At 28.1% G+C, this 114,275-nt stretch overlaps 2 protein-coding genes across 3 annotated transcripts; both read left to right on the top strand.

Annotated features, from left to right (window-relative positions):
- The first annotated feature begins 4,161 nt into the window (after window positions 1–4,161).
- On the top strand, window positions 4,162–72,829 carry LOC129963400 (mucin-2-like). Of its 2 annotated transcripts, none has more exons than XM_056077762.1 (9): window positions 4,162–4,400; window positions 38,582–38,893; window positions 52,490–54,037; window positions 56,095–58,398; window positions 60,095–60,174; window positions 60,901–61,001; window positions 65,275–65,543; window positions 69,180–69,334; window positions 72,232–72,829. In XM_056077762.1, exons 2-9 carry the CDS (start codon window positions 38,791–38,793, stop codon window positions 72,391–72,393), a joined length of 4,722 nt encoding a protein of 1,573 aa, XP_055933737.1. In that variant the 5' UTR covers window positions 4,162–4,400; window positions 38,582–38,790; the 3' UTR covers window positions 72,394–72,829. The 2 variants fall into 2 exon arrangements, with proteins under 2 accessions (XP_055933737.1, XP_055933730.1); XM_056077755.1 differs by lacking the exon at window positions 4,162–4,400 and adding an exon at window positions 32,797–32,957.
- Window positions 72,830–82,667: 9,838 nt separating this feature from the next.
- LOC129963416 (serine protease filzig-like) lies at window positions 82,668–112,653 on the top strand. Its single transcript, XM_056077774.1, has 8 exons — window positions 82,668–82,842; window positions 86,964–87,063; window positions 88,204–89,205; window positions 92,181–92,260; window positions 93,541–93,647; window positions 94,981–95,249; window positions 104,874–105,028; window positions 112,469–112,653. Exons 1-8 carry the CDS (start codon window positions 82,792–82,794, stop codon window positions 112,628–112,630), a joined length of 1,926 nt encoding a protein of 641 aa, XP_055933749.1. The 5' UTR covers window positions 82,668–82,791; the 3' UTR covers window positions 112,631–112,653.
- The last annotated feature ends 1,622 nt before the right edge of the window (window positions 112,654–114,275 follow it).

Below are 114,275 nucleotides of genomic sequence, written 5' to 3'. Positions count from 1 at the left end.
TATCAAAGTAATCTGAAACCTTTAGCATAAGCATATACCTCTATTTGCCAGAAAGCTGTTCTTATCTGGTTTCGAATATTTTAAAGTGTTTGTTTTTACGTTTTGGCTCCTTATCTTTATATCATCGATTCCCATATTAATTTTTGAAAGGAATGAAATATTTTCTGAGATACAATTCTATATATATCAAAGAATATTATTAATAAATTTTTAGTCACTGAAAATTTACATTTATAATAGAATAAGTCTTTATAAATGTAAAGACTTAGTCATTTCCCATGTAAAAAAATTGTGAGAACACTTAACGCCGTTTGAAAGATTGCTATTATTTCAATTACTTTGTTGCCATTCAGTTTATATAAGTTCAAACAAACGAAGTGGGAACAACAGATCGATTTCTAGTGAACAAAATCATTTTTCAATATTTTTGAGCAAAGGTATCGGTCAAAAATTAAATAAAAATGAAAAAAAAACTGTTTTATTTATTTATTTAGGCCTTCCCGAATAACTTAACTTTTACACAATTATGTCAGCAGGAATCTGTTATTAAACGCAATTTATTTAATAAAGGTGTTGAACCAAGTATGTGATTTATATCAATGTGAACTTATTTAAAATTGGTTCGTTGCTAAGTATCGCAGCTTTATTTTTCAAATTTGCAATTTTCTTGAACTTCCAAAAAATTCTTTTGCTTAAAAAAGATCTTAAAATATCTGAATGATCAAATTTAATGAATTTTAAAAAGATTAATTTGATGGCATCAGTTCATTGTGTTTTATACATTATTTTTAAAAAATTATTTTTGATTCATACTGAGAATAGATGAATACTGAAGCCAGATACATGAAGAAATTTAATTTCTGCATTGGCAACTCATATGAATGAAAGCAGAGTACAAAGAATGGTCTAAATTTTCTCGAACATATGTAGCAAGAATTATATAGATACTATGATTAAAATAGAAGGAAATTGTAAAATAATCGGGTTAAATGCTATATTTCAACAAGTTTTCTAGTTGCATTTTATAATATACCATTCATTTCCAAAGGGAAAAATATCATTTTGTTGTGTAAATGGAAATATTTTATGGTTTCCTTTAGTTACATGACTCTTATTTATACAATAATCAAGTTATCCATTTATTATAGTAATAATAATAGTGAAATTAAGAGACGTTTAACCTTTCACTATTTTGTTTGCTAATTCATTGAATAATATGTTTTTGGAACTGATTCAAAGTAGCTTGTAATTATTACATTAGATTTTGTGAAATTTCAAAGAAATAGATTTTTCCAACGCAAGAAGTGGAAATCTTGGTCGTTATCTTATTGACTAATTCAACATCTAGGTAATACTTCAAGAATAAGTTTGCACTTCATCTGATAATTAACGAAGAAATGCGAAAATATGAAAATGTGACATCTATTTCTCCCTCCCCAATTAGCATTAGATCATATAATTTATATTGTTAAAGATATGTCGTTTCGAGTTTAATTTCTTTAACATTACTCAGCATATAAAATGCATTTGTTTGATTTAAATAACTAATTTTATCCTAAATTCTAAGTAAACATGACACTAATTTATTTTCAGAAGTGAAAAATATTTATAGCGAAAGTACCGAGTTATTTTTTTTTCTTGTTATACGCAAAAATTGTTACAGATTTGCAATTTAGTGACAAATCACATGCGATATTTCTTTATGCTCTTTGATTTATCATATATTGATATTAATGCCCGAAATGATAATTTTGGACTTTTAATAATTTTTTCTTAATTAAAACTCAATAGTTATTTAGATCAAACTTTTTTCTATATGAAGTTAAAAAAAATCCTTTAAACCCGCTATAATTTTATGCCTATTTGAAACGAAAAGAGATATGCAAATCTTGTTTTTAAAAAGAATAACACATTAAACTGTAGTTTTTAAAAATTGGTCAAAATATTCATTAAATTTAATTTTCATTCCTTGAAAAGTGTAATCTAAAATGAATTTTTATAGTGTTTTTGGGATGACCCTCGTAATTTTGAACCGCGGTCAGATGACGAGGACGACACCTGAGCTGGCATCCCCCCCTCTCCACACCACACCAGCGGGAGGACGTTTGGCATGACGGATTTAACGTGCAACAGACCCCCTTACACGACGGTTCTTCGGTGAAATCGGGTCTCGAACCTGAAATCCTCTGGCTCACAAGCCGAGACCTTATCACCAGGCCACCGAGGCCTGAGTTAAAATGGAAGTGTTATGTTGACAATTTGTTTGGACAATTTTCAGGATGACGTTTTTTTAGATATTTTAAATGTTGTACTTTAAAAAAATCCTCATTTAAGCAATTTTTGAATATTAAAAATCCAAAATGTTTCTTGGGCCATTAAACATTACAAACAACCATCACATCTACATTACTAACATATTTCATGTGCATAAACATGAATGATTGGGAATTATGCGCAATTAATTGAAAATATTGCACATTACAGCATAACATGTATATTCATAAATGCTTATCCTTCTCAGAAGCCACAAAATACAAATTGCAACCAAATAAACAATTATTAACCAATCGCTGAACTGAACTATTTTCATTCTTTGCAGTAAGAGATGAGTTTTTCGCCAAATCACACTCAGTTTCGCCAATTAGTATTCGTTTAATGAAATCAGACTTTCATGATTAATAATTATAAAATATTACTATCAACATTCCATTAAACTATCAGTATTATGAATGTTGTTTGGGTAATTAAAGTTATTAAAAATGACAAATAATTTCATTTGTTTAACGATGCGGTGAATTATACCTCTGATTCGAACACCTATCTAATAAAATGCTTGCTTCTTTGTTATCTCATAATTGTATTAGAGATCAGAATATCTAATTTGATAGTAAGCGTGAATCACAGATGATTCACATGGTTTACAACGAGATAAAATAAGGAGATATAGAGAAGTGTTCAATACACATCAAATCAGGAGGATTTTTTTCTGTTACTCAAAAATGGGTGGCACACGTGTTAAATGTATGCATGAGTGTTTTTAACGGGGGGGGGCGGTTTAAAATAACGTTTCCTGTGTAAAGGGATCTGCAACTAAAATAAATTAATTGAATTAATCTGAATTTCATATCCAAACGATAGAAGATATGGAGGAGGTTCTTAAAAAAAGAATACATTATTTTGTATATATAGAAAGTCAGCAATGTTGCGTGGAGTGGAGAGGACATTTATGTTGATGAGTAAAGGATAATTCCCTGTGAGCTTCCTAATGTATTAGTTCATTTTTCTATGTGCATTTTTTATCACTTGAGAAATAATGAAATTTCGCATAACTCATTTTCTTTGTTAATTTCTATTATTACTCCTTTTTCGCTTTATTAAGATTATGGAAAATCTGTCCTTCCGACAACCTCAGATTCAACTTTTTTTTTTTTTTTTTTTTTTTTTGAGAATACATTTTCTTATACCTTTTACTACTTATATATGAAATTTGGTTTAATTCCATTTCATAGATTTGGCTTCAGATCCCTCCAAACGTATAAAGTTTTTTCATGATCACCCTATACAATAGATTCGAAGAATCTTAAGAATGATTGCAAAAACCCTCGTAGGTCAAAGGTATCTCGGTGAAAAAAAAAAGTTGGAAAGATGATTCTTATGCCCATAAAATCTGATCAATCAACCAAATCGCAAGTCTTATTGCCTGAGCACAAGCAATGCAATCTTCAAAATTTATCAATTGTTTTGAAATTAAAAAAAAAGTTAAATTTTAAAAGATCTGCAAAAAGAGAAGCTTTTAGTTATGTTATGTTTTTTCTTAAATATCTGAATTAAAGCTTTTATTTAATAATCATAGAAAGTTCACAAAGTTCTTAATTCACTGAAGTATATATTTATTCTTCTATCAAAGTGATAGTGGCAAAGTACATAATCTTTCAGATAGCAGTAACTTTTTCCAAGCCCATGTAAACGACCCACGGGAATAAAAGGATTTATACGACGCATAATCCGATATCAAAGCAGGTCGTATATAAAAATACATATTTAAACTGCCTGATCAGTATCCAAACATATCTGTCAGGAGTCTTTTCACTAAACTCCACTCTTTCCTGAACTTCACACGACATGTGGCCAGTCATCCGTGGGGAGATAACCTGCCCGTTTAAGTGCAACTTTCTTCTAATATTTTCGCGGAATTCGTGCTTTTCAAAATCAATTACTCAGTGGTCGGGTTTTGTCATGCGGAGATCTATGTCACCTCTTCCGATGGAAAAAGGTCGGGTGACGTTTGTTCGGAAAAAGTTGGACCGCAGGAGGCAGGCCGGAGGGTTTATTTCGGAGGGAATCGTCAAACCATGCTTGTTCAACTTGAAAATAGGGTGCAACGGGATTAATCGTTGGAGGTAAGGATTGTTTTTAAAGTAATCATTTTTTCAGCTCTCTTAGATGCATTGTTTTAGATGTGTATAGTTGTGCAAAGTTTTTATTATTTTAAGTAATGATTGATTGAAAGATGCATCATCAAAATTCCATCGATTTTTGTCTTTAAAAATAAGGATATGTCGACAAATCGGTGATGATGATACTATATTTGATGGATGAATAAATAAACAAGGCACAGTTTTTGTTAAAAAGAAATTTAAAAAAAATGTCAATGATTTTTTAATAAATGAATGTTTGAAAAATGAGCATTCTTGAAATTTCATTCATTTGATTAATGCGATAGTTGAAACGGGCGGGAGGTTCAAATATTAATTTTTTTTCATTTTTGATTGACTACAATTTTTTTCCCATTTTTGATTGAAAAAGATCGGTAATAATATTAAATAATAAACAGACAATAGAATTATCATATTTTAAGGAAATCATTAAATTAATGCTGAAAATCTCGATTTTCCTTATGATTTAGAAAAAGAATTGCATTTTAAATCATAATATCTATTATAAGAAATGCAAACATAAGTTAAATTCTTACAATATTAACATTTTACATTCGCATCTGCAAACCAAAAGTTGCTTTTATTGGAGAAAAACGATGGCAATCATGACCTCGAAATACCGACGTGAGAAACATTTAATATAAAGAGCAACATTTTAGCAAAAAGAGGAATAAAAAAAAAGATTAAAATGATTTACAGGTTAATCAATTTACAGGTTACAACGAGTAAAAGCTGAGAATTTCGCGTATAATTTTTTTAATTTTTTAAATTTATTTTTGATCAGAAGAATAATATTAATTTTAGTTAATTTATTATTTAATATAAAATTATCATGATGAACACCTATATTTACACACTATCTTTTGTCTGCTTCGAACCATCGAACACCATCGGAATTGAATTAATTTATTCTTTGAATTAAATAAAAATAAGATTTAACCACCATTTTATAAAAATATATAGGAACTAAAATGCATCACAATTCAATTTCAAATGCTGTTGGTACAATTTATTAAAAAGTGATTAATAAACATTTTCAATATTTTATTTCTAGATTGGAATTAAATTGTTTTTATTATAAATTTATAAATGTTTGATGAACTATGGAAATGACATATGCGATATTAAATCATACATCATATGAATTAGAGTATATTAGCAGACAAACACAAATATTGAAATAGATAATACCATATTGGTATGAGAGAATTTTTTTATGTGTCTGTGTGTTGGCTATCAATGGACATGATTTCCTTTATTCCAACGCTAATAACTAAATATCAGGTACTTAAGATAAACAAATCGAAGAATTAGAAACTTTTAAGAGCGAACCTTTAATATGTTAAGGATCTCTTTATAGAATTTCAATGAGTTTCAAATTTCCAAATTGCGCAAAGCAATCACAAAAATCATCATGCAACTCTAGAAAATCAAGCCGTAAGGATGGAAAGTTATGCAATCCGGGAAAAGAAAGAAATATAAGAAGAAACATTGAAAACTAACCCGCATGGGTTATTTATGAATTCGCCATTTATAAGACAAAAAAATCATAAGACATCATAATAAGAAAACAAAAATGTCAAATTAGTGTAGATTTATAAGTATTAGCATATAATTTCTCTCATAGTTAACATTTGTTTTAAAATTCATATTTGATAATGAAATATACTTTAACAGTGATTGGCAATACTGGTTAGATACTAAAATCGCAGTTCATAAAATTTTTACTAAATGGAACTATTATATCCTAACTGAAGCACACAAAACATGAAAATCAGTAGTCACCAGAATGCCAAATTTTGTCAGCATGCATTCCAGATTATAATGAAAGAAAAAGCAAAAAAAAAAAAAAAAAAAAAAAAAAATTGATTAAGAAGAAAGTGAACACCAAGGAAAAATTATAACTTTCAAATACTTTTATCTAATTTTCCCCATTCCGGCCTAAGTAAGGAATTCGGCAATCAATTTTTCACTCCTTTTGTGATGAACTAAACGATGGAAATGCTGTAAATTTGTGCAGTCTCCACCAGTGCACCAGATTAATACTTAATACTCAATTAAGCCTTAAATGAATTAAATTTTAATTCTTTGTTATTAATGCCTCCTGATAGTAAATTTGTAGATCTTGTAGAAAAAAAAATTCTAAAAATATTTTAATACAGTAATGAAATTGTTTCTAAAGAACATCTTAAATAATTTATTCACATTTCTTATCTCTTCTTAATATGTATTGATAACATTGAGTGACGTTTAGATGCTTATGATAAAAATTATAATTACATTATAACGCACCGCGATATGATTTAAAATTAATTAGGCATCTAACCGAATCATCTCACAACGGCGAATGAATTATGCATGTGTTACGGACTGCTTAGTCATGTGAATTTTTTTTCTTTGCACAATATGTTATTGCAATACATACTCCAAAAGTTGTCTAGAAGTTCTGCCATTCCTTTCTTTTGTACTTTTTCTTAGGCAGACTCTTATAGGAAGATTACCTACTGCAGTCATTCTCATGACAAGATGACAACGGAAAATTTGACCGTTTATCTGTAAAACCCCAAACCACCCTTCGTTTAAAAGCTTATACATATATGCGTATACGCTTTGCTCATGTTATCTTGTAATCAGGATTACTAAAGTAATATTATTTAAATTTTAACTGGATTGGAATATGTTACTAGAAATATAAAAATCTCTGACTAGTTCCTAAACGGGCCATCTAGTTCAAAGGTGGGGGAAATGATGGGGGGTGTAAATTTTCATTTCGCTATAACTTTCTTAATATTAAAGTAAGAAAAAAATCTAATTAGCCAAATTAGCGCCTCATTAAGACAACTAACTTTTGTATTTAAAATTTCTCGATAACTGGCAGTATCCTCGAAGTTAGGGACTGTAAAGTGATTTTACAGCATGAAAGTATGGGAATTTTAAGCTCTAAATTTGACTAACATTAATAGTAACTTAGATGTAAAGGAATCTTTGCTTTCCAGCTTGCAGAGAATTTTTTTTTATAATTTTTTTCACAATAATATGAGAAGAGATACATCAATTACAACCATTTTAAATATTGTGGGATAATTTTTTTTGAATAATATTGTTATTAGTATTATTATTAACTATTTATTAATTAATTAGATTTCTAGGTAAAGAAACAATTTAGCAAAAAAATATACAAATACCTGTTTCTAGATACATTAGGGAAAATAATTCTGGTCTCGTAGAAATGGATGTATATTAACAGGTCAAAACTGTTATTATCTTTCCTAGAGATAAATTTGTACAGTTAGTGCTTCTTCGGTAAAGTTTCATTCTTTATTCAGGTCTGCACAAGTGTTTTTATAATAAGACTTCTGTGTAACATGATAATTGTGGTATTTGAAAGTTTTCCACAGTGAACTTTCGGAGGAAATTCCCTATCAAGAGTGGGACGAAAGTTCAAGGTGAGATTCTTGATGTTCAAGGTCACTGTAAATGTCGATCGATGGCTAATCAAAAAGAAAATACTTTGTTTCATCTTTACACGCTTGTTTGATACCACAGTTTCCTTACAAGCTTCTTGACCCATAATAATAATGTTAAGAGATTTTTCAACAATTCTCAATAAGTGGCTAGTGACAATTCCAGATTATGTAACGTCGTTTTTGCTATTGAAACAATATTGCAATTCAAAATTTCGATATTTAAGCAAAAGATGTGGTATATATCAAAATAGAAACAATAGATTAATAGAAATATTTTACAAATAATTATCAGCCAATTTTTTAAATAATAAAATGGAAATGAATTCTTATTTATTAAACCATATATGTTACAAAATACTCATTTTTATTTTTTTTAAAAATGCAAAAATTCTCTATAAAATAACATTTTATGTTAAATTTGGAGTAATTTGCTTCGAGTTATCTACGAAAAATCAAGACTTGTGTAAGTACAATACTTATATCGGAATGCTTAAAAAATTTTAATAGCGCAATTATTAAACATTCATCTTTAAAAGTGTATGAAAAGATAATTTGTTTTAATTTTTTCCCATCAGTTCTTAATATATAATTCATTATCATAAGTTTTAAAAAAATAATCTTAAAAGTGATATTTTCCAACAACCATAACCAGTTAGCACCGAACATATAGAATTGAATTGAAATTAAATGATTATCATTTGGAAATATTAAGTTGGTATAAGAATATATACTGGATATAACATTTCAATTCTTGTGTATTAGTAAGAACGCACAAAAATCAGTTAAGTATTCCATTTTTACAAGCAAGAAACAAGTTTAATAAAAGCATGTAAAACATGGATGATAAAATCTATGTATAACTACAAATAGAACGCTTAAATCTTACTCTGTACTCTGTATATTACAGTAATAACAAAAAAATTAATTATATTACATTTTTAAAGAAAATTAACCTGATAAAATATATAATTTTTTTATGTTGCATGAAATAAGTATCAGTCATGAAATCAGAGCAAATATCAGAGAAATCAATCAAATATCATGAAATCAGAGCAATATAAAACGAACTGTATACTTGTTTAATGAAATCTTTTCTACATAATCTGATCTCGAATAAAAATAAAGAAAAATATTGTTTTTTTTTAAGTATACTGATAAATGTTTCCTTGAATATACTCCCTAAATAAAAAAAATAAAAAAATTGAAAAATATTAAAATTGACTTGATATTTACCTTTGCTGTAGTACACGAGATTTTAAGATTCATTTATCCTTTTTGAAATTTTTTACATATCACCTTTACTACAGAAACTGATTCGCCTGAAACTGTGTGCAAATGCATTGTGAGAAAAGTATTTATTGAATATTAAAATGTTTTTTGATGAATTGGCTAACAATGAATATGTCCACAACATACTGGATTGTTCTGAATACATATTCATTAGCATTAAAATTACAATATAAACAACTGCAATCATTTAGATAGGTTTAGATAGATTTTTTTTGTTTTATAGATGAAATCCATTTTTTTTTCAAATTTCGACGCATGCACAATCATTATAAGGTATTATATCTTTCGGAACTATAACGATTCCTAAATGTTTATTAAGCTTGCAAAGATGACAGTTTTTTCTTAGAATCGTGCCTCGAATTGATGACCTACCGGTTCAGAAACTGATATTCTACATAGTGCTGATAAATGTATGGCTATAAAACAAGCATACCTTTTTATTTTAAAATTAAAAAAATATAGTATCTTATATAAATTAAATACATTCATTTTCACATAATAAATTATTAAGTGCACATATACCAATTTTATTTGCACTTCTTTTATACATGATAAGTGAATATGAAATACATGCGAATAAGAATTTTGGTTCACTTGAAGCTTTTTCAATGGTTATGTAAAAGAATAAATTTTGTATAAATCATATGAACCATACCATTTTCTGGATGGATCAAAATTCTAAATATTCATTGAATTATAATATCCTGCCCACACATGTTTTAGCTTGGATCATTTAAATTAATTTGAAATTATTTAAAAACAAATTATTTTTTTTACAAATTAAACACTTACAATTGTTATACAATATTAAAGAAATTAATATTGTTGTAGGAAAATTATAAAAGTTTGTTTTATGTACATCCATAATAACAATCATACTTTTAACTTGTAAAAATGATTTAAAAAATTGTATTTGAATATGGTACGAAATAAACGAATATATCAGAAAAATACAGAGCCTTTTTTTTTTGAGGGGGGGGGGTAGTGTTCTTTCACATGTTAATTTATTTAAACCAAATTGTTCTTGTTTCGATTATTTAGTGATTTCTAAATAAATTATTTAATTTGCATCAAAGTAAAGATTCCGATATATTTAAATAAGTCAATTAGAAAAACATTTTGCACGCAGCTGAAAATTATAATATTCCCTTAAGGTAACAGTTATCTGTTAAAGTGAAAACCGTTGGTACTTCAGATAGCCTGAAATATCATGATAAATATACATGATCTGTAATTACAGGAAGCCTGACGCATTAATTTCTCTGATGCATTTTGGAAAGAGAGTGAAAAATAATCGCTTTAACCTTGACTTTGAAATATTGTTTTTAATGCTTTGCGATTTTCTAACGTTACGAACAAGTAAAAAGAATATAAACGTGTTATAAAAGGAAATAACAAGGAAATATGCGCTTGGCTGACGCAAATTCAACTCAAAACTAGTTATATTTAGAGTTGCCAACTAGTGTTGAAAGAGATTGCTTTATTTTAAACCATCATGTTTTGATTTGCAAGCTAAATGAAGTAGTATAAGGCTTTTGCGAGTTATTTTTAGAAGTTTAATGAAAGAACTTACTGAATTATAACTAGGAAGTGGGTCAATTTGGGAAATTAATGGCTAATTAAGCACAAAGATAAAAAAAGCTTATACTTATAGTAAAAAAAAAAAAAGGATGAAGTTTATAAACTTTAAATGTAATCTACAATACCCATTATTCTAAGTTAGCTTATTTTGTGATTGGATTAGTTACCACCGTGATGATAGTAAACCGTTATATTTTAATAGTTTGATATCTTTAAAAAAACATACAAGTTAATTAAAAGAGATGACTTCCTTTTTCGGCTCATGAAACATTTCAAGAAAACAATCTCCGTTCGAGTGGAAATCAGTATAACCAATCTCTTAAATTGTTTAGAATTTTATCCAATGTTTTTATTTAAAGGCCTGCTCATTCAAAGGTCTGTGAGCTTGATCATTAGCAATCTGTTTCACATTTTGAATAGTTATTATTTATACAGATGTAGGCTACCTAAAGAATTTTTAATAATTTTTTTTCAAATCTTTGAACGTGATATAAGCATAAAAAAATGATTACTGAAAATTGCAATTTAAGCAGTGTTACTCATTCTGTAAGGCACGATTCCACCGGATGGGGCCCAAATAATAAAAATGACTTCAAAATTTAAAAATAATACCAAATATTCCTGAGGGATAATTATCGAAATGTAAGAAAAAAAATAGTGTTGAAACAAAAAAAATGGTATTCATGAAAGCATCCTAAGAGATAATTTGATTATTTCACAAATTCGAAATTTCTCGAAGGGAAAATAAAATTTTAAAGAGAAAATATTTAAAAAATACTCTTTTACTAATAGGAAAGATTGCTTCACTTCGTATCCCTAACCTTATCTCAGTATCGACTGTCCTGTTGTAGCGAATAGCTGAATTAAATCGAGTTTATACTCATATCCTTAGGTAGAGAATTATTGTTGTTTATTTTACAGCTCTTGTTTATGCCTGCAATGATGGAATTGCTTTTCTTTCTATGTAAAGAAAAATCAAATTTTGAAGAATTAGATTTCTTTATTCTTAACTTTAAAAACTGTTTGAGGATTTCCACTATATTTTATTTTCTGCCGTAAAAAAAATAATTTTAAGTTTGAACATAACTTGTAAAAATTTACCAAGCGTTAGAACTGCAAATTATTGACTCTTGAAGAGCATTAAATAGAAAAAACTTTCTGTGCATCCTGGATCATTGATCTAAAATTTCTGATATTTATTATCGCGTTCTTTTTCAGGTTATAAAACCACAGAAAAAATTTACCAAGCGTTAGAACTGCAAATTATTGACTCTTGAAGAGCATTAAATAGTAAAAACTTTCTGTATATCCTGGATCATTCATCTAAAATTTCTGATATTTATTATCGCGTTCTTTTTCAGGTTATAAAACCACAGAAAAGAACAAGACCATAATGACTCTGAAATTTTAAAATAAACAGCTAAATCTGTATATCGTGAAGGAGAAAAGAAAATTTCAAATCTGGAAGAGAGAAATTTGAATATAATATTCGCTAAGATTGTATCTAAAAATAAATACTGTCTTTAGATAAGTTATATAAATAAAATAGCAAAGATGAGCTATATGAATGGAATCTGGATTATAAATTTGTAGAGACCAGTATTATAAATTTCTCAAGTTGAACGAGGAGAAAAGGGTTGAGAGTTGACTAAGAATAATTGAAACAATTCTTAATAGGTTTAATATGAAAATAATCATTACAAAGCTGGAAAAGACATTGTCATGGGCAACAGTTTTCATCCCTACCAATGTTTAACTGTCTTTAAAAGAAAATGCCCAGTTATATATAGTATGTGTGTGTGTATAAAATATGTAATATAAATTTTCCCTTTTCATGGCATCTAGAATCAAAATGACGAAGAACTAACCATTGCACAATTTACATTCAATTAAAAATTATCTTTTGTAAGAACTATATTTCCTTATTTTATTATTTATAGTTGATATATTAGTGTTTTATAGATGATTTAGATATATTGGATAAAATTGCATCTTTTAGTTTACAACTAAATAAAAATGTAAATGGTTAATTTTTAGTCCTATATTATAATAGGTGACCCAAGCTTTAATGCTTACCTTACTTCGCGTTAGATTTGTTAGTTTAATTTATACAAAATATATTTCTCTACACTGCAATTCTGCCCTAATTTCATAAATTTAATGCATTTTTCATTTCTGTCATTTGAAATAGGTATGTAAATTGTTTATTATTGGTCCTGTATTATGAAAAATGATGAGAAGTACAAAGTTTGCTTTCTATTATAGATTTAACTATCAATTTTATTTACATAAAATGTATTTCTCTACACTATAATTTTGCCATAATTTCATTAATTAATTTAAACATGATGGTAGAGGCGTTCAAAGGGAATATACCTGTATTCTATAAAGCAAAGTATTTTATTTAGAAATGTGGTAGTCAAAGAAAATGATTTACTAACTATAACTGAATACTAAGCGAATTGAAATTCAATAAAATTTACAATACATTTTTATTTCTAATGAATGATTAGGTATTTTTTTTTCTTAAAATATTCATTTAGCCGTCTTTCTTTATAATATTGTTTCCAACGTATCCATTTATATGGTTTTATTTTGGCATCCATATTTTTGATGGAAAAAAAATTCTCTTTCAATACTTTATGAACTCGTGTCCTCAAAAACCTTTCACTCTCTCTAATATTTTTTACTTTTTAATCTTTATCATATTTAACAATTCCTTATTATAAATACTGTAGAATCTTAAAATTTTTCTTAATCCTCATCTAATATTTAAAACTATCGATTCAAAATGAAATGGAATTGAATCAATTAACTAATAATTAAGAAAATGAGAAAAAAATGAAAATATTGAAATAGTGAGTTGTAATTATGAATACACATTAAGTATAAAATTTCAAGCATGCGAGAGTGTGAGGGAAAAATTAATTTACAAATTTCATCTTTACAATCATGAGTCAGATTAAATAAAAATGCATAAAAATCAATATAAAGAAACAACTTAAAATCGACATGGAAATATCATTGCACCAGAAAAATAAATATAAAGTAAAAATAAAGCGCTATAATGTATTTTACTTAAATAACAAGTCGATATAGTAATACTACTTAGTAAAGTAACGTTATAATATAGTAACGTTATTACTATATCTAAATGGAAACATTTGTTGCTTAAAATTCCATTAAGTATTAGAGTACTAAACAAATTCACAAGGAATGCATTTCATTAAAATAATTAAGACTTCCACATTTTAATAAATAAATTGATATATACATGGCAATTATTTCCTACTGATTGAAGTATGAAAAAGACATTCAGCAATCATTTATAATTTATTTTCAAACTATTAATTGATACGATCTTCGATACTATAATAGTGGAAGCCACAATGGGAAATTAAACTGATTCTAAATAATTTCTTTTTGATGATAAAGAGATATATTTTATTGTACCAGATGATCGAAGAATGGTGTGAGCGGCTACACCTCTGTGAGAAAATAAACAACTCCTCACACTTCTCTTATCAGCAGAATCTCCTATTGTTAAATTGAAATTAAATATTCGTCTCCTAAGATACCATTGTTATATTTTTCTTCCTTAATGTTTTCTCATTCTTAGTCAGGTAAATCCCATCAGACACACTTGGGAAACTGCAATAAAAATTCAGCGCTTGTGATGCAAAATTTTATTTTTTGTAAATTTCGTCATCTTAGTAAAATGCATTTTTTTCCCTTTAAAATTTAGTTTAAAAATTGCAGAGAAAAAAATGTTGTTAACGTTTTCTAACGTTAACAATATAACCGGCATCTACAAAATAACCATAAAAATCTAAATAAGCGTAAACAAATTATTTCAGGTTACGCGTTAACAAGGCTTTTATTGGAAAAGTACTTTTGTTACGAAGTTATTTACTATAAACCTATAATTTAGAAGATTCATAGTAGTGCGAAATCTCTGATCAAATGATCATCATAGAAACTAAACTGAATATTATCCGCGAAATCAGTCTGTTGATGTCTACATATCATCCTGGAAAATCTTTTTCAGGTCTTGTATTTCCGTGTAGCAAATGTGTTTGAAAAGAATTACATATATTTATCTTCTCCAAAAGTTTATGAAAAAGCCAAGTAGATGCAGTTTTTATTGTAGTGTATATGCATAAAATGATTAGAGCGTGTGATAGTATTAACCTCTTCACATACAATGACGAGTCCGATGCGAGCATCGATATATTGAATTTTTAATTTTAAAATCTGCAATTACGTAAAAGTATCGATTAATTTAAAATACAAAAATTACTTAAAAATGCATCATTATCTCAAATTTCCTTATATTATAGAAAAATAATAATTAGTCCTAAATAAGATGTAGCATCTAATTAGGAAGTTAAGTAAATTCATATGTCAAGGGTTAAGTAGTACAATTTTAACTTTAGTGTGTATAGCTATAGTTTTACATTAATGAGTATTCTTATATTATAGTCAGTATGCGAGTAAATATTATATAGCTAGTAATTCAGGTTAAAAAATTGTATAAGAAAGAAAATTGAACATCTGGATTTAATTTTCATCCAAAAGATCTTGAAATTGTATGCTCAGCCAACACTATTAGATAAAAATAATTAAATCTAATAATAGAATGTATTATATTGAATTCAAACATAGATGTTGTATGGCTGCACCACCCATTGGCAAGTTCGGTTTTTGTTTTTTGGTTGTTGAATGGGAATCAAATATGTACACACACACACACACACACACACACACACACACACACACACACACACACACACACACACACACACACACACACACACACACACACACACACACACACAATAAGCGTAATATTTTTTAATAACTAAAGTGTTCGAGAAATTGATTTTCTATAATATCCAACAACAATGCGTTTCTTCTCTCCGCCGTTCCTGGGTTCTCTTATCCATGATTCAGATTTTTTGATGAAAAAACTCTTTTTATTCACTACTGACTAGGTAACATAGACTTTTGGATAAAAAGTCTTTGTCATATTAAAATCCATATTTTTGTATGATCATTTGTATTTTTGTGTGGAAACACAAGTTTGCGGCTTTACGATTTTCTAAAAAAAATGAAATTACATTTTTCAATTCTTTCCAATTTTTTTTTACTGTCTCATATACGAAGTATTACTAATAAGGTATTCTAATCGACAAAAGATTCGAGCTTGAGTGCCAAATCTCTACGTTTCAGACTTTACTGTTTCCTAAAGACACATTTCTGGAAGTATGTTTCTATCTGTGAATAAAATTTGTGACACAAGTTCAGCATCTAGAATATAGATTCCGTATCAGATTCAGAACAAAATCCATCCAGAGATGGATCATCTGTAGGTTGGTACTTTCACATGCTTGTAAATCAACCAACTAATTCTCCGACCCGCCACGAAGGCACACGGATTTAAACCATAAGGCTGAATGACCGGACCGCCGCAACAGCAACACTGGCGGGAACTGTGGTTGAGTCCTAAGGGTCATCACCGGCCACGATACAACCCACCCCGAAGGAAATACGTCCCGTCATCGATGGGAGGAGTCAGATCTCCCATTTATTTGTGTACTCTCCAGGATGGCGAAATCCAACCACCATGCCGGAAGCATCTCATCCTCATTTCGAGGTGCCCTCCCCCTCCCGAGGGACTTCACATGCATGTAAATGCAGCTCAAAAATATGATTTAAATCAAGACAGCGTTGAAAATAAGTAAAATATGATTCCTTGTTCTTGAGCATTAACACATACCAGCAATCAAGTGCAACCTCCCAAAAAATCGCCAAAGATTGGATACTAAATTCAGCAAAACCACAAAATTTACGCCAAATCTGAGCCGAGCAACAAAAATAGACAGTAAAAATTTTGAAAAAGAAATTGCGAAATCTTAACCTGTGTTCAAACACGTTACAAATACAAATTCCATACATTGAAATCAAAATAAAAGCAGATCTCTTTTCTGTCATATTTCTGCTTAGTAGAGATATCGATATGACACTAGTTTCGAAAACGTTAATTGTTCTCTACGCATATAAGCAGATGTCTCTGTTACTGTATTCTCAACGATATTATGTTGATAGGCTATAAAATCACCTGTTTGCATTTGCATATTACAAATCAATATGGATAATTATTTATAAAAATCATTTTACATATTTGAAAGAAAATTCATTTATATGTTGTGTAAAAATCGTATTGCACTGCGTAAAATCTCATGGATTTTGCCTCTAAGTTATTTTTTATTACGTAACTTAGTTTCAAGTTTAGAGTGATTACATTAAGTCTTTCAGACTAAATACATAATAGTTTTATTTCACTCCACAAATGTTATGTTAACTTTAAATTAGTATACAATTATATATTTGTGTAAAAATTGGGCTGAATCTGCATAGTTAATAAAGCTGAAATTTTGAAGATGCTAAAGTATTAAATAATTAATTAATGCCATAAAAATACTTAAAATTTAATCAATCTATGAGTAAATATTATATAGCTAGTAATTCGGGTTAAAAGGCTACATAAGAAAGAAAACTGAACATCTGTATTTAATTTTCAGCCAAAAGACCATGAAATAGGGAAATTGTATACACTGTGACACTGTGGTAAAGTAATAAAAATGGAAAAGTGTGTTGATAAGTTTAAAAAGAAATTTAATATGAAAGTTGGAATAAAGTGAAATACAGTGGCTGATATTAAAGACGCTTCCACTTAAAGGAAGCAGATTTCAGGACGCATGACTCGAGATTTTGCAAGAACCAGTCAAGTGTATCCAAGCAATCAAAACCATAACAGCTGACAACCTCGAACATTATTTTTCTGATGTCCCAAACTAACGCATGATTTGAGGACTATATGTATTTCCAGATTCTGTTGTTAGCTAACTAACGGTTATTGAAGTGAATTTGTTTGCAACTTGAACTGGAACGTCTGTTTATTATAACTGTAGAACATGGATGTCTCGAATCATAAGGCAGAAAAAAGAGACTGATGGCTTTAATATCGATAGACTTTCAGAAAATAGATGTTAATGGGTGGGAAAAAAAAGTATAGCATTAGAATTTGTTCTGTTACGTTTTACGAAAGTTGATGTTGATGTACATTGAATTTATGAATCCTCTAAACCTTCAATGAATTACTACAAAGAAATGAGTTAACTACTTAGTTTTAGAGTGAATTACCAGCGATTCAAAGCTATTTTCTAGTTAGATGGCTGCTTTTCTTCTACTGTGATAATTCTTTCTTTCTGATATTAAGAGTTATTACTGAGGGAAGCATTTGACTGTGGAGATTGTCCGAATCACAGGTGGGAGTAGCGTCAGCAAACATTCTTATTTTGAATAACTTAGAAATGCACAAAAGTTGCTTCGACAAAAAAAAAAAAAAAAAAAAAAAAAAAACCTTTTTGCTAAACAGAGAAGAATCAATGAATCTAATTAACTGCATTTCGTCACCTTATCTCTATAGTATTTTTTTTAAAGAAATTCAAGAAATATTATCGTAAGTAAGTCCGTATTTTAGGTTAATTTTGTTAAAAATATTTAAATTTTCTCTAGATTTGGTTTAATTTCTACGTAAATCAACGGGAATGGTTACCCTAAAACTCTCTCGCATACTAATATTGTACTTGGTGTATATGCCTTTGGCGAACGATAGTTATTAAAAAAAATCTTATTAGAATGCGATTTTTAACTCAGCCTTTTTGGATATTAAGCATTGGGATGTGAATACCAGATGCCAAATGTGCATTTTGCAACTTTTCTCATAGCGACTAAAACTAAAATTTGACACAGAACAACAGTTGTAGTTATAAAACCACATTCCAATTTAATATGTTTAAATCAATCTGCTCTTGAGCATTTACTTTCTTGTGAAAATATAGACCCACAAACCATCAACTCCTTGATGGCTTTGATTCCAAATTTTATACATATTTTTATCCATTTAGTTCTCTCCATTATGTAGTTAACACGATAAAATGTTCAGACAGCTGGACATATTTCCACTGAATAGATTTCATTCAAAATATGTTCTTTCTAAAGCTTGGGATAAATACTTCATACCAAATTTCAGAACCGGGATAGCCTGGTTGGTAGGGCGTTGCATTCGAATCCTTTGGTTTGCGAGATCGAACCCCGCAGGCCGAAGACCCACCGTGTGTGTGGTGGCTGGCGCACGTATAAATCTGTCATGGACGCAAAGTCCTCCATGTCGAGAGAAATACCACTGGGGGTACTGGATCAGCGGTGATCGTTCTCTGATTCAGGTCTAAATTATGATCTGTGAATGAAATGCGTGAATGAAGCTCGCCCCGTAAAAAGGGTTGTGATGTGTGTGTTGCTAAGTCGTACTCTTGGCCCTAGATGGCGCTACTGAAAAACAAGAAACGCACCCTTGGCTTAAAATCACTGACTTCTAAAGTCAGTGGACTTGTCAATGACAAGTGCCATTAGAAACCACAGCAACATACCAAATTTCATCCATCTAGAACGCAACAGTTTTTAGTTATCTTATTATCAGACCAACAGAAAAGTGTTTTTCGAACTCAGGGATGCCTGAAATGTTTAGATTCGTCAAAATCTCGAGTTGTTTGACGATAATAGTACTGTCTCTTTTATATACTTTTTATACGAATAAGTAAAAAGTATGGAATTTGAATGTTACTTGAGAATGACTGCACGTTTCAAGAAAATCGGCATCTTTTGATTTGAAAGGAATGAGGTGTTAGTTTGAATTATGAAGGTAATGAACCGAGACTTGTACTGCTGTCGTCTTTCTTTTATTTGTTTGAAGGATTAAAGCTATTGCAAATTTTTGTCGCCTGTTATATTTTCGATTGTTTTTTTAAAGAAAAGATAAATCTCTTTCTATTTGTTTAAATTCTAAGTAATAAAACCTGTATCATAACTGAAGTTCAACTCAGTCTTTCAGGAAGCCTATAGAATAATCACTCATTGTTGCCTTCTTTCATCTTGAGAAGAATCAATAAATCGAAGAAATTGAGAAATCACCTATATACCCTGAAGCAAAGGACATCCTAGAATTCTGTACAAATTAAAACCTGCTGACCGTTCTACAAAAATTATGATAAATTCTGTGAGAAAAATTGTATATGTATTCTACTTAAAAAAAAAAAAGAATTCATACTGGACAATTGGTGAAATTATGGAATGATTCTGAAACAAGGGACTTGAGATAAACGTTTCGTTGGGTCTTTTTACCCTAACTAAATTATTAACAGCAAATATAATTCATAATTTTTAACAAACCATGGTTCATTCGTTTCATATTAGCCAACCCACTGAATCGTAAATGCTTTTCACAAAGTGTTGTTAGGTCACTATGTTTCTAATTGCATTTGCACTTGTTTACATTTTGTTTTAAATAGACCTATTGAGACAAACAAAATGGCCCGATTTAAAATATTAGTAAATAACAAATGCAACGTGGGCTAACTGAAAGAAAATTTTAGGAATTTCAACAACATTGGCAGTCAGGTCTCTTTGTCTAAAAAAGTGTGGTTTTGTTTCATTTTAAACATTTGTGGGAATTTTCATCTATTTTAAGGCTTAAGACTCTTTATAATCTAACTTTTAAATTATAACTTCTGTAAAGACTTTATATCTTAAGTTTTGTATTTCATATTTTTGCAGAAATTTATAAGTTACTTTAGACATTTGCTTTGTCTTTTAAGTTTGGCAAAACTATAAAAATACTAAAGACTTATTTTTACATTTTCACATTCAATACTGTTATAGCGCTTTCATTGTATTATTTTTTATATTTGTTTTGGTACTGAGATTTCAAATAGTCCGAATCAGTGGACTTTGGGTAAGTTATGTCAGTTTGTACAAATAAATAAATCTGGTGATGATTTTTTTCTTTTGCTTTTGAGAATTCTCAAATATTTGCCATGCGAGTGTTTTTTAAATGCTTAAACTTGACTTTTGATTGACCTATTCTCCAAACAATAAAGTCTATATCTATAATGACGCTTTCGTATGGCTGAATATTTCGTGAATGCATTTTGAATTTTTTTGCACCACATTTTTGAATCCGTGCGCAGAAGAGATTTAGGATTTGCATCTTTGATCTATTCTTAATAAAAGCCTCCAAAATTGGAGCTCAGACCCATCCCATAATTCCTGGCTCATGGACATTTTAATGCCACGTCCTGCTTTAAAAAGTATAATTTTCGGAAATTACATTGTTCAAAAAAGCATACGGAAAAGAATGGAAGAAAAGAGCCCCACTTCCCTCTTTGGTGCAACCAGCATGGGGTAACCCGGTTTCGAGGAGAGACGCAGACTGTCACTCTAACCCAGAGTCGGTTCGGAAAAAACAAGTCAATCGGATATTTCAAGATGAGAAAAAATAATAAAAAAATATATCCAAGAGAGGAAAAAAAGAAAGATAGTTGTAGGTCAAAATCGGGATGGTTTGAGAAAAGCTGAATGAAAAACAGAATTAGAAAATGAGCATGCTACCAGTAGGTGGGCGTATCGAATAATACAAACGCTTCAGGAAGAAGTGAGCTAAGTCAGGCCTTGATTCAATATTAAGAAATAGTTATTTCAATGATAAAAAGTTAGAGCTAACTGATAAAGGATAATTAACATAAGTAATTATGCAAAATGCCGCTTGGAAAGCTTTCCCAGTTTTTTTGAAAATTATATTCATACTGTTAAATTTCATTAAATATAGGCAGTTTCAATTTTATGTATTCGAAGAAATCCATTGACTTTAAGATGTTGTCTCTTTGAAAAGGATTTTATGTAAATCATATGACTATTATCTTTACAGTAATAGTTCTTCTTTTAGCATAAATTATTTTATAATTGTTATTGCATAGATTATTTTATAATTGCTCTTCATCCATTTAAGTCTTTAGTATTGAATAAAATTAGAAAACAGCAGTTTGCTTACTCGAATAAAATCGAATTCAGATTTTAAATTGATTAAAAATTTCCTTGCATTTTAAAACTATATTAAATAAAAGACGTATAAGAAATTTGAAATTAATCAATTCCGAATTCATTATTTAAAGTATATGTTTTGATATCGTTTAATGTGTATTGCGATTTTGTAAGTTCTTATGTGTCCTTTTGTTCTTTTCGATGAAGTGCATATTCAATCGAAAGCTGGAGATAGTATTATTGAAAAGATTTATTATTAGTAGGGGAAAAAGCGGCTAGTTGTAATAATTTTTGGGAAAATATTTATATTTATTAATGATTCGTGATTTATTTTCATAGCTTAACTATTCATTTATTATATATATTAGAAAACATTGTAGCTACAGTTTGCTCTAGACAATAAAGTTGTAACAATAAAAACAAATATTTAAAATCATTTTTCCTTTACCATGCTTTTATTAATTGAAATTTATATGTTATTTAATCATTATTACCACTTAGTATAATGATAAAAATGTCAAGTGTTATAAAGAAAAATAAAGAGAATGATTTAACTAATCAACATAGAAGTCAGCCATGCATCAGAATTGCAATTAAATCAAGCAAATAGTAAACTTCTTCCTACAGTATGCATTTTGTACCTATATTTTTCAAATTAAATATTGAACCCATTTTTCTTCATCAGAATTGGGTGCCTCGGTGGCCTGTTTGTAATGTCTCTGATTTCAGACCAGAGTGCTTCTGGTACTGGTTCTTGGTTCCATCGAAGAATCATCATGTAAGTTGATTTGTTGTGTGTTAAATCTGTTAGACCTGAATGTCCCCTTGATGTGGCGCGAAGGGGGGAGAAGGAGGACCACATCAGACACCATCCTAGTCGTCTGACTGCTGTCCAAAACTACATGATGTATCCGAAATTAGCATCTTCAAAAAGCAAAAAGGAGGCTAATGAATATACTGTAATATCATCAATGTTTTTGTACGCGTCTCTACAATCCAGAGGAAGACCTTTATTTTTTTAAATGTATTTATTAGTTAATAATCTTCTTTTTTTCCCTTTTATTTTCTTGATTTTCTTATCTGCATTTTTTCCTTAAATCTTTACCTTTCTCTTATCCTTTCTTTTTGCTTTCATTCTTATTAATTAAGTAATCACTACTTCTCTATCAGGTGGGTAAATTAAAAAGAACGTTTATATATATAATATATAAAATATAATATTTAGAAACTGTTAGACTTTTTCAGAGGTGAATCCTTAGAGAAAACTTAATGTTTCAGAATGTATGCAGAAGTGCATTATTGAAATACGAATGGAGATAACTCTCGCAAGATTTTATTTTTTAGAACTTGCCCCCGTGATTTTGTTACAGTTTGACCCATTGCATAATTCCGTTCTGCGTAGTTTGTCTATTTCTAAAAAATTACTGCGATTATAAAAAAAAATTAAAGCATATTTTTAAAACTTAATAAACAGACAAAATAAATATGTGTAAAAGTAATAAAATATCTTAAATCAAAATTTTAAAAATATTTTGCTTCTCTGTTTATTGGTTAAAATGGTGATGGTGTATACAATTTCTCACAATCCATTTCGAACGAGCACTGATTATACAGTCATGATAGTGCACATTATAAAAATCATATTTAGTGAAATTCTATTTGAAAATTTTAAAAACCGCAAGGAAACTTACTTATTACTACTTGCCCATGGCTCCGCTACTATAAATAATCTGATCGATTAGAAAATAATGAGAAAGCCAACAAAGGAAAGACTTCGGTATTCAGAAAATTAATAACAAATATCCTTATTAAAAACAAAGGTTTAAAACAAATTTCATGAATGAAAATAAGCACAAAAAAAACATTCAAAACAATTGGCATTGGCAAATAAGCATTATATTGTGAATTATGGAACATATCGTTTTCTTTTAAAGTAATAATAATAATTATAATAATCAGTACATACACTTTGCATTGCTTTAATTGGAATATTTTTTTTTACAATGTTACGAATACCAAGTTTTTTTAAAGAAAAGCACAACATTAAAGAGTTCAAACATTCTTCAACCATGCTTGTTCAAATATTAGAAATAAATAATTCCCAATAAATAACATTCCATAAGATGTTGGAGAAAAGGGGAAGGGAGAAAGGTATAAATAATTTTGAAAGCAGAAGGAAAAATATTTCGTCATTTTAAATGTTACCTTTGAAATATCACAATTTAAACAGATTTAATTTGAAAAAAAATATTTAAAAGCATTGCAATTCAGTATGAGAAAAAATCTAATAATTTAATAGGATGCTACAATAGATTATATTTTTAAATTTTAGCATAGAAAGTTAGACAAGCATTTGATTTGGCATCCCAATTACACGACTTGATTATTTTCTCCTTCACAAAACTAGAAAAAAAAATTATTTCATTTTAAATTATTTTATTGAATCTAAAATATTTAATCATTTCATTGAATAACACAGTTTTTGAAGAAAAACGGCGAATTAACAGCAAATTTTAAAAATATGTAAATATGTGTGATATGTATGTATATGTATTAAAAAGACTAAACATTGATTATGTTCTCAAAACTTAAGTATTAGTACTATTTTACTTCCTCCGAATTTAGGTTAATAACTAGAAAAATCGATCAGAGTATTCGAGTTCCATGAGATAATTTACACACTCACGAGAAAATCATTTGTACTTTTCCCTTGGAAGTCGATTGTAATTGTTGAAAGTGAGAATTATCAGGACGTTCTACTCTAAAAGCTGCAAACAAGTTCTGGTTCTCATCAGCCAGCTTAATTATATTGCAAACCTATTGGGTACAAATGCAATTCACAGGAGATACACATGCAGATCGAGTGGTTTTCAGAAATACTATCTAAACTATTATGATTCTCTCACGATAGAGATAAAATCTTGTTTAGACCATTCTACCATGAAGTAATTCAGATATAACTTTAAGAGACATTAGCAAATTTATTCTATAAAATGTGAGTGTGTAAACAAATGTTACGCGAATTCATCACGATTAATCTTAAGATTGATTTTTTTTGTCAAATTTTTTATGCTAATTATCTCTAATGCATGCTTCTAATGTATAGTTTTTAGTGTCTATGTTAAAATTATTTATTCTCTCTCTATATTTTTATTTAATGTATATATTTTTATATTTTAGTTCATTATATTCATTTAATGAAATAAGATTATGTTCAATTTTACTTCAGTGTGCTGGTTTCAAAATATGTTTTAATTTTGATACTGAAATCCAATTTTTAACACAAATTACGAAAAATTGTATGGATAGACAAATAAATTCCTCTGTATTAGAATTCTTAAAATGATTCAATATCCTTTTCTAGAAAAACGTTTCTCTCTAATGTTGTATTTCAGAAACTTTAAAAACTATCTTTAAAACCATGCAAACCGAGTGATTCAAGATGGATATAGAAACTTATTTTAGGATATATACTTGAGAGTATGCAGCCTCCAGTTAACTAGAGTCAGCCTTAAGCTGGAGACTACATATTCTCAAGAAGCATTTAAGTTCCCCATCCATTGCCTCGAGAATAGATTCTAAGTAAAGATGCTTTTTAGAGATCTCCAGAAAATGCGTGGTTCTCTAGAATCCGCATTTCTAAAATCCTTCTAGAGTTCGCCTGTTCACTTTCCGAGATAATATCAAATATAAAGCTATCATCTGACAGTAAAATTACAATAATAAGCTTAATATTAAGTAATATTGATTTAAATCCTATAAATATTGATTTAAATTTCCTGTTAATTTGACTTTGTACCTGCGAAATGTATCATGGTAAGATTGTTTCAAAATATATTATTTTAAAAACTATGGCATGTAAAAAAAATGCAATAAGATATTGTTTCTTAAATTTTTCATAATATATACATTTTGTAAATAAATGGAAATACTAAAATCTGTGAGTAGGAAAATATTAGAAGTTAAAGCTAAAAGAGGTGCTGCTTAAAAGTTAATTTGCCATGTAAATTTTCAGAGATTTATAGGTTTTATTTGATTAACTGATTTTACATATCGATATAGGTGGAATTGAATCGATTGGAGTTGATACCAACATTGTGAGTGAGTAAAAATTTCTTTAGGAATTCATGGATGATTGTATTAAAAAAATGTTAATTAGGATTTAAATTAGGATTAGGATTAAATTAGGATTAGGATTAACATTTAAAACATAATTCTTGTCTATTTCATTTGTATGTTAATAAGTTTAATGAATTCTAACGAATGAATTTATGCGTGATTGAAAGTGGTATAAGCATTAAAAAATGTCTCAGTAGACAGCCTTATAATAAAACAGGATCATATTAGTAAACTTTCGTGTGTTTATTTCATTTAGTATTTTTTGCGTTTGTAATTTCCAAATGAACTTTCCAAAAAATGTATCTAAAAAAATCGCTAATTTTGTTAAAGTTTACATTTTAATTTAGCATAACGGAAAAAAATAACCGATAAAATCTAGTAAATTATAAAATAATTAGAAGTAATGACTGAAAAAACTATCCCAAACCATTATGTTTTTGTAAATCAACATAATTTTTTTCATCTTTTAAACTATATATTCACCAAACCAATAGATTATAAATAAGTTAATATAGAAGAAAATATTTTTAAATATAATTTGCTGCAGTAAAAAAATAAATCTATTTCTATGTCCCTGTAATATTTTAATGAATGTTAAACAATACTTTTGTAAAATTTAATAGTCCAGTTTAATCATACTAATTAACACTTAAATAATTATTAAAAAGCGGTAAAATAATTTTTATAGTTTCCGGTTTTTTCCATTTTTTTTCGGGTGACTTTAAAAACTCCAAAGAAAATAAATTAGAAAATAATAGGTTTAAGTTAAACAATGTTCAGTTTCTGTTTCTTTTGTTAAGGCCTCTTTCATAATAACATTGCTTCCTATTCAATTCAAATAACCGAAAGTCAAATGAAAACATTAGCTGAAGTTGTTCTTTCGGCTTAGTAAATCAGCAGCAAGATTATAGATCTATTTTAAAATGAAACAAAAAGACATATCGAATGATCTTGTGATTAACTCTGATTTCAATCAACGATTTCTCTAAGTTAGATAACGAAAACAAGAAAAATTGAACTATCAGTATTTTAGGAATACTTTTAATGGGCTTAAATATTAAACTTGTATGTTTATGTAATACAAACTATTTAAAAAAATCTAGATGGTTTTTAAGAAATTATTCCAATTTAAGAAATTTTTTTACTTTTGGAATCACCAAACTAATATAATACCATGTAACAAGGTAACAATATTAATATTTTCTAGACTGCATGCGAGGAAATATTTAACATTAAACTATTAAATTTATTATTGCTATTCTTTTTTATGGCACTAAGTGTATTTTTTTTTTCATCATTTGATTTTTCATTTTGACATATTATCATGCTTTTGTTGATGATATTTTAATTCTTTTTTCGTATTTATCATTAACGTGCATTTTAAAACAAATTCCACAAAACAGATCAAAAACAGAAAATGTTTTGTCTTTTAAAGGCAATATTCTGCAGAGCATGACTGATGAGGGCAGATGAATATTAATCTTTTATAGACTGTGTGCGATGAAATAACATCTAATATAAAACTTTTAGATTTATTATTTTGTCATTTGTTTTGATGGCATTAAGTTGTAATTTTTGTTATTCAACATTTGATTTTTTCATTTTGAGAGATTACCATTATTTATTGTAGATATTTCAATGCTTTTCTTCTTTATCGTGGATGACGTGTTTTTTAAAACTAAGTTGAACAGAAATAAATCTTAGGAAAAAATGCTTTGTCTTTTCAAGGCAATGTTCTGTAGAGCCATGACTGATGAGGGCAGATGGATGTTATATTAATTTTATGGATATATAATATTTTATAGACGATGTACGATGAACTAACTTTAATATTAAAACTTTTAAATTTATTATTATTTCATTGCTAATTATTTTATAAACACTAAGTTGTATTTATCTTTAATCAATATTTGATTTTTCATTTTGAGAGATAATCATGTTTTTAATTTTTTTTCTTATTTATCTTAGACGGTGAATTTTAAAACAAAATAAATTTCACAGAAAGAAATCTTAGGAAAAAATCCTTTGTTTTTTTTCAAGGCAATATTTTGCCATGACTGATGAGGACAGATGGGAAAGATTCCTTGATTCATAAAAAAAAAAAATTGTGGAGAAGGTACGAAACCGGGGTGGCTATCTAATCCATTTGTCATCAGAGATTCTTTCAAAAGCGATTATATACTTTAACAAATCGATTATCTTAATATTTTATCAATTTGGAGTGAAAAGTGACGAGTGAATTTTTCACGCATATTTAATTACCCTTCATATTAATTATGCGAATGAATAATTGTTATTAGATAAAACAGAATGTGCCGCGGTGGTCTCGTGGTAAAATAACGGCTACGGAACTTAGTGCTTCAGGCTCGAGACCCGATTCCACCGAAGAACCGTCGTGTAAGAGGGTCTGAAGAACGCTAAAACGACCTGTTGAAAGCTTGGAGAGGAGTGTGCCAGCTCAGGTGTTGTTTTCGTCATCTGATAGCGGTTAAAAATTACGAGGTCAGTCCCAAAATAGCCCTAGTGCTGCTTTAAAACTGGACGTTAACATAACTAAACTAAGATAAGGAGAAATAAGTTATTCATCGTATTAGTGAAATCATTTTATAAAGGTATGCTGCCACAGGTAAATGTATATACATTTATTAACAATCCTGAATAGGAAATATGAAATTATACAGGTTACATCTAATACCAGTCTTTTAAAATTAAACAATGCAACGAAATGCTAAATAGTCTATTTAGAAGTACCTATAAAAAACGAAAAAGGCTGGAAATAGAAAACTTCAAACAGGAGTGAAAAAGATGGACAAGTTCATTAAGAGTAAGAATTGGGAAAAAAGAAAAATATATAAATAAAATGTCTCTAGGCGGGGAGATGAACTTATGACCTCCACCTGAAGGCGGGATCGTGAAAGATGCAGCTCCGATTACAGCCTAAAAGACAATTTTTTTTATCGATAATATCACCATCAACAGACATTTTCTATGATTTTTTTTTCTTGGCAAATTAACAGTCTTATTTGTAGCTTAATAATGATCGGCCATTATTTAATTGACCTCGCTGTTTTTCGTCAAGTGGAACCAATGTCATGCCATTTTTCTTGGAGGTAATTTTCTCTACTTTTGATTATTAATTATAACTCAAAAAAAGGAAAGCAACTTTCGTGTTTTTCTTCCCTAGTGATATTTTGCTAAACTGAATTCTTTCTTTTTTTTGTTATTTTTCCGCATTAAATTCGTTTTAATAAATTATATGATAAATGTATTTCCTTTTATAAGATGTAATTAGTATCAATGAGAATTTCGAATTAATAACTAAATCGGCCAACGAACTTCGCCCACTGAATGTTTGTTACGGATTTCAACCTTTTTCTTAATGGGTGTTGGCCAGTTTTTCCTGTTAAAAACAGAAAGCAATCTTCCGTTTATAAGCTGTATAACATCTGTAAACCACACGATGAATATTGCGATGTAGACAGTTGAACCTAGAACTACCAAATTTAGTTAATGCTTGTGAGTAAAGGATTATTAAGAAAGGATTTTTCAAAATTTATCTAAAATTTAATTAAAAATTAATCCAGCTTTTAACAAATTTTTCAAAAATTTCGAAGTTTATTGTTGAGCCTAAATAACTTTCACCATATATTTTTAATTAAAAAAAATTAGCTTTCGGCATACAAATTTTTTCTAAAATTTTAATAAATTAAAAAAATATTGATGTAGATTTTAGGAAATGCTTTTACTCCTTTTTTTATAAACAGATGTACCACAATGTTAAATATCGTTCATGTACGTTATAGTTGACGTAATAAAGATCAAATTAAAAAATGCAATTTAAAGAAGCGTAAATAATAATAAAAAAAAAACAATATGATGTCACGATGTTTGAAAAGTTAGAAGAGGTTTGAATTTACTTAAATTTTTATTGTAATGAAATACTTTTCATTTAAAAAAACTAGACTGTTGTTAAACATTTAAACATAAATTTGTCATTTTCAACTTGAAATTCGAAGAGTAAATTCTCATATTTAAATCTCTGGCATTCATCTTAACTTAAGGGGAATATTTCATAGATTACTTTTCTTTCTTTTTTTTCAAATGCGCAATACTAGTTTAATATTGTTCATGCATCTGCTAGGAAAAAATTTGATTTGGTTTCACAGAATAATTGATGGCATACAATTACTTCTCAGATGGCATGTTTAATTTCTGTTGCTATGTTAGTCTGGCAAACGATAAATTGATTTCATAAATAATCTCAGTCTAATACGATTTCAATGAAAATGAGAATTTTACATAGTTATAAACTTCAAATGTTAAAGTAAATGTGAAGAGCTTAGGGATAACGAAATAATTACTTGCTTACTGAATTATCTTGGAAATACTTTCTCGCAAAATTTACCGAAATTTTGATTGATTTGATACTGAGTTATATTTTCTTTCGTCATACGACAATAATCTCTGCTGATAATAAAGATTAATGTATATGTTGATGTTCTACACACCATACCATTTAACCTAAAGTTACCAAACTCAGCATATATGTATTTTTGTAGTTGGAAATATGTAGCTAGGAGAATTTTTTTGAATTTTAATTAATAAAGAAATTACATCATTATAAAATTAAGAAGAAAAATATCTTCTCAATTTAATTGTTGTATTGTTTTTTGTTTTATTTCAATAAGTTTAAAAATCTTTTTATAAAATTATTTTACAATGATGAATTTTCCTGTTGTCAAAAAGCTAAAATAATTTTCATTAATGATACAAATATTTAATACCGGAATTTTTCATTGTTACTGATGTAGGTAAAAAGATAGGGTTTGTTTTTCCTTGTTGAGTAAATTCCTGTCTAAAGTATTTTTCTAAAGAAATATTTTGAAATTTTGGTATACTTCCCAAGATTTTGTAAAGATACTTAAAGTTTAATTTCATCAATTAACAAATATGAAAATTTTTTAAGAAGTTCCCCTTTTTAAAAAGTATCATATAAAACATTTTTGAATTAATTTAAATTTAAATACTTCTATTTCAAATTGAATTTCAAATTTTAGTTTGAGATTATAGAAAATTAGGGAGATTTATAACGCTATGAACAGTATAGGTTTCTTCTATTTCCATGTTTATCAAAATGTTTGCTGAAGAAGTAATTAACAGAAGAATTTAAATTTGAGCAGAAGATATTGAAGATATTTGCTACAGAAGATATTGAAGATATTTGCTACAGAAGACATTGAAGATATTTGCTACAGAAGACATTGAAGATATTTGCTACAGAAGACATTGAAGATATTTGCTACAGAAGACATTGAAGATATTTGCTACAGAAGACATTGAAGATATTTGCTACAGAAGACATTGAAGATATTTGCTACAGAAGACATTGAAGATATTTGCTACAGAAGACATTGAAGATATTTGCTACAGAAGACATTGAAGATATTTGCTACAGAAGATATTGAATTTAAAGTTGTAGTAATAATTCTGGTGAATTAGGTGGTCACTAAAAGCTGCTAAAAAATTTCTGTAAATATTTAGCTTTTGTAAAACATTGTTATAATTTTAAAATTATTTTAAACAAATTAATCGAATTAAAACTGATAATTTAAAATTCATCATGCTGAAGAATACATTAGATACTGTTAAACATTAAGTAAATAGGAAAATTCAAATTTTATTTAAGTATGTACATTCAATGAATAATCGAATTAATTATTAATTTTTAACGTAAGATTTTTGACAAATTCAGCTTCTTTAATGCAATTAAAAATCTTATTTTATAAAAAGAAATTTCAAAAAGGTTTCACGTTTTATTACTTTTAAAAGTTTGAGCAGATTAATATTTCTTTTTTTTTCTGGTGGGGAAACCAAACATGTAGAAAAAGAACATGTAATCATTTGATTTTGCATTAATTAATAATTCTAAATAATTTATTTTCTGAATGTTCAAATAATTTCGTCGGAACTTAGCATTTTTAAAAAGTTTTAAACAGAATATGAATTTTTCACTAAACATATAGTTATATCAAATTGAATATTTTACTGTAGAAAATATTAGCCCATCTGTAAGTGTGGGTAAAATTTTTGCACTTGTCTATGTTTACTTTCGCTGAAAGAGACCATAATGGTTTGAAGGAAAAAATTTTTACTGTAGTTAAAGGTAATTTTAAAATGCTTTCAGTCTGCTGAGGGTTATGCAGTATTATTATCTCCGATTCTCTTCATTGCCGTTGAAATCTTAGAACATTTTATCATATTTTTTTTTTTTTCATTTTATCGAATATTGCAGAAAGTTTTCAAATCTTTTTACAAAGAATAATATAAAATATCATGAAAATTTGTTTAGACTTGACAGAATGCAAAGAACTTGAAAACATTTCTACCTCCCCAGAGGTAGAAATATTTTCATCTATGCGTTAAAAATGCATTAATATGCAACATTTTCATGCATGTATTAAAAATATCTACTGCATTATATTATACTCTGTATTTTTAAGCATTTAATTTTAATTTATTTTCGTTCATTCTTTATTTCAAAATAATATTACTGATATTAATTCAGTTTAATAGAATATGAAGCTTGGAATTAAGATAAATATATAATTGATTTATATATTTAGATGAAAATAATAGACACTGAGACGAAACGTAGCAACTAAAAGGTATTCACAATTCTCGAAATATTAAAAAAGGCATTAATTTGCCGGATATGAATTCTAAACACGAATCTGTATGTATCGGAATTCGCATCTCGGGCTCACGTGTTTTGATGCATTCGAATGTAGGCATTTCGGTTAAACTAGGTTTCTCTCCGATCGCCCGACATCCAGCGACTTGAGCCACTGTTCCTCCGAGTCGCCTGGTGACCTTCACAGCCTACAGGTAGGGAAGAAAGAAAGAAAAAATCAAGAAAAAACAAAAGAACAGAGAGAAAGAAATAAAAATCAAAGTTGCGAACAGGCTTTGGGGTCAGGAAAGATGAGAGACAGGCAGTCGCTAACCATGCGGAAAGTTTTCCCCGATAGCTGAGGAGAGGTATCTTTTCTGTCTCGACCAAAATACCACTTCAGTCAGTCTTCCAACACCAAACCGTTCCGCATTCCCCCTGGAGATGCAACAGGTAGGTACTTGCTGCTCATCTTTCTCTTGTTCTCTCTTCATCCGGTGAGATTCTCCAAGGAGATTCTGATACCAGTTCTTGTTGATATTTGTTTTTAGGAAGAACCTTTTCAATGGAAATTATTTATTGCATATTTACTGTTTGCATTAGCACTGTTTGAGTTAAATATTATTAATTTTAGGGCTGTTTGTTGTTTCCGCAGTGCTCTATATAATAGAGAACAAGATTCTCTGTTTCAAGGTGTTAGGTTATCCAAATGTAATGTTTACTGTATCAAATATAAATTAATCCTGTTATAGTGGATTTTCTTTCTCTCTAAGATGTTAATTTTCATCTATTGTTTTAAATTATCTTTTGTTAAAAAGATATACAAATGTAAGGATTGCTATGTTTTTATTTCATATTTTTCTAATTTCTAAGGTTAATTCGCTCTTTTTTATTTAATTTTCTTTTCCTACGTTAGTTTTTAAAAAGTGGAATATGATTTTTTTTAAAGTAATGAATTGTTCTGAGTTACTTATGAAAACGTTGATAACATTTTGTATTCTTTAAGTCCTCTAATTTTTTTTAAAAAGCGCTTGTTTTGAAAAACAGTTTTATTAAAATTTTTAACTAAATAAATTAGTATTTAGTGTTCTGTAATTTCAAGTTTATTTTTTACAAATTTATTTGTAAAACAAATTAATTTTTTTACAAATAACTGGGAAACTTCAGATAAGGAATTAAGATTTTGATATAGATCTTAACAGATACTTTTTTGATATAGATAATTTGTTTGATATAGATCATACCACCCCTACAAAAAAATTGCATTTCAGGTTTTATTTCGTCCTTTCCCCCTCCCCCTCCAAAATTGATATTTGCATTCACTTCACTTCTTTTTAATCTCCTTTTATTTGATTTTTTTAATGTAAAATAACTATATTACTATAGGTTGTGCTACTTGTACGTAGATAATGAAGTTTTTAAATATAATTTCGGATTCTAATAAATGCGATTTTTGTAACATATTATTTTGCAGATACAATATTTTTTATTTTTAAATAGTACCTTTTTCCAATAAAAAAAAAAAAAACCTGAATGATATGAAAATTTCTGCTGTAAATCTGTCCTATTACCTTTTGAAAAAATAAGATAGTAATTACAAGAAAAAGTTTAACTATAACTTAAAACTTTTTAAAGTTACAGGAAAAAAGAATAAGATTGGTTTGTACTAAGACAATACAATATAGGATAGCATCAAGACTAAGGCTTTCGTTTTATGTCATTTTGACCTTCTTTGTCAATCAAAAAAATAATTTTATAGTGCTTTGCTTGTTGCATTCGCCTTGAAAATCAATATAACTGATATGATTAGTAACCGAAATTATTAGATGTGTGACCCTAATAAATGGAATAGAAAAATGTATTTTTTATGTCCTTGTAACAGCACCAGTGGAATACTAATTATTAAGTAATAGGAATTACAATAAATGTGACAGATGGTATAAATCTATAGATATTTAATCATATAAGCCAATTAACTGATGGTTAAGCTTTAAAAATATTAATATATCAGGGAGAAAGCACACAAATATGCGCAATTTGTTCTTTTTACTGTTCAGCGAGTAAAAAAGCGATTATTTTTTCAAAATTTCTTATATTATTATAATTTCAAAAATATAGTTTACAAAAAAATAAAAATTGAAGTTAGATAAAAATGAATCAAAAAGGTAAGAGTCGGTTATCAAATTTAGTCATTCCATAACATGTTTCAATGATTCAAAAAGCTATACAAATAAGTTAAATGGAGTTTTAGTAAAAACTTGCAAATCGAAAATATTTAACCTCGAGAATGTAGAATTTTTCGATTTCTTTAGAGAGAACGTTAAAGAATATTTTGTAATATAATAAAATAATATAGCGGTTCAAACGAAAGTGAATTTTTGTGGCGGTCTTTTTAAAAATAATATCGCATCGGTAAAGTATCAAAGTGCTTAATTTAAACACATTTTATTTAATTTGATTGGTTTAAAATAATGACAGAATTGTGCAATGGATTTTTCTGGCACTTTCTGATGTACTAGAGCTCTGCAATTTTGTATACTTGGGTGCTCTTTTAATATTTTAATTTCTAGAAATGAAATATAAACTGAAAAGTACGTAAAAATAAAATTCTAATTGTTATCATTAATAAAAATGGCTTTAAATACTTTTTTTTTAAAATTGATTGAAATATAAACATTAGAAGAGCACAGAAAAGTTTTCTTCTAATAATGCACAAAGTATAAGAATTAGGTGCTATAAATACATTGGATGGAAAAGATCAGATTGAAAAAAAAATATTTAACTAATAAATGTGGTAAAAATTTTCAATGCTCTTTATATTAAATTCATAATATCATTCATTATTAATATTAAACTTAATTTCTGAAATATAACATAAAAAAATTTGGTAAGACCCAACAAATAAAGTAGCATAAAAGAATTGATCCAAACACTTAATTATAATTACGAATTATTCCAGCTTAAGAAATTTTTTAATAAGATTAGTGGAATATAAGAAATTTATCGTAAATTCTGCTTCATTCATCGTTCGATTTAATTTTTTTATATGGCATTTTATTTTCCTTCCTTTTATAAAAACACTTTATTAAATTTTCCCCTGTAGGCATAATAGAATTTCAATGACGAGAGTACTGAAAAATCTCTCCCTTCCAATTATTGATAAGTAATATCGTGAATCACTTTTCCCTTCCGTCTATTGTTTATTTAGTTGGTGAGTAAACAATGATTAAAAATGAGATTTAATATTATCTTGAGTGCAAGCTACTGGCTTAAAGGTTTAAGGTGCAGTTATATAATAAGATTTAATTATTATTTTTCCGATGTGATTATTTCTTATTATTGATATTCAGAAATTTAGTATTATAATAATTAAATTTAGAAAATAAATTATAGTGGTGGCTTTCCTAAAAAAATTATCTATTTAATTTGGAAATTTAAAAATGTATGGACGCAATGAATTTAATTGTTTTTACTAATGATGGTCAAGGTCATTACGAGTGTTTCCTACTTTATGTATCAGGAAACTAAGCAAGCCAAAATTAATTAGATTTTTAGATGGCCCTACAGATCCATTAATAAGTTTGATTTTGGATCATGTTATTATATTTATATAATAATTTTATTTTATTGAAAACTATAATATTAGAATCCAATGTCTTTTGTTTGTGTCCCAAAATGAAGGAAATGACAGTTAATTTACTATACAAATTAACTGTAACTGCATTAAGTTTTATGAAATTTAATGCTTTGTAATATTCTTTTACAATCGAAGCTAATTTTCTGTAATTTTTATTAAAATATTTCTTGTTCCGCATAAGCTCACAGATTTTGTAGTTGTTCTTCCATTTCTGATAATGATATTTATAATCATATCATAATCAAACCATTTATAATCAAACGCAATGGGAAAAATTATAACTATTAAATAGAAGGATTTAAATCAACAATTTTGATCACCAGTTTTTGCATTATTTTCCAATGATATTTTTCGCTATGGTCAGATATTATTATTGATGGCTCTCTGTTACATCCATCACTAAAGTATATATATATATATATATATATATAATATTACAATTTGAAATTAAGGTGATTGAAGAAAGTTAGTAAAGAGAAAAATCAGGCGTTTGGTGTGAACTGAAATTGAAATTAACTGAAAATGTCAAATATCGTTGAGGAAAGTCAATACAAAAATCGTTAAATGATAACATTTTGAGGTAGTTGTTTCATATCTGCACATGAAAATGCATTTAAATGTTAACGAAATTCTTAAACCTTGGATCTGAAACGAGTTATTTCAAGCATCAAAAGTTCTAGTTCTTGTCCTATAGCCTAATATTCAAATGAAACTGAGCCAATAACGGTTAAATCTTCGGGGTGAAAATTGCAGGTTAAATTTTAAATAAAGCTATTTTATATATATTTTAAATAATAAAATATTTAAAATATAAATAAATGTGATCATTATATTTTGCAGGAGGCTTTATTGACCCTATTACTTTTTTTTTAACATTTACTTTAAATGTATTATTTTTATATTTTCTACATTCTTCCACAAAAGAAGTATCTACCTATTAAATTTTGTCTCGTGCAATACAATCAATATAATGGATACTGCGCTATAAATCTTCAAATCAAATTGCGTCAATCACGCAAAACAGTAATAATAAATGAACAATAAAGGATCTTTTGTTTGTATTTTGGGCGAATTTAAATTTAAAATCATAATTGTTTAAATTTAACAATTACGATTTTACAGTAGGTTTCTAAAACTATTTTTCAACTTAATTTAAAAATTAATCAAATTTAAATTAATGTCACCTTTTTATTAATTTTTTCTGATATTTTAAATTGTTTTTAAATGATTAAAGTATTATTTCTTGGAAGGTTTTTAAAAATATTTCTTCTATTTAAGTAATTTTTAAATCATTTTTCCTGAAACTTGCGCAATAATTGTTTCCTACGAGAAAGCATTACACCTGTGACCTGAGGCTTATACGTTGATGAATCACTACTCACTTAGTGTTCAAAGCCTAATTAGCATGGGAGTTGCATATGCATGAGAAATATTTGTGCCCCGATTCCGTACGACCCTGACCTTGTTATTTAAAACGGATGGTTCAAGTCATGTTTGCAAAGACTTAATTTGCATTGTATGTTTAAAATGAGCGTGTGATTGTTCTTTCAACGAGATGTACAGATCATAATGAGGCTTCTATTATGAAAACAAATACTATAAATAGATGTTTAAAGGCAATTATTATCTATTAATAATTTTATGTTGTATATTATTTGAAAAAAAATATAATAGATCTGGATTAATTGAATTTTAAATAAACTTTCTTATGCTTAAATTTTTAAAGATAATAAAATGCAAATAATTATTTTATTATTACATTAACTTTATATACATTAAATTTAACAAATGTGTTTATTATTAGTAGTAAAAAATAAAATAATTTCGTCGTTTAAGTATATAATAATAATTATAAATTAATATGCAAATAAACTGAAGTAAAGATCAAACCGTTATTATTTCCCACTTATATTTTTAAATTTACTATTACGTATGTTTCTAATAAAGATGTGGATCATTTTTATGCTTGATATTTATTTTTGCGCTAATTATTTCACTGTATGAAATACGAAGTTATTTTTACTTATTTATGAAGTAATTTTTTTTGTCACTTGGTTTGGCATAAAAGCAAAACTTTTCAAGCTTTTCATAAAAAAAATCGATTTTTATGTAAAAATAAATTGTATGTGACCTTAAAGGAAAATTTGTATTTTTAATGTATTTGTGAACTAATTAAGATTTTTATTAAGTCATTTTTATATAATATTTTTGGTATTAGAGTATTATCAGATTAAAAATACATTAATTTTACAATATCTTAATAAATCAATTATGATATAATAATTGTTTATATAAATGTTTTGCTGATATGCATGTCTTATATAATACATTGTTACACAAAATACAAAATTATGATACAAAATTGAATTTATTTTCAATCAATTTATTATTGCTATTTCCACATTAATTTGGTTTTCATTAAATAAATTATTCATTTTAGGTATTCAGTATTTCAAGTTAGATGTAATGAAGTCTTAGCAAAAGAAGAAACCAATATAAAGGCCACTGACATTTAAGCATCTGTGTGAAACTTTCAAATATGATTCCTTCCATTCTTTCCCGCAACAACGATTGAAACCTGATTGGGTTCATTTTTTCATTTAAATCAAAACATTGAAAAAAAAGCAATAACAAAGACAATCTTCAACTATGGTGAAGTGGATAGCTCGGTGTGCTCGCCTTGTTTTAGTCATCTTTTGCATTGTTCTCTGTGGTGTTTACAGCCATCCAGATATATACCGGGTTCGACCCAGTGAGTACATTAATCTTTTATTGAATCTTGTATTTGTGTTTGAATGATTGCTCATCTTGGTTCATTATATGCATTTGATAACAATAGCGAGCGGAGAATAATTTATCGCTTTGGTAAACTTTTTGGTCATGCTTTAATGGTGCTGTGAAAGTAGGATACTTCTAATCTGAGTGTAACAATAGGCTCCGATAAAATTATGTAAGCACTTCTTCATATGAATGCTGTTTTTTAATTCATAAATAAGTGAGATAATGTTTAACTTTTCTGGTATGAATAAAGGATTAGAATATGAAATTGGCAAAATGTTTAACTTTTTATGATAAACATGCAATCAACTGAAAATAAACTTCCTCAATCCATAACGTTACGAAAGCATGAAGAAAAAAGATATTATTTTTTTAAAGAAATTAAATAGCAATGATTTTAGCTTCTGAAACATAAATTGATTAAATTTTTTCAGAAGTTAACAAATTCAATAATTGGAACAAATGTGAAATAAAAAAAATCTACATCTAAATGATATTTATGATCTAATACCATTCACAGGGCCAGAAGTTCTACACAAACTATATAGTTTAGAAGTGCCCATTAACCCAAGTATAGCGAAATTTTCCAAAAATATCAAACACGCTTAAATGGACTTTTAAAATACCCCCCCCCTCTATATATTAAATAACTTAGGGTCTCTTAGATTCTAAATCCAGCACTGAACATTCCAAGTCAGAATTTTAGAAACTAACTATTTAATAACTCATATAACTGAAAGTTTTATCAGATCACAATAAAGACTGGACAATGCCACGAAATTATATAAATGCAATTCAGTAATACATAAAAAGTTTAAGAAGGCGTAATTTAGCATTATTTATTAAACTAATATTAAATATGGATTAATAAGTATCAGTTATTGCATACAAAATCTTGATAGATATATATTTCTTATTTATAAATGTTATTCTTCGATTTCCTCTTCTAGAACACATTATTAATCTTATTTTTTTATAATAATACACATTTCTTAAGGTCTAAACTTTTCTACATAAGAATTACTTTAAAAAAAAGATATTTTTAAGCCACACAGCTAATTATCTAGTCGCATAAAAGAAATTCCCTTCAAATTTAGATTAATAAAAATTAAACAATACGTTCCACTTCAGGCAGTGTGATTTAATCAGCAAATTTCTGAATTTGTCCTTACTATTCAAAATGGGATGTTCTAGTTTTCTAACGGATTCCACTAAGAAATGTTACTATTTTATCTGAAATATTGAGAAAACAACCTTTCAAACAGTTTTTCATCACAATAAACTCTATATTATCGAAATCGATAGTTCACATAAATTGTGTTTGACTAAGGAAATATATTACCACACTTTGAAATCACACAAATAGATATTTGTAAAAGTTGGCATTTATACGTAACAAAAATATTAACATAATTTTTATTCGATATTTTGAATTTTCAATAAGCAGCTCTTAATGTCATTGTTCTATAATTACGCCCGTACCCATTAGTGGTTTTTGACTAATGAAAGTTCCTATGCCACCGAATAGCGGCTTATAAGAATAGTTTCGAAATACTTAAATATAGATATGTTAAGGGGACATTGGACTTTGAAACAAACAAAAATGTATGAAAACGTGAAATTCTATTTTTTATCGTTTCCTCATCAAATTATATGTTATATACAACTAAAATAGGGTTATTTATTTTATTGAACAATATATTTTATATGTGAAAGGTCTAGAGAAAAAAAAAAGCACATTTTAATGACTTTCCTCAAAATTATATTGTAAATAGATTTAAATACTTTTGAAATGTTCCAGGCATTTTAATTCTTGAAAAATTAAATAGAATTGATAATACAGATTTAACATTAAACATTAAACAGAACATTAAAAGAAAATAGGGTATGTATTTTATATTTCAAGTTTTTTTTTAAGTTAAAATTCAATTTTATTTCTAGAAAACTTTGAATTTTTATGAAAAAATTTCTAAAAAAAATAGCATTTAATTGGAATTACAAAATCATTCAGTTTTGTTCCAAATTTATATTGGGTAATAAGGAAAAATAATAGAAAGAATTAAAAATTAAGTCACATGGAATACTTTGAAATGTGTATATATATATATATATATATTAATATAATATAATATAATATAATATAATATAATATTAATTTTTAGAAAATGATAATTCGTTTTAAAAAGTTTTTTAAAAGAAATTTGATGTATTTATTTTTTATTACATATTCATAAAAATTCTCAAAATTCTAAGAGAAAAATTTGCGAAAATGCCTAATAGAGTTCACCATTCACTTAATAACAAAAACACTGAAAACAGTTATTAAAGAGCCTTTTTTTAGTTAAAATATGTTTAAATCTAAGTGAATTCGGGAAATTCTTTAACATCAATAAATTTGTTGCTGCTTTTCCATTCTGTCCCATTTTCTTTTCAGAGACAGATTAATCCGGCTGAAGAATAAAATGGAGACATTTGTACACGGATTCATTGCAATTAATATTTACGAGTCGTAAAAATTACATTTGGAATGCTTTTGACAGCTAAGATTACGATAAAAGTTCTTGACATATAAAAATATTTATCAATTCAGAAATGGCATTTAAAAAATAAAACTACGATTTCCAACATAAAGAGGATGCATTTTATTAAAGTTACAATTGTATCACATTCATAGTAATTGCTTTTCTGAACACATTTGAAAAGACTTACAAAAAAGACTTGTTACAAAAATTGATTTGAACTTGATTGTATATAAAAAACATCTAGTTATTTCAACAATGTCTTTGTACCTTGCTCCGCGAACACATAACAAGGTAGTTTACAATACAGTTAGGGCAATTCAAATTTAATTAGCATGCACTACCGCATGTATTCGAATTCCTGTAATTCATAAAAGAAAATAAGTTCAATGTAAAAAAAAAATCCAATGAAGACATTGGAAATTCCAACTATCGGATTCTCCACTTGAAAACAAAATAATAATCCCATTGCACGAAAAAGGAACGGGCAAGGTTTAAACGACTGACCCCAGACGAGGTTGTAACGCCGGTCATTAGTTTGAACACGAGGGTTTCGTGTCAGATAGTTTATGGATATGCGCGTGCATTTATCGGGTAAGTAAGTTAAGGTCGAAGTACTAGAAGGAAAAAAAATGGCACATCATTCTTCAAAACTTAAAAACAATAATAATCCAACAACAAAAAAAAACTAATGATGATGAGATGAAAAAAATTATGTTCGAACATCTTCTAAATCATTCACATTTTTTCTTTATTTTAATTTTTTTTATTCGACTTCTTTATAAACTGTTTTTTTTTTTCCCTTTTTTCCTCTCATCATCATATCGCTATTATAATATGGCACGCTGAATGATCATGAAAAATAATCATAATATAATGAGTGCTCTTTTTAATTTAATGTTACATTACTTGTTCATTTCTCATCATTGAATATTTTTTGTATCTTTCAATATACAGTACGTAAATGTTCATACAAACTTCCAGTCACTAATCAATTCATTGATTTAATGATTGCTGTTTGTGTTTGGAAATCCAATTTATGTTTGATTATAAAATTTCAGAAAATGGAATGGAAAAATATGTTTCATTATAATTAAAAAAAGAAATACATCTATTTTTTAAGAACTAAAATGAGAATTTTTTTAAAAAAATTAATCAATTATTTCAGCTTTATCAAAAATCTTGAGGACAAGACCAAGTTGTAAAAGCGTGAAAAGTTGATAAACTGGAATTAACTTCACATTTATTCAAAATAAATTGCAATTTAATTCACATTTATTCAAAATAAATTGCAATTTAATTCACATTTATTCAAAATAAATTGCAATTTAATTCACATTTATTCAAAATAAACTGCAATTTAATTCACATTTATTCAAAATAAACTGGAATTTAAATAACATTTATGATGTATTTTTAACGAATGCTTTGACATTTTCTCTATTCATTACGTATCAACCTCTGTTGTTTTCAGATCTTCATGCTATTAAAATTTAGTTTTGGTCTTCCAGTTTTGATAAAGTAATTATTTTTATTTTAAGTTAAATAGATTTTTAACATCTTGAAAGCAAGTTCATTTAAACTCCTAATTAGATGAAACATTTCATTTTGGAGATTTATTAATATTTCCATCCATAAAAAAAAAAAAAAAAAAAAAAAAAAACAGGGACGGAAAGGAAATCTGAGATACTTAAGCTTCACCAAGGGATTCTTAATTTTAAATTATCATTTTAACTTAAATGCGTAGGGATTTTAAGTATCAAAAATTCTATTACGAGGATGAGTAGACAAGTCTGAAACTTCATTTCCATACAAATGGTTTAAATAATTTTTAGTATTTTTCGCTTTTTATTTTAGATTTTGGTAGTTTGTATTAAAACTATTATGGAATCTATTTATTAATCATCCCAAAATTTATAATAGATGGTAGCTCTTATATGGTTTCAAGTTCTTGTCATTTGATTAGGGTTCATAATTACGAGGTCCGTGCTAAAACAGCCCTCTTGTACATTCCAAACGGGGCGTTAATATAATCGAACTAAATATTTTCTCTCGAAGATTTCGGTAAAAATTAATGCACATAATCTATCACATTAAAACCCAAAACATTATAATTTCAGTGATATTAATTTCATTTCTGAGAAATTGTTTTCTTTAATGCAATTAAAGTTAAACAAATTTTTGTTTCATAGAATTTTACTCGCATTTATTCACTCGCAAGTTTTTATCGATGTTGACAATACCATAAAATAATTACTTTCTCTGGATATTAACTTTAAAGCAAATGATAACAATTTTATTTCTATAAATATATTTGCAGGGGATCTATTATCTATAAACTGCGTGATATAAAACTCGATACGCACAGAATGCAGCGGTTAATACAGTGCTACTACATGAACGCAAGACATACGAATCATACTTAATCACTTTTATGTTACGATCTGTTGGATTAGAGGATCGAATCTTCTTTAATTTTACTTTCCATGCCGGTTTGTACAAAAGTTGTGCAATCGTGGCATTTAGCTTATAATTTCTGTGAAGTATAATCACTATGTGGGGAGATAGCGTTCTTCTTCTGCCTTTAAGCATTTACGAAATAAGTTTAATTTTCACGAGGGATTAGAAAAATAGACGAAAAAGCTTATTGTTTAATTTTTTTTTTTTAATTTTCCTTCTGTCTAAAATTTGATTACGAATTTTTAAAGGATTTGGTTAATCTCTTTATGTTCGAGTTTATTTAATTTACTTATTTAAAAATGGGATGTGCCCTTCTAATATTTACTATTGTTTTTAATCGATATGAGATACCCGAGATACTAAAGGGTGTCCAAGTAAATTTTGCTATTTTAATTCTTACTTTGATGTGATTACACACTTAAATATTAAAATTTCTTTAATTTTGATATACGAATTAGGTACGTTAATAATTTGAGGAATTAATATTAGTGAAATATTCTGTAAGAGCTGAAAGGGGTGGTAAGAGCTAAAAGCGAATAGAGAACTGGATTTTCCCATTTCTTTTGTGTCTGTAATCAAAATCTGTGTCTTCTTTACAAATAATTAAAAATAAAAGAAAGCCGCACCTTTAAACTAATGCCGGATACCTTTCCGTTTCCGTGAATAATCTCTACATCCTAAAACATGTTACAACCACATGTGCCACAAATGGCATGTCAACAAGAGTGACCTACATGTTAAACGAAAATACATTTTGCGGTGAGATGGAAGGTAGAAGACCTGTCAAAAGACACGCCCAGTGTTCTATTCTGGATGACACTTCGGAAAACTGATGACTTATTAAAATTTACTATCCTGGAGCATGGCCTGCTTAGTAGAGATCGAAAATTTCATCTAATTGCGATCTCAATTTCGTTGCTTTCCTACGGTAAAAGTCTCTATTCAGCTTTCTAAAATACTTTTTTCCATATTGCCTTGGGATATAAAAATAAATTTGTTTGGGAAGTGTTTTGAAAACCCTTAGGATAAAAAAATGAATATATTTTTTTAAAAATTTAGTTTTGGCTGAAGTATTTTTCGGTTTGAAAAGAAAAGGTACGTTTTCTCCGGAACAAGCATGAATCAAAGCAAGCCATTCTTCTAAATGAAGGGCAAATATGGATTCAGAAGTGAAGACAGATAGAATTGCCAACTTTTAATGAGAATGTTTATGGCTTTTGGATTATATTAGATGCAGTGTCAAAGAGAAATAATAACATGTTTAAATTCATATTGTAGCCGCTCTTGTAATACTAACCATAACTGATTGATGACGTTAGAGACAGCGCCTTCTGATGCCTTGTAGCCCTATGACTTGGTTCAGATTTAGCGATGGCATATACTGCATGATTTGATCCATGATCTTAAATATATATCTTAAAATTATTCCAAACTTTTGGTTTGTAAATTGTCTCTGTGTAACGTAACCTCTAAACAAATAACTGTTACACTAATTCAGATTTTTTTAAACCTTCTTATTAAATCTCCTTAAAGACCCTCAATATATATTTTAAGAATCCGTTTGGTTGAATGTTTTGCAAAATAAGCGGAAATCATTTGATGAAACGAAGAAAGTAGAAAGTTTTGTCTTTTCTATCTAATTTTTCTATCAAATCTGGACAATAATTTTTGTTACGCTTATATTAGTGCTATATTAAAACACATCTTCTATTTTTGTATTCTTTTATATAGAATTCGTGTTTTTTAAATAAAATCTTAACAGTGAACTTTTTTAAAAAAAAAAATATTCTAATAGTTTTTTGAAATATTTGACTGGATATTTATAAATCTATAACAACAAAAAGCGGTACATGGGTTAGACATTTACTATGACGCCAGTTCCTGAAACATTTTATAAAAAGCATTAAAACAATTCCTTCATTCAGTGCACCAAATTGTTTAAGTTTGGATTCGGAACTAAAGAGTTTCTCGAGATTTGGTTCCATCGAAGTTTTTCAGTAGATACCAGCTCTATTACGTGTTTATCATGTATCTAATATAGAGGTTAAATATAATCCTTATAGTTTGCCGAGAGACTATTGCCTCAAATGTTGTTTCTGAACACAGCACAAATTGTACAAGAAATAGACGAAACTCTTAGTTACGGTATGTCTCTCAATACCTCCTCCCCCATCACCACCACTTTTTATTTTTGCTACAAAGTGGATCAAAACTACTGTATTAGAGGTAAAATTAGAGGAAATCTATGACACTTATACAATTAAGAATCTGTCATTAATGGCCTCTAATTTAGGTGTAAAAATTAACCATTCCTAAATAATCGCATTCCTTAAAATGTTAATGTGAGTAAATCTAAATTTATCTCTCATTACAAAACACGTGAGAAGAACATAGACAGAAAATAGACAGTAGGTCAATGTCTGACCTATTATATGCTTTAGTATCAAGGCAAAGTTTATCTTTTGATTGATCGGCTCCACTAGTTCAGAAATGAGGAAAGATGTTAACTATGAAATGAGAGAAGTCAAAGTGACTGGAACTAATGTTAACATCTATTTTACAGTTCGTCACGGGTGGTCAATTTTAAAAAGAGTCTTATCATTAGTGGAAATCGCTTTAGCTAATTAGGTATGTATGAAGAAAGTGAAATCTTTTAGGTACTAAAAGAACATACAAGCTGTTGGCTCTTGAAATGAAGAACGATATATCAATGCGTTTGATGGCAAATTTATTTGGGATTGAATTCTGATTTCAACCAAAATGGGTGAAATATAGGTATCTTTAAATCTAAGAACAAAATAATTCTTAGTTCATTAGAAGTAATCTACGGTGTTAAATTGTCCTTCGTGAGTTTTTCATTTGAAAGAAAACGAAAAAATTATATGATGTTTAGCATGGTCAAAATTATTTTGCTAAAAGCTTAACGGGTAAATATCCTTTGTAAAATAAAAATCCTTTATTTTACAAAGGATATTTACCCGTTAATTTTTAATTTTAATTATTTAATTTATTAATAATTATTTTATTTTACAAAGGATAATTACCCGTTACATTTATTTTATTTGCATTTTATTTGCTGAAGATTCTTATATACAGCTCTATATACTATTTATTTTTTGAATAAATTCTTAAAAATATTCCTTGAAATATATTGTAACAATTAAAAAAAATTTTGTAACAATTGATAAAATTTTAGAATTGAATTTTGGAATTAAAATTTTACTAATTTTGATAAAAATGTTTTAATACGTTTAACATCTTATTCTATATACTAAAAAATAATTTAAGAAATTAATTTCAAACGATAATTTTGTTGTAAAGAAAGTAATAAGTATTATTAATGTCTTGTAAATCTACTACCGAATTCATTGCGATTGAAATTAACCTTCTCGACATATTTATAGCTTTGACTTATTTATCAATTCATTTCCATTACTATTTGTCACTAAAACCTAACGCTTATTGAAACACTAAAAAACTGCATATTGTTATTTTTAGATAGTTTTATTCGTGCACTTCTGTATTAGGCTACAAAAAGGCAAAACTCAGTGATGGATGGATCATTAATAAAATTTAATGCATACTTTTTTTTAAAAAATCATAACACATTGGACATCATAATGATTGTCCAATTTTATTCTGTTTTAAATCTTCTTTTATACTTAGATGGTTAATACGGTATATTCTTTGTGTTGCTGAAAATTTTGGAAGTATTGTAAATACTTACACTACATAAATCGCTTCAAATAATAATTAAAAAAATGTAAAAATGTGTCAGAATTGCTATTATTGAAAAGAGACTTATTTATAAGGGAATACTTTACCTATAAATATGTTTAATATCATCAGCAAGAAATAAATTATTCTTCTACCGAATTTATCTTATAACTAAATTGAAAAGCAAATTTAATGTTGAATCGAGTATATTCTTAAAAACAAAAAATAGCAACAAATAATAAATTTGTTTAGTATGTCTGTCTTTCTTTATACTAAACTTACAAAGCCTAAAGTGGTTTTTGTGCATTCTAGCTCTTTAAGTTTTATTATACTTCGGTCAATTAACAATAAAACTATTAAAGTGATTCCACAAATAACACTTGCACACAAAAAATTTATAAACTTTATTAAGAAACAGTTAAAAAAGCTCAGAGCAACTAAGAAGAGAAATAAAAACAAAAGCAATTAGAAGGAATAAATGAACTGCAATCAAGATACATCAATTACAGATTTAGAAAACTGTGCTAAGAATCACAAACTGGCAACTCAAAAACGTGCTTTTCAGGGTTACAGTCATTCTCGCCAAGTGAGGTTGAAATATTCGCCAAGGGCGATGCAATTAAGCTACCCCGTTAAGTAATGATGCTTTAACGCACGATGAAGTGCTTTCTTCTGTGACGAAAGAACACTATTATGTTCGGATTGCAATTCTTCTGGAGATTGTGATAATCAACTAGAATTACCTTAGGTAATATTGAAGTTAATATACACGGAATTGGTGCGTTTATAGCGTTGACTTTGAAATGATAGCATAAATAAGGAACTTTGTTCAATTATGTTAAAGGAAAAGATTTAAATGTGTAGATATTTACCAAGAAAGATAAACATTAAAAGAATGCAATCAATTAAATTGTAAAGTCTATTCTATTTTTTTGAATTTTAATCCCAGTAATTTGCTGCAAGTTTAATGTTTATTCAAGTGTAATGGGAAAAAAATTCTTCTCGAATAGTTTCTTTTATTAAGAGGATCGTGATACAATCACAAATGAAGTTTGTGCATTTAGTAAATACAGAAATCTCATTATCAGTACAATAAAAGTTAGATTTCAATTCACTTCATTGTTACTTATATAATATTTTAATTTAATAATCACATTTCTTAAAATTTTTTACAGATCTACATCGTAGATACCAAAACTGTGTGCCAAATTTTATTTATTAAACTTATTATAGTTTTCGTTATGGTATTCAAACTTATTTCAACGTATTTAGGTACTCAGACACCCGGGTAGACAGGCTTACTTTGAATAAATTTCGTTCGAAACTTGATAAAAATCTATAAGATTGGTGTTATGATCACCTACCAAATTTCACAAATGTAGTTCTATTTTTTAATTATCATGTTTACAAAGACAGACATTTATTTATTCCAAAAATATTTTGGGGGATTTGGGGAGGTTTGAAAGTGAAGATTCGTCAAAATCTTGAATCTGAATTTTTTGACGATTACTATATTTTTTCTTTATATATTTCGAGAAAATAAAAAAGCAATCGAAACAGGAAATGTGACAATTATGCCACATTGTGTTACAATACTCAAAAGTTCACAGAGTCTAAGAAATATGAAATAAATTTTTGTTTGTTTGTTGAAACTTTGCACAAATCATGAACTAGATATATGCAGAAATATAGTTTCGATTTTCGCAACGTTTCCAGAAACGTATCCTCACCAATTTCAGAGGGTATGTACATCAAATAAACTCAAAAGCGGCAAAATCCCCCCCCCTTTTTTTTAAGGAAATTTTACTAAAACTTTACTAAAGTGAATTGAATGGTACTTACCTGTGCTGTTATATATCTTTAAAATGCTTTATACAATGGTTGGCTTAGATTTTAAGGGAACTGAAATGATTTATATGAGAACAATTATTATGTATGCTATAAGGAGTTGAATTATACGAAATTATGATCATTAAATATCATACCTTAAAAATTAAAAAAAAAAAAAAACTTGCAAACTATATACTATATATATTATGCAAAATCGATATATTTATAATTCGTTTGTAAAAATAAACGCTATGTAAGAATTTAAATGTGAAAATGCAATGCGATAAATCTTTATTGCAATTAATTATAACAAAGGGTTTTAAAATTTAGGTTTTTCTTTTAGCGCAGTTTAATTATAATACTGTAAAACAGATTTCTGTATTTTAGAGTTACTAGTATTTGGATTTGACTAATAGAGTTCAGAGGCAAAGTTTAGGATTCAAATTATCCTAACAGATTTAAATTATTACTTCCTAACAACGGTTTTAATTTGTGTGGGAATTTTTGAATTCTGGTTTTTATTTATTATTATTTTTTTTTACTGAAAACATAAATTCTTTTTCATTTAAAAAGCATAAATTTTAAATTTCGTTATCGAAAAGAGTGTATTGCCTTAAAAAATGCTATGTAGTAAATCAATCAATGTCCTGATTGTCCGAACTCTCCGAACTTTATTATTAACGCAATCATCCTTTTTTTCAAAAAAGTAAATAAACATGACTAAGAAGCAGTAAAATAATTTTGCGTGGATACATTTATTTTTGCAACTTCAGAGAAACTATTTTGCAAAAATTAAGTGAACGATTAATTTTAGAAGCCAAATATTCTATCTTGTATACATTGCTAATACTTAAAAGTTCCAAATAAAACGGAATATGAAAGAAAAGAATAAGTTTTTGTTTAAGGATTGTTGTTTGTTAAAAGTTGCTTGACGGATAAATTTTGGTAATCCAACACCAAACCAACCAAACAACCCTCTGCCCACCAGTCAGCATTTTTCCCTATCTTATCTTTTTTCTCAGAGGTAAGAAAACCGAATATTTTGTCCCGAAGGCCTACGCCTAACTGGGTAAAGGCCCTCAGGCTAAAAGAGTCTCTTTTTAAAAGCTTTTATCACCGTCAGAGGGCGATAAAGAAGCCATTCTGATATAGGTGAGAGGGACGGCAGGTGAACGACCTTTCCCAAACAACCAGGGACACCGTTTTAGAGGTCAGCTGACTCGTTTCCGCATACTTTTTCTTTTGCCGTTTTTACTGTCTACGCTGACAGAGCGAGTTTGTTCACGTCCCCTCCCCTTCTAACTACCACGCGCTCCTGAACAATGCGAATCGCGTGGTCGCGCTTATGCAAATTGGACTTTTCCGTGAAAACGATTTCGGTTGCATTGTTACGAATTTCTAAAGGGATGTGCAGCATTCTTATGCATCTGGATTTTAAGGATTGGGAGCTGTATTCTATTAACCTACCTATCATATAGTAATATAATATCATTTACACTTCATTTTATTAGACAGAGCAACGATTCTTTTCCATTACTTGCATTTTTTTTTGTCAAGTTTGTCATAAATTTAAAACTATGATTATGTGTAGCATTTTTATGCATTTGGTGTATTTAATTGGAACTGTATTCGTATGTTCTATCTCTTATAAGTAACGGACTTTAATACGCAGAGTAATATGTGGTTCTATATTTATTTTTTCATATCAGATTGATTGATTTTAACATCTTGGATTTGTTATTAATTTGAAAATGTGGTTATTTGAAGATTGCATCCAGCTCAAGGAAGTCTGGATCAGGCAGACAATTTTAATGATTTGGATTAGGAAAATGCGAAAAGAAAAATTGATTCATTTTATTTCCTATAAATTACTAATTTTTTTTTTAGATTAGAAAGATTCCACATATTATCTTAATTCAAAATGCATTGGCATAAATGCAAAATAGCATGACTTTTCAGTTGTATTCGCTTCTATTTTTACAATTTCTAAGGCATTTAACTGAAAACTAGTCTAAAAAACGAAATAAATTCTAATAGGGTAATTTTATAATACAAATAAGGCCTTAAATAATTAAATAAGGCCTTAACAGAAAATCAAATTGAAAACATTTCAATTCCGGAACTGAATCCAATTCAATATTATGGCCAAGGGATTAAATATTTCAATATTTTGGTGATTAAAATGAAGAAATGTAATGTAAGAATTTAGTAAGCATTAATAATGTAAGAAATTTAGATTAGTTAATATATCCCTATGTTTTATCAGAATTATTTCAATTTCTTTTTCATCTACATTCAACTGAAAAGTTTTATTCACTTTTATATTGATGTTTCTACTATTTTGGAAAAGTAATTATTGTAGCAAACGAAACACATTTAACTCAGATTACACGCGTTTGAAATAGTACTTAAATTATTTAATGTTTCAACTTTGATGTGGGTATAATTAAATTTCTGGGTCCAAAGTTTTAAGAAAAAAATTATTCCTCTCACAAAAATTAAAATAAATTTCTCATATGTAAAGTTTTACTGATCTTTACTTTTCACAACTATTTAGAAATAGTATTCATTATTTATTTCGATTGCTGAATAAAACGATTTCAACAAACTTAATTGAACTATGTGTTGTTATTAAAATTATTTACATTCCTACCAGTTCAGAATTTATCTTCACATGAAGCTTGTATTTACATCAGGATAAAGATAAAATTATTATAGAAAGCACGTATTGATAGCATATGTTGCAACCATTATTATGATATATGTATATATAAATATTCTTTCAAAAACTAGATTATGCAGCGTTTTCTGAACAAACACTGTAGCATAATTATTAATTTTATTCAAACATGACCAAAAATGTCGTGTTAATTTTAAGTTCATAGAGAATAAGATTTTTTTTTTCATAGCGAATTTTTAGCCTAACTTGCACAGCTTAAATATCGATATTTGACTTTGATTGTAAAATAGAATGCTTTATTTTTGCTATTTTTATATATCAGTTATTGATTTAATAAAACTCAATTTCTCTTATATTTTAACAGAAGACGGCGGCAGAGTCATACAGCCCTATTCCTGTCGAGATCCTGTATCTAAAGGAGAGGGTGTCTGTATGTTTTCTTGGAATTGTCAACGCTCCAATGGCACACATCTCACCTATTGCATGGACAGATTTTATTTTGGCAGTTGCTGCAGACTGCCTCCAGGTGTTTACATAGCTACTCCACCTCCAGAATCTTCAAATGAAGTTACAGAAACAGAAGATACCCTTAAAACAAAAATATATCCAAGTACTCATAGAACTACAGAAGTACCTACATCACAAAAGTGGTCAACAGAATCAACAACACAGGAGAAAAAGGAGTCTAGTTCAATTCGATTCACTTCAAAACCTACCAGATCTTCCACAACAGAATTTCCACCCGGCCTTGTAACCTGGAGACCTAATGCAGGCATCCGAAGTACAAGAGTTCCTGTTAAAGTAAAACCTACTAAACTATTTTCAACAAAGCCACTTTTTGCAAGTTCAACCACTGAAGACAAAACAACAGAACAACCTCCTTCCACTTCGACTTCGAACATTATAATTGAAGTTTATACTTCAACTAGTTCGAAAATTGCTACACCTCAGTCTTCTTCTTCTTATGGGGCTGATACTTCTACATCAAAATCAACAACACAACGACCTCAAACTTCGGTAACATCAGTTTCCAGACGGAGAACGAGGCCTACTCGACCACATGGAAGCAGTTACCCAAAGCGCAAAACAAGACCGACAAGACCTTACCATAATAGAAATACGACTCAAATTAAAACGAAGCCCACTCGTCCAGTCAATAGACCAACAACACCCATTCCAACAGTAGACAGAGAAGCAACAACTTCACGTCCTACAATAGGAACTTGGTCGAATATTCTTGACAGAACAACAAAACCATTTTCGTTGAGAAGAACAACCTCTTCTTCTTTAACCAGAAAAACTACGCCTTCTTCAACGACGAAATTAACGACTCCTTCAACGACGAAAAGAACTACTCCTTCAACAACGAAAAGAACTATCCCTTCTTCAACGACGAAAAGAACTATTCCTTCTTCAACGACAAAAGCAACAACTTCAGTTGTTGTTACAGGACCATCGACTACTCCAACTTCCATTACTTCATCCAGCACTACATCAAGAACGACTGTGAGAACAACAGTTAAAAAACGAAGACCTACTCGACCTCACACTGTCTCAACTACATATACTCATCTTGCTCCAAAAACAACACAGACCACAACTCGGAGGACAACTCCTACTCTTCCTACTACTACTACAAGGAGGACTACGCCGAGACCTGTGGAAATCATTGAAATTATAACTTTTCCACCCTTTCCAGGAGCAACTCGCAAACCAACAGAACGTCCATCTTCTTCTTTGAGTACTGCCTCTGAAACTCGTAAAACTACTACATTAAGACCCACGCAAACAACTTCTACAACAGAGGCACCCTATACTTCAAGCATTTCAAGCACTACTGCAACAAAAACAACCACTACTGAGTTGTCATCTACTACTCAGAAAATAATTCCCAGTCAAGATTATACAAAAGGTAAGTAGAAATAGAAATATTACACTTATGGATGAACAATATTTTTAAAATGCTTTCTGTTTTATATCAAAATTTTCCTACATCTCGAAGCAGCATTTCAAAAGTGTCATTAATTCGTATTTCATATATTTTCACTTCCTTTAAATACATCACTGTAAGTAAGTATTCGTTTAATTACTGTCAAAGAAAAAACTGAATGATGGACCATATATTTATTGAAATTGAATTTTTATATAAATAATTATATAAAAGTTCTACATAAGTGTTTTTCCTAAAACTTCATATAAAACTAATATATTTCCTTTTGTTAAACAAAACCTATGGAGGATAAATACTCAAAAGCCTAGCAATTGGAAAACATGAATAACTTGCAATTTTTAAATGTTATTATCTTTATTGGTTATATGCTCTTTAGCTTATTGGGATTTTAAAAGTTTTGCTGAATTTCTGAATAAAATTGAAATTACTTTCCAATAATGATTATACAATGAAATCTTATTCTAAAATGCTTCATTTGAGATTTATGAACAGAAAATAAAACAAAATATATGCTAATGTAACGGATGAAAAGTTGTTTCAAAGCATATAGCAAATAGAAAAAATAATCTTCATGTGGAATAAAAATAATCTTGCAAGTTAATCCTAGAGGAAATTCTGACTTCATCCTTACCGCTCTAATATTTGATAATTGGCTTCTTAATTTCCTTAAAGAAATTACTATTTTCAGCAGGTTTATGAAACTATCTTGTCCTTTTTTAGATGAATTTCGATTATCACATTTTTGAATTTCAGAATTCTGTTTTATAATTCTTCCTATTGATGAAAACATTTCACTACATTTTCCAAAATATTGTTTCTAATACAACTGGTATTTCAATGTTAAAAACATTTCAAACGGTCCACCAATCTTACTGTTTTCTTCTTTACTAAAATTTTAAGCTAATACGTTTAAGTGAATTGTCACATTTTGGCTGCCGCATGACTCGCCTGTGATTCATAATAACTGTTTGTTTTAGATGAATGTTTAGAGATCATTCTCTTCTAAATTGATAAAGAAGACATCATTATCAAGAAGACATCATCATTTAATTTGATAGATGATCAGGCGTAATCATGGCAGCAAATGTGTTAATGACTGAAGTTGTTTAAAAGAAATATTTAATAATTGAAAACTGAATGAAATGTTTTTCTGTATAAGTTTCTTCTGTAATTTTATTAGCTTATTGTTACTTATTTAAAAAATTGCCATTATTTTATTTGTATATGCTTTATAAATTTATTTCTTGCATATTCTGTATCTTTGCATATACAACCATGTATGATCAGTTGTCTTTAGTTGTAGTAAACCTAATTGAATCAGTCATGTTTTTCTCTCTTATAACTCGTTTTGTTAGAAATGATTCATCATTTTTTGTCTTTTTAAATATTAAAAAGGCAACATGTAACTATTTTGCTTTTAATATGCTTGCTTATGCTTATTAATTTTTTAAGTAATTGCTATAATGCTTTGCATTCGAGCCTTCGTTCAAGTAGATATAGTTTTTATATGCTTTTCCGCTTTTGCAGCTTTCTAACTAATTTATAATCTAACACTTTTTGAAAATATCGTTTTTGGCATAAAAGTTAAAACAAATTTAAAAAAAATAAAAGTAATAAATTATGTGAATAAGTTACGTTTTTGAAATTCATATAAAATAATTTTTGGAAGTTATTTCTAGCCGCAACCAAATTAAACAATTTTTACTAAAAAAAATATATATATATATATATAAACCTACATTGTAACACAACATTTCAAAGATTTTGACCTTGAACCTTCTATATATTTTTGTTACAGATTTAATTCATTGAGCCATCATTTTTTGTCAAATAATTTCAATTTAATAAGCAGTTTTTCTTCTCGAATTAACTTCGACTAAGGATAAAACTAGATTTTAGCATTTTAGCTGGTTTGAAAGGAATCTTCTGACTCTACTTTGATGAGGGCTCGAATGGCAAATGATTAAAGAAATAAACATAGTAATTTGATAATTTTTTTTTTGTTCTTGCCTTAACAGACAGCACTGTTGCTCAAACTTCAACCTCTGACGTCATTTTATTGACTACCAACCAAGATGACGAACTAGTTTCTTCATCAACTCTTAATCCTGATTTAGAACTAACAACTGAACAGGGGGAAGACACGACTGAACAATGGTTTACTACGACTTCAGGCACACAATATGAAAATCTTGGTAGAAATCCCATTGTTCAGCATAGACCTGTTCAAGTCTTATATGATGAACATGGGAATGAAATTGTTAGCCAAGAACACTTTGAAGAAGTGTCTGCTTCTAAACTCGAGCACACAAATAGTCCAACATCACCTATGACTAGAAAACCACCCACAACAACAACTATGAAAGTTCCATCAACAACAGATGAAACATCAACGCAATTTGATGTAACATCAAAGCAATTTAATGTAGCATCAACTATGCCTCCATCTGAATCTAATTATATATTAAATAACACAGAGCTGCCTGTGACGTCAATGGAAGTTGATACTTCAACACAAACTGTAGAGAGATCAAAAGAAACAAGCACGATATCTGAGCATACAGTTTCTTTAGTAAGGGGCTGGGGCGAAAAAACTGAGTTTTTGATTACGAAAGAAAGTGAAATGACAACTGTCACTGTTCCAGAATTTTTGAATTATACACATTCCTATTCCTCTTATACTAATAATACGGAAAGCAGGGAATCTACAGCAAATAGTTTTGCCTCTGATGATACAGAAAAGACATCAGTTGATACAACATTAAGCACATTGGAAGCCTCGACAACCGAAAGTACAATCGCTTTATCAGTTTCAGGCTTCGATGAAATTTCTAACATAACCTTAGAAACCAACCCTACAACATCTCATACCCAAGACATTGATCAATCTACTTCAGTTTACGAAATAAATGTTCCTGTATTAACAACCACTAGTGAGATGCATAACGCTGAAACCCCTGAAGCTACAATCCATGGTGATCATTGGTTGGATGACTTGTATGATTATTATGATTACTATTTAGATCCTTTCTATGATCATAATCCCCATATTAGCGAAAGCAAGCCAAATAAAAATACAGAAGTGCCTCTTGAGACAGTTAATAATCACAAGATAACTTTTGCTCCAATCGGCACGTTTGATGCTTTGGTTCAAGAAAAGAATCAATTATCTGGAAATTCACATTCTTCAAGTGAGACTTTAGATACTAAAATTTCTTATGAAACCACTTCATCCCTTAATTTGACTACAACAGTTGTCCCTATAGATAACCAAACTTCTCGTCCAACAATTCCAAATGAAATCAAAACGCATTCGAAAGTCACTCCTGGTTCCGTTCTCAAACGTCCACAAAAACCCTTTCTACCTAGTATACCACAAGAAAGACCGTCTATTAAGAAGCCTTCTAAGCCACCCGTAACTGTTTCAAGTACAGAGCATAGCAAAGAATTAACTACTGAGAAGTTTGTCTCGGAAAGTATTGAACTAACAACTTATCAATCCATTCCTGAGAGTATTATAGACGGTATAAAGACAACCATAGTTACAATTGACAATCATAGACCTCCTGTTCATGATTCTAGTAGCAGTATTAGCAGTCAATCCTTATTTCCAAGTCCCGTTTACCAACCTGTCACTGATGCTGGAGATAAATCGGAAACAGAAAATTTTATTTCCGAATCTACTTTGGAACCTGATAAATTTTCGGTTTTTGACATCTCGAATGGTTCCACAGAGGAAATAAAACATAATGAGACGGATACTACAGACGTACACCCAATCGACAATTTAATTAACGATGTCGAGGAAACAGTGGCGGAAACCTCAACAAACATTCCCACAATTCGATATCCATTTCCAACAATACTTATGCAGCATACAACGAAGCGACCAGTAATTACCGATTCACCAAATAAACTTCAAACGCAATTCGACACTGATACAACAAATTCTACTTTTAAAGAATCCACAACAAATTCCCTCCCAGGAGTAACAGTTACTTCGCAGACTTCATTTAGCGAAGAGATAAGTGACTCCACACCAGAAGATGTTACTTCATTACATGAAGTAACTTTTGGTGCAACTGTTAAGAAGCCAGTTGAAGAGGTTGCTTCTACACTATCAGTAACTGATAAAAGCACCGAAATATCTCAACAAACAGAATCAACTAGTGTATCTAATAGGGATGAAACGTCAACTTTACAAGAATCAGTGACGTCAACAACAAATATGCCTGATGTTACAACACCAACATCAATTACAACAACCAATATTATCTATACATCAACCGATATAGATTTATCTTCAGCTGATTATAAGGAGGGTAAGTATGTACCTAAGTAATAAATAGGTATAAAATTTTTTAATCTCATTCTTGATAGCAGAGGTCATGGTTTTTAGGTAAAGTATTTTATTAAAGCAATGGTCAGTTAAATTTTGGGTTTTATTATATATTCTTTCATCACATTACTGAATGAACTGAAAAATCACTTCCAAAATTCAGTATGCTGAATGCATTTATCAGTTCAAACCAACGGATAAAAATTATTAATATAAATCTTTTATTTATCGAATTGTGTATCTATATGTGAAATTGCATTTAATATTTCGTCGTCTGTTAAGAAACATTACCTATCTCAATTTTCTAAGTCTTACAAAAGATTAAAAAAAAAATCGCACCCGATATTTTCAACGAATATTTTTAAATATTTTAAATGATCGCATATGTTAATAAAATACTGTTTGATATGTAAAAGAAAGGACACTTGCCGTTAATTGCGAAAATTTCTTGTCCTTTCAGAGTTTTGAAAATTTAGACTAGGTGATGTTACTTGCTAAGTGAAGATTTTTATTTCTTCATTATTATGAAATAATTATTTAATTAAACTTAAATATATGTGTTTTTTTTAAAACTGCCTAAAAAGTATGAAAATCTTTTTTCCAGCCCTTTAAAAATCTTATGATCTTATACATATTATTGTAAGAAATTTGTATTTGCGAATTTTCAAAATCTTAATTAAATAATAAATCTTTATGGGGTTCGAATAAATTATTTTATACTTTTTAGACCATTTTAAAAACATGATACATTAATTTTTTTTATAGATAATCACTTTCTGCCTTTTAGTCTTGTGTGTGTGAAATTACAATCGGTTATAAACTAACTTCCAGATGAGTTAATGATTTTGTATGGCGCCATCTGTTGGTTATAAAAATATTTAGAGTATGAACCGAATAGCGAACATGCAAAACAGACAAGAATATGAGTTAATCATTGTCATCCAATTCTGAACTATGTTTGCAGTTTCAAGTCACGAGCTCATCGGGAAGTTAGTTTAAAATTGATGGCAACATTTGCATTGAACAGATAAACAAACAAAGGAAAAAGCGAATAAAAAACACGTTAAAATAACATTTTTATATAATGAACTGAAATTTCAATCTGGTGAATAAATTTGCTGATGGAGTTATTTAATTTATTCATCATTATACGAAAAGTTCTTTATTTCTATCTACAAGCAACTATAATTTTGAAGGTAGTCAATTTTACATTTGCTTGGATATTATAACTCTCATATTCTTAAAATTAATACTTTGTCTTACGTATTTCAAACTTTAATTTATTCTTAGACAATTTTTTTTTATTAAAATGACAATATTAATGGCACCATTGACAATATAGTAGAATATTTTCAAATACTTTTTTAAGATCATTATAAAATTCCTTTTTTGATTCTCATTTTTAAAATGTTTTTTTAATGTTCTGTGGATTTCAGTTCTTGATTTAAAAATACTTGATATTGTGTATATGGATATACTAACAATCCAAATAATACCCGATTTATATATTATGCTAAAGTAGGATATTTAAAGTTCCCAATCTTAATTACCGTTACAGTCATAAAATGTATTTTATTATGTCTGATATCAGTGCAGAGTATATTAGAATAATTTATCGTAATATATACCTTTTTCAGTTTGTTGTGCTATTATCTTTCATAATTTCTTTTCTATTTCAGTATGTGGTAAGCCAATTCCAGGACCAATGGGACGAATCGTTGATGGAGGAAACTCGTATTTTGGAGAATGGCCTTGGGTGGTAAGTTATTTGATGACTAGTCGACAGTGAGATTTTGTATGCTACTCACATAAATGACTGCATGATAAAATTCAAAACACATGTCGATCGACATGTTAAGAGAATTGCTGCTGATTGAAAGTAATACATGTCATGGAAATAACTGCAAAATACTTCCGAGGAGCTTGGTGGAAACATTCATTTCTCAGGAAACAACTACGAAAAAGTCTCCTCTCATTATTATAGTAAACAAATTGTGACCATGCTTGACAATGCCAAACTCGATGGTAACGTCTAAATATATATAATTTGAAGCACTATTACATGTTTTCAGTGGTTTATCCACGTGATAAAATTATTAATAATGAATCATTGTTCAATTATTAAGAGCGCAATGTGTATCTCGGATCATAGAATGCAACATTTGACTTAGCAGATCAGGATTTACACTTGCCAAAACCTTATTTGTACTATGAATGTCATCATTTGGATTTATTGTTCTGTTGAATTATTCCAATCTGAAATTATACTTTGTAATAATACATCGTTTCTTAAAAAAACACAACCGTTTATTTAAAAAAAATTTAAAAAGTTTTAAATGCTACTATTTTATCTCTCGTAGCTCTCATTTTATCCTCGTAGTTTTACAATAAATTTTTCGATAAATCATATGCTTTCTATTATAATATGCATTTTATATATATATTATAATCTTCTTATTTTCATAAAAGAATTCTTGCTTTACAGGTTTCATTAAGACAGTGGAAAGCAAACTCTTTCAAACATAAATGCGGAGCTACACTTTTGAATGAATTTTGGGCAATAACTGCTGCACATTGCGTTGAAAAGTAAGTTATATGCTTGTTATAAGATTAGGTAAAAACGTCAATCATTAAACAAAATCTTTTCAATTTTAGCTGATCTTAACTTTAGACCTACCCAGCACACACATATATTATAACACATATTAGGGTACCATTTTAAAATATCAACAAATAAAAAAATAATGAAATTATTTCATGTAGCACTTCCTGTTGGGATATTCTATAATTTTATTTTAGATTTAGAATACCTAACGAAGGGCAATACATTTTTATCGATAAAATCGTTTCCTGAAAGATAAAACAGACTTATTTCGAACTACCTCAAGTTCTTTAAAACGAACTTTAGCATTTCTCTTATCTGTTAATTTTTAAATTTCGTGCACGTATAAGAAATTACGTATCTTTCTTTTGCATGCAAAATGTGTTTCCCAGTGTTTTTCTTCCCGGATCCATTATGCATGGACTTACCAAACTTTTTTCCGTTTATTTGACCTTGAAATTATTGCCAACCGACGCACGTGCAACTTTGAGAATAGTATCTTTTTTTTCTTTCTTTCTGCTGACACGGAATTGTTGCATTTTAGTTTCAGATAGTCTTAGTATTATTATTCTATAAAAGCTTCAGTCAGTTAACAACTAGCTACTTTATTTGACCAGTTATGCTGAAATCATTCAGCGACTGTGGTTTCCAATGAAATCATCAACGTGATTGCGATTAGTATAAATTCATTTTAAGTTCATTTGGTTGAATTTATTTAAAGGATTTTCATATTATATCATTTTTTGTCATCGCTTCGCCTAACTTTGTGAACTTTTGCCTCATTATTTTCAGATTTAAACTACTGATTTTTTCAAAGAAGTTTCAAAGATATTTGCAGGGGAGAAAGATATGTAAAATGTTTATACGAGTTTATTTTCATGAAAAGTCTTGAAAGTAAATTTTACCAAGCAAACCCGAAATTTATAAGTTATTTCATCCAGGCAATGTAGCCAAGAATAGCTACCAAATATAGAATGAAGATGTAAAAGAAGAAAAAATCCGGTAATCCGGTACCTTTATCCATGAGGATAAAGGTACCGGATTATTTTCGTGGCTTCTGGATCGTAGGTACAAGATACGATCTACAACCCTCAGAAACTATTGCACAAACTCGGCATAAAATCGCTGACTTCGCCAGCGGGTTTTTGACGAGTGCCATAAGTAACAACAACTACATTTTCACATATCATCTTAGTCGCATGGACTTTCCAAGCAGATATTTCTTGACTTGTCTGACTTGATTCTCTGACTTGTTTTTATCCTGCCTTAATCCCTTATTCAGAATTTGCATTTTATTGGCTGAAATTTAAATCAGCTTGTATTGTGCTCGAATAAAATTTCTACTTTTATAAATTTCAAATTAATGTAATCAAACATCACACTCATTTCTTTTTAGAATTCGACATCATCTTGCCTCTTAATATACCATTTACATAGAAAAACAACCATCTCTATTTTTGGATTCATCAAATAAAGTGTTTTAAGTAGACCGAAATAGAAACGATGCAGACATACTACCCATATAAGCATTGTTTTTTATTCAAACAAAAATATTTTCATCAAAAGAAGATTGAATTGCTTTGCATTTCAATCGTTCATGATAAATTGTTTTTCTGAATAATTAAGTATTTGGGACGTGGAACGAGACGATTCTTCGCATCGCGCGTTGAAGAATTCTTTTCAAATTCAAGATCATTATCACAGTTGTCATTATCACTTTGTTGATCAGCGAACTATGGTATTCCAACTCCCCAATCCATGACCACTGTGAACTCTGAAACACTAACCTACTTCGCACTTAGTCAAGTATAGGGAATAGCAGTCATGGGAATTTTTGGTAACCAAGTCACGCAACGTTTCCGATTGAGGGAATCAACCTTTGACATCTTGTAGACAAGGTGATGATTACTATCTATAGAATTGTTCGGATTCATTTATTCAGAATGCATTGTGGACACTGAACTTGAAACTATTCAGCTGAAAAATTCGAATGCAATGGCAATTTTATGCAGATTTTGCCCTCAAACATTTAAAGATTTTTTAAAAAAATCAATATTTTTAACTAATTTTTCAAAAATTACACAAATGGAGTTCAAGAGGAAATTTAAAATTGCCCAATGATCAACATTTTTAAGTTAATGAATCAAATAAATATTGTAACTTTGAATTTAATATACAATTTTTCACGACTGAAATTTTTGAAAAACCAAACTGATTATAATTTTTCAAGGAATTAGGCTCTTGTAACAATGACTGTCTATTGTCTTTCAGAAATTTATCAGAGAAAAGCCTTTTTTTTAAATACCATTTTACAATTTTTTCTTTTGAATTTGCGGTGAAGAAGCGGTATCGTAAGAAAGCTGTGGGCCCGATTCCACACATTATGAAAGATTGTGAGATTTTGTATGATCAGCATGAACATGGTCTTATGGCTCACTGGATGAAAATAGGATTGAAAAGCTTACTGAAATTCCAAATTGTCAGGAACATTACCATCTTAATTGCTGAGAAACTAGTGACTTAAGAACTGGACAATGATTAAGTTTTGGCAATCATTTTTAAATTGCAACTACTCATCCCGTTATTACAGAAATAAGCCGTATAGAGAGGGCTTATTATGAAAGTTTTGACAATTACGGACAACGTTTTATTTTTATCATGTATTTTATTCATTTATTTTATCAATTTTATATCATTACATTTTTTGCCATTTTTTTCTTGCTTTTATTTAAAATCTCCTATTTAATTCTGTATTTTGGCATTCCGAAGGAATTATATGCAAGTGATCTGGATTCAGAACCTCAAACTTGCCATTTGGTGGCCTGCCATTTTCTTTGGCGTTTTTATATCAGATGCGTTATTTTGCGGGGACCCAATTTTTTCCCGTTTAGATTCAACTGGAATAGGAATTGTATCTTGAATTCATAAGCCTACAATACGACCACTGAGTAGTTAATCCATTTTAAAATAAAACGATTAAGGATCCCAAAATAAATTGAAATTTTTAAAACACTCTGAGCTCACTTTGAAGTTTTTTACAATGAATGATTAAAATGAACATCGCAAAACAAAATCTTACTTGGAAGATACATGATTCATTGCTATTTTTTGAAATGTTCGAAACTGCACATGTTTAAACAGAATTTATTTCCTATTAAATAACATCAATTTCCTTCTGTCACGAGTATGTGAAAATGCATTTTTGCAATATTAACCGATCGTTCAGTAAAGGTTAATTAAATTATATGCATTATTATTTTAGCTAATTCTAATAGTAACAAACGGAATTCCTTATTTTAGTTCGATTGTAAGAAGAAATCCGAGCTTTTACATACTCATATTGCTTATTTAAAATCAATTTTAATGCTTTCAGTATTTTTCAAATGGATTTTTTTAAAAGTTGATATTCCGTGATTTTAAGCAAAATAATAAAGTCTACACTAATAATAATTTATGGCACTTTTATATATAAAAATTATTTATTACCAGAAAGCAAAAACTAATTCTTTTATTCCAATGCAGGATAGATGTAAGAACTGATTATTTTACTTTAGTTGACGTATATACAAATAACATTGATATGCTTAGGTTAGCATACATATTTTTAATATAAATAGAGTTTTGATTCAACGCATAATTAGAAATGAATCTTTACAAACAGTGAAATGTACATTCATGCAATTAAACTTCCACGACAGTTTAAGTCTTTAGTATTCACTGTGCCAGTTTCGCAATGGATTTATAAATCAAAAATGAAGTAATGCAATAACTTCTTATTAATGAGCAACAATTATTATTATTTGATTCCTGGAAATAAATTCCAAAGAATTAAATATTTAAAATGGTAAAAATTGTAAATGACAGAATATTGAGAAATAAAATGAATTAATCGCAAGGACTTCACATTAGCGACTTTCTTATACGCTGGTTTGAACAACCTCGGGGACTACTTGTTACTTAGACGATTATCTATTTGAAACTTAAAAAGTGAAAAACAAATGTGTTTGAGCACATGTATCATTTAAAACTTTAAGTCTTCACTTTTTCAGGTGTTTCGAAGAGTATTATGAAGAAACAATATAATATTACTAATGAAAGGAAATTTTCCATAATGGGATGACAAGGGAACTTTGTATTACTAAAATTATACGTAATATTTTAATGTTATAAATCTTATCACTTAAAATACAGAAATAAAGATTTTTTTATTCTATATATTAAATTTTAAATTGCATTTTAAACATTTTCTTGTTTTAGCGTTCCTCTTACGGACATTCTTCTTCGAATGGGCGAATATGATATTACTCACGAAAACGAACCTTTACCATTCGTGGAGAGAAGAGTCCAGATCATTGCCTCCCATCCTCAATTTGATCGCAGAACCTTCGAATACGACTTAGCTCTATTACGCTTCTACGAACCTGTCGTGTTCCAAAGAAATATCCTTCCTGCTTGTGTCCCAACAGGCAACGACACCTATGTTGGAAGATACGCAACTGTTACTGGATGGGGAAGATTGTATGAAGGTAATTACTTTTTTTATTTTATAGATATTTTTTTCCTTATGTTGATAGCATATATATCATTCTGAATACCAATAAGTAACCAGTGGCGGAAAATTAAGAATATGTGGAAGCTGCAATTATAACTTAATATACGCAGATTATGGTTTCTGCTTTGGGATTAAGTAGCTGTGTGGGTTGACTTACCATACTTCCATTCTAGTGAAGGGGTGCATATCATGCCGGAGGAGTTGGGTTCATAGCCATTAATAGTCCCTAAGACTCCATTGTCATGTTATTGTCCTAATTGCTGCCAATTAATTTAATACCTTTTCCTAGGCAACATGGGAAGAATTTCTTTACTCATTATCTTGAACGAACATTCTATTCTCTCCACTTATTGTTATATTCATTAACCACCACGCTGACAATTTTTCCCTATCCTACTACACCAGGCCAAATGTGAAAGGCTGCAGTAGTCGAGATATAAATTTTGATTTTGAAATTGGAAAGCTACGGTATTAAGACCCGATTCTACCACATGATATGTTGGCTTGGTATATGTGAATTGGATATCGAGTGTCAATGGTGCATCATGGAAGTTTGGAGAAGGAATTCCAGATTTGTTGTTGTTCTCGTCATTTGATAAAGATTTAAATTATGTGGTCTGGCACGAAACATCTGTTTGGCTGCTTTAAAATCAGAACATTATTTTTCTAAATTATAAAAGGATCTCAAATAGGATATATAGTGAAGAATAATTAAATTAAAAAGAAAAACTCACTAGACGATCGAGAAACCACAGATCTTATTTTCTAACAATCTAATTTGGGGAGGAGGCTTTTGTCTTCCCGACTCTGTCAGAATCCCAGTTTTGAATAGATACTTTGAAATTTTATGTACTATTATGTAATTCTAATCTATACTCTTTTACATTTGATGTATTTTATATTCTTAATATTCGATTAAGAATATAAAATCATATTACTATGTATACATGTTTATAAAAAGATTGTTCAAAATCTTTTTCATTTGTACAGATTGATTATAATTACAATGACTTTCCGCAGATAAATGTGAAGACCGCTGTGTTTGGCATTAAGTTGAAACTTGATACGTAGGTTACTTTGACTGGAAAAAAAATCTCCTGTAAAAATTAATTCTGATCTCGCACACCAGATGCAAAGCGGTGAAAAGAATGAAAAATCCCCCCACACTCAATTTTGAATAAATCTTTATTTAATCCCACTATTTGTTCAATGTTTATATCATTTGTGTCCATCGCTTGTTATAATCCGTTAAAAAGAATCCGTTAACGAATCATTTTTGGTGGATCGGCAGTAACATGGCATGCTAATGTCATTTTCAGAGTCAGAATTATCTTTCTATCGATATATTCCTTCAGGAATTCCTATAATTCAAAATTCAAAAATCATAAAATCTGGAAATCGGAGAACATCCTTTCACTCGTCGGGCATTACGAACCCGACATCATCTTACATGAGAGCGAAAGTCCTTAAATATTTGTGTTCTTTCGTAAGACAAGAAAAACATATAAATCGCAGTAATAAGTACCCTTGTAAGGAACAAATTTTGTTTCTTGAAGAGTGTTCCCTTCAAAGAAAAAGGAGTCAAGAAGAAAATTTGTAGCAAAATCACAATATACAGTAATGCAATCAAAAAACATAAACTGTTCATGTATAATGTTAGAACGGGTAGTACCCCATATATGAGATTCTAAATGTCCATTGCTTCATTTAGTGTAAAATCATTTCATTTAGGGCTTTGACCACAAAGCGTTGCACTTTCAACAGCTATTTTGGCCAGACACTGGTAAGGAAAATCAATGCGACGCTTTGAGCCTTGAAGGTGCATGTTTTGCACCACGTGGACCTTGTATGGATGCGACATTATGCTGGATCTCAGAATATTTCGTACCGTAGATTAAGAGAGACAATTTTATTTCTTCCATCCCCTTCCAGAGACCAAACTATGTAGTCTCTTCAAATTTAATAAAAATCTCTTCAATCAATGCGTCAACATAGGCCTTTTTCCCAAATCTTTCAAACGTCGATAAATCTGCATGCAACTATTACTGTAGTTTTAATAAGACAGCTTGACTAGTAAGTTCGCTTTTTCTTCTTTAAAATCACGATGCATAATTTTATGATACTGACTACTGGCATTTTCAAACGTTCCTGATATATATAACTACACTTCTCCATGGCATGAAAATAGCCATCTAGGCACTAAATTTTAAACATTTTTTTTTAATTTCTTTCCTTTATGACTTATATAAAGCATAAACCAATTTTCAATTAAGTCATTCAGAAAAGACTCTACGTAAGTCTCAATAGGGAACTTAAATTATAATCACTAAATATAGAAATGATGATCATAACTCATTTTTGATTTTTTATGAATTTAACATTTCTAACGACTTTAAAATTCTAAGTAAACCTTTTGCTTAATGAATTACGATTCTGACTTAACGCAGTTTTATTAACGCTGTTTTTGTATTACAAATCTCATTTCATATGACTTCTAATTACGATATATTAATAAAATAAACTAAACCATCTTAAAATTTCAAGGATTATGTTTTGATATTATTTTGATGAATATAGATAATGAAGAAACAAGAAAACAAGGAGGGGGAAAAACATTACTGCTTTGCCTTATGAACGCACTGTTAAAATTTTAAAATTATCTTGCTTTACCTTTTACCGAGAAAACAGCTGCTCGAATTTTTACCCATTAAAAAATCTCCCCGTAAAGCTACACACAGTTTATTTCTCGGTATGGTAATGAAATATGATGATTCGGAGGAGAAGTTGACGGATTAATAATAGGATTCTTATTTTTGAGTACACTGATGATTTTACTATCATGGGATAGATTTTGAAGGATAATACAACTCATTAAAACATAATATTTTGTGTAGGAATGCATAATTGGAAATGACGCTTTAATTCATGCACACAAAAATGAGACATGAAAAGAAAAACGTTATTTATAACATCAACATAAAGTGCATTTGGAAATAATGTTTACAATAAATGCTCACAATTTGGACCACCAATATTTCTATAATATATGTTTGGTAATGTCGAAGAACAATCCCAAATATGATAAACATTTCGCGCAAGCTCTCAGCCACAATGGATAATCGAATTGATTGATGAAGAGACTGAAATCTCGCCAATCATTCCTTCAATTCGACTAAGAGTGCATTATGTGCTGGTGGAAATTTGAACATTTATTATAAGCATTGCTGCAAAGAAACACTTTTCGATGATGTCAATAAGGATCTTGTTTAACTTTTTTGTTTTCTTGCTTCAATGTGTCACCAATCATACATTTCTATAGAAAGAATGTTTTACTAAGCTTCAAACTTTGTTCCTTTATCATAGAATCAGCCAGTATAATAATGGTGATTGGATTGTGTTTGCATTATCTCCGATTACGTGATGTAACCTACGTGCACCTTCTTATGCTGTTCATTAGGTGACATGTCATAGCTCCAATGTCACTGTCATGGTTACTTATTCAGTGCATCAGCTGGTATAAAAAGAAGATAATTACTAATTTAGGGTAATATTTAGAAAAAAAAAACTAAAAGTTCCTGCTTTCCATTGTAATTTGTGATTATCTTTTCAGATGGACCTCTTCCTGATGTGATTCAGGAGGTATCTCTTCCAATCATCACCAACAAGCAGTGCGAGAGCATGTACAAGCAAGCAGGATTCGTTGAGGACATACCGGACATATTCATTTGTGCGGGATACGTGAATGGTGGAAAGGATTCCTGCGAGGTAAAATAATTCATTTTTAAGCAATAAACTAAAATGTAGGGTTTTTTTTTTCTCAAAAAAGTGTAAAAGCATGTGGAGATAAAAATTATACTAAGTAAATTAAAATTTTAATGGTATTTATAAAATATGTCAATTTTTTTAAAGAATATTTAGATATTTCTGTCATGATATTCATTGAATATTAATTTTTAAAAATATTTTAAAGATTAATTACCTTATTTTTTGTTAAAATCATTTTAGTTCCTTATTAACATTTTTAAAAAATATTGTTGATTACATATCTTTAACTTTTTATACATTTTATAATATTCAACAATATTTTTTTTCATATTTCTTACTGAATGGTACCTTTCACTAGAAATATTTCATAGAAATTTATCAATTAGCTGATAATCAAATATTCAAATATCCTATTATCATCAAATTCTGTATCAGTGTCGCTCATAATTGTTCGCATAAAAATACAGAACATGGACAGGCACAAAAAATGATTACAAGCATAAATTTTTAGAACATGGGAAAAATATACTTTTTATTCTCTTTTACAACTTCTATTTGCTTTTAATTCCATTTTTTCTAATAAAACATAACTGATCTGATTATATTCAGATTTAAATAGTTATATCAACTAATTTTCTATAAAATACTTAGTTATAGCCTTTCTAGTTGTCACTATTTTAATATATGGAATTATGCTTACAATATCCCAAATTCTCCTTTCTAAATATTTATTTTAAGTATCACTTTAATTGGAACAAATTACTACTAAAAGTGCTAATTTAATATTAAACTACTAACTTATAGCAGTTCAATAAAGTATTACAACTAGATCAATTTAAAAATATTCTATATATAATTTGTATTTTCTTTACATAAACGTACTCATTTTATTTAGAAAACCGAAACTAAAAAAATTTTTGCTCTAAAACTTATGACCAGAAGCATAAGATTAAAGTATAAAAATGTTTATATTTAAAGATTGAAATTCATTTTATTAAAATTACTAATGAATACAAATCAAATAAATACAAATTGAAGTTTTAAACTAATGTTCCTTTAAAGAGAATAAAAGGATTTTTTTGTTATATTTTGGAACTATGCCAAAAATTGAGATTTTTCAAGGAAACATTTCAAATACAATTTATTGTTTTTGAAATTATTTGAGGATTATTTACTATTTGATAAATTGTCTAGACAGACTAAGAAGATATATTTAATATTAAGGATATTTTAATGGAATTTAAATAGCATTTATTAAAAAATGTGACATTTACGTGCAAAATATGAATACTTTACAATGCTTATGAGAATATTTAGACGAACAATTTAGTTTTCTGCAAAATATATTTTTCAATTTAAGTTAAATAATAAAAAGGATAGTATAGTTCTTGATTTTTTCATACTACAGAATTCATTTCCAGGCAGAAGTGAAAGCTTTAAAGATGGCCATTGAATATTGTGAAAGGGTGGAGGACGGACAGAAGTGCTCAATTTTTTCAGATTCTCTCTCCGTCCTACAAGCCATACAATCTTCTCACAATTGTAATAAGGAAATATGGACGATAAAAGAAAAGATAAAAAGTGTAAAAACCAACAAGTGGATAGAGTTGAATTGGGTTAAGGCCCATATTGGGATATATGGTAATGAAAAGGCGGATCAATATGCAAAGTTGGCGGCACAGAAAGAGGGTGTTGACATGGTTGTCCCCAAATCAAATGGTGTCTTAAAATGGGAATTAAGAGAAGAAATAAAGCTGCAATGGTTTGACAGATGGTATATGTCCAAAAACGGAAGAGTAACTTTCGATTTTATTCCTAATCCAGAAATAAAAATAAGAAGATACCATCCACTGATAATTCAAATTATATCAGGACATGGGAGATTTCCTGCATATTTCCAAAGATTTGGAAGAATGCAGGACAATAAATGCATTTGTGGAGGAATCGGTACTGTTTACCACTATTTAAAGGAATGTATTGAAATCTCGGAGTTAAGAAAAAATCTGAAAATTATAAATAATGACTTAAGTACAGTACTGATGGTACCAGGCAATCTTAAAACTCTGAAGGACATGATGTCAAAAATTGTCAGTTTTTTACCAACTATTTGAGAGTTTGTAGATAAGGAAGAAGGACAATAATTGACCACTTTGTGGCCAATTACCTCGAGGAGAATGTCAGTTTGACAAATCGGTCAATGCAAGGATGGACAAAACTCAAGATAGCAGTCGGCCACAACAAATCCTGTCGATACTGCTACGTTCAGTGGTGGCGGGGTGGTCGGCTGTACGCAACAACAACAACTACAGAATTCATTAAATAACTGTACACTTTTCCAAACATTAATCTTTGAAAGGAAAATTAATGGTGATCACAATCTTTTAAAAAATATATACTAAAGGATATTGATAAATATATATATTAAATGATGTTGATACTAATATAGTATATATATTTATCAATGTCATTTAGTAAAGAAAAAAATATTAATAACTTTACAATTAACAAACTGCTGAAAATTTAGCGGTAACTGATTGTTTTTTCACTGTCATTTCAAGCATTATACAGTTTTACAATATGCTTACTTTCAGGGATATCAATTTTGTTAATGGTTACATTTGAAAGATATTAATTCTTTGACTAATTACCAAGTAATGGCCAATAAAAACGCACGCGCGACATATTTTTGTAAATTTGAATTAAATAGAAAATGATTTCGACCAATTTATTACAAGAATGCATGTTTTCATTATAGTTTTTCCTGTTTTTACATCTTAATTTCTTCAGCTTGACATATAAAGTATTATAAACACCACAATGGTGCATTTTAATTAGTCACTCATAAAATTACTTTTATATAGTAACTTAATTTTTTATTCCCAATTTCTTTAATCTAGGGTGATTCTGGTGGACCAATGGTATTGCAAGAAAGTGACGGACGCTGGGTATTGGCTGGCGTGATATCTTGGGGTATTGGTTGTGCCATGCCCAACCAACCCGGCGTTTATACAAGGATAACCAAATTTTCTGAATGGATCAACCAAATCATCATTTTTTAGGTGTTTTCTTGCTTCTTAGACATATCTTTCATGACAATCATTAAGAACATATCGTGTATTTATTGACATTTCCCCCCCATTTTCTGACGGAAAATGTGGCCACCTCATTTCAAAGTTACAGAGACTAAAATTCTGTAAATCAACTTTATTTAACTGGAAGAGATAATTAGCATCTACGAAAGAAATCATATTCTTTGTGTCTTAAATTATATTTATATGTGATGGATTTTGCGAGTTGCCAGCCACGACGAACAAATACAAGATGCAGGACATCTTATTGTTAAAATATTTATTATACTCGTGTCAGTCATTTGAGCATCTTATTTATGAACATTGATTGCAGAAATACATATTTGAAATGTAGTAAGCTTGATGCAAGGTTTACTGTGTTTTCAATCTTTATCATTACTTTTGATAATAAATGATTTTAAAAGAATTTAGCATTTTATTTGTGGTACATTTTTTGGCGTTTAATTTGTGTTTCCTTAACATTTAAGAATGAAAAGATTTATTTACTTTATAGAGGATTATACTCGTTGGAACATCTCCTTCAGATGAAAAAATGATAGAAATATGCAGCATATAAAACAAAATATACATATATTAAACTGTAAAGAACAGACATTGAAAAAAAGTAAAAAGGAATTTCCAGTGATAAATAACACATCTGTGCTTTTTACTAAGAACTTTGATGTAATTAATGAAACACATTCAGGTAGTCTAGAACAAAGAACTCTTAAAGAAAAAAATTATAAGAATTTTGGATATAGAATCAGAACAATTGGTAATGATTTTAAGGAATAAAACGGAATTGTTTTAAATCTAATCATTTGACAAATCAAAAATTATTAAAATTGCCGAAACTTCATGTGCATGGATACTTATTAAAAACCATTATATTTAACTGTATAATGTATTGGACACTTCCACCGTTCCTACTGAGATGCTCTGCAGATAACGCCAGATACATAGCCATTTTAAGTACCCCGAACCTAAAAAACATAAGTGCCGAACCCAAAGGCTGTTTTACAGACATCGTAAGCTGTAGCTAACTTTTTATGAAATGAAGCAAAATATATCAATATAAATTCTCCATATTGACTACCATTTAAAAATGGTAAATAAAACATTTGATTCAACCTAAAAACTGAAGTAAAATTAAAGATGATAGCGAAACAGGTTGATCGAAACGTTAATACTAAAAATGTAAAGCAGAATTAACATTTTTAAAAATTCATTTTAAGCAAACTTTTAATTTTAATTTCTAGAGCATAATTATGAATGGTACTTAACATGTTGATTTTTACTTCTTAACAATTTTACACATACATCTATTTCAGAATTAATGAATCATTCATTAATAACATAATACGAAATAGCTTTTAGCAATTATATTAATTATTAGATATTTACAACCACATAACTCATTCAAAGAGCTATGCTCAGATAATGTATAGTCAAATTATTAAAATTAGTGAAACGAGTTTTGAACTCTTAGATTTGTAACAAAATTAAAAAGTTTTATAAATTGTAATTAGATTTAAGTTTTAAAAATTGGTACAGTGACATGTTAATGAAATGAGTTATACCAGTTATGTGATTTTTTGAATCTAAAAAGATTAAAGAAAAGTTGCTATAGTTTCTTTTTCAATTACAAACCATTTTTTTAATATAAGTTTAGGATTAAAGTTTTATATAATCAAAATATAAACGAATGCAATTTCCATTATCAAAGTTATATACTGAAAATCCTCGTTGGTAACGATTTCATGATCACCGAGTTATAGCAGAAATCTATACAACGTAATCGCACATCAACAGAATAAATAGTAGAACAATGACCAATATTTTACATAGAACAAATTCTGGCTATAATAAGTGGAAATACACCAAACAAATTTGAATAGAATTCTAAGTATAATAAATGCTATGTACAGATATAAGAAAAAAAAAACATGTATAGTCTACTTTTGGTAAGCATTAATTTTAACTAAAGTTGGAAATTTACGTTGAAGAAATTAGTTATATCAAAAATTTTATTTTCTAAGATCCAGGAAAAAAACCCCACTATCTTTAATAACATATTATTAAAAAAAATAACAGTAATATTTCATGAGTAAAAATATCAATTGATCTTCGCTTAAAATTACACGTAAAGAGGAAAAATAAAGGATAAAATAAGCAGAAAATAGAAATAAAATACTGTTAAATCTAAAGATTTTTTGTCAAATGCAATTCTATTTATACACCTTATTTTATTTTTGATCGTTATTTTTTTATACGATTTCGCATAATGTTCATAATTTTTAAATGGGTTGGCATATAAATTAACAGTTAAACTTCTTTTTAGGGTTTATAAGAAGGAAAGAAAAACTTTAATATCTATCTTGTTAGTCCCTCTTTTGTAAATTTTTATAAAAAGTATTCATAAGCAATCGATGCATATCCATTCTTAAAATTCTAAATATATCGAAAGGCAGTAAAAGAAAAATAACTGTACATTCTCAGAGTAAATTCATATTAATGATATTCTACATTTGAATATAAACCCAAATACTTTTTACAGAAATAAATTATATAAATTGAATATCATCAACAAAATTTTGCATTTATATACAGGGTATTTACTCTAATCATGGTCCAGTAGTCAGGAGCGGTTACAAGGGGAAGTTATGTTTCCGCACATTTATTTATATTTGACCAGTTGATCAGGCTCTATGTAAATGTTTAATTAAAAATAACATTTTGATCGAAGCCGATTATGCAAAAGAATCAAATTGATTTATTTTTAGAATTCATCTTTCTCGTGGTTTACATATTTTATTTTTATTAAGAAAATTCTGTGATGAATAATCAGTTTGTCGTCGGGAGCTTTCATGTAAAGATGAAAACTATGTGTAATACTTTCTTATACAGTCAAATCAAGATGGCGTGTGTATAAAAGAATTCTATATCTGCATTATGAAATTATAATCCATTATATATATTTATATATAGCCGAAGCTTGGGGCAAATTTAATGTTGACAGTTGGCAATCGTGGATATTTTAAGCAACGATTTGCATTAATATTTTCTTTTATTTCCTACGAAGTCAATTAGCTAAAATTTGAAAATATCAGCTATAATTTTGCATTTAAAATAAAGTCTTACGACGTATAACGGCACTGTTTAATCCTAAACACCTTATTCCTGGCTGATTATTACTTTTTATTCACCCTCCAATCTTCTCTATAATATATTCTTCATTCAAAAAGATTATATTCTTAAGCATGACCTCCACTTTCAGTCTTGAAATATTAATCTGTAACCGCTTCAACCTGTAGTTAATTTCAAAACCATTTGATTCATATATATATTTCCTGAGAGAAAAAAAATGCTTTAAATGACGTAAAATATTGTATTGTCTGTTACTGAATTTCAAATATGTCCAAAATTTTATACAATCCCCCAGTCTTGTTAATCATATTGTTCCCATGTAGTACGCACTGAAATTGATGGACTTGAATATCACTATTTTAGATCATTCAAGATAATTTTAATGCTATATACCAAAAAAAAATAATCCAAAAGTCGACATATAGCACTACATCGAGGCTGCTGTTGATACGTTTTTGTAATAAAATTTTGTTTTATCATCAGATCGGTTTAGATTACAGAAGCATGTGAAGAATATTTTATTGAATATTACTAATAGGACTGAAATAGATATAAATTATAAATATTACTAATAGGATAGAAATCGATATAAATTTATTTCTGAAATTAAAGTTATTACTTTTTCAGTATTTACTTTTTACAAATAACAAAAATTATTTAAATCGTTTACAGCATTCCTCTTACTGAAGGTAATGAGCATCTCAAATGGTATAGAAACTATAAAAGTGTGTATTTATTTTAGAAATATTATACCCTAAAACTATTAAATTTATTATGGTTTGGAGTCTGTATTGTCTTAATACTTTTATCTTAATCTCACTAATTGTATCAGAAAGATAATTAATAATTTAATAAATTTTTTTAAATATAAAAATGTGAAGATTTAATAAAAAGGATTTAATTTCGAAAATGCTCATGGAATCTAGAAAAAGCTGAGATTTTTTTTAAATATCCCAAAAGACATTACAGGAAATATTATAGTAATAATGTTTCATTTAAAATAATGAAATATAGTATACTGCATTAATATTATTACAACACACAGAAATAATAGCTTAGAAATAATAGTTAGAAATAATAAAACGTAGAAATAACAGCTTAGAAAATCAAAACTTGATTTAAAAAGAATAAAATTTAATTGACTGACAACTGAACAGTCTATGGAAATAGGAATGCTTTTTTTTTTTTTTTTTTTTGGTTACTTCAAAACATGTGAGCAGCATTCATTAATATTTTTAAGACCGTGTTACATGACTGAAAACTGGTTTATTTTTTGATTCTTGATTGGATGTCCTTAGGATTTTGATAAGAATTATTATAGTTCACAGAATCCCATATTATCTTAATTGAGCATATATTTTTAGGTTTTCATATATTCTGATAAAAATAGAATGTCATTTAGTATGATATAGATTTGAAATTATTAAAATAATTAAAGCCAAATATATACTTTTTCTGTTTCTCTTGTTGAGCAGAAGAAATATAAATATATGTCACAGAGCTTGTAAGTATAGAATTCACAAAATATCACTCAGCACATTTTTCATAAAAGGCGCTTTTGTTATTTAATCACAATAAAAACCTCTGGTTTAATTGCGCTTTGACAAAAAAGGAAAAAAAAAAAATGAATTGCACCATTATGAAAGAAAGTTTTCGGTTTTTAATCAAAAGTACTGCCACGAATTATAATGCCAAAAATGCATAGTATGTGTAGAGGCAAGTGACGCTGTATGTATTCTTATTTCGCCATAATTAATTTCATACTTTTTCCTTGTATAGTACTCAGTTTTATAAATCATTAATAAATACTGTGTGTGTGTGTGTGTGTGTGTGTGCGTGTGCGTGTGCGTGCGTGTGATATATGACAGAGAGAGAGAGAACTCTGAAGATTATCTATTATTATCAGCAAGTAACAAGATATGCGGGCCAATTGAAGTGAATGAACTCCCTTCAAGAAATTTAACATTACAGCTTATAATCTATTAGGCAATTGAATAAAATGTTTTGGTCAATTTTTCTATCTTGTCATTTAGTTAAAAATATTTTTAAATGAATTCCTTGCTGTATTTGAATGCACAGAAAGTTGAATATTAGAAAATTAAAACGTTTTTTGATACGTGGTAAACATCTCAAGACAATAAAATATTTCATATTTAAGGATAAACGTTTCCAATGAGTTTTCTAAAATACCATTCTAATTGTTGATAGAGTTAACTACCTATGAAAAAACTATTTTTTTTCTTATAATTAAAATGAAACAACAATTCTTCAGCATTTAATTAAAAAAAAAAAGGTTTCTTCATAATATTTCTAGTACCAAAGAAATGGATCAAAATATTCACATTCTTCAAAATAAAATATTTTCTTCATGTAATTGAAATATTTTAAACCAAAGAAACCTATTTTAAATGGATGAAAGACGAGGGTGTTAAGTAAAAAAGAAAATCAAATTGGCGACCTGTTTTACTTTTGAATCAAAACATTTCCTACTTTCTTCTTTATGGACGAATCTCATCTCAAACAAGAATAAAATTCCATATATTTTAATAACCTCTTTAGAGACTTCTTCAAGCGGATTTCTAAACGATTTCTTTTTAAAAAGGATCCCTGTAGACATGGGTGTCAAACGAATACATCTCAAGGCTTAGTTATTAGAGCACGATATTACGATATTTGGCGAGATTAGGTTCACAGATTTCGCCAAAAAAATCCCATTGTGATTAAAAGATCGTATGCATATTATAAAGAAAGAAGAAAAGTGCTATAGAAAAGAATATTAAATGTTTTATTCATTTCTTTTATCTTTCCCGCAATTTTGCATTTTAAAAGACAACACTTTCTGTTTGCTTTCTTCTAGCAAATACTTAAATACATTTATAAAAAATTTTGGAGTATTTTAAAAGCAAATATACTTGTATTGACTCGTATTTCGATTTAATATTTGATGTTTAAATAATAATTTCAAGTTCGAAAACTTAAATTTAATAATTAATAGTAACTCTTTTAATTTGAAAATTGTTATAAAAATATTTCCTCAGTTATAAAAAAAAAAGCCTTTATTTTTATTTCTTTTATTAATGGGAAGATATATTGAGTATTGCATCAGTTTTTACATTACGTTTTACAACATTATAAAACGTTTATTTTTAAAAGTACTTTTACTGATAAGACTAATTATTAATTATTAAATGTTTTTTCTTTTAGATAAAAAAAATTCCGGCTTTGAAAGTTTATGACGTATGTTCGTAAAGAAAAAAAGTAAACTAGTTCAGTGATAGTTAAATAGGAAGGGGGGGGGAGAGAATGGATAGATAACTGTTCATTGCCCTTTTCTCTCTAATAAGATCTAAATGTTTTAATTTTTACACACAATTAGATAAAGAAAATAGTAACTAAAAATAGAACATAGTTTGAATTTTGGAATTTTCAAAAACAAAAACAATTTAAGTATATTATATGCGATTTCATGTATTTTTAGAAACCGAAAAAAAAAAAAAAATTCAGATTTATAGTTTCTCAAAATCTCTATTAGGTGGTTAAATCTGAATTCAAAATAATTAACAATGAATTGATAATTAGTTTAACATTTCTTAAAATAATTTAATCAAAAATGTAAAAACTATTCATTTGAATGATTTATATAATTACAAACGTCTATGATAACAGGAAGTGAGTAAACAAACTACAGTAAAATTACATCTTTACAAAGAAGAAACGAGTCAATTTAATCCACCAGGACATTTTTTTAATCATTAGCATATGCATGAGGTCATTTTGCCCCTCTCCCCAATTGATAAGAACTTATTCCTGATCTTATTGGCTATTTATATAAAAATAATATGTGAAGTATATGAGCCTTTTTTTTGCGTAAACATGACCTATTTAAGATCGAAATTCAAATTTTAATAAGAAATACCAAAATTGAGCGTATATCCATTTTTAATGCCTTTTCTATATACATTTTCTTTTCCCCCTTTCCATTCATATAAAACTTAATATTTTTAGAGTAAGTAGTTTTTATCTGAATAAAAATATTGAAAGAATAAAAAAACTCTATATTTTACATGTGATTTACATTTGAATTTTTTTTGGGGGGGAAAAGGAGACTATACATACAAATTAAAAAATAATAACATTTGTTTTTCATTTTTATATACATATTCAAGAAACTTTTATCATTTTTTGTTTAGAATAAAATGAATTTTTAACATGAATTTCACAACAGATTATTTATATTATAAGGGAATGCAATTATATAAAAATTTTCAATTTTGTTTCGCTAGAAGGAAAAGATTTTCGATGTGGTTTTTCTAGAGTATTTGGAATCTATGTCTTGTTCTGATTTTGCCTCATGATCACTTTCCACAATTTTATCCATTCCGAATTTGAATTATCATTTTCACCATTAATAGGAGCACTTATTTTAAGAATCTGATGCTATCATAGCCATAACATGAAAAGAATCAGAAACACTAGCACACGCAGAGGGGAATTAGTTCGAACGCTCCAGTAAAGGAATGAAATACATTGTTTCATTGATTTTTGCTGTTCTAACCTTCTTCTTCTAATTGCCCCATGAAGATATAGAAAGTAACAGGTGTAAACTTTTATAAATTTCTGGAATTTCTAAACGAAGAAGACAGGATGGGTTCAAAATAATCCCGTTCGTGTGCTGCAAAGTTTATTGATTATAAAAAAATCTTATTTACTCAACCAATAGGAAGTAACACCAATAAATTTCCTTATTAACGCCGATAAATAATGGAGTGCTTTAAAAGATATTTAAAAGAATACAGTTTTTAGTTCTAACTTCAAATCCCGAAAATAACATAAAGCATTAATTATAGGATGAGTAAAAATAAATTTCTTTTCAAATAATTTATGAAGAATCAAATTTTGACGTCTATTTGATTTCAAAATTGAGCATGAAAGATTTTGACTATACCAGTGTATTGGTTATTTGTATCTTTACCTCTGATATTGCAAAAAATAATTCATTAAACCACCATGAAAATAACTAAAATACGAATTAATGAGATTAAAATTATTCGAAAGGATTCCTATGCAAAAATCAAAGCAATTCTTAGCCTTTTATGTAATTTCCTTTTTTTTATGAAGAGCAAAATAATTTCTATTTCATGTGTCTAAAATAATAAATATAAATCCAGTAAGTACAAACAATGAAAAACGAGGAAATATGTAAAAAAAAATCTAATTAGTTAGAGGAAATATGTAAAAAAAAATCTAATTAGTTTCAGGAAATATTCTCAAATGCATATAAAATAATGCTTTCCATATAAATTCGATCCCATTACAAAAATTGTTATTAGTAATTGTGTTTCATATTTTAAACTTTAGTATTTAAATGTTTTTTTTTAGTTTTGCAATGACTAAAAAAGCAAAAATAAGCGAATTTTATTGATATGATTTTACTCATTATTAATTACTCTTCAGTTTAAGGGAATTTACCTTTCCATTTATATCTAGATTTTGAAATACTTAAGGTTAATACATTAATTTGTAAAAGCGTATTTGGAGAATTTTAAATTTCTCAAGTGATAAGAAGCTAAAAAGAAAAAAATAAGCAAGAACTGTGCTGAAACATTGGATCGGATTGACGTTTAAAATGAGGATAAGAATTTTATGAAAACTGCATTTTTAGAATCAAAACTGAGATGATTTTACGAGAAAAATAATTTCTCTTTTTTTTTTCCAATATTACAAAAACTAGTTTTTAGTTAAAAAAAAAATCTTGCTACATGTAACTCCTACACATTATGCAAAATGCTTAGGAGGGTAAAATAGATATTTTAAGCAATGTCATAAAGAGGGGGTGGCATTGATTACGTGAAAACAAATTCTATCCTATTATTAGAAAGTAATTACAAAGATTAATTTTAAGGAAATCATGTACAGAACTACACATTCTTTAAGTTGGGAAATGACAGATCTTTGCTTTTCGAGTATCATAGGATATAAAAAGATAGAACCATGATAGCTGTTGTCAGTTAATAATGAACTACTATTCGATTAATGAAAATGTATGTGACTCTGAATCCCTAATCCATGGAAATTCAAACATTTCGCAATCAAATTCAAAACGGATTTCCCATAATCAGAAATTAAATATCATTTGGCAGGCTTACACTCTTGACTTAATGAGAATAAATAAGAGACATCATTTAAATTTATGTGTCTAAGCTGAAACTCGCCATTCATTCAGGTTTTCAATTACAAAATAAAATAAATTTTATTTACATTAAGATTGGATCTATAATCTATATACGCACTATTTTTTTAATGAAACGAAAATATTTTCTTTCATAAAATTCCATTTATGATATTGTTTAACGAATGAAGAATTATAGATTCGAAAAAATATTGTGTGATGGTTTATAAAAGGCAAATATTAATGAAAAAATATATCAGTAAAATTTTACCAAATATAATTCAATGTATTCCAAGGGGTTACAGCGCTTTTGCTGCATCTATTTCATTGACCAAGAAAAAGAACAATAAAATTTTCTGAAGTGTGAAAACTAGCTTAATTCCAAATAATTCTTAGGGTTCAATAGTCTTTGTCAAAAGCTCTTGACATCATTTTTTAATGAAATCCTGTTAGCATCATGCTCCAGAGCGATCAATGATCGCTGAGAAAACTTGAGAGATATTCTTTAGACATCAAACATTTTCATATATCATCTATTTGCCAGTCTAGATGTGACAGGCGACACATTAGAAATCTTCATACATTCAACTATTGAAAACTCTTTCAAGAACCGGAAACTAAAAGTCACCAAATGAAGGGACAGACTTGTCGCCAACATTGTTCCTTGCCCATAGTGTGACTCTCGTGGCTACCACGCAAGACGGATCTCTCAGCGGAACCACAAAGGGAAAAGGTAAACGATGTCACGAAACAACATTCTCAATCTTTTGTCCAGTGGTCCTTCCACATCCGCGACCACACCCTTGACCATCACTTAGAAAGGGTGACGTCACAGCGGAGATGTTCCACACCACAGGTTACTTGGGTCAAATTGCAATATTACACATGAAAATTCCCCTTTAAGTGTTTATACTCCACAAGAAGTCAGCACTTGTGGGAGTATCTTGAATGCACTGAACAAAATTCTGATTTGATGGCGTTTGATGTAATCTTCGAATTTTGGAGGAATATTTAAGGAATTTTAACTGTTTGGATTCCCAATTATCAGTCTGTGCAGTTTTTGCTTTTATTGGATGATAGATGGGTGTTCTGAGTACATATGGATAGAAAGCGAAGTATTCACAGTAAGTTTTTAGTATTCATCTAGATAAGTTGGTATAAATATAAAATAATTTTCTGTCTCATTCTAAAAATAAAATCCATCAAAATCTTAACGAGTAAGTTACACTGGGAAGCGACCATGTTTATGAATCTGTAGATGATTTATTTTGCATGTGTTTTACTTGTAGTTCAGGGATATCAAGCATTTTCTTAAATTTTCTGTAAAATATTAGTGATTGCTGTAAAAGATAGTGTATGCCCCATTTAACAAAACTTATTTAAAACTTCCCGTTGAATATTTTAAAAAGAAAGATGAAACGTGCCCATATTTTTGATTTAGAAGCTTGAATGCCAAAATTATGCACTCTCTTGTATAATATGCATAGTTATTTCTTATATAATTCATTTCATATGTTAATGTAGTTATTTTTATGTTTACTTATATTAAAAATTTTTTTAAACTCAGCATTTATTGTAACGTTTCATTTGTAAAACATTGATAATTGCTAATGTATTTTCCCATGGAATTTTTCAGGAACAAAATATTATATTTCTCAAAAGAAGGCTGAACATATTTCAAAATTTATTAATCAAGAATTAATCTTAATTTCATTACATTTTAAACACTTTTCAAATGAATGAAAGGATATATGAGAAGGCGTTTCAATAGAATTAATTGAATTAAAGATGGCGATTTGTCATATAATTGAGCCAAAGCAAAAAAAAAAGGATTGCAAATATTTTATAAAATGTCGCTATTATAGTTATTATTCTCGTTATTCTAGTTATATTCTCGTGTTCCTTGTAATTATTGGATTAAAAAAAATATTATTAACGTAAAAAGAATTTTATATGAAATTTTGATTTTTTTTGTATTATTTATTTTTTGCTTACTTATTTCAATATTCAGATAAATTATTGTTTTAAAATTTTATTTGATTCGCTTATATTTTCAAAATATATTAAGCAAAAACTGTATGCTTTTGAACTTACAAAAATAGTGGTCAGTTAAAATATCAATCACTGTGAATCAATAAAATTATTTGCAATTCTTCATTTTCGCATGTGTAAGAAATAAACGTAAGAATCATTTTGCACCTAAAATAATAATAAAAAAATAAAATATATAATTATGTTTTATGCCTGATTAAATTTTTTTTAATTTAAAATTTTAACTATAAATAATATTATAATAATTACAATTATGGCAGATTGATTTCATGTAATTATATTCAAATATTTGTAATTAATATTTATTTCAAAAGTTTTTTTTTTCTTTTTGATTTGGTTTTTGAATACACATGTTGAAAATAAAATTTAAAGCTTCTGCTTAGAAAAATTTTTAAACCTACAGATGAAGAAACTACGCTACAATATTATATATTTATTTTTATGGAATAATTTTATGTTTTTAATGCCCCTAAGCAAAAGAATTATAAAAGAAATGAAAGAAATTAAAATAGAAGATTTTTAGCAAGGAAGTAAACGAAAATAAAAACCATTGAATGAAGTTGAATTGGTAAATAAGAAGTCACTGTACACACACACACATATTATATATATACACACACACACATTCAACTTTATTATTAGTAAAGATATTTTTTTTAATAAAAACATCAATTCTTCAGTAAATATTAAAGATAGTTATAAGAAAAATATAATTATTTGAAAAAAGAATTTTAATTCTTTTTAATTTACAAAAGATTGCAATTCAATGCTGAAATGAATTTGAAACAGTTATTTATTTCAGATATAAATTAATTAAACATTTTTAAAATGACATCAAAATATTCAAGAAGCTTGTGCCATTTTCTTTAACACAATTTTTTGCTATTTCGTATTTTTTGGTTTTTAAAAGTTATTTACTTCGTTATTGTTTAATTTTCATAATGTTTTATTATTGTTATAAAATTTCCACTAGAATAAAAATTTATTGTATTCTTAAATTCGTGATTTAGATATTTTTCAGCTGAATGACAAAAGAAAACTAGCACGGTTCGTCACACACGAAAGCTCTCTTACTTTGATTTGTCTTGAATTGTCGTAAAATAAAGCGAAAATAAAACTGAATGCTTTGATTTTTATATGCCATTTTATATCCCTTAAATTATGACACCGGAAACTTACTGTCACTGACCTTCAGACAATAGTGTTTCCTTCAAATAATAATCTAAGTCGGTTTTCAGTTTGAATAATGAATGCATGACTTTCTTTAAATATATTAAATATTAAATAATTATGAATTAATTTATTTATGAGAAATCTCAAAGATATCATTGTTCTTAAAACTAATTAAATATTGATATGACAAAGTGTATTGATAGTTTTGGAATTTCGTTTAGCATAAATACGTCCTTGCATAGTGACGTCTTTGTTAAAAAACAAGAATCATAATTTTAAATATACTTAATACTGAACGGAAAAAAAAAAAAAATCAAAATTCGGTGTTTATTCTTTGTGTCTCTATGGAGGGAAAAAAATTAGAATGTATCTTGTTTGAAAGAAGTATGAAATTTCTTTCAAGAATTTGCATGTTATATATATAACCCTTTGTGTTATATCATTTGTAAACATTTTTTGGGGATATTTACAAATATGATTTTAATAAACTAAAGCAAAAGAAATATATAAATAACGAAATGTGATATATAAATATTAGTTTTCTCAAATCTATTATTTTTTACTTAGAAGTTTGGGTAAAACAAATCTAATAAATTATTACTCTTATATTACGTTTGTTGATGAATCTGCTTAAGTTTTTACAGACATTTGCTGTGTATAATAATCTGAAAGACTTATGTAAAATTCCATTCCTTCAAGATGAAACATACTTTAAGAACAAAAATTAATAAACAAATTCTAGAATTTTATAAAATGTTCTTTGTTTTGGCCACGTAAGTCTTTATTTATCAGAGAAAAAAATCCAGAATGTATGCACTGTCACTTCTACAATTTTCAACTTGTCATATAAACGTTAGGAATCAAGTTGATGCGCGCGTTAAGGAAATAAAGAGAATAATTATTCTCAAGGTAAATATTTAGGAATAAAAAAACATCAACGTTTAAATTTTAAGTAACTTTTTTGTTAGTGGTACGGAGAATTTCAACAGCAAGTAGCATTCAGAGTTCCATATACTAATACTACAAATTTAAATAAATAAAATTTATTTGATTTACTTATTTTATTAACTAATCAATCTTTTATGAGGGAATTATAGCGTTTTAAATTTTACGTTGTAAGATCTAAGTACTTTTTGATTGTCAAAAATAGACGATGTCTGATGATTCTTATGAAAATCCTCTATTATTTAGGAAAAGTGCTATAAATAAGCGGTTTCGTAGTCCTCTCCTGTCCTCGAAAATTTATGTTTTTCCTCTGTTTTTCGCCGCATTAGAATAAATAAAAATAAAAACTCAACCAAGTAACAATTTATAAAACGTTTAAAAGTTTTAAAATGTGGAAGAACGCTTGAAGTGCGTTACGGCCACCCTGAAGAAAGTTTCACTTGAATGCTCTAGATGCGTTACGGACGACGAAGAGGTTAATGTTTTTTTTACAAAAGTTTATAAAAGGATTTTATGCCTATTTTTTACATACCAACTGATGTATCTACAACTGAAGTATCAGCATAAAACATTTGGTTCTTTCAACTGATTTTTCTTAAAAACATCTGAAATTCACAGTACCCGCTATAATGTACAATATGTAATATTTCATAATAATTTTCGATATTTTCTCAAATTTTCCATTTTTATATAAAAAAATTACCCAATTGCAAAAATCTTTTAATACTAAGCCAAGACTGTATTTCTAATTTCTTTTATTTTTTTTCCATACAGGGAAAGAAAATATTGCTTTATAAAAAATAATTTTATGCTTTTTTAAAAGGCCTCTTTATTTATACGCTTTCTATCGTGCGCGTGAATGATGTTAGCCTTATTCTATGAAAAACCATTACTTTCATTCAAAAAAACGGATGTGAGTTTTTAGAAATTTATGATTGGTCTTGAAACACGCAATAGTAAATCTTTTTGAAATCGTTTTTTTCCCAGCAGTTTTTGGAAGAAAAAAAGCGTGTCATTCCGTGAACGGAGGAAAAGTAAACCACCAAATGTAAATTAAAATATGCTTCTGTTTCAGTATCCGATGGGTCTATGGCACAGCTGTTTGTACCTAGTCCTTTTTCTCATAGTGTCAGCAGAGAGGAAGAACTCCACCATCAGATACTCAGACAGAAGAGGTAGGTGAAAAAATTCTAATTATTTCAAATTTTTCTGTTTATTAAACAATTAAACAAATTATCACTATACGATTTAATTTGAATTAACTTATACAATGCCCTGGTTTGTAATAAAACCAATAGAAAAATAAATTTAAGATATGCGATTTAGGATCCCCAAAGTAAATTGTTTCTAAATTTTTCAATTGAAATTATTAATGAGAATTCAGATATTCCTTTCAACTTTTATGTTCATTATTTCATAATTAATAATAGAATCATCGATTTTTTCAATTTTTTTAATCTTTCAATAAGCATTTTATATTTATAGTAAAACTGTTCAAAATCATTTTAGGACTGCAAGAAACAACTAACAACAAAATTATGCCACATCTTTTTTACATACTTTTGTTTAACTTGATTTGTTTCATGTTTGTAAAGGACTTTATATTTAATTCTTTATGTATTACAGATTTTAAAGTTGAAACTTATACATTATCATTGAAAATATATTATTTTAATACTTTCAGAATTAAAGTATTCAGTTAATCGATTAATTTAATTAAATTTTTATTCCTTTCCAATGGAACAACTTAATAGTGAATTTATGAAAAATATATTTTAGAATAACATAATATTAATGTTAAGAGTTTATAAATAAATGTCTAGATAAAAAACAGTAAAAAATATCATAAAAATTATACTTTTAACTACACTTAAAGAAATGCATTTCAAAAACATATTTATTAAACTGGAGATGCATTTCTATATCAAATGATGAATTTAGTTACTCAGTAAATTATTTTAGTCTTTTAAATGTTGATTTGAATTTCTTTTCGTTTTTTCAGATACTTTTGTTTCAATAATAATTTTGATAAATGTTTTTGTAATTGATAATATCCTCCATATCTTGATATTTTTCCTTTTCTAGAAAGCATTTTTCAATATTTATACTTCTGTCTGAATCTTGCTTCTGTTATTTATTTAAACTTGTTAAAAGAATAAGATTGAGTAAAGTTGTTCATAACTAATACAGGAAAAACGTTTCAGAAAACAAAATTTCACGTTTCAAAAATTTAAGAAAAAGCTTAGTAATTTTAATAATACAATTATAATTTATTAAAATGTTTTAAATATTATGTAACCGACGTTTCTTTTTAGGAAAAGCTCTTAAGATATCAAAGAAACCTTGTTCCGACCCCAATGGAAGGAAAGGAATTTGCACTTTCAAGTGGGATTGTATTAATCACAATGGCACCCTTATGGGTACTTGCATGGACGGTTTTATATTCGGAACCTGTTGCCAATATGACTATGATCCCCTACTAGTTGAAGATGCCTTAGACGAATACCCAGTGTTTCATGATTCTAATAATTTTATCTATGATGATCATAGAAATGTCTACTCTACCACATCAAGACGAACAACAACGAGATCACCTACTCAGTCAACACCTGTCCAAATCATATACCCACAACTACAACACCTATCCACTCGACAATCCACAACTACAACACCAATTCGACCTGTTGTCACGACCATACGCTCAACTGCCATCACAAGACCAGCTACCACAACTAGCACTACAACCACTACCACAAGGAGACCTACCGTGACAACTTCAGCCAGCTCGTCAACTGGACTTGTAACTTGGTCATCTGTAGGTCCTACAAGAAGGCCACAACCTGTTCCCCAACGCCCAATTATTTTGTCTCCCTTCCCATTTCGTCCTGGATTGAATTTTGGACCCTCACAGGGTGCTTGGCCAATTGGGATCGCGTTCCCTGTAGATCCTTTTCAAATCAATCGTCCTCTTCAAGTCTTCCGACCGCCAGCAGTGATTCAAACTGCTCAAAGTACAGTGTCTAACAAGACAGTCCCTCTAAGTGGGTCGAATTTTACTATATTTAATGATGCAAATAAACCAGCATTGAGAAATAATTCTTTGACTAATGGCTCGACTACTGTCTCTGTACCAATCCCGCAATGGTCAACAGCTGCATCGGCTACAACAACTAGTTTGCAAGTTATTACAAATAGTATAAATCGCCCAACATCTTTACAACCTCAAAGGCCTGTGTTATTTATTTCTGGAAACAGTTCTACTTCGCAGCAAACAACTAGTACCACTACAAGACGCCCTAATTTGGATTATAGGAGAGGTAAGTGTTTACGTATATAAACAACACTAAATTTTCAATATACAGCAGTTAATATTGAAAGTCAATATAATTTCATTAACAAATGTAAGCAACTGTAAGAATGTCCAGCCCTGAATTTTGTTATAACAAAAATCAAATTAATTCAAAGGAAAATCCAGCATTTTATTCTGTTATCATTATAAATAATAGCATAATGCAGTAGTAAATAATTATAATACAAACAATCAATTATAATTGAATTATAATAGAACACATTTATTTTATTGCGCCTGGTTTAGGTTGTACCAATAATATATTTTCAATAGGAGCGTATTATTTCTTATTTTATAAAAATAAGACTGATCATGTGGGGTTGTATTAATTGTATATTTTCATATTTTGTTCAAAAAATTTGTAAAATAGCTGATTTCATTTCACTTTGCAATTAATTCATTACAGAAATAGATTTATAGTTTTATTTTAAAAATGTTAATTACTAACCGCTTAACTGTTTCTCCCGTACGCCGTACGTGCATCGATTTATCGAATTTAGATAGTTGTAATCAAAAATTAATTCATTCCTAACGATTACAATTCGATATAATAATTACTTCGAATACAAAGATAAATCAAGTATTCAATGGATTTCCATTGAATCAAAATAAGAAAATATTCCCAAAATAGACTGCGTCACCTTAGAAGAAATAAAGAAACGGTTAATAGTTAAAACAGTTAAGTGGTAAATGCATACAAAATAATAATTAAAAAAATAATAATTCATTTTTTATGTTTTGAAAACTATATATAATTCTAAGATATATTGTGAAAATCATGTATTTATATACATAAAAGCTTTGACTTGGGACTTAAAAAAAAGTCATAAATTTCGATTTACTAGCTATAAAAACTAGCTTCAAACTAGATATAAAAGAGCTACGCGAAACCATTTCTTGGCAATCCCTTTTTCGTTTAAAATATTGAAAGAAAAAGATGTTTGATAATAGCAAAAAATAGTTAAAAAATGTTTCCGATTATATCTTACATAAATTTGATAAATACGAAGTTCTAAGATTTACCATTCAATAGTTCAAGAAGCCATCATATGGAAGTCATTGAAAAATACGTAGTTTGCTTTCAAGAAGCCTGTTTTCATCAAATGGGGTTCTCATTGATTTAACCAGATGCAACAGAATTTACCTTACAACTCTACTTTACTGTAATGCAACAGAATTTACCTTAAATAGCGTAACATGGACATTTTGCATTTATAAAATTGCTTTAGCAAAGCGTTTACATTATTCGTAAAATTTTATTTATTTTCAGTCTCATTAGTGTACGACTAATGCAAACTTCTCGATGGCGCTTTGATACTATCAAAGAAATGTTGTTTGTATTGACATTCAACAGTTTAGATGGTCACTCCTTGATAGATTTCATATAACTGCTTATATTTAAAATAATCAAAAGGAAATGGAAAATATAAAGTACAGAAAGAAGTGGAGAGCTTCATAATCTACATACATATTCATCAAAACGAATACTGACCAAGAACAATTTGATACTTGCTCCAACCTATTTCTGTCGTTTATTTGAATTTTCTTCTGTCTTATTATTTGAAGAAAGTACAGAGTGGCCAGAAAGCCTTTCCCTGATTTCAAAAAAATAAAATGTAAAGTACTATTATAATTTGGCATATGGTTATTCGAATCTTGCAAAGATGTTCATAAGTTTTTAATAAAATCTCTTACGTCAGCAAATTTTAGTGGGAGTTCCTTTGATAGTTTGAAGAATGTCAAGACGATATTCTAATTCTCAATAAGTATTGCCCACCATTTCGGCTGTCATACAAGACGCTTTCATCCTAACTTTGAGAGTATCAATACCTTCAATTGGCGTTGCATGCACCCTGTCCTTTATGCAACTTCAAAACTGATATTAAACAATAACGGCTGATATGAATTTATTAGCCGGCGTCTTGGCATAGGGGTCGTGCGTCTCCCCCGTGATCTGGGCGTCCGGCTTCGAGTTCCAGTTGCGGCATGGGTTTTTGTGAGATGTGTGAATGTGTCCCCCTGTTTGAAAAGGGGTTGTGCAAGCGAATGTGACGCGTGAAGTAGATAAGTCGTACTGTTGGCCCTAGTTGGCGCTACTGAAAAAAACAAACAAGAGACGCTCATTCGGCTTAAATCACTGACAGATAACTATCAGTGGTTTTGTAAAGTGCCATTAAGTCACAACAATATGAATTTATTAAACAAGGAAAACACACTGAGTCATTTCCATCATTGATGACATTTGGTAAGAATCGAATGTAAAAATCACTATTCCTGCATTAGTTGCATTATTTATTGAATTAAAAAATATCAAGAAAAAATATTATTTCATAGTAAACCTTTCACATTATTACATTAGCGTTCCTTTGTAATAGTTTTTTGTAATCAGGGTAAAACTTAATAACCATCCTATAATTCCATTTTGATCCAGCGCAATAAGCATGCAAACTTTTTTGACTTTATATTAATCCGCTTATTGGATCATGAATCGCTAATCAGAGTAGAACAATAGGACTTTATCCCGATAGAGACATTATTAAAGGTTTATCATTTAATGATCATATAGCCGTTTAACTAAAAACTAACACCATATAATGAAGTAATAAATGCACCCATATGTTTAATTTTGGTCTATGAACAGAAAAATAATTTGAAGTATAAGCATCTATTTAAATGTTATCTTTAATTCATTGATGAATTCACTGAGAAATACAAATCGCGATATCATTCATATTTATTACCATTTCTATTTTCATTCTTTATCGCAAATGATGCTCCGATAAAGAATGATTTAGTTTCTTGTTTTCTTTATAATAAACAATGTACCAATTGCATGTGTGTCACAATTAAGATATATCATATATTATGAAAAGCTCTTAAACAGTATTCTAAAATTGTAATCAATTTAAATGAAGGAATCTAATATTTTCATTCTATTTTCAGATTGTGGAGTGAGAGCTTTGGGTCCTAAAGGCAGAATCGTAGGAGGACAAAGTGCTTATTTTGGACGATGGCCTTGGCAGGTAATAGTGCATTAATTCTATAGTGCATTGCTTCTTTTTATAATTAGCGCAATTCTTCCCTTGAATGTAAAGTATGTCAATCTTGATTGTTATACACACAAAAGGAGATAGAATATAATGTTACTTCGATTCTGACTAGAGGAAAAAAATACCTTAAGCAAGAACTCCAACTTTTCTATTTCCAAACTTAGATTTGACCAATTATTTTACCACTAATTAACACACACTTCTTCGATTGCATTCGTTTTTTTTATATATAATAATATAGGGGTAAATTCATGAATTCTCCCAGAAATAACTTTATTTCTTTGTCTAATTATGTTTCTTGTCTTTCTATTCTTAAAATGTTTACTGAAAACGCAATTGAAAAATTGCGTAAAGTTTGAAAGATTTTCTCTTCTCCAAAGCTTAAAGATTTTAAAACTCTACGATTAATGTGTCATGAATAAAAATTATACGCTTTCTCTACAATAAACGTATATGTTACATTATATGTTTTATAAAAATTATCTTGCTTTATAGAGAGACAACAGTCCTAGATAACTTTAACTTGAGTCCTAGATAACTAATTGAACCTCATTTCATTTTAAAATTGAGGATTTTATTCTACAGGTAAAAAAGTGTTTTCGAACCTGCATTTTTTTTTTGTTGTGAGAATTATCTCTTATTTACGACAATCGGGATTTGTACAAACTTATAAGGATTTTTCTGGAAGTTTTGTTATCAAAAAATGCAAAATATTTCAGCTTGAATTATTAAAATTTCTAAGTTTTTTAATATGTTCGTTTTATTTTATTTAAAATAATCAGACAGGATAAAAGAGATCCTATCGATTAAAAAATGTTAGAATATTGTAATAATACTTAATAATACTACTTTACTAAAGTATAATAATAATACTTTAATAAGAATTTAATAATAGAATAATACTTTTTTTTTTAAATAAAGAAATTTTCTTATTATTTAATTGATGAACAAAATTTTCTGCAATAAATTTGAGTTAAATAAAGTGATTGCCACAGTATAATTAATTTATTTTTTGTGACATAAATTTTAATTACAAAGTACGCTAATTTAAATCATCACCTTGCATTGACTTTCATATATTTTGTCGAAGTATAAAAATAACCTCGTAGAAAAAAAATGAAAGTCTTTGAAGAATAATAATAGTGAGTTCTTGAAAACTGAAAAAGTTTTTCCAAGTTGCGAACATTGTTTTAAAAAAAGCGTCGAAGGCATTTAAAACAGATGTTCTGTAATGCATTTTTTGCATATTTCAGGTCTTGGTGAAAGAGGCGGCATGGTTAGGTCTGTACCAAAAAAATAAATGTGGAGGTGTTTTGGTCTCAGCAAAATATGCGATAACTGCAGGCCATTGCCAGCCTGGGTAAGTGGAATTTCTTTCAATTTCTGAAGCATATGTATAAAAATTATGGCATTCAACTCATGTGGATTCTGTTGAGTAGCTGCAAAAATTTGAAGAAGTAATAAATCAAACTATTTAAAAAATTTAAGTTATTCTATTATTCATCTAAACATTAAATTTTTAAAATGTATTGATTATAAAAATAGTCAATGCAAAAATAACTCGACTGCATTAAGAAATTCATTAAACTTGCAAATATTTCCAAAAACTCATATCCACTTTATTGCATATATATATATAACGTTTGCTCTCTTGACACAAAAATGTAAAATATTTTACATTTTATTTCAGAATATTAACAACACAACTTTTTCAGCACCTTAAGCCGAAACGACATATTAAATTATAAACTTACTTCAATATCCAGATTAATCTAGAGCTGAAATGCGAGATATGTTGTATCTCACAAAAATTAGAACACAATAATAACAAAGAGTTGTTTTTGGTTATTAAAAATCCTTTAATCACATTTCTGATATACTCCGAAACATAATAGTGTTGCAGTTAAAATTCTTTGACAGAATGCTCGTCTATAACCAATAAGCGTCGTTACATTACTTTTTAATAATATTTATTTTTGGCATATTTTGAATAAAGGGAAGCAAAAAGAGAGAAAGAGAGAGAGAAACGCCAAAGATAATATTTTAAAACCAAGATTACTATAAAAAAATTGAATTTCAAATCTTATCAGGCAATACCACCTTATCTCAATTTTCCGAATTCTACAAGAGGAAGAATCTAAAATAGATGCGGAGGATTTTGATCCTCTATTCACTTTTTTTTTACATATTGGTATATTATGTTTATAAAAAATGTGGAAAATGTCTGGCATATTCGCTGTTTCTTGTGAAAAATTCAAATTTTTATTATTCGGAAAATAGAGAAAGATATTATTGCTTATTAAGAGGTGATTAATGTTATATTTATATACTTTCATTTAATTTGATTAGTTTAGTGTTCTAAAAATGGAATCTTCTAACCGATAATTAATCCTTTTCTATCCTGCCCATAATTCTAAAATTCTTACTTACGCATTATTGATGACATTACACTATTTTCAGAATAAAATTGTCAATTAATTACTTCATTTAATTAAATTTGGATTCCATAAGTATGGCATCATTTGATAGAGAATTTGAAAAATAAAAGATTTCTAAATTCTTCATACCTTTTAGTTAAAAAAAAAAAATAGAGTTATTTGCCAACCGTCAGAAAAGCAATAAAATATAAAATTTTATTATACAATAATAAAAATGTTATTTTAAAAACAATTATTAATTAAATTTCTTTTCAGGAGGTTTCTATCATCTTTGGTAGTTATCCTGGGTGAGCATGACATACTAACAGATCGAGAAAGGCTGAAGCCCGAGATGCGCCGAGTGAAACGGATGATAGTCCACAGACATTACAATCCGCAAAATTTCGATAATGACATTGCACTTTTAGAATTGGACCCTCCTGTGATATTCCGGCCTCACATTTCTCCCATTTGTTTGCCGGAACCAGACGAAGATTTTACTGGAAGATCAGCTTTTGTGACTGGATGGGGAAAAACGACTCATGGTAAGTAACAATATATGATTTTATTTTGCTATTACAAAATTTCCTCCTTTACTTTTCTCATTGCGCCTCAGTTGGTGTCGCCATCTAGGTAGTAATTATCAAACTAAAATGCAAACCATTCGAGGATCATCATTTTGCTTGCATTTGATAATAATCTGCAAGCGATATAAATTATTGTAATCTCTTTTTAAATTTGTAATAAGGAATTTAAAGAAATAAAGTATGCTTTTATTCCAAAAATTTGCAGCAAAATTTAAATTTTGATTTAAAGACAGTTAAAAAAATTTTTTAAAGTAATTTTTCTCTGTTGAACTGCATTTTTTAGTTTCTGCATTTAAATAAAATAATTATTTTAGCTTTTATGTACTGTGTGTCATATCATGAAAAATTATATATAAGATTATATATAATAATTTTTATTATAATAAGAATGAGTTCGTTTAATCTTGAAAATATTTGCCATAATATGGAAATATGTAACAATATTTATTTAAATGGCAAAAATACAGATCTGATGGTATTTTGTATCGGTAAAGGATTTTTTTAATGATTTTCTATGAAAAAAAGTTTAGTAAATTTTATTAAACTTGTTCTTAAAGAAAATTCATAATTGTTGATATACTATTTTATTTACTGCTTTCAGATGAATATTAAACTTCTATTAACTGTTAAATACTAAAACAGAAACTTCAATTCCAAAGTACAGATAGAAAATGATTCCAGAAATGGAGAATTTTTTCAGAGGTTAATCTCTGATTTTATGTGATAAATCATTTAGGTTTCTCATATTTCAAACTGAAATATTCAAGCTTTCTATTTTAATGAAAATTATTTATATTCTTCTGCACCTGTTTCGTTTTAGAATTTTACGTGTAAATCTTAGTAGATGAACAAATAAATGGATGATTGACTTATTGAAATGAAATAAAGTAAAAAAAAAAAAAAAGCAATTCCCATCTTACAGTTTTTTCTAAACAATGAAATCTGAAAGGCTTTCTTATTTATAGAAACAGATAACAAATTCTGAGGAAATACGGGACAATTAAACTCAGGAGAAAATTTTCCATGCGTTTGATTAACTTTACAAAAAAGAGGAAAACAAATCTACTTAAATAAATACTTTATCTTTTCTAATTACAAATTTAGTCAACAGATGGCAGCAAAACCGAATTTAAATATGTATTTCTCTAAAAAACGTATCGCTTAAAATGAAAAAGAGGCAGGTTAAACAAACCTTACATTTTTAGTTTCACAATTTAACATATACTTTAATATTTATAGTAAAAATTAATTGGGTAATAGTTGGATTTAGAATATATGGAAATATAATTATTTTAAAATTATCATTTAATGTTCGATAAAAAAATAATTTAAATGAGAATTTACATTTGTCTTTCTTGATTATTTATATTAGGAATATTTTGCATAACAGTTTATAATAAAAAAACTTGCAATTATTTAAGGCATGAAATTTCAAGTGATATGAGGGAGAATGGAGCATTTGCTCATACCATTTTTTTTTTTTTTTTTTTTTATTTATGCTTGGAGTTAATGATCTAACCTTGAAAGGTGCATTCCTCTTGACTATTTTCTTATTTAAAAAAAAGTGATTCTCGGAAATAACATTTTCTATTACTTCCATTAATTTATAGAATTTTTTTCTTCAGATATCAAAGAACTTCAGAGCAGAGATGATTTGAAGTCAAATCTGAAATGATCGAATTTAAATAGTTTTGCAAATTTCACAATGTTCAATTTAAGGTCAATGTAATTAATTGTTTGTAATCATAGTTAGTAGCAATTATAACCAAATTATAATTTCGATTAGTATTAATAAGCGATTCATTACACTGAAAGTAATAGATGGAGAATTTATGAGGCTAATTGGGAACAATGACAGCATTATGCATTTGTAAAGCCTTTTACAAGAGGCGTTCCCCCTCATGCTTAAATAAGCTGTCTTCGAACAGCGGACTTGTCCGTGGCAAGTGCCATAAGAAACAACAACATAAAGCCTTAGGGAGCTGATAAACATTTTTTATGGACTTCCAGAGAAACACGATAAAACTTTTCTGCTTTTTTTCGATGGGATTTTATAACATTCACTTAAACAATGCAACATAGTAAAAAAAAAAAAAAAAAAAGGTGAAACCGAAATATTCCTTAATATTATTATTCATTCTACATCGCAATATAAGTAGTTAAGTTATTTATTTCTTGGATTTGTAAGATTTAATTTTTAAATAATTTATTATAAGATAGGACGTGATATTAAGTCTAGGAACACGAAAGTGTGTTTTCTCAGTAATTATTATTTTATGCTAAATTAACAACTAATATTTTAAAAGAATCTACCATATAATTTACAAACATGGTATTTTGCCTGTATGGAAATTAGTTATTAATAATGATTTAATGATGATTGATGTCTAATATAAAAAAAAGCAAGAAAAACTGATGCTAAGAAAAAACAAACAGAAACATGATACTAAAAGCGAAGTTTGGAGATGTGATTGCATCTGTTTTCAAAAAGAAACTTGAGAGGCGAAATGCAACTGTCTCCGTCAAGCCATGGTTGATTTTTCAACAAATATTGATATTTTAAACTATTAAATTGAATGAATGATTTTTATAATTCGTTCGTCGGAGGGACCGATGGTATTGACGGTGGCCAGATGAATTTGATAATTTTGAAGAGCACCAGTTCGACTAAATTATAATTTGGTTTAATTTTTAACAGTAGTACACAACTGCCGAGATTTAGATAAAACTTGCATTATTAGATCTTATTGTTAAGTGGAATTTTTTCAGTCCAATTAATTGTCAGAGAAAATTAAAGTGGAACTTCGACTAACTTGGGGCTCCGACTTGAAATGGGAGCTCTATTTCTTTTATTAATTTCAAATAGTAGTCTTTATTAATCTTAAGTTTCTAAATTTTATACATTTCCTTTTCACACCTAAATTTTCTACCATTTCTATTTTTTTATAAAATACACATTTTCCAACTTTTTCCTACGGAATAGAATAATTATAAATTATTTCAAATTGAAAGTTTTAAAATAGTTATATTAATTTATGTGCAATATTCCATAAAACAAAACATAATTTTATTGAAAAACAGCAAAAAAAAAAATACTTTGGGATAGTCGGGAATAGGCTATTAAATAAATTCTGAGGCAAAAAGCAAAATATTATCATTACAGATATATTCTCTTCAAATCAGTTCGTTACTGTGATTAGAAGCCAAAATACATGTTCCCAGTTACTCCATAATTCTAGAGTAATTGGAATCATTTCAGGCTAATTATGATTATCGCTGTATTGCTGTAATTAAGACTTTTTAGTTAACGAATTAATTTGGAACAAAAATACTATTTAATGAATCCTCTAGAGCATCAAGCTCTCACATAAAATGCAGATTTATTTTGCTTTTCATAAAATGTTGAAGAAAATGACAACTTTTGTAAAAATCGCTTCAATTACTCTTACTGACTATACTGTCAGAAATCTGACATAAAAATCCAGCACTAAAATAAAATAGAATATGGAATTAATGCAGTTAATGTGTTTGTTACTAGAGAGTCATGTTTGTCATCATACATAAGTAGATAAGTAGAATAAATAAAACTATCAATAAGCATGTTGATTTATAACATCTTCTTAATTTTCCAATCATAATAATTTTTATCAATAAATAGATACAAATTTATTCCATAATATGTTCATATACTGTTTTGATAATTTTCCGTTTATTATTCTCAACATTTATTCTGATGGGCTTATAAATAATTGCACTGTAGTTGAAAAAAAAATGAATTAGTCGAATTTGGCCACTAAAGAAGCGACTTGGTAGATACTGTAACAAAGAAAGAATTAATGAAGCTTGTGGAAATTAATATTGCAACTTAATATTGAAACCAATTTACAAAGCTTTCAATAACCAAATCTTTTAGAACAATTCCAAAGCCGATTGTGCAGAAATTGACGAAATATCACTGAAATAATAAAAGTTTGAATGTTTAGATGGTTAAAAAAATAGAATGGAATAATTTTTTAAATGTATTTTAATAATTTATTAAAAATTTTGAAATTTATTAATTAATTTTTGAGTTTTGAAAAGTTGACTGTACTCCCTCTTCTCTTAAACAATAAGAGTGCAAAATTTGGTTGAATTCGAACTAATTTTTTAAGAGCATATTGTAAAATGGACAAAGGACTGAAAAAACTCATGCATGCATGCATGCACGCACGCACACGCACGCGCACACACACACGCACGCACGCACACATTGCGAGTCCTGAAACATTCTATATATGTCCGATTAATGAAAATTCAGAACTAAAATCACTAAGAATAAGAAATTCTTGAAATCTTTAGAATTCATATATAAATGTCATATAAAATATTGATATTCAAAGATATTTTATTGAATCACAGTTGAAAATAATTTCTCGATTTTACATGAAAATTGCGCTATTTTTCTATGTTTTCCTTAAATATATAATAACTGGCTGAACGGCCTTATATAAATTACCTTTAATTTATAATATATATGGATTTCTGTTTATACAAAAAGGAATTACTTTGCTGTTTTTAAGCAAATTTGTATAACAGGAAAATGTCATTTCGTTCCTCGTTCTTTCTTGAAAACTATTTCGTAAATTACAAACAAATTATAAGTGAGGCAAGAATATCATTCAATTGGAAATTTGTATCTTTTCATGTACAGAAGAAAATTAAACAGTCTAAACTATTTGTAAGGACGTCTTATCAATTCATTGAAAATATATTTATTTCAATGATAAATAAGACGTTTCTTTTGCAAGTCTAGATGCTCAAAAAGAAAACGCTTTGATAAACATATATCTGAATATTGACAGAATGAAAAGCACGCATCCTTTGAGAATTGTAAACAAATATCTAGATTGAAAAGATTTCGTCAAAATGTTTTTATTGTTTCATCGCGATAATATTTTCTTCTTGTGAAAAAAAGTATTTCATGACATGATTGACGATTTTACATTAAAGGGTTTTAAATCTGTTCTACGCGTATTATCTCTTCGATGTTTCATGTCAGCTGAAATTATTTTAAAGTTTGCGTTTAAATCATGAAGTTAATTTATATATAATTTAATAGCAATAACGGAATTTGCAATAAAAATAAAAATGCAATAAAAATTGAGAAAAATGTGTGTGCATCTAATATATAAAAAAATGCAAATCTTTATTTGATTAGGTTTCCTTGTATGAATAATTAGACATTTTGTTATTTTACAAACTTTATATTCATGAACGACTAATTTTATAAATGTGCCGTAAGGAAATGATTTACCTTACAGCACATTTCTTAAATAAAACATTTAACATATATGTATTTGTACAAATTCAATGTGCAAATAGTTTCGAAAGGGTGAAAGTAGAACAAGCCAAGATAGCATAGGAATATTTGAAAGACATACCGCTCGAATAAGCTAATGAGTAAACGAATGTTTATAAGTAGTTCTTTAAAGATAAAGTAACAATTAAAAAATCTTTATTATGTACTTCAACCGTATGTGCGCGTATACGGTTTAACAATAAAACTCAAATCTGTTGACAAACACATCTATGCATATTTTGAAACCATAAAACGGCAACCTGTTTCAAGTAAAAAAAAAAAAAAAATCAAATTGATTCAAAAATATAGATTGAAATTTCTTTGCGTGATATTTAAAATTTGATTCGTCTGCCTTTATTATATTTTTAAAAAATATTTTCAATTATATAGTAGCGATAATATATATGTTATTTACAAAAGTAACTTAAAAAACTTTTTTAAATTTTTAGTGGTGAAAAAATGTTTTTTGTGCAATAATGAGTACCGAAGTTAGCGAGAAAAAAACTTTAGACTTTAATTTTTAATTAAACATTGAATTGAAATTTTAAAAATAATTTTTTACCAAGCAGCCATGGTCCAAGAAATTACTTCCCAAGATCTATAGAGTGTTTTGAATGACTTTTCATTATGAATATCAAGCCTGCCGCGATTTACAAGAAGTATACCAACCTATACATATTGTATTATTATCCAGCATTTTGCAGATATGTGAAGTAGTGTTGGAAATTCTTTGCCTTAGTCAACATGAACACTCTTTCAAATTCGCGAACTACTATATATGCTCAGTACGCAATCTAAAATAATAAGGTCTAAAATTCAATCAAAAAGAAATCCAAACATTCTCTAACTCATTCGGATAGCGTTTCCAGCCATGTTTTATGCAATTTTGTCTTGTTTTCGTGTTTTATTTCTTTCTTCATAGTTTATATATTGGATTTTTAATCATACTATAGATATTAATAATTGGTATAATGTATAAAATTTTTCATGTTTTAAAAAGAATATTTATATAAACAATTTTTATATAAATGTGTTTCATATATAAATATTTAAATTCATATTTACATATGAATTTAAATATAAAAAGATGAACAAAATTGCATAGTAAAATTAAAAAATTTTTTTTTCAGTAACTCATTTGAATTTAATACTACCAATAATAATTCACTTTGCAATATAATCCTTGTTCGTTCCGCATATGTTTTAGCAATTTGTCTCTATACTAAATAGGTTTCGTGAAATGAATAAAATAAAAATGAATGGTTTTCAAATTTGAATATCTATTTTAATAATTTCAAAACAGTCAATTTTGATACAACTGTTTGATCTTTACTAAATATTACTCTAGAAGAAGGGGTTTTATGAATATTTTATTAATTTTAGGAGTACTTTTTTTGTCTAGTAATTTAAATGATTAAATATCTATCTTATCTGGATTATTTTATTCATTGAATGAACTATATTTGCTCTTCAATTTTACTTTTTCCATTAATAACTGTTTTTTCATTTTCGAAGCAAAAGCAATGAAAATTACTTTATTCAATGAATTCATTCGGAAATAAAAGTTTTAAATGCAGTTCAGTGGGTTCTATAAATAGGATAAAATTATGGCAAGAAAAGCATCAATACAAACGATCTAAAAGTTTAAATTGAATTTATTTCATTGGATGAAAGAATCATTTCATTACAAAAGATATTTTAAAGGAAAGGAAAGTAACAAAGATTTATCTTTTAATTTCACAGAAAGTAATTACATGGAAAGAAAATGGTTCAATTGAAACATTAATAAAAAGTTGAAGTAGGTAATGAGGGTCATGATAATTTGATAATTATATCGATACCCCTTTTATGACTAATCGATTAATTTCTCTTTTTTTAAATTCACTAATTAATTTCACTTGGCTGATATTTAATTAAGTATAAGAATGTAAAAAAAGTAATTTCTTATCAATGAATTGTAATGAAACATTTTCCATTTACTCAGATTAATAATTTCGTATGAATGAATTGCCTTGAAAAATCTTTTTTCCTAAGACTTTAGTATTCTGTTCTGTAATTAACAATGGAATTGCGATCACCTTCATTCAAGGTATTTAATTTTTTAAATTCTAATTACTGCTGTAACTACAACCTGTGTAATTTTGATATTGAACACACTTCTAATAGTAATTAATACAATATGATATTAAAAATACAGCCAAGTTGATTAAATGTTGTCTGGCTAGGGATTTTCTCTTCGGATCTATTCAGATTTTAAATTAAATTATGACTTCAATCGGCTGTCATAAGAAAGTTGCTAGCTGAAATCTGAATATTTTCTTGATCTTTTATTAAAACCAGCTATTATATTCTTAATATTAAATGTAATGATCTTTAATAAATGTTTTATAGTTTTCTAAGATCTCTTGATCTTTAATTTTTATAATTAAAAATTCTTTATAATTTTTAATGGTCTTTATAATCATTCATTTTTAACTATGAAGATTTTTTACTATTGAAAATTAAAAATTTAATCGAAAATTTGAGTTTTGGGCATAAAATATAGTTATTTTCGCATTTATTTTATTCCCGAAAAGGCACCCTCAGATTCGTTGTTCAGTAATTTTGAATCTGTAGATTTTATATTTCCTGAAGAAGATATTGTTTGTGAAAACTACTATCGTTAGTCTCACGAATTATCAATAAGAATTTATAATTTATAGTGGAAATTCACTCTCCACTTTATATTTTTGTCATGTCTCATTTACTATCAAACAATTGTAATATATTATTTAGAAATATAGAGTCCGTCGTTCTACTCAGCGATGTGCAATACTACTCAGCAATATATTTCAGTTTCGGGTATTAGAGATGGGGGATTAAAGTCAAAGTTATGTTGATCCACGTTTCTAGATGATCCATGTTGATACCTAAAAGAGCTGAAACTATATCAATAGATTTCAAACAAGAATTTGAAGCATAGCCAAGAAATCGGACAGATCGCATAGTCTTAACGGAACGTTAACCACAGCACTCATAAAACGAAAGACATGTATTACTAAATGCATTTTTCTTTTACAATTTTGATATCATATATACCAAAGAAGAAGGGGAAAATTTATTTCATAATTATTTGATTATTTTTGTCCGTTTCGCTGTATATGTCTGCTACTCGATTGATTAATAAATCTTATGCAAAATTCATATTTATCAAACGATTGATTGCATTATGTCTTTAATGTTTTTGATATATTTCTTCGAGTAATTCGTAAATATGTCATTTTTTATCAGATGTTCGCACATGAAAACAATATCTAATTATTTAGTTTCAAATTTAATCTTTAAATCTAAATCTTCTAATATTTGAGATAAATATGATGTTATTTCAACTTATCATTTGCTACTTGATACAATTATCCTTTTTCGAAAATTTCAATCGAATTTTTTTTTTACTGATATCCAAGTTAAAGATACAACTTTTGTACTCGGATGGCTCCTCTTAAGCGCCAATATAGATGGTACTTCATTTTGATACTTTAAATATTAATTTTGAATGTTAAAAATAAAAACACAAAATTTTTGAGAAATTCGATTTAAAACTTTTATATATATATTTCGGTGCAATGAATAAGTCATTGTATTTGGTGAATAATTATGCATCGAATTACTTTTTTGTGTGCGAAGGGCTAATAATTTACTTTTTAATAGTTGACAAAATTTTAAGGATTTAGTGACATTAGCAATTGTACGAATTCGCAAAAGAATTTTAAAAGAAGTTATTTGATAAAGGCATGTATATTTGGAATTGACAGTTAACGAATAGCTACTCCGAAAGCATGTATATATGCCTAAAACAATTGAAAGTCAAGTTTTATATCTTGAAAATGTTACACCTATTTCGCTTATACTCTAATCTCCATGAATTTAAATATGGTACGTTACTATCGGCTTTAATGAAATTACCGTAAGAGATATTTAGCGAATTCGAAGAAGTTTTCTCCTATCTTATTTAATTATAAGATTCGTCATATCAGTTAATCTATCCATTTTACAATAATTTCAGATAAGATATTTTTATGTTAAGAGCATTCCTCATAATTTTTGCCATTTATAGTATAAAAATTCAATTTTTGATTATTTAATTCGAAACGATATTTTAATGACTTTAACTAATTTAGGAAAATTGAATATTAGATATGCTATCCTTCGTAAGAATGTTTTGTTGTATGGAAGCTTCAAAGGTTGCAATTTCGATTTCATTTCAGGTGGAGCTATTCCAAACCTCCTGCAAGAAGTCCAAGTCCCCATCATGAGTAATGCCGATTGCGTGGAAATGTTCAAAGAAGCTGGACACACAAAGCTCATTAAACCAACTTTCCTGTGTGCTGGATACAAACAAGGAGGAAAGGACTCTTGTGAGGTAAATTTTAATTTTTATTTTAGCACACTGCAGTAGAATTCGAATGATCTAAAAGCAGTTATGAAAAATTCAATTATCTGAATAGAGCGTGTGAGAGAAAAAATCAAAATTGTGAAAGCCTAATGAAACTGTGGTCAATGAATTTAATGTTAAAAATATACTGCAAATGTATTTTTCATGTATATTATAAAATTTTAATAAATTTATGATATGAATTTATATAAATAATTTTTTTTATGATTTCTTATTTTACGTAAAGCTTACAACATTTTCAGGATTTTATAGATTAAGTGTGTTAAACAAATTAAGGATTAAATTTGAGTCCCCAACTCCCGAGAATCAGCAATTCATCAATGCCCTTTTAATTCAGATACAAGACGTTACACTGTAATTACTTACTGGTTTTTCATTATAAACTTATGTGAAATAATGGTTTATAAAATCAAACAGTTACTTTAACAAAATGCAGCTTCTCCTTCATCTTGTTATGCAATATTGTGAGCAAATGTTCTATGAATGTTTGAAAACTCAATATATGTAGATTATTTTTTCGCTTTTACTTATTACATAAACTTCAAAGAAATCTTTATAAAAAATGCATAGATTTTTAACATGAAAAACTTAGAATTACAGCCTTATTTTAAAAGTGACGTGACGTTAAAAGTGAAAAAAAATCCTTGTATCCATAGGTATTTCTATGAATTTGACCAATCAAAACTCTTGGAATTTCACTCATGTATGCATATGTTTGATTAAATACGATTGAAATTTCGCAGTTTAAGAAGATGATTAAAATTAGCTTGCCAGGACTCATCTTTCTTTACTATCTTTTTCATCTATTCACTATTCTTTTTAATCACAAATGAGCATTATTTTTAAATATCAATTCAGTTTCCTGATTCGATTGATCAATTATACTAATGATAAGGTTATGCACAGTTTTTTCAGCTTTAAATACAATTCAATTGTCCGATTTCCATTCTATAACTACATTCGGTGGAAGGTACAGTACCATACCAAGCAATAAAAATATTTTTTAAGAAGATATTAGAAGATATGGATTAAAAAATTGGTTTGAATCCCTAATTTAGGCTGCTTTTTAACCTAAATATGAGGAGGCATTTTTTTAAAAAACTGAATGCATTCTCATCTTCATACATTCTTCAACTTTAATGAAATTAAACGCAAGAAGCGTAAAATACTTTTTTTATTAAGTCTTCAAATAAAAAGAATCTATACACTTGCCGAGAAGTATTTGTCCCATTAATATTTAGTAAAGATATGTAAAAATGATCCATAAAAAATGGAGCAAGCTAGTACTTGTTTTAAAATACCACAAATTAATTCTGACTTTAAATAATTCTGCTTATATTCAACTGTAATATATTAAAATTTTCATGGGCTTCTTCCCTTAAATTGAAACAGGAAGTTTCTGGAAACTATCATATGCTAAAACATAATTAAAAAACATGTAGTCTCATGTACCATTTTTCAATCTTACTAGGGTAGAACCCTACTTCAATAAATTTAGAAATAACAATAAGAAAGTTCTTTTATAGTAAATAAGGTATTCTTTTCTTACTTAACAATATTTAAATGTCAGTTTCATGGATAAAATTTTCTTTTTTGATATTTTTGAAACAATTATAATTAAGAGCCACACTGACATCTACCTTACAGTAGATGAAAAGATTCTTGTTAAAGTATCTTGGATTCAAATATCAATATTTTCAAAAACATAAAATTGCATACAAAAAGTAAAAAACTAAATAAAATTCAAATATCTTCTATTATTCTGTGGGCTCTAACACAGTCATACGTGGGAGAAATAGTGCGGTATATCAAACATTTTGATTATGACTTCAGTAAATGCATTTTTGCTTAAAACTCAAAAATTAACAAACTACAATATTTATAGAAATGCTAGATCATATATGTATATCAACAATTCTTAAAAAAATAAGCTGATTAAAAAACTCTAAGATAATTTTCAATTTACAATCAACACAGAAATTAATATATTAGTTCAGTTTCCAAAAATGATGTGCATTAACTAATACTTAATATATTATTATCGAAGTATATTTCGGAATTAATTCAAGCGTTATAAATATATTTAACATTAGATTTTCCTTAATATTTTTTATTTTTATGCTTTCGCTTTTGAAAACCATACAATTGAACCTTTAGTGTTTCGATCTTCATTTAATGTTCATTTAAAAAATGAATTTTAAAATAATTTGTTTTAAATTTGAATGATCAAATAATCTATATAAAAGTTTGGGAAATCAGAAATTGAAAGGAAAATGGGCATACCTGTAGATTGTTCCTCAAATCTAGCACCTGAATTGCAATATTTAAAACAAAACAATTTTGATAAAGAACAGTTAGGCATCTCTTTGCAATTTCTTTCATGCTTAGCAGACAAAAAAGAATAGGAATAAAATGGAAATTAAATCAAAATAATTTAATTTGTAAATTAAGATGACAATCTTATAATCCTATTCATTATCATTTATTTTTATTTTAATTATAAAATTGTACTTACCAGACAAGCTTGAATAAAGAAGTTGATCGAAATTGTAAATATAAAAATTCCTTCACTTCATGAATAGCTACTAGTTTCAGCTACTGCAGCGCGACTGGTCATCTGACTGTTGTTTATTCTTAAACAACAAACAGGAAGTCATACCGATTGTTGCCAATACATGGATTGGAAACTTCTTTTATCGATACTGCAAGTAGCACTAAGTAGGACCAGAAAAATTTACTTCATTCAGGATTTTTGATTCCTAATGGTATTTTAAATCTTTCGGTTTTTTTATCTTTGTGTTTTTTAATTAAAATATAACAACTGTTCCAAAAGTTCTGTAATTAATTAAAATTTAAATTTCATAAGAAGCCGGATACGAATTAATTGTATCGATATAAAGTAGTGTTGTGTATATTTTTCAGTAGTAAAAGAGCTTTCAATCTAAAAACCAAAAATATTTTTTTTATATTTCAACTCATACATGAACAGTGACTCAAATGGCCTTAAACAGTTTCTTAGAGTCAGTTTCGGGTCTGTTTGTCATCGAGCTAATTAAAAGAAAATAATAATGTGTAATGAGTTAATTACAATACAAATAAGTTTATTGCAATACAAATCCACAATGGCACAATGACACAAAAGCGCGGATGACACTTGTGAAAAATATATTGTTTTGGACGCAAGTCCTTCGAACAATTATTTAAATACTATAATAGGTTGTTTTTAAAACTTCTATTGCATATATCATGCTTCAAATGAATATAATGGTATAACTACGATGTTCAAACAATTTGCATACCATTTAACCCTTGTTGTTTGCTCTATTTCATGAATTCTTTTCTTTTTATAATTCACTGGCTCATAGTACTGGATGGTGGCAAAAGTTACCTATTACGTGTACGAACATTTTTTATTGCAAAGCTAATTTATTTCTGTATGAATGACATAGTCTGGAAATTTGCTTAAGGATTTATGGGTTCTGTTTAGTTTAACTTAGTTATATTAACATTCCATTTTGGGACAATAACGGAACTTCTTTGAACAGCCTTCCCAATTTTGAAAAAAAGATCAGATAATGAAGATGCATTACAACTTTAACCTCTACTCTCCAAACTTTCGCACCACATCAGCGAAAGGACATTTGACCTCGACGAATTTAACGTGCATCAAATTCGCTTACACGGAGGTTCTTCGATGAGATCGGGTTTCGAACCTTAGCTGAGACTTCTAATTTCCTTGTGTTGTCTTGACTTTCAACAATTCCGATCTCGGAAGATCGTGATAACCTCTATTCGGGACCGAAAAATTTAAAAATTGAAATCTGATTCCACTGAAGAACTGCTGTGTAAGCAGGCTTGGTGCACGTAAAATTTGGCGGGACCAAATGTTCTCACATTGGTATGATACGGAAGTGTAAAGAGAAGAATGCCAACTCAGGTATCGTCCTCGTCATCTGAACGCTGTTTAAAATCAGGAAGTCTGTCCCAAAATAGCCATTGTATAACTTTGAAACCGTATATTAATACAAAAATACTATCTTCATATCTGATTCATGCATTCAATCACATACAATTGCAATGAACATCTTTGGCACTAATTTCTGGATTTCAGATATTGGTATCTCTGATGTTTATCGGGACACTAATGTTCATATTGACGCATCTGAATTCAGTGTATAATGTACCCTATGTAATATGAATTTAACAGCAAACTAAAAGCTTTAGAGTACAGGATGCTTTGTTCTAAACAAAATAAGTTATTCATTAAGTAGTAATAACGGTTTAAATTCTAGAAAGAGCATCTAATTAAAAACTGAAGCAAGGAATTTAAAAAATATCGATCTAATAATCTTTTAGATGAGTTTGATTGCATCTTTTTCCTCTACCCTAATAGTAGAGAAATCAAAGTCCTTTGACAATATTAAAGAATTATGAATGTTATGAATAATATTAATGTTAACATTTAAAGAATTTTAGTGCTAAAATTGTTTTTTAATATTAAAAATCTGTCATAACTTTCAATAATGTCATATGCCTTGATTTTCTTTCTTTAAAAGAAGTAAAATCCTTTACTTTAACTCTATTTTTCAATTTAATGCATGCGCATAGTTTAAATATAATGAAAAAGATTTTATGTATTAATTGATGCTTATTTGTAGAAAAGTTCATTCGGAATTATTTTTTATCCAGACATTATTAGCATCTCATCGTTATTGAATTTCCATTAAAATATTTATAGAAACATATTTTATTGAAGATCCAGTATTAAGAAGGGAGCTAAAAAATTGAATGGTTACATAATTTGTTTTAAAAAACCTGGTTTAGAACTTGAGTTTCCCTAGTGTAAAAGCTTTGAAAAAAATCTAAATTTTTTATAGTTTTATATAATGTAAGATTCTTACGAAACTTCGGTTTCAAAAGAGTACTTGTTTTATTTATTATATATGTCACAGAGAATATCCCATTTTGATCTATTCTCAAAAGTACAGATTAAAAAAAAATGAAAATAATCATAATAATACTGTAAGAAATACTAAACTCCAAAATTCATTGAATTTTTTAAAAATTCAGTATTAAAAAAAAAGTTTATTTGCGTTGAAATATACATTTGAAAGAAATGCAAACATGTAAAAAAAAATCTTTTTTGATCATTAATAATTTAATCTATGTGCCAGTTTTTTTAAGTATCCAATTAGTATATTAAGAAAAAAAAACATTAATGTTTCGAGTTTGAATGGTTCCTATTTGATTTTTTTTTCATTTATTAAAAGCTACTTCAGTTTCGAACTATTTTCTATAGAAAAGCACATCATTAGCCATCATTCAAATATTTAAATTCTTCTAGTCTTGGTTAGTTATTATAAAATATTCACTTATCCTAGTGATGGGTGTTTAAGAAACGAAAAGCCAATGTTTTATTATTCCGTCCAATTATTGGCAACAGCTGCGTGGCGAAATATTCAGATTTATCGAGAGGAAATACGAGGTACGAAACAACGGTGCATCCGACCTTGAAATTTAGGAACAAATGCATTTTCTTTTTCAAAAACCTTCGAATTACACAATTAGAGGATTTAAATGCATTTCTTTGTAAAATAATCACTTTCTTTGCATAATGGCAGTTTTGAAATTGAAGAAAATTTTCTGAATTATGAAAGTTTTTTTAGTTAGTTATCATTACTTTGTGTGCTTAATTGTTCACACCTTAAATTTGGTTATTCTTATCTCATTATAGTTTTAATCAGCTTAATAATTTTAATTTAACAGGCCTTTTGTGCTTTAATTACTGAGAAGAAAAATGTTTATGCAAGTGTTTAAGAGCATTTATTTTGGATATAAATCGTATCTTAAGTTTTTGAAAATTAATAACAGCGAAATATTTAGTTTGGAGCTTTAAAAATTCTTGCTTTTTAACAAAATGCTAAGCAATTATCCAAAGCAGATAAAAAAGAGAAATTGCCGAAAAAAGAATTTTACACTTAAAATGTTCCAATGTTAATCGAAATGAAAACATGTTTATGCTTTGTATTAAAAAATATTAACAATGTTGTTGCCACGAAACACTCACTTAAAGTTTGCTTATTCGTTCCCATTAATAAGTAAAATTTTAAGAATTTTCAACATTTAAAAACTTTTAAAACCACAACTGATCATATAAGATCATTTGTGGTTCAAATATCGTTTGAAAGAAAATAATATGAAATAATAGTGCTTGATAGTATAACGAAGCTCACACAAATATGTGTATTTAAAAATGCATATATATTATTTTAATGTAAAAAAATACTGATATACAAAATAGCAAGAATTCATTGTTAAAGAATTATATTTTCATTTTTTGGTTTCGATTAATGCATTTTTAAAAATTCTACTTATTCGTCGAAGATAATGAGTGATGACACTGTAGGTATAAGTAGATCCTTATGTTCCCTTGGTACTCAATATTTTTAAACCCATTATGCTTCTACTTATAAATATTGAACCGAAATAGAGATTTGCTATCGATTTATGCTCAAATATAAGGTTAATAAAATTACTGCAAATTATGTATTGAAATTTTTCGTTGCAATTCTGTTTTATAATTATGCAATTCACTATTCTTCAAAAGATTTATAGGATGTTCTTGAAAAGAAATATAACTTTTTTTTGTTTAAAAATAATATAAATTCACAATTTTTCCTAGAAATTGATTTTCTATCAAACAAATTATTATTTTCAGTTTCAGTTTTTTTTTTTACTATAAGCTATTCATTATATATTTTTATAAGATACTGTACTAAATTGTGTGAAACTTTTAGGTTGAATTTCAAGGAACCAAGGCTCATTTTTATTAAATAACAGTTGTGACAAAATTTCGAGAATGAAATCTAAATTTCGTAATCATAAAAACTGAAAATAATGTCTATTATGCTCTCAAAATACATTTAAGAATAATTTCAATGGATTAAAAAAAAACATAGTAATAATTTATGGGACAGTTTGAGAATTTGAAATTTTAAGTTTTCATTTTCATTTATTCTTTATTTTAGTTTTCATTTTCCTTTATTCTGCAAAAATGTTTGAAAATATTTATTTTCTCTGAAGAAAGAATTTTTATAATGTCTGCCATTATAAGTAAAAACGATGCAATGCATAATGACTAAAGATTTCGGATTATGCAGCTTCAAATTTCTTGGCTGTCTTAAAAAATGTCTTCAGACGTTGCAATTTAATACCTTTTTATTAAAAATATTAGACCACATAAATAAATCTTTAAAAATCGAGCACTCCCCTTTTAAGATTTAATAAAATATTTACATCATGCATATGTATCATTCTCAATATGAGTATCTTCTTACTATTTTAATGCAATTAGAAATAGCTGAAATAGTTTTTACATAACTCCTTCTTATCTCTTCTTGTTTATAGGGAGACTCAGGAGGACCTCTGATGGTGGAAAGAGAAAATGGACAGTGGGTCCTGGCTGGAACAGTGTCTCATGGTATCCGCTGCGCGGACCCAAACTTACCAGGAGTCTACATGAGAATTTCTGCCTACAGACCGTGGATCGATAAAATAATGAAGATTTAATGCTTTTTGCAAAGTTTTTTTGTATGAGGGGGATATTACGTAAATAAATTTTGGGTTTGAATCTGGCGTTTTAGCTGATTGTTTGTGCAATCTTCAGCAGCACTCCACGAGTTTTTGCATAATTAAAATATCATGGTAAAATCTGTCGAATTTATAATTTACTATAAGCAAATGCTCTGTTTCACTTGCATAAAGTAGGTTTCTGTTACCTCCTCTGTTGAAGTTGTGAAGTAACAATACTTAGACACAACATTCGCATATCTCTGCTATAACGGAACTAGTGATTGGTTCATTCCCATATCTCTGCTATAACGGAACTAGTGATTGGCTCATTCCCATATCTCTGCTATAACGGAACTAGTTATTGGCTCATTACCATATCTCTGCTATAACGGAACTAGTGATTGGCTCATTCCCATATCTCTGCTATAACGAAACTAGTAAAGGTTTTTTTTTTTTTTTGTCCGATGGATGTAATTAGATCACACTTTTTATGACTTAAGGTTAAAGGATAATCTAAATTGTGTTGTCTTCAATGGGAATATTGACCATCTGACCAATTTTGGATCATTTAATGCTAAAATAATTCAATACTGGATTGCAGAGTTATGCTTTGATCATGAAGTGCATAAAATGTATAAGAAGTCAAATCATTGAATTAAATACTCCCAAATTGAAACTCATTCTAGAAATTAAGGTTTAAGTATTTATTTTGAATGATTGTATTGTCTTGCCGCGTATACAGCACCATATTCTAATTAATCTCAAAAAGTAAAATAAAGTAATTAATGTTTTGTGAATAAATATAAATCCCTTAATCTGGATTATACGTGGTTGGATAATACGTAATCTGGATAATACTAGGTTTGGCTATATTTGATTTCAACTTTTGTTCTCAAGCTTATATGATTCATAATATCATCATATTAATAGTAAGGTTTATTCAATTATTTTATAAAATATTATTTTTTTTGCAGTTTAATAACATTATTAAGTGATTAAAATGTCACAATTTCCTCTTCATCTTTCTTCTAAAAAAAGTCCCCTTTGCAAAAAAAAAAAAAAAAAAAAAAAAAAAAAAAAAAAAAAAGGAAAAACTTAACGAATTGCAATAAATATATGACAAGTTCATTAATGAAAAAACTCTTGCATAATTAATTATGACGTGAAAATTATAGTTTCTAATTCATTTCTCTCAGATTTAAAAAAAAATACTTATAAATATTTTGCAACATAGAGAAAGAAAAATAATTAATAAAATCTTTTATTAATAAATTATTCTATAGATAATTTTTATATAAATTATGTGGAAATATTTATTAATTTGTGTTAAATAAATTTTACAAAGACCTTAACGTAAAGTAATTTATTTCATTTTATAAGAAATGATTTAATTATCCTAAGGATAGTAATTAGAATAGAAATAGCAAAATAATTATGCAGCTATTAAACATATTATGAGGAAAATGAGTTTTACGAAAACCTTAAAGTAATTTATTAAATAATATAGGAAATTGATATAATTATTCTAAGGTTATTGACTAAAATATAAATAGCAAAGTAACTGAAATGCATTTTTATGGAGGCTTATGAAAGAAAAAAAATGCGATTGAAAAAAGGAAGAATGTTGTAGGTAGGAAAGGTT

Source organism: Argiope bruennichi, chromosome 1 (assembly GCF_947563725.1).
Source record: "Argiope bruennichi chromosome 1, qqArgBrue1.1, whole genome shotgun sequence".
Classification (NCBI taxonomy): domain Eukaryota; kingdom Metazoa; phylum Arthropoda; class Arachnida; order Araneae; family Araneidae; genus Argiope; species Argiope bruennichi.
Note: the sequence above shows the minus strand (reverse complement) of the source record. Positions and strands in the feature narration are given on the sequence as shown.

What these genes read in the sequence shown, in the direction of transcription:
- LOC129963416 (XM_056077774.1), top strand. Translation starts at nt 82,792, where the DNA reads ATGATAGATGGGTGTTCTGAGTACATATGGATAGAAAGCGAAGTATTC. An exon ending in TAGAAAGCGAAGTATTCACA is followed by an intron (nt 82,843 to 86,963) that starts GTAAGTTTTTAG and finishes CTTCTGTTTCAG; the next exon opens with TATCCGATGGGTCTATGGCA. An exon ending in CAGATACTCAGACAGAAGAG is followed by an intron (nt 87,064 to 88,203) that starts GTAGGTGAAAAA and finishes GTTTCTTTTTAG; the next exon opens with GAAAAGCTCTTAAGATATCA.
- LOC129963400 (XM_056077762.1), top strand. Translation starts at nt 38,791, where the DNA reads ATGGTGAAGTGGATAGCTCGGTGTGCTCGCCTTGTTTTAGTCATCTTT. An exon ending in TATATACCGGGTTCGACCCA is followed by an intron (nt 38,894 to 52,489) that starts GTGAGTACATTA and finishes ATATTTTAACAG; the next exon opens with AAGACGGCGGCAGAGTCATA. An exon ending in CAGTCAAGATTATACAAAAG is followed by an intron (nt 54,038 to 56,094) that starts GTAAGTAGAAAT and finishes TTGCCTTAACAG; the next exon opens with ACAGCACTGTTGCTCAAACT.